The 120,189-nt window shown below is 47.5% G+C and overlaps 1 protein-coding gene and 2 non-coding genes across 8 annotated transcripts; 1 reads left to right on the top strand and 2 right to left on the bottom strand.

Annotated features, from left to right (window-relative positions):
* Positions 1–5,557: 5,557 nt before the first annotated feature.
* LOC112436744 (U6 spliceosomal RNA) lies at positions 5,558–5,660 on the bottom strand. Its single transcript, XR_003025448.3, has one exon. It is a non-coding gene; the product is annotated as a U6 spliceosomal RNA (small nuclear RNA).
* An 8,916-nt stretch (positions 5,661–14,576) lies between these two features.
* LOC112436755 (U6 spliceosomal RNA) lies at positions 14,577–14,682 on the top strand. The gene has a single exon (XR_003025456.1). It is a non-coding gene; the product is annotated as a U6 spliceosomal RNA (small nuclear RNA).
* Positions 14,683–29,931: 15,249 nt separating this feature from the next.
* SFSWAP (splicing factor SWAP) lies at positions 29,932–118,151 on the bottom strand. Of its 6 annotated transcripts, XM_008967297.5 has the most exons (19): positions 117,593–118,151; positions 114,806–114,975; positions 114,093–114,224; positions 109,491–109,576; positions 103,410–103,635; positions 101,991–102,103; positions 100,615–100,750; positions 75,664–75,904; positions 74,528–74,659; positions 73,549–73,642; positions 72,381–72,552; positions 64,638–64,868; positions 63,012–63,202; positions 51,026–51,291; positions 44,051–44,206; positions 42,688–42,813; positions 32,389–32,571; positions 30,668–30,740; positions 29,932–30,346 (listed from the first exon to the last, which is right to left on the bottom strand). In XM_008967297.5, the coding sequence occupies exons 1-19, from the start codon at positions 117,808–117,810 to the stop codon at positions 30,281–30,283; spliced, it is 3,012 nt and encodes a 1,003-aa protein (XP_008965545.2). In that variant the 5' UTR covers positions 117,811–118,151; the 3' UTR covers positions 29,932–30,280. The 6 variants fall into 6 exon arrangements, with proteins under 6 accessions (XP_008965545.2, XP_008965540.2, XP_063449841.1 ...); XM_008967292.5 differs by lacking the exon at positions 44,051–44,206; XM_063593771.1 differs by lacking the exon at positions 64,638–64,868.
* Positions 118,152–120,189: the final 2,038 nt, after the last annotated feature.

Raw genomic sequence — 120,189 nt, 5'->3', positions numbered from 1 at the left:
TTCTCCTCGTGCTGGACAGCATGGCTTCCCCTCCTTCCCAGGCCTTCCTGCTCCACCACCCCAAATCGCAGCTGGTACTGTCAGGACTGAGGTCTCATTCTACGGACAGGGAAACTGAGGCTCGGCCCCTTTTACCAGAACCGGTGAACCGGTCTCAGGGAAGTGGTGCCCCTCCACTCCTGTGAGGGCCGACCCCCCCGCTTCCCTGGGTACTCTGGCCCATCCTGTCCCTGCTGCCCTCAGAGCCTCCCTGGCCCGGTCTGAACAGGGTGATTCCACACCTGCTTCAGATGACCTTGGTTCGGACTGATGGGATCACCTGTAGGAGGCGGGGACTTTCACAGGACATCCCGGATTGTTTTTTCTTTCTTTTTTTTTTTTTGCTCTGTTGCCCAGGCTGGAGTGCAGTGGCACGATCTTGGCTCACTGTAACTTCCGCTTCCTAAATTCAAATGATTCTCCTGTCTCAGCCTCCTGAGTAGATGGGATTTCAAGCGTGCACAACCGTGCCCAGCTAATTTTTGTATTTTTAGTAGAGACGGGGTTTCACCATGTTGGCCAGGCTGGTCTTGAACTCCTGACTTCAGGTGATCAGCCCGCCTTGGCCTCCCAAAGTGCTGGGGTTACAGGCGTGAGCCACCGCACACGGCCTCATCCGGGATTTTGACCAAGTGCATCAGGACAACCTGGTTTCCAGAGCAGAGACCCAGCCAAAGCGGCTGTAGTCAAGGAAAGGAAGCGTATGGGTATGGGCTCAGGAAACGGTGGCGTCCTAGCGTGTGCCAAAGTCAGGCAGGGCTGGACCAAGTCTCACAGCAACAGCGTCAGAACGCGGTTTCTCTCAGTCCATCTCTGTGTGGGGCAAAGACGGCCCAGGGCAGCTCCCGTGCATCCTTCCCCCTCAGCAGGCCCAGCCAGAGACAGACTCTTTCTCAACCAATGGTCCCAAGGCCACCTCTCTCTGGATTCTGGGTCAGGAACTGATCGTGGGGCCAGGGGCAGGGAAGTGAGCTGAAGCCCTGGGCTGGAAGGGATTCTCTACAGGAAATCAGAGGTGCTGAAGTCAGAGGAAGGGAGGGTGGATGGCAGGCAAAGCTGGGTCGAGGACTCAGAAGAGGGAACGCGGCCAGTGCCCCCACTGCGTCACGGGGCTCATACACATCTGAGACTTGGAACAGGATGCTGTCGAGGGGCTGTAGCTCGGTGCTGGCAAGAGGCTTCACCGCGGGGCTTGCTGGCAGTGAAGGGAGATGGCTTGTTTATGGAGCTTGGGCAACAGTGGCTTGGGGTGTACAAACGTGAGAAGGGCCTTACAGGCAGGCCACGGTTCTCCCCAGAAAGGCCTGGTGGCGGCTGGTGAACTGGAGATGCTTGGTTAGACATCGGGAATTTGACCTTCCTCAAAGCAGCTGCCTGGCACCATGGCTGCTGTGTTCCCTTCAAGCCTGCCACCCCATTCGGACATCTGAAAGCGCCTGAGATCCAAGCCCCGCAAGAAATCGCTCTTCTCCCATCAGCTTTGCAACGCTGAAAAATCATGACGGCACGGTGGCTTACACCTGTAATCTCAGCACTTTGGGAGGCTGAATTGCAGGCAGATCGCTTGAGCTCAGGAGTTTGAGACCAGACTGACGAATATGGCAAAACCCATGTTTCTACTAAAAATATAAAAATAGCTGTGCATGGTGGTGTGTGCCTGTGGTCCCAGCTACTTGGGAGGCTGAGGTGGAAGGATCACTTAAGCACAGGAATTCCGGCGAGACAGAGCGAGACCCTGCCAAGAAAAAGAAAGAAAGAGAGAGAGAGAGAAAGAGAGAGAGAGAGAAAAAAAAAGAGAAAGAGAAAGAGAAAGAAAGAGGGGAGGGAGGAAGGAAGGAAGGAAAAAGAAAAATCACGTATTATCATCTGTGGAGGAGGGTGTGGGGAGTGGGCACTCAGGCTCCTGGTACAGCCCCTCAGGAGAGCCACCAGGTAGCAGCTATTACGATTCAAGAAGCACATGTTCTGCGGCCAGAATTCTTGGCGTCTGCTGTAGAGGAACGCTCCGGTCTTTGCACGGGAAGGCTAATGCAAGCATGCTGTTGCAGCGGGATTTGTGATAGGAAAGAATTCAGAAACTGCCCACGCGCCCACCCACGGCCGACTGGCTGATCCAGGGCCATGTGTCCTGCTGGCTGTGGCCAAGGGCATGGGTAGGGGCTGGAGTCCCACCTGCACCCTGTTTATGGATCCATGGCCTCACCGTGGGGCCACAGCACATGAGGAATCAGGCACCTTTCCAAGACCCACAAAGCTGCTGCGTAAGCTGGTGGCTGCCCTGGGCTGACAACACTGGGCTATGACCCAAAGACAGAAGCCAGGAAGAAGGGATTCGATCCAAGAGTATCCACAGGGCCACTCAGACATATTGCTGGATTTTTTTCTTTTTTAAGACGGAGTTTTGCTCTGTCACCCAGGCTGGAGTGCACTGGTGCGATCTCGGCTCACTACAATCTCTGCCTCCCAGATTCAAGCGATTCTCCTGCCTCAGCCTCCCGAGTAGCTGGGACTACAGGCACCTGCTCCCACGCCCAGCTACTTTTTATATTTTTAGTAGAGACAGGGTTTCACCACGTTGGCCAGGCTGGTCTCAAATACCACACCTGACTTCAGGTGATCCACTCACCTCGGCCTCCCAAAGTGCTGGGATTACAGGCGTGAGTCACTGTGCCCGGCCTCAGACATACTGTTGAGCAAATTAAACAATTTATGAGAAGCAAGAAAAGCAGAAAGCAGAAAAGACCCACAATAACCGTATATTGTATTTACGTTTACCACGTGCACACCCACACGTTGCATCACATCTTCTGAGCCCCCCGATCCAGCCTTGCCTGCTATCCATCTCCCTTACCCTGCAATTTCCTTTAGAAAAGCCACCTTTGTCCCTGTCAGCCCAGGGTTTAGTGATGCTGCCCCATGCCTGGAGCATTAAACCCGGGCTGGGCCCATCAGCTCATTTCCAGCCCCTGGCTGGAGACTCAGGTAGCGTTGTCTGTGGACCATGAAGATGGGCAAATGACAGGCGGGCACTATTGTCAGAGCTCTGCAGGACACACGCTGTGACATGAAGGTTGTAGGAAAGCCAGAGGTGCCCAGCCCTGGTCTGTAGCCATCCGGGTGCAGACACTCTGACGGGCAGCCCCCAGGCGGCCCTGCCCACGGTTGCTCCTGTGGGGACCCAGGACCCTCGTGTCAGGCAGTGAGGAGGGGGTGCTGTGCCCCTCGTTGTATCGCTCAGGGTGAATTCCATTCAAGGCTCTTTGGGTGTAAGTGACAGGAAGCCCAGTGCAGAGAGGCCTGAGCACAAAGCACTGTGTTTGGCTTATGTCACCCATTTCAGAGATGGGCCCTCCCTGGACCCTATGCCAGCCCCAGCCTGGTCGGTCTTCTCCTCAGCCCAGCGTCTTCGAAGTCCTGGTTCCAAGTCCTCATGCGCTGGTACCTGGCTTCCCTGCTGCCACGAACACCACCAATGGAGGTCCTCAGCCCCTCGTTGTTGACTTTTAAATGTTAATTAATTAATTAATTATTTATTTTTGAGATGGAGTCTCACTCCGTCGCCCAGGCTGGAGTGCAGTGGCACAATCTCAGCTCACTGCAGCCTCCGCCTCCTGGGTTCAAGCGATTCTCCTGCCTCAGTCTCCTGAGTAGCTGGGATTACAGGCGCCCGCCACCACACCCGGCTAATTTTTGTATTTTTAGTAGAGACGGGGTTTCGCCATGTTGGCCAGGATGGTCTCCAACTCCTTATCTCAAGTGATCTGCCCACCTCAGCCTCCCACAGTGCCGGGCTCACAGGTAGGAGCCACTGTGCTCGGCCCACATTCCGTGCGTTCCCCTGTGGCGGGCGCCTGGGCTGCCTTCGCGCTTCCGTGGTGAACATGCCACACCCCCTTCTGGCTGCACCCCCTTCCTGGCTGCACCCCCTTCCTGGTAAACGATGCTCTTCCCTTTCTCAGCACCTCTTCGGCAGCATTTCAGCCCCGTATGAGTCCGTTCTCACACTGCTGCGAAGGACTACCTGAGACTGAGTAATTTATAAAGAAAAGAGGTTTAACCGACTCACAGTTCCACAGGCTGTACAGGAAGTGTGGCTGGGGAGACCTCAGGAAACTCTCAAGGCGGAAGGTGAAGGGGACGCAGGTACGTCTCACGTGGCCACAGCAGGAGAGAGAGAGCGAAGAGGGAAGGGCTACACGCGTTTACACAACCAGATCTCGTGAGAACTCACTGCCACGAGAGCAGCAAGGGGGAAATCTGCCCCCACGAGCCAATCACCTGCCACTAGGCTCTCCTCCAACACACGGGGCCTAAATTTCAACATGAGATTTGGGTGGGGACCCAGAACCAAACCACATCGACCCCACGCCCTGTAGCCCCGCATGGGTGGGTTCTGGGCCCCCTGCTCTCAGCGTCCCCCGAGCTGGTCTCCATCACTAGAGCTGTACCCACCAGCTCCTTGTTGCTGGCCGAGCGCTGCCTAGGATTGTCCCCTCCAGCCCAGCGCAGGTGCCCAGGCTCCCTGGACATCCCAGGGTGAGCCCCAGGCCAGGCACTCACAGCGGAGTCCAAGCCCAGCCGCCTCTCTGCATGCTCTCCACCTAGAAGCCTGGGTGCCGTATGTATGTATGTATGTATGTATGTATGTATGTATGTATTTCAGGATGGCTGAATATGCCTTTATCCCAGAAGTGCTCATTCAGAACAATAATGAGAAAACAAAATTAATCTCTTCATCTTGACTTTATTAAAGTTAACAAATATTGCCTTTGTAAAATTTTCAAATTCCTTAATTTCAGCTATTTGTTGCGGGGAAATAATCTACTGTCACTTTGTATGGCATTTGGGGAAATTAGCTTTGAAGCCCCATCCTGGGAAGCCCTGCGGCAGAGGGACCATGGGAGGCAGTGCCCACCGGGGGCTCTGCAGATGACGCTGCATGCCCTGTCACCCACCTGTGTGCAACTGAGGTCGGCTTCTGAGGCCTCACTGCACCTGAGGTGCTTTCCCACTGGACCCATGGGCTGTGGTGTGCTAGCGGGTTGGGCAGGTGGGTGGAGGCTTAGGCAGCTCAGCCACACCCCGGCAGGCTGGGGGCAGGTGTCCTTGCAGCAGACACAGGCAGAACAGAACACAGGTGTTCCTAGTTGACAGCTTTCTTTTTTTTTTTTTTTTTTTGAGACGGAGTCTCACTGTCGCCCAGGATGGAGTGCAGTGGTGCAATCTCGGCTCACTGCAATCTCTGCCTCCCAGGTTCAAGTGATTCTCTTGCCTCAGCCTCCTGAGTAGCACGTGCCATCATGCCTGGCTAATTTTTGTATTTTTAGTAGAGATGGGGTTTCACTATGTTGTCCAGGCTGGTCTTGAACTCCTGACCTCAGGTGATCCATCCACCTCGGCCCCACAAAGTGTTGGGATTACAGGTGTCAGCCAACGCACCCAGCCCCTAGATGACATCTTTTGAGGCACAGTTTTTGTGTGTGTGTTATTGTTTATTTTTTATTTCTATTTATAATATGAAAATGCAGAACACATCACGAATTTTTGTGTCATCCTTGTGCAGAGGCCATGCAGTCTCTGAGTCGTTCCAATTTTAGTATAGGTGCTGCTGCGGTGAGCACTCTGTTGTTTTTTAAAAATAAAGTTCTAAATTTTTAGACGTTAAATTTACAGAAAATCTATGACGATAGAAAAGTTCCCACGTATCTTTTTATTTTTATCTTATTTTTTATTTTTGAGATAGAGTTTTGCTCTTGTTGCCCAGGCTGGAGTGCAATGGCATGATCTTGGCTCACCACAACCTCCACCTCCCGGGTTCAAGCAATTCTCCTGCCTCAGCCTCCCGAGTAGCTGGGATTACAGGAATGCGCCATCACGCCCGGCTAATTTTGTATTTTTAGTAGAGACGGAGTTTCTCCACGTTGGTCAGGCTGGTCTCGAACTCCTGACCTCAGGTGATCCACCCGCCTTGGCCTCCCAAAGTGTTGGGATTCCAGGCGTGAGCCACCGCGCCCCGCCCCACGTGTCTTTTTAAAAGATAAATGTTATCGTGTGCGTTTACGGTGCACGTGGTGGCGGTGTGGGGCACGTATACGCGGTAAATTGGTGTTATCGTGTGCGTTTACGGTGCACGTGGTGGCGGTGTGGGGCACGTATACGCGGTAAATTGGTGTTATCGTGTGCGTTTACGGTGCACGTGGTGGCGGTGTGGGGCACGTATACGCGGTAAATTGGTGGCCACAGCGGAACAGGTGAGTTTTGCATCATCTCCCAGGCACCCGTCTTCCTTCCACAGCCAGCGCAACCGTGACCCACGCATTAGCAGACGCCTGGAGCATAATTATTCTCTGCAGCCCTCGGGTGCACACGAGCCCTTTTGAAGGGGCTCACCCTGTCGCCCACTGTTTTACTCTCTGTCTTTATATATTTGATCCCCACCTTTTTATTTATTTATTTTTGTGAGACAGGTTCTTGCTCTCTTGCCCAGGCTGGAGTGCCGTGGTACCATCACGGCTCACTGCAGCCTCAACCTCCTGGGCTCAAGCAATCCTCCCGCCTTAGCTTCCCAGGTAGCTGGGACCACAGGTGCGCACCAGCACACTGAACTAATTTTAAAAACATTTTTGTAGAGATGGGGTTTTGCTATGTTACCCAGGCTGCTCTCAAAACTCCTGAGCTCAAGTGATCCTCCCACCTTGACCTCCCAAAATGCTGAGATTACAGGTGTGAGCCACCGCACCCAATACCCCCGCCTGCCTTTATTTATTTATTTTAAAGATTCTGCATATTAGTGAGATCCTGTGATGTTTCTTTCTGTGTCTGGCTTGTCTTGCTGGCATCGTGACCCCTCGTCCATCCATGTGGCAGATGCAGGATCTCCTCTGTTTTTAAGGCTGAACAACAGTCCATCACCTCTCTCCACGTGACCATGTACACCACAGTCTCCTTATCTGTCCGGCCACTGATGGATGCCCAGGTAGTTCCCCGCTTTGGCCGCTGTGGGTAGTGCTGTGGCGGACGTGTGAGTGTGGACGCCTGGATGGGTGGTGAGCTGGATTCCTTCGGGTACAGGCCCAGGGGAAGGACTGTCAGGCCCTGTGGCAGTTCTATTTTTAATTTCCATAATGGCTGAAGTGCCCACACACCTTACACCCACTCTCCTCTGTAATTAACATTTTCTCTTATCATGGAACATTGGTCACAGTGAATGGACTGTAATGATACATTGTCATTAAGCATAATCCACACGTTATTCAGGTTCCCTGAGTTTTTCTCCAATGTCCTTTTTTCTGTGCCAGGGCCCCGTCTGGATCTCATGTGACATTTATTTATTTATAAAATGTATTGTTATTATTATTATTTTGATACAGAGTTTCACTCTTGTTGCCCAGGCTGGAGTGCAATGGCATGATCTCGGCTCATGCAACCTCTGCCTCCTGGGTTCAAGCGATTCTCCTACCTCAGCCTCCCGAGTAGCTGGCATTACAGGCACCCGCCACCATGCCCAGCTAATTTTTTGTATTTTTAGTAGAGATGGGGTTTCGCCATGTTGGCCAGGCTGGTCTTGAACTCCTGACCTCAGGTGATCGCCCGCCTCAGCCTCCCAAAGTGCTGGGATTACAGGCATGAGCCACCGCACCCGGCCCTCAACTGGGGATTTTGTTTGTGTTGAGCACGTTCTTACTTTCTGCAACTATAAGGTTGTGTGTTTCCTGCCCCAGTCCTTGTTTTGTGTTTTTTTGTTTGTTTGGTTTGCTTTTTGTTTGTTTGTTTTTGAGGCACAGTCTCGCTTTGTTGCTCAGGCTAAAGTGCAGCGGCATGATCATAGCTCAATGCAGCCTTGACCTCCTGGGTTCAAGCAGTCCTTCCACCTTAGCCTCCTGAGTAGCTGGGACCACAGGTGCATGCCACCATGCCTGGGTAATTTTTTATTTTTAGTAGGGACAAGGTTGCCCAGGCTGGTCTCAAACTCTTGGGCTCAAGTGATCCTCCTGTCTTGGCCTCCCAAAGTGCTGGGATTACAGGCGTGAGCCACCGTGCCTGGCCCTGGGTTCCTTGTATTGGAGAATGGGATTAGAACCTCCCAACCTAAATATGAAACAGAAAGAGGCTCTCTAGAGGATATGTATATTTATTTTGGAGGGAATGTGTGTGCCATAGTAAACTATGTGTATATTAAGGGGGGTAAAGGAAGAAAAAGGGTTTTAAAGGAAAATGAGGATGGCATAATTGTTTTGAAATGTGTGTCCTTGGCTATGAGGAGGAATGACAAGATGAGGCCAGTCCAGGGTTGGACAGGCAGTTGCTGGGCAGATTTCCTTGCAGAAGTATTTTCTGGGCAAAGTTGTGTTTTTTGCAGTCTTTTGTGGTAGTTTTTATCAGGCATACAAGGCTGCGAACCCTCCCTTCATAATCTTCCCTGGCTGTATTTGTCAGGTGATTTTTTTTTTACACTAATAACTCCATTTTGATTCTGAAAACTTTCCTATTTCCCCTTTTTAAAAATATTTTTTAATTTTGTTTTTTGAGATGGTGTCTCGCTCTGTTGCCCAGGCTGGAGTGCAGTGGCATGATCTCCGCTCACTGCAACCTCCGCCTCCCGGGTTCAAGCGATTCTCCTACCACAGCCTCCTGAGTAGCTGGGATTACAGGTGTGTGCTATCACGCCCAGCTAATTTTTGTATTTTTAGTAGAAATGGGGTTTCACCATATTGTTCAGGCTGGTCTCAAACTCCTGACCTTGTGATCTGCCCACCTCAGCCTCCCAAAGTGCTGGGATTACAGGCGTGATCCACCATGCCCGGCCTCTTAAAATTTTTAAAAATAAATAAAGATGGAGTCTCCCTGTGTTTCCCAGGCTGGTCTTAAACTCCTGGGCTCAAGGGAGCCTCCTGCCTTGGCCTCCCAAGATGTTGGGATTACAGGTGTGAGTCACTGCACCCAGGCAATTTTTTTTTTTTTTTTGAGACAGGGGACTCCGTTGTCCAGGCTGGAGTGCAGTGGCGTAATCATAGCTCACTGCGGCCTCCACCTCCCAGGCTCAAGCAATCCTCCCACCACCATCTCACAAGTAGCTAGGACCACAGGTGTGCACCCCCAGACCCAGCTAATTTTTAAGGTTTTTTTTGGCAGAGGCAGGGGTCTCACTATGTTGCTCAGGCTGGTCGTGAACTCCTGACCTCAAAAGATCCTCTTGCCTCAGCCTTCCAACGCACTGGGATTACAGGTGTGAGACACTGTGCTTGGCTATATTTCCCCCTTTGATCAAGATCTTTCTCAGGCAGCCAGATGTGGTGGTTCACGCCTGTAATCTCAGCACTTTGGGAGGCCAAGGCGAGTGGATCTCGAGGTCAGGAGTTTGAGACCAGCCTGGCCAACATGATGAAACCTCGTCTCTACTAAAAATACAAAAATTAGGCTGGGAGAGGTGGCTCACACCTGTAATCCCAGCACTTCGGGAGGCCGAGGCAGACGGATCATGCAGTCAGGAGTTCGAGACCAGCCTGGCCAACATGGTGAAACCTCATCTCTACTAAAACTACAAAAATTGGCCAGGCATAGTGGTGCGCACCTGTGGTCCCAGCTACTCAGGAGGCTGAGGCAGGAGAATCGCTTGAATCTGGGAGGTAGAGGCTGCAGTGAGTTGAGATTGCGCCACTGCACTCCAGCCTGGGTGACAGAGCGAGACTCTGTCTCAAAAAAAAAAAAAGCCAGGCGAGATGGCTCATGCCTGTAATCACAGCACTTTGGGAGGCTGAGGCAAGCAGATCACCTGAGGTCAGGAGTTCGAGACCAGCCTGGCCAAAATGGTGAAACTCTGTCTCTACCGAAAATACAAAAATTAGCTGAGCATGGTGGTGCGCGCCTGCAGTCCCACCTACTTGGGAGTCTGAGGCAGGAGAATCGCTTGAACCCGGGAGGCGGAGCAGAGGTTGCAGTGAGTCAAGATCGCGTCATTGCATTCCAGCCTGGGCAACAAAGTGAGACTCCATTTAAAAAAAAAAAAATTCTTTCTCAGGCATCACTGATCAGTCTTCCTGTACTTAGCTTTTTTGTTTTTTGTTGTTTTTTTGAGACGGAGTCTCACTCTGTCACCTAGGCTGGAGTGCCGTGGCACAATCTTGGCTCACTACAACCTCCGATCCGCCTCCTGGGTTCAAGCGATTCTCCTGCCTCGGCCTTCTGAGTAGCTGGGATTACAGACGCCCGCCATCACACCCGGCTAAGTTTTGTATTTTCAGTAGAGATGGGGTTTCACCATGTTGGTCAGGCTGGTCTCAAACTCCCGACCTCAGGTGATCTGCCTGCCTCAGCCTCCCAAAGTGCTGGGATTACAGGCATGAGCCACCGCGCCTGGCCCTGTACTTAGGTTTTGATGTCCCAGGGATGTCCTGGTTGCTGGTCTTGCTCCACACCGGGTGGGGTTACGGTGGGTGGTGACTAGGAGTCAATGTCAAAACCCTTTTAGCCACAGTTGAGCAATAGGGGAGGTTTGGAGGGCGTGGTGCCTGGGCTGAGGCCCCCTGGGGCCCGTTACTGAGTTCAGTTTTGTCTGCTTTGGAGTCTCTTGCTGTCATCTCGACGCGCTGGGCCAGCATGATCCTGCGAGGAGTTGTACTTCAAAATTTAACAAGGAACAAACGCAAAGCTTAAAAAGGGGAAATACAAGGTAAAATTAATAGTAACGTGGCAATCCCAGTTTGCACAGTGGCTTTGTCACGAACCCAGGCGTAAAGGCAACCGAGGGAATAAATCAGATGACCTCACGGTGGGTGAGACCGGCTGCGACCCTGTGGCCTGTTTTCTTATTTTGTGCATGTGGGTCTCAGCTTTCCCAGAGGTTTCTCCAGGTGCAGCATGTGGTGTCAGCAACAGCACACGCATTTCCTTACTTAACCAGCAGAGACTAAGGGATCTCCTGGGTCAGGTTCTGTGGAGTTCCAGCAGAAGCCGTGGATCGTGGAAGTTCAGCGACACCACCGTCCTGCCCCGTGGGAGAGGTGGGCACTGAGATGGGTAAGAGCGTCATCGTGACAGGAGTCCTGTTCGCCGGCGTCTGGGGAAAGCCGTCTACAGCATGAAACGTCCTATTCGCGACCTGGTTTGCAGTTCGAATGTCTCTGACTATGGCATTGGGGGGTACAGTGAACTTTTGTGTGGCCCACGCATCAGACGCAAGGCTTCTTTTGGAGAATTCATCTAGTTTTAGCTGATAGGACTTCAGGAACAGAGAAGTTTCCATTTTTAGTAATTCTATGGAAGAAAGTTAGATTCGATGAATCTAGAAGAATGTAGGTGTTAACGCGCGTCTGTATGAGAGGCCACCTGAACAGGCTTAGTGTGAGCAACAAGGCTGTTTATTCACTTGGGTGCAAGGGGGCTGAGTCTGAGAAAGGAGTCAGAGGAGGGTGGTGGGCTTATCATTGGTTCTTATAGGTTTGGGATAGGATAGGCGGTGGAGTTAGCAGCAATTTTTTCGGGCAGGGGATGGATGTTACAAAGTACATTCATAAGGGCGGGGAGGGTGTATTGTCACAGGGGCGGGGAGAAATGTTACAAAGTACATTCACAAGGACGGGGAATATCACAAAGTACATTATTACAAGGGTGGGGGAGGACAGGAATTTTTTTTTTTTTTTGACGGAGTCTCTCTCTGTCGCCCAGGCTGGAGTGCAGTGGCGCCATCTCGGCTCACTGCAACCTCCGCCTCCCGGATTCACGCCATTCTCCTGCCTCAGCCTCCTGAGTAGCTGGATTACAGGCGCCCAGCACCACGCCTGGCTAATTTTTTTTTCTGTATTTTTTTAGTAGAGACAGCGTTTCACCATATTGGCCAGGCTGGTTTCGAACTTATGACCTCACGTGATCCGCCCGCCTTGGCCTCCCAAAGTGCTGGGATTACAGGCGTGAGCCACCACGCCCAGCCAAAAAATATCCTGTCTTACATGTTGTTAGATTCCTTTGGGGGTTCAGTGCTATTTCCACCTAATACAGGTCTGTAGCAATGTCAATGTTCAACCCCATCCTGGGTGGCATGGGATCACTCTTCATGGTTCACACCTTGTAAAAACCATCAGTCGTCATCTTTTTGTAGGTTTGACAAACGCTCTTTCGAATCCAGAAAAGTCAAGTAGAGAAGGAAAGTAAGGGGCACTTACTGTGCCTCGAATCACAAGACTGCGGTGGACCGGCCTGGTGAAGATCTGTGGATGTCTTCAGCAAGAAACTTGGAGAGGCCCCTAAAGATATCGCCAGGGAGAAAACAAAGAAAGCTCCAGTCGCTCCTTCCTAAGCTGTCACGACTACTCTTTAAAATGGCCCCATGCTTGGATTTCTGTCACCACGACTGGGGGAGCCTGGGCGAGTGTGCTTTCCCTCACTGCACCTCCCATGGGAGCCCAGGCTGCTGCGCCGTCCTTAGACTGTTGGGATGATGAGCGGACGGTGAACTCCCACCACCTGCGCCTGTGAAGGGAGCTCCGGCTGAGGGGCTTTGCTGGCTTCGGGTCGGGGGCTGCCGTAGTTCTGTGTTGAGGAGATGGTGTGGACTGCGGCACAGCCAAGCCTGAGCCCCACGCCAGGATGGGTGGAGTGCCCGGAAAGCATTCTGATTTCCGGCCTGGCGTGTCTTCCTTCCATCACACTGAAAGTTTTACCCAACAGCTTGTTTAAGTTTTTTTTCTTTTTGAGGTGGGGTCTTGCTCTGTCGCCCAGGCGATCCTCCCACCTCAGCCTCCCAAGGAGCTGGGACTACAGGCGCACACCACCACATCCTGCTCTTTTTTTTTTTTTTTAATTTTATAGAAATGGAGTTTTGCCACGTTGTCCAGGCTGGTCTCAAACTCCTGAGTTCAAGCTATCCACCTACCTCAGCCTCACAAAATGCTAGGATTACTGGTGTGAGCCATCATGCCTGGCCAAGTTTTGTTTTGTTTTGTCTTTTTTAAATTTTAAATTTAATTTGATTTTTAGAGTTGGGATCTTGCTCTGTGGCCCAGGCTGGTCTCGAATTCTTAGCTTTGAGCCATCCTCCCACCTGGGCCTTCCTAAGCAGTGGAATTACAGTTGTGAGCCACTGTGCCTGACCTCACTGAGGTTTTTATCACAGAATGATAACAAAAGCGCCATGCCCATAGTTTTGTAGGTAGTGAGTGCTGTTGCTAGGACATGCTCCTGGTTAGTTTGGCTTCAGATACTGTATTTTTCCATGTTTCTACATTGAGCCTGGCCTTGTGTGACTTCTGCGAAATATCCATTTCTCCACCCTCTTTGTTCTCTACCAGTTGTAATTTCTTGAGTCATTTCGTTTTTGTTGCAGGAAATCAGGTTTTTTTTTTTTTTTGATGGAGTCTTGCTCTGTTGCCCAGGCTGGAGTCCAGTGGTGCGATGTCGGCTCACTGCAATCTCCCTCTCCCAGGTTTGAGTGATTCTCCTGCCTCAGCCTCCCGAGTAGCTGGGATTACAGGCGCCCACCACCACACCTGGCTAATTTTTGTATTTTTAGTAGAGACAGGGTTTCACCATGTTGGCCAGGCTAGACTCAAACTCCTAACCTCAAGTGATCCACCTGCCTTGGCCTCCCAAAGTGCTGGGATTACAGGTGTGGCCACCGCGCCTGGCAGGAAATCAGGTTTAAGGGACTTGCCTGCGAGTGAGTGTGATGGCTGGAGCCTCTCAACAGTGCAGACTGCTGTAAATGAAGACTGTGGAATGGCGAATCTCATTGTTCATGTGGGGCCGTCAGACTGATCAGCTGTACATAATCTATAGGATATTCACATTAATACATTTACATAGATATAACTTTAAAGAAGATTTACTATAACAGCTAAAATTATGACTAATGATATTAGATTTTAAGTTTTATACAATTTTTAAACATTATTCATTTATTTTTTTTTTGAGATGGAGTCTCGCTCTGTCGCTCAGTCTGGAATGCAGTGGCGCAATCTCGGCTCACTGCAACCTCCGCCTCCTGGGTTAAAGTGATTCTCCTGCCTCAGCCTCCTGAGTAGCTGGGATTACAGGTGTGCACCACCATGCCTGGCTGATTTTTGTATTTTTAGTAGAGATGGGGTTTCACCATGTTGGCCAGGCTGGTCTTGAACTCCTGACCTCAGGTGATCCACCCACTTCAGCCTCCCAAAATGCTGGAATTACAGGTGTAAGCCACCATGCCCAGCCATGAAACATTTGTATTAATAACATAAATGTAACTGAAAGAATGCCTAATATAATTTATTATTTGATAATGTCTCTCACATAATTTACTAAATAAGCCTAATAATTTAATGCCTCTACAAAATGAGAGATAAGTTTTTAAGGTTCTCCTGGGGCCCAGCTAGAAAATTCCAAAGTTAAGCCTAGGTCAGAAAAACTTAATTTAGAATTTTGTTCTTGGAGAAGCTGCTAAAGATGTCAAAAGTTTTAAAACAATTGAACGAAACGTGATCATAGGTCACTCTGAAATAACAGTCGTTTATTTCACTGAAGTGATAATCAAAAGACTTTGAAAGCAAGACAGAGATAGTTACACAGCACTGGCTGGGGCAGCACAGACACTAAAATTGGAGTGACACAGAGGAGTCAGCAGGGCCCTTGCGCAAGGATGACATACAAATTCGTGAAGACTTCCATATTTTTTAAAATAATAAAATCATAAATATTAAAAAATCGTTTTTTGGCCAAGTGCAGTGGCTCACTCCTGTAATCCCAGCACTTTGGGAGGCCAAGGGGGGTGGATCACCTGAGGTCAGGAGTTTGAGACCAGCCTGGGCAACGTGGCAAAACCCCATCTTTACCAAAAAATACAAAAATTAGCCGGGTGTGGTGGGGGGCGCCTGTAATCCCAGCTACTCGGGAGGCTGAGGCAGGAGAGTTGCTTGAACCCAGGAGGCAGAGGTTGCAGTGAGCAGAGATTGTGCCACTCTACTCCAGCTGGGGCAACAGAGCAAGATTCCGTCTCAAAAAAAAAAAAAAATTCACCATTTCAGGGTGTACACTTCCGTGCATTTAGGACATTTACAAGGTTGGGCAGATGCCACCTTGTGACTGTCCTAAACTCCACCACACTCCAGCCTGGGCAATAGAGCCAGACCTTGTCTCAAAGAAAAAAAAAAAGAGTTTTTTTAAAAAGGTTACGTGGATGTAACCTTTTATTTATTTTTGTTCATGTTTTTCCAGACAGGGTCTCAATATGTTGTTGCTCAGGCTAGAATGCAGTGCTGCAGTCTCAGCTCACTGCAACCTCCACCTCTTGGGCTCAAGTGATCCAACCACCTCAGCCTCCCAAGTAGCTGTGCACCACCGCACCTCGCTAATTTTTTGTTAATTTTTTGTAGAGATGGAGTCTCACTATGTTGCCCAGGCTGGTCTCAAATTCCCCAGTTCAAGCAATCCTCCTGCCTCAGCCTCCCAAAGTGCTGGGTTTACAAGTGTGAGTTGCCACACCCACTCGTCTTTCTTACAACAATTACAAAAAATATTGGCTGGAATGCCAAAGCTGTGAGTTTTATCTCAACCCCATTAGAAAAGTCAGCAGATTCAAAGTAAGCAGAAAAAAAAAATAGAGAACTTAGAAGGCTCTCCACATTAGCCCTATAGTTGAAGGCTTGTTTTTTGAAGAGACTGTTTGAATAATGATAATTTGAGCTCTTAATTTTTCTTGATGTAATTTGTCCACCAGTTAAAAAAATGTGCATGAGAATGGGCTATAATATGTAGGTGTCGGGAGTCCCAGAAAACTTGGCATGTCTTCATATTTAAGAATCCCATTCTGTGTCTTATTAATATCTTTAGAGCAAAGAAAATTCTGTAAATCCTGTCAGAGAATGTTTGGAGTTTGACCAGTGTTTTAGATGGTGGTGACTGGCCCAGCAGCTTTAAAAAAGTTTTTTCTTTGTATCTTCTAGTACATATTTTTTCCGGTTATGAATTCAACGTGGAACCCAGTTGTTTTTAATTAGCCACCCTGTGCCCACCATTTAGAATGTGTATTTTTGTTCTTGGAAGATTTTTAGAAACAAAGAAGGGAAAATGGCCAAATCATGCATGTAACCAAACTATAATCAGGATTTGCAAAAAATTTTGACCCAGGCATGTAGATCAAATGAAATATTCAGCTAGGAGCAGTGACCAAAAGTGAGTTTACCAGAGAAGACCTCGCACCTCGCACCTGGCACCTCGCACCTCGCAGACGGAATCTGAGTTCTCTAGAAACCAAAAAGACACTTGTCTTTCTTTTTTGATCCTAGGAGGAATGTAAGGGCCTTTATTAAGGCAATCTTATAACCAAACCAAATCTGGAATACAGTGGAGAGCTTCTACCTAAAAAGAGGGAGGCCTGGCCTGAGAGAAGATTCAGCAGGGCAGAAAAGGCAAGAGGCAGAAGTGAACAGCTCAGGTGGGAATCGCCAGTTCTGAGAGCCACGGCTTCCTTCCAACAGTGACCGCTTTTCAGGTCCCACTTCTGACACCATTTATCTCAACGGAAATATCTGGGAGAGGCTCTTTAAAAGAAAACTGAGATGGAGTTTCACTCTTGTTGCCCAGGCTGGAGTGTAGTGGCGTGATCTCAGCTCACTGCAACCTCTGCCTCCCAGGTTCAAGCCATTCTCCTGCCTCAGCCTCCTGAGTAACTGGGATTACAGGCATGTGTCACCATGCCCAGCTAATTTTTTTTAGTAGAAATGGGGTTTCATTATGTTGACCAGGCTGGTCTTGAACTCCTGATCTCAGGTGATCCACCCACCTTGGCCTCCCAAAGTGCTGGGATTACAGGTGTGAGCCACTGCGCCCGGCATGAAAATGATATTTACTTGGGAATGGGGAATTTCAGTGGGAATACATGTGCCATAGTGAACTATGTGCATTATTGGGGGTGGGGGGTGGGGGTGAAGGAAGATGAAGCCTTTACAGAACGAATGAGGAAGATGACATAATTGTTCTGAGATAATTATCTTTGGCGGGCTGGGCACGGTGGCTCACGCCTGTAATCCCAGCACTTGGAAGGCCGAGGCGGGTGGATCACCTGAAGTCGGGAGTTCGAGACCAGCCTGACCAACATGGAGAAACCCCGTCTCTACTAAAAAATACAAAATTAGCCAGGTGTGGTGGTGCGTGCCTGTAGTCCCAGCTACTTGGGAGGCAGAGGCAGGAGAATTGCTTGAACCCAGGAGGCAGAGGTTTCGATGAGCCAAGATTGCACCATTGCACTCCAGCCTGGGCAACAAGAGAGAAAATACGTCTCAAAAAAAAAATTATCTTTGGCTACAAAGATCAATAATAAAGGCAATGCCAGTCCAAGGTTAGACAGGCAATTGCTGGGTAGATATTTTCACAATAGTTTTGTGTAAGGTTTCAATGGCCTTTGTGCAAGGTTGTGTTTTTTGTGCTTTTATTTTTTCATTTTTTTCTTTTCGTTTTTTTCATGAATCCATCTCAGTCCATTTTTACAGTCTTTTCTGATAGTTTTTGTTTTCAGGCATTTATGCATGACAGCCTTTCTCTTCATGGCCTTCCTGAGGCCTATTTGCCAGAGTGTTTGGTTTTATTTGTTTTTTTAAAACAGAAGTGATTCTGACAACAACTTTCACAAAATCAAGATCTCGGCACTAGGTGTGTTCGTTGCTGCTTGGGCCTCACTGGCCGGCTGAAAGAAATGTGTGTGTACTAAGCCCTGCACATACTCATACACAGATATTTTCCTATGCAACCACCTGTAGCTATGTTCAGCTGCACGTGAGTTCACACTGACGTCTCCAGCCCTCCTCCATCACCACATGGACCATGCTAGCCTCTCCCCTTGCTTATCTGTCACCCTGGGAGTCTCTTTGTCCCTCTCTCTTGCTCTCCCTCATCCCAACTGTGGAGCCCAGGAAGCAGCTTCCTGAGTCCCTCTGGGGCCTCCCGCTGCTCTGTGCACTCTCGCCCAGGCCCCCCTTGCTGTGGACTTGACTCGGGCCTCTCTGCTTCCAGCCTCCCCACCCGACTCTCCCCAAAGCACATTCTGAGAGCTCTCTGAAGCACACGCAGGCCTGAGGCTGAGCCCTCTTTTGCATCCCTTCCTTCCCAGGATACTGCTTGGGGAAAGGACGTGCTCGGGACCCATCTGTCAGCTGAATGGAGGCCGGGTGGTGCCCGGCTGGCACCCAGAGGGCACTTCATCTGCATGCATGCTGAGCCCCTGCGGGGTGCCAGGCTCTCCGCTGTCCTGGGAGCTGGGGCCAATCTCCGAAGAGAACAGAGCTGCCACCCTCCAGAAGCTGGTGGGTCCTGGATGGTGGTGGCCGAAAGGGACACTGGCTACTGCAAGCTTGTTTCTGTTTTTGCACATTTTTTTTTTTTTTGAGATGGAGTCTCACTCTGTTGCCCAGGCTGGAGTGCAGTGGTGCAGTGTCGGCTCACCGCCACCTCTGCCTCCCGGGTTCAAGTGATTCTCCTGCCTCAGCCTCCCAAGTAGCTGGGATTACAGCCGCCCGACACTATGCCTGGCTAATTTTTGTATTTTTAGTAGAGACAGGGTTTCACTATGTCGGCCAGGCTGGCCTCAAACTCCTGACCTCAGGTGATTCACCTGCCTTGGCCTCCCAAAATGCTGGGATTACAGGTGTGAGCCACCGCGCCTGGCCGCACAATTTTTCAAGAGCTGGCAGGACCTGCTGTACTAGAAAAGAAACCTGGGTTATTTCCAGGTTAGTAGGGGCATCAGCTGGCCTTGTTTCCACGGTCGTCTCGCAACCCACGGCAGAATCCGTCCAAGGGTAAGACAGAGGTGGCTCAGCTCTGCAGAGTTTGAGACCTGAATCAACGAAAATCGTCTAAAGTGCTTTCTCAAACTCTTTTTCAACATTTCACTTTCATGTTTCCCTAAGCTGCCCCCGCTGAATAGCTAATGAACTTGTAATTAAAGCAACTTTTCATGTGGTGAAAAGCCGCATTCCACCACCCGCTGGGGCTCTCAGTCCGGGGCTGGAACCCAGCCTGGCGCAGCAGGTGTGCAATCCCTGACGCTGGTGTTTATGGAGTGGGTAGAACGGCTGGCCCTCCAGGACACCGCCCCTGTGCACCTTCTTGTGGGAACACCTTCTTGGGGGCTGACCTGGCCCCACGAGGTACACCAGGGTGCTGGCTGCTTTCAGCCAGGGGAAGAGCGGCCGTATTGTGCTCAGTGAAAGCCCAATTCCCTGCAATTTGGATTCTGAAAGGAGTTGAACAGCATGGTACTGGTACCAAAACAGAGATATAGATCAATGGAACAGAACAGAGCCCTCAGAAATAACGCCGCTTACCTACAACTATCTGATCTTTGACAAACCTTAGAAAAACAGGCAATGGGGAAAGGATTCCCTATTTAATAAATGGTGCTGGGAAAACTGGCTAGCCATATGTAGAAAGCTGAAACTGGATCCCTTCCTTACACCTTATACAAAAATCAATTCAAGATGGATTAAAGACTTAAACGTTAGACCTAAAACCATAAAAACCCTAGAAGAAAACCTAGGCAATACCATTCAGGACATAGGCATGGGCAAGGACTTCATGTCTAAAACACCAAAAGCAGTGGCAACAAAAGCCAAAATTGACAAATGGGATCTAATTAAACTAAAGAGCTTCTGCACAGCAAAAGAAACTACCATCAGAGTGAACAGGCAACCTACAAAATGGGAGAAAATTTTCACAACCTACTCATCTGACAAAGGGCTAATATCCAGAATCTACAATGAACTCAAACAAATTTACAAGAAAAAAACAAACAACCCCATCAAAAAGTGGGCAAAGGATATGAACAGACACTTCTCAAAAGAAGACATTTATGCAGCCAAAAAACACATGAAAAAATGCTCATCATCACTGGCCATCAGAGAAATGCAAATCAAAACCACAATGAGATACCATCTCACACCAGTTAGAATGGCGATCATTAAAAAGTCAGGAAACAACAGGTGCTGGAGAGGATGTGGAGAAATAGGAACACTTTTACACTGTTGGTGGGAATGTAAACTAGTTCAACCATTGTGGAAGTCAGTGTGGCAATTCCTCAGGGATCTAGAACTAGAAATACCATTTGACCCAGCCATCCCATTACTGGGTATATACCCAAAGGATTATAAATCATGCTGCTATAAAGACACATGCACACGTATGTTTATTGCGGCACTATTCACAATAGCAAAGACTTGGAACCAAGCCAAATGTCCAACAATGATAGACTGGATTAAGAAAATGTGGCACATATACACCATGGAATGCTATGCAGCCATAAAAAAATGATGAGTTCATGTCCTTTGTAGGGACATGGATGAAATTGGAAATCATCATTCTCAGTAAACTATGGCAAGGACAAAAAACCAAACACCGCATATTCTCACTCATAGGTGGGAATTGAACAATGAGATCACATGGACACAGGAAGGGGAATATCACACTCTGGGGACTGTTGTGGGGTGGGAGGAGGGGGGAGGGATAGCATTGGGAGATATACCTAATGCTAGATGACGAGTTCATGGGTGCAGCACACCAGCATGGCACGTGTATACATATGTAACTAACCTGCACGTTGTGCACATGTACCCTAAAACTTAAAGGATAATAATTAAAAAAAAAGAAAAGAAAGAAGGCGGAGGCAGCCTGGGCCTCGTGCCGCACCTGTGCTGGGATGGTCGTCGATGCGTCCCTCCTGCCCTGCGACCCTCTGGAGCGGCCGGGGCCCCGCCCTCCCCGCCCTCCAGGGAACCGCCCGCGGCCTGGCGGTGATTCCCGTGGTTAAGGCGGGAGAACTGGCTTCTGCTGCTCACCGGAAAGGAGCCTAACGCAGCGTTCAGATCTCCAGTCAAAACGGAGCAGCGGCGAGGCTCTGCCCGAACAACGCAGGAGGCGAGAGCAACTGGGAGGCGCCTGCTTCTCCGGGCAGCTCCCGGCAGCTGAGGAAACGGAGGCGGAAGAGGCCGGGCGGCAGCTGAGGAAACGGAGGCGGAAGAGGCCGGGCGGGGAGCGCAGCTCGGGGCGGGTCGTCCCCCGCCGGCCTCACACCCCACCCGCACGGCCTTCTGTTCCTTCTGCTTCCAGGTCCCAGCGGGGTGCAAGCTTCACCCCGAGAGGGTTCTGTCTGGGTTGAGCAAGGTTTCTAAGACGCCACGTGGAAACAGTTCAAAGATCTAATACAAATGTCTCTCTCTTTTTTTTCTTTTTGACACAGGGTCTCCCTCTCACCCAGGCTGGAGTGCAGTGGTGCGATCTCGGCTCACTGCAACCTCCACCTCCCGGGTTCAAGTGATTCTCCCACCTCAGCCTCCCAAGTAGCTGGGGCTACAGGCGCCCGCCACCACGTCCAGCTAACTTCTTGTATTTTTAGTAGAGACGGGGTTTCACCATGTTGGCCAGGCTGGTCTTGAACTCCTGACCTCAGGCGATCCATCCGCCTCTGCCTCCCAAAGTGCTGCGATTACAGGCGTGAGCCACCACGCCCAGCCACAAATGTCTCTTTAGAAAGTTTATTTAGGGCCGGGCGCGGTGGCTCACGCCTGTAATCCCAGCACTTTGGGAGGCCGAGGTAGGCAGATTACTTCAGGTCAGGAGTTCGAAAAAAAACAAACTAATTAGCTGGGCGTGGGGTACGTGCCTGTAATCCCAGCTTCTCCGTCTGGAGGCTGAGGCAGGAGAATCGCTGGAACCCAGGAGCCAAGATCGTGCCACCGCACTCCAGCCTGGGCAACAGAGTGACACTCCGTCTCAAAAAAAGAAAGAAAAAAAAAGTTTAGGTCGAGTTTGGTGGCTGAAGCCTGTAATCCCATCACTTTGAGAGACCGAGGTGAGTGGATCACTTGAGGCCAAGAGTTCGAGACCAGCCTGGCCAACACAGTGAAACCCCCGACTCTACCAAAAAATACAAAAATTAGTGGGGCGTGGTGGTGCATGTCTGTCGTCCCAGCTACTCAGGAGGCTGAGGCAGGAGAATTGCTTGAACCTGGGAGGTGGAGGTTGCAGTGAGCCAAGATCGCACCACTGCACTCCAGCCTGGGTGACAGAGTGAGAACTTGTCTCAGAAAAAAAAAAATTAACAACAGCTTTATTGATATAATCTACATATCATACAATTCAACCATTTAAAGTGTACAACTAAATGTTTTTCAGCGGCCTGGTGTGGTGGCTCACATCTGTAATCCCAGCACTTTGTGAGGCCGAGGCAGACGGATCATGCAGTCAGGAGTTCGAGACCAGCCTGACCAACATGGCGAAACCCTGTCTCTACTAAAAATACAAAAATTAGCCGGGGGTGGCATGTCCTGTAATCCCAGCTACTCAGGAGGCTGAGGCAGGGGAATCGCTTGAACCCAGGAGGCGGAGGTTGCAGTGAGTCGAGATTGTGCCACTGCACTCCAGCCTGGGCGACAGATGGAGACTCCATCTCAAAAAAACAAAAAAAGCAAAAAACAAAAATTAGCTTGGTGTGGTGGCGGGCACCTGTAATCCCAGCTACTCAGGGGGTTGAGGCAGGAGAATTGCTCGAACCCAGGAGGTGGAGGTTGTAGTGAGCCAAGATCGCGCCATTGCACTGCAGCCTGGGTGACAAGAGGGAAACTCTGTCTCAAAAAAAAAAAAAAAAAAAAAAAAAGGGTTTTCAGTGTATTCACAGAGTTATGCAACCATCACCAGCCTGTTTTAGAATATTTTTAGCACTTCAAAAAGAACCTTGCAGCCATCAGCAGTCACTCCTCATTTCTCCCCAATCCCTCCAGCCCTAGGCAACCACTAGTGCTTATGAATGTACCTATTCTGGACATTTCACATAAACGGGATCTTAGGTAGATGCCGAGAAGTAGGATTGCCAGGTTGCACGTTCAGCCTTTTGAGGAATAGCCAGACTGTTTTCCAAAGCGCTGTACCATTTTACATCCCACCTGCAGTGTATGAGCGTTCCAATTTCTCCAACACCCCTGACTCTTGCCAACACCTGTGCTGTCTGCTTGATTACAGCCGTCCTAACGGGTGTGTGGTGGCGCCTCACTGCGGTTTGCATTGCCCTTCCGTGACGGCTAATGGTGTTGAGCCTCTTTTCCTGTGCTGATTGGCACCTGTATATGTTATGTGGAGGAATGTCTATTCAGATCTTTTGACCATTTTTTAATCGCGTTATTTTCTTTTTATTACTGAATTGTAAGAGTTCCTTACATATGCTAGATACAAATCCCTTACCAGATACGCGATTTGCCGTTTTCCTTCCATTCTGTGAGCTTCTCACTTTGATGGTGTCCTTTGATGCACAAAAGTTGTATGTTTTGATGAAGTCCAATCTGTCATTTTTTCTCTCGTTGCTCGTGCTTCTGTGGTCCTGTTGAAGACACCACGGCCACCACGGTTGCAAAGGTTTAGCTTCTAACGGTGGTCCGTAGCTTCCACTCTTACGTGTCGGCCTCTGAGCCAGTCTGAGTTCACTTTTGCACATGGTGTGAGGGAAGGATGCAGCTTCGTTCTTTGCACGTGGCCACGTGCCTTCCCAGCACCGCTTGTCGGAATCAGCACTTTTTTCTCCCCTGAATTGCCTCGGCTTTCAGTTCTGTCCCATCGGTCAGTTCTGCACGGTCCGGGTCCCTGCGCTCTCCAGTAAGTTTTCCAACTGTGAATTGTGAGTCTTCCAACTTTGTTCTTTTTCATGAGTGCTTTGGCTATTCTGGGTACAAATGCTTTTTTTTTTTGAGACAGAGTCTCGCTCTGTCACCCAGGTTGGAGTGCAATGGTGTGATCTCGGCTCACTGCAACCGCTGCCTCCTGGGTTGAAATGATTCTCCTGCATCAGCCTCCCGAGTAGCTGCGATTACAGGCACGTGCCAGCACGCCCCGCTCATTTTTATATTTTTAGTAGAGATGGGGTTTCACCATGTTGGCCAGGCTGGTCTCGAACTACAGACCTCAGGTGATCCACCTGCCTTGGCCTCCCAAAGTGCTGGGATTATAGGAGTGAGCTACTGCACCTGGCCAGGTTATACACTTTTAATTTTGAAACAAATTTATTTTAAAAAATTGTGAAAAAAGAATATTTTGTGATATGTAAAAATTCTATGAAATTCAGATCTCCGGGTTCACACATAAAATTGTATTGGAACACAGCCACACCCGCTCATTTACATGTAGTCTCTGGCTGCTTTTATGCAACCGCAGAGTTGAGTAACAGAAACTGGATGCTCTGCAAATACTAAGATGTCTACCATCTGGCCTTTGCTGAACGTTTGCTTATGCTAAAGACGTTTGTGCAGATATGAGAAATGACTTAGGTACAAGGTTTTTAGAGTAGTGTTATTTGTAACAGTAGGATCAGAAACAACCCAAATGTGCCCCAGAAGAGGACTGGTGAATCAGCAATGCGTCATTTATAAAATGGAATATTACACAGCTATGAAAAGAATGAAGAACTTCCCCAGCCCAGAGGCACCCAGGGAGATAGGACTCGATACAAGGTGGGAACCTGGATGGGATCCTGGGACAAAACAAGGACATTAGGGGAACAAAGGGAATCTGAAGTATGGACTTTCAGTAATAATAATGTATCAATATTGATTAATTCATTATAACAAGTGTACCATCCTAATGTAAGGTGTAGCCGGGCGCGGTGGCTCACGCCTATAATCCCAGCACTTTGGGAGGCCGAGGCGGATGGATCACAAGGTCAGGAGTTCAAGACCAGCCAGGCTAACATAGTGAAACCCCGTCGCTACTAAAAATACAAAAATTAGCCGGGCATGGTGGTGGTTGCCTGTAGCCCTAGCTACTTGGGAGGCTGAGGCAGAAGAATCGCTTGAACCCAGGAGGCAGAGGTTGCAGTGAGCCGAGATGGCACCGCCATACTCCAGCCTGGGTGACACAATGAGACTTTAAAAAAAAAAAAAAAAAAGGTGCTAATACAGTGATATAGTGGAAACTGGGTGCTGGTATATGAGAACTGTGTACCATCTTCACAATTTTTCTGTAAATCTAAAACTGTTCTTAAAAAAGGTTATTATTCTTTGGGAGGCGAAGGTGGGCAGATCACTTGAGGTCAGGAATTTGAGACCAGCCTGGCCAACACGGTGAAACCCCATCTCTAGAAAAATATAAAAATTAGCCAGGCGTGGTGGCGCGTGCCTGTAGTCCCAGCTACTCAGGAGGCTGAGGCAAGAGAATCGCTTGAACTCAGGAGGCAGAGATTGCAGTGAGCCGAGATCGCACCACTGTACTCCAGCCTGGGCGACAGAGTGAGACTCCATTTAAAAAAAAAAAAAAAAAAGTTTATTATTAAAAAAACAGGGAAGCTCTTTATGTTCAGATAAGGAAATGACTCTAAGACATACAGTGACCGCAAAAGCAAGATGAAGCTGGCACAGAATGGAAATGATAACACACTTTCCGTGTATAAAGATGTGTATTGGGGCTGGAGGGGGAGAATAGATTTGCATATTTGCTTGTATTTATACAAAGGAACTTGGAAGGATTCACAAGAAATTCCTGTGTAGCCACGTGAGTGAATCACTTATTCAAGCCAAGTAAAACCCCAAATGTTGGCCCTGAGGTGGAGGTTTTCAGCATTCTTAGCGACTCCTCCCACCCACTGACCTGCCCGGCCCCGTCTGCACCCCGTTCCCAAGCCCTTTCCCTGCCTAGCCCCCTTCTCACTCACAGCCCCCAGTGCCTGTCTGGTTCCGGGAAGCTGGTGGAGCGACCTGGCCCTCTCAGCTTGCATTAGGGCTCAGATAGCTGAACGATCCAGACACGGGTCACACCCAGGGACACACAGGGCAGTGATCCAAGCCACGCACCAGGAAACATCAAAGCAAATGGCTTCTGACAAAAGCCAGCCTTACTAAACACAGGTGAAGGAGATAATCTTTGGAGAACAATTTTATTAGCACAGTTTAACAACCTTAGAAATGATACAGTAAAACTACTATAAATCTGTCCTAAAGAAGGAAAGAATATTTTTGTTGTTGTTGTTGAGACAGAGTCTCACTCTATTGCTCAGGCTGGAGTGCAATGGCGCCATCTCGGCTCACTGCAACCTCTTCCTCCTGGTTCAAGCGATTCTCCTGCCTCAGCCTCCCGAATAGCTGGGATTATAGGTGCGCACCACCATGCCCAGCTAATTTTTGTATTTTTTGGTAGAGACGGGGTTTCACTATGTTGCCCAGGCTGGTCTCGAACTCCTGGCCTCGAACTCCTGGCCTCAAGTGATCCACCCACCTTGGCCTTCCAAAGTGCTGGGATTACAGGCGCGAGCCACCATGCCCAGCCCCAGAAGGAATCTTTTTAAAGGGGAAAAACTCTAGTTTACCAGCAGCATCCTTGCGACGGTGAAAGGCAGGAAGCTGTCTAGATGTCCATGGCAGGAGAGTAGGCCCAGGGAGGGTGGGGTTGCATCTCACATGGGTGAGGGGTCCAGCCAAAGTCACCCTTGGAAATTTCTTCAATCACCAATAAAGTAAGACATTTGGGGTTTAACATAATAGTCCCTAGCCGTGATAAAACTTTTTTTTTTTTTTTTTGAGACTGGAGTTTCATTCTGTCGCACAGGCTGGAGTGCAATGGCGTGATCTCGGCTCACTGCAACTTCTGCCTCCTGGGTTCAAGCAATTCTCCTGCCTCAGCCTCCCGAGTAGCTGGGACTACAGGTGCCCGCCATCATGCCCGGCTAATTTTTGCAGTTTTAGTAGACAGAGTTTTACCATGTTGCCCAGGCTGGTCTTGAACTCCTGGCTTCAAGTGATCCTTCTGCGTTGGCCTCCCAAAGTGCCGGGATTATAGGTGTGAGCCACTGTGTGCCTGGCCGGTGGTGAGGAATTACTATGGTGTCATACACACAGTCATGTGTCTTGTATACACTATGCAAAGTCTAATTTTACAGTTTTTTTTTTTTTTGAGACAGGGTCTCACTTTGTTGTCCAGGCTGGAGTGCAGTGGCTCATTCATGGCTCACTGCAGCCTTGACCTCCCAGGCTGAAGCTATCCTCCCACCTCAGCCTCCTGAGTAGGTAGGACTACAGGTGTCACCACGTCTGGCTAATTTTTGTATTTCTTGTAGAGACGGAGTTTTGCTCTGTTGCCCAGGCTGGCCTTGAACTCCTGGCCTCGCATGATCCTCCTGCCTTGGCCTCCCAAGGTGCTGGGATTGAATCACTGTGCCTGACCCAGTATTTTATTTTTAAAGATGGGGTCAGCTAGGCGTGGTGGTGCGCACCTGTAGTCTCAGCTACTCAGGAGGCTGAGGCAGGAGAATCTCTTGAACCCGGGAGGCAGACGTTGTAGTGAGCTGAGATCATGCTACTGCACTCCAGCCTGGGTGACAGAGTGAGACTCCATCTCAAAACAAAACAAAACAAAACAAAAGATGGGGTCTCCCTTTGTCACCCAAGCGGCAGCACAGTGGCGTGATCACAGCTCACTGAAGTCTCGACCCGCTGGGCTGAAGTGATCCTCCTGCCTCCATCTCTCAAGTAGCTGGGACCTCAACTGCGTGCACCACACCTGGCTCCAATATTTAGAGTGCATGTGTGCTGTTGAGTTTACCAGGGGGGTCTGTGCAGAGTGTGACACCACTGTACTCATTTCCGGGGGACACTGGCCATCATGAATGGCAACTCTGGAGACGAGTGGTTGGAGGGCTGGGTGGGTAGTCTTCGTAGTCTTCCTTGCTCCAGGCACTGATGCCTGCTCCCTTCTACCAGGGAAGTGCCCCAGCCCTTCCAGCACCAACGCACCAAACAAAAACATCACTATATCAGGGCGTGGTAGGTCCCTGAGGATTCCCCGATGTTCCAGACCCTGGCCAAGTCTGTGTTGCCCTCTCCGACGATCCTAGCTGCTGCCGGCATAAACGTCCACTTGGCGGTGCACGGGTAAATCCACGATGCTGCTGACGTCTGGTCCCACGTAACGATCTCCCTGCATCAAGATGCTGATTTCTGGCTCAGGATCCCCGACCCTTTACAGTGGAAAATGACCCAGCAAACGAGGAGGGTGTGTAAAACTTGGAGGCGCAAACCTGAAGCAAAGCAAGGTCACCTCTGCACACACAGAGCCCACCTCAGGAGCAGTGCCCAGAAGCCATGGCAAGCACGAACAGCCACAGCAAACACGGGCCACGGCAAACACGGGCCACGGCAAACACGGGCCCCGGCAAACACGAGCCACGGCAAACACGGGCCACGGCAAACACGGGCCACGGCAAACATGAGCCACGGCAAACACGAACAGCCACGCCTGAACGTGCCCGGTTGCATCTGATTGCGGAGGCTAAGCAGGGTTGGGCCTGGTTAGTACTTGGATGGGAGACCAACTGGGAGTATCAGGTGCTGGAGGCTTTTGGCAAAAAAAAAAAAAAAAAAAAAAGACTACATACGTACAAAAACTTTTCCATGTAAAAAAACCTTCAAGTCAAAACAGCGATGACAAATTGGGGCAAACATTTACAAAATAACTAATACGAGAAGGCTAAGTCCCTTAATATGTAGAGAGTGTTATGATTGAAAAAGAACTCCATCGCCACACACAGGAATGGACATGGTTGAGTTCACAAAGCAATGTAAACGCATTTTTAAACAGAAGGGAAACTGTGCCATTTGACTCATCACTGAAGAAATGCAATAAAAATCAAGACCTTTCCATCTTTCTGATTTAGCAAAGATAAAAATGTTTGCAGACACTGCACCAGGAGGATGTGGGCAGCATCTGCCTGAGGACGGTCACCGCAGCACTGACCCGGCAGCAAAGGCCACCTGCGACCTGGAGCAGCCACTGGGGAGCCCTGAACTGAACCGCAGTGTGCTGCTGCGGGAGGAAGCCAGTGTCTTCCCGGAGACGGCTTCACGTCCAGGTGCGGAGGGGCCGATGAGCATTTGTGGGATGGATGGCTACTGCAAGCCGTGGGCGGGGGGGCCTGAGTGATGTCATCTCAGAAACCAACGCATCGGGAGATGCACAGAGTGCTACATGAAGTTGGCCCCTGGTTGTGAGAGGAACCAGGTATATGGTACCGTGGGGGTGGGGGTGGCAGAGGAGCCTGGCTGTGCAGGGTGCAGGCCACACGACTTTGCCCTCTGCCTCATCCAGGGCCTGTAGCATTTCTGAGTGGTTGTGGGCAGCTGTGGGGCCTGTGCCTGTGTGTGTGCCTGGCCCCACCCACCCACCTGCCCCAGCTTGCCCACCTGCCTCACCCACACTGGCCTTCGCGGGCAGGCAGCGTCTGGACCCCAAGCGCCATAAGGAGGAAAAACCGTAATTCAATTTCTGGGTTTTGGTAAATTGGCAGAACTGACAATGGAACTTGACCTCGGCACAGCAGGCGTTTAAGTGAACACCAGGGAGTGTCCTTCCTGTGGGGACAAAAGTGTCACTGTGACCTGCCTACAGCAGACAAGCAGCAAATCCTCATTTCTGGTGTAAGGAACTTACGAGCCCCAACTTTGGCCGGACCCTCAGCTACACACAAATTGTGTTTCCACTGGGGGGCCGAAGCCCGCAGTGGAGTCCCGGGCATCTGCACGTCAGGAAAGGCGCCAGGAGCAAGCAGCCGGCGCTCAAGGCAACACGCGGTGCTCAGCATGGTGAGGCGGGGCTGGGCTGCTCCCCCGCTGTGCGCCACTGCCGCAGGGAGGGCCTGTCCAGCAGCTGCAGCATGGGTGCCGGCAGGGACACATGCCCATGGGGAGCTGACGGCCTGGGAAGGGGTGCGCAGTGACCGCAGGAGGCGTGGAGACGGGGAAGGGGAGTCCAGTGGCTGCTGTCGGAGGGCTGGGGGCCCAGGACAGGGAGGCCCAGTGCTGCCCACCCGTCCCTGCCACACCTCCATGACTACACGTGTAACAGATGACAGACGGTCAAACAGACCCAGAAGCCAACCAAGGAGAGAAGGAAGAAACCACGCCAGGGTCTAGCTAGAAAAGGTGTTTCCTCCCATTTTATTTCATAATACATTTTCACAGAAACATGATATATTTACAAATATACAGGTAAGAGACTGCTGGTCAGAAATCTTAAAACTCAAAATGTCATCAAAAATTAATTTACAAAAGCCACCAAGGGTCCACGGAGGCGGCCAGGTGGATGGTGTGGCCGGCGTCCGCGTGAGCCTGCCCAGAAGCCCACGCAGCCTCCCGGCTCTGCCTCCGCTGGCCCCGTCTCAGGAAGCGCTGGTGCCTCCGCTGGCCCCGTCTCAGGAAGCGCTGGTGCCTCCGCTGGCCCCGTCTCAGGAAGCGCTGGTGCCTCCGCTGGCCCCGTCTCAGGAAGCGCTGGTTTGCAGGTTCTTGGAAGCTGCAAGCATCGCTCTGACTTTGGCCATGAGATCCTGTGCAGGGCGAGACACAGAGGAGAACCTGTGAAGACCTGGCCAGACAACCCACGTGGTGAAGAAATTCATCAACGAGTTGGTGGTCAAGACCAAAGACGGTGCTAGCACCGTGGGGGCGGCGGAGGAGCCTGGCTGTGCAGGGTGCGGGCCACACGGCTTTGCCCTGGGCCTCACCCAGAGCCTGTGGTATTTTGCCCGAGATCCCTGTCCCGTGCAGGTGTCGATGACAGGAGGGACAGGGAATGAAAATTAGCAACAGAGAAACCACGAGGCCCCTTGATGAAAGGCTGGGAGCGGGAGGGGGGCGTGCCCACTGACCTGAGTGATTTTGCTCTGCACGGAAGAAACGATTGCTGAAGAGATCTGGGCTTCTTTTTCCTGAGAGACTCCCCTAATGCAGAGAGAGAGAGCAGAGCTTACAACCGTGTGAAGACGCTGAGCCAAGGCCAGCAAACAGCATCCCCACCTCCGAACCCCAACTCTAGAATTGAGAAGTGCCCACTGCATCTGCTTCCAGTATCTTTTTTTTTTTTTTTCCAGACAAGAGTTTCACTCTGTCACCCAGGCTGGAGTGCAATGGCACGTTCTCAGCTCACTGCAACTTCTGCCTCCCAGATTCAAGCAATTCTCCTGCCTCAGCCTCCTGAGTAGCTGGGATTGCAGGCGTGTGCCACCATGCCCGGCTAATTTTTGTATTTTCAGTGGGGACGGGGTTTCACCATATTGGTCAGGGTGGTCTCGAACTCCTGACCTCAGGTGATCCACCCACCTTGGCCTCCCAAAGTGCTGGGATTATAGGCGTGAGCCGCCGCGCCCACCTCTCCAGTATCCTTCAATAAAACTTGGCATCATAAACATGCTGTGTTATACTCATCTGAAATGTTTACAAATTGCAATCTAACTCAAAAAGATTTTCATATAAAATTACCTTAAACACAAAGGAAAGAAGAAACAAAGAAAGGAAAGACTCAGCAGAACGGTGGAGCCTTCCCAGAACCACGGCCTTGGCTTGTAGGTGCCCTCGGCCTGTGCATGAGGTGTCTGTGTGCTGGAGCCAACACCCCCTCCCCGCAGCGATGCTCAGCCTCCTACACTGATGTACATTTTATCATTATTACATTTTCAGAAACAGGGCTCTCTCTGTCACCCAGGCTGATGTGCAGTGGTGCCGTCATGGCTCACAGCAGCCTCCACCTCCTGGGCTCAAGCAATCCTCTCACCTTAGCCTCCTGAGTAGCTGGGATTACAGACGCATGCCACCTATTTTTAGTAGAGACAAGGTCCTGCCATGTTGTCCAGACTGGTCTCAAATTCCTGCCCTGGCCTCCCAAAGTGCTGGGATTACAGGCATGAGCCATGGCGCCCAGCCTGATTTACATTTTAACTCTAAAGGTGCCACCTCTTAGATTCTAATCCATCTCAAATGAGCTGAGGCCTCTGCCACTAGAATGGAACAGTTGCGCGTTACTCCCATGATTGACATTTATGGAAGCAATCAGTTTAAAGGGAGCAGCTGTTCCCAGATGCTGCCCTCTCTGGTCCCCCCAGGGTGTGGGTGCCTGGGCAGCGGAGGGTGTCTGACTTGAAGTCATTATCACCTAGCCCGGGACTGGGACGCCCACGTCTGTGCTGCTGCCCAGGTGTGATGCCTGGTGACAGGTTGGCGTCATTTGGCCCTGGCCGTTGAGCCTGGGGACCTGCTGACAGTTCCCGGTCTACTGGTCATTGCACAGCCCAGTGTGCCTGGTGGGCATCAGGCACGTGTGTGACACTTGGGCTGCTTCAAGTGGACTGCTCCACTCCTGGGCTCTGCAGGAGGGTCTCCCCACTACAGGACCTGCTCCTCTGAGCACTCATGGATTGTGAGAAGCCACATCTAGGGCGACTTCCTTGCTAGAGGGGGTGCGGTTTGGCTTTGTGGCTGGCGCCCCCTGGACACAGGCGAGGACTGACATAGGCAAGGACTCAGGGAGGAGGGAGAGTCCTGCTGGCCGCCCCTTGCCTTTCCCCAGAGAGAGCTGCTGGAGGACAGGGGTTACCTGGAGCGCTCCTGGCTGGAGCCCCGACTCTCCACAGGGGAGACGCTGGCTGAGTGCGCCGAGGGGGCCGCGGGGGCCGCGGGCCGGGGCGCTGCCTGCTTGCTGGGTGACACCGACTGAGACCTGGCCTTGGACTTGGTCCGCGACCGGGACCGCCTCTTCTTCTTCTTCTCGTGGGGACTTCTGAAAGGCAAGAGTTTCTGTGAGAGATGCGGCTTTGGTTTAAAGGCAGGGCACAAAGGGAGAAGCTCGGATCTGAGCCAGTTTTTGGCTAAGAGTTCATCAAGGCACAATTCAGGGACGGAACCACTCCAAACCCATTAACTTCTCTTAAAGCTACTTATTTCATTTAACCGATAACAGACGACGCGTCCCCGTTTAGGACCTCAAGTAAAATACTTGTGGTATTTAAGATGCAACCAGCATTTTATTTACATGTAAAATACCTAAGATAAGCCACCACAGGCAGTTCATAGTGCTTTGCCACTTATGTTTCATCAATAAAAATTTCCAAAAAGATACAGGAAATTTATTAAAGTATCAATACATCAAAGTTTAGTGTTCCTTTTTTTTAAAAAAACAGACAAGGTCTCGCGCTGCTGTCCAGGCTGGAGTGCAGTGGTGCCATTACAGCTCACTGCAGCCTTCACCTCCTGACCTCAAGCAACCTCCTGCCTCAGCCTCCCAGACAGTTAAGACTGGGGGCGCAGCTTCTGGTGCTGCTTCTTCCTTTTTCTTAAGAGATGGGGTCTCACTCTGTTGTCCAGGCTGGAGTGGCACCTCTTCCTGACCTGCCAGTTGTCCGCCGCTTGGTGATACCGCTCAGCCTCTGGGCAGTGGAGCCTGCTCTGTGGGCAGCAGCTCAGCTCTGACTGCTGTCCCCCGTCCCCTTGCTTCCCAGAGTCCACGTCACCAAACTGGCAGTCCTGCACCAGAAATGCTTTCCAGACATTCTGGCCTGCACCTGCCCTTAGATCATCCTTCTCTCCTGCCTGGAGAGGCCGACCCTTCGGCTTCCACTGGTCTAGCTTCATTCCACACCTGAGCCACGTGGCTGTCTTGGCCACTCCCCTACAAACACCTAAGAGAGTGAACATGTACTTGGTAAAGGCAGACAGGCCTGAGCCCTTCCTGTGAGGCCCTCCAGGCCCTGAGGTGCCCTACCTGGCATCTTCTTTCAGAATTCGTCTGTAACAGACGCTGCAGCCTGCGCTTCTGGCCCTGAGTACAGTGTTTCTTGGAGAGTCTTTGCATGGGTCATTTGCATCACTGATTTCCTTCCTTCCTTCCCTCCCTCCCCTCCCCTCCCCTATCCCTCCCCTCCCGTCCTGCTTGCTGGTGCCTGGGCAGGACAGATCCCAGGAGTAGGGCTGCAGGGCCCTCTGCTGCAGAAGCTGCCAGGGGGACTCCCTGGCTCAGCCTCACGCTCGCTATCCAGGTGGACCCAAACTGCTCAATGTGCCAACCTGAAGGGGGAACCGTGGTTCTCTGCTGGTGTCTGACTCTCTCCTGGGGTTGCTATTTGCACAGCTGCAAGCATCTGGCCTCCCTTATGATTCTGCGTGCCACGAAGCCCCTTCCCAGCCTGGCCTCCTCTGCCTTCCAGGGAGACCCCCAGGGCCTGTGCACAGGCCCAGTTACCCAAAGCCCTGCCCCTCATCAGGGCCTCCGGACTTCATGCATTTCTTGTGCCACCCCCCGATATCTGGAACATTCTTGCTTAATGGCTGGGGCTGTGCTCAGAGTCTGGGGTGCAGACCCCATCGAGGGGCTGTGCCCTCTACCCATCTCTAGGACCCCACCAGTGTCTGGCCCTGCAGAACTCAGAGCTGCGGCAGCCAGGGACCACAGCATGCCCTGGTAGGGACAGCCCCGATATGCAGAGGGGGACTGAGCGTTTCTGTCCGGGCTCCCTTGCGTGGTTCTGGGTGTGAGCAGACTGTGTTGGTGCCAATGAAGTGACCTAAGCAGCAGCGCCAGGCCTGCGGCACTCCCACCCAGCTCCATTCAAACAAGGCGGGACCTGCCAGAGACGGTGCTCGCTGGCAGCTTAAATCCAGCTGCTGGAGGGGCTGTCCCTGGTGAGCTGGGCCCGGGCAGATGACTTGGCATCTTCTGGAAGCCTGCCTGACGTGCCCAGTGAGGACAACATGTTGTTTACCGTTCAACACACGCATGTGGGACCTGCACGAAAGAGTCATTTTTCTAAACTGCAAAATGTTTTGTGAAATTGTTGTCTGTAAACACATGCCAGGATTTCAAAGGAAGCGGCAAATAAATAAAACATATACCAGCATGTGACATGTGTCCAAAATGACTTACTCCCCAAATCCAGCTGAGTTTATGTGGCTGCATAATGAACAAAAGGCAGGTTACTAATCCTTAACTGCAAACTGGTTCAATTCTGCTACAATCTGATCTAAGCCCTTGCTGAAGGAATGGAGCAACTCATTCATTTTTTCTTAAAGCACCGAGGTGCCACTGTCCACTGGGTGAAACGCTGTCCTCGGTGCTGCCGCTGAGCTTGGCAAGTGCGCACACCCTGACACCTGGGCCTTACCCACGCAGGGGCGTCCCTTCATTCCAGAAGGTTCCTCAATGCCACTTCAAGTCCGTCTATACCCCTTCTCCACCCTCAGCGTTCCCCACTGCTCTGGTTTCTAGGACACAGCTTAAAGCTCTATGTAGACAAACCCCACACTATGTCTGTGTTTGTTTGTTGGTTTGGCTTCTTGGTTTTCTGTTGTTTGTTTCTCAGTTTCCCTCTGTTGCCCAAACTGGAGTGCAGGGGCATAATCCCTGCTCACTGTAGCCTTGACCTCCCAGGCTCCAGTGAGCCTCTTGCCTCAGCCTCCCAAGTAGCTGGGATGACAGGCAGACGTGGGCCACCACAAATGGCTAATTTTTTTTTTTTTTTAAGTAGAGATGGGGGTCTCTACCAAAAAAAAAAAAAAAAAAGCCTGCAAATCCTGGGCTCAAGCAATCCTCCTGCCTTGGCCTCCCAAAGTGCTGGGATCACAGGTGTGAGCCACTGTGCCTGGCCTGTGTCTGGCTGCTTTTGCTCAGCAAAGCATGTCTGAGACTCCTCCACGACGCGGGGTGATCCTCAATTTGTTCCTTTTACCGATGAATAGTATTACAGGACAGGACGCTACCATCATCTGTTGACTCATTCTCCTGTTAATAGAGATTTGGTTGTTTCCAGTTTTCGGTAATTATGAATCAAAGTGTTTTTGGTTAAATGTTGACTTTATAGAGGAGTTCACAGCTAGGAACAGGACAGCTGGTCAGGGAGTAGGTGTGTACTTAACGTCACAAGAAACCGCAAACGTTTCCCAATCCAGTGTCTGAGAGCGCAGCCGCTGGGCCCGTGCCCACTCTCCCCAGAGCCCGTCCTGGTTTTCAGGGACGGGTGACCCCCGTCTAGTCCTGTCTCGTTGGTTTCATCAGCACGTCCCTGACTGGTGACTCATGCCGTTCCACATCTTTCCATGTGTGTACCGGCTATTTAAGAGATCCTTCTGTCAAGTCGGCTGGCTTCATCTGCCCCCTTCTAATTGGGTCCTTTGTCTTTTTGGTACTGACACAGGCTTTTGTCAGAGACACATGCAGCAGAGCCTGCGGCCTGCCTATTCATCTTCTTAACTGTGCCTTTTGAGAGAAGTTTTTAAACTTCAATGAAGTCTAATTGGTTTTTTCCTCTTATCAGAAGGGTTTCTACATCTTAAGGAATCTTTGCCACCCTCAAATTCATGAACATATTCTGTGTTTTCTTCAAAAAGCTTAATGGTTCTAGTTTTTGTTTAGATCTCTGATCTGCCCTGAATTAAATTCTGCATACAGCATGCAGTGCACTTTTCCCCATTCCGATATCCAGCTGTTCATGCAAGTTTTGTTGGAAAGACTTTCCTGGCTGGGTGCTGTGGCTCATGCCTGCAGTCACAGCATTTTGGGAGGCCAAGGTAGGAGGACTGCTTGAGCCTGGGAGTTCAACATCAGCCTGGGCAACATAGCGAGACCCCGTCTCTACACATAATAAAAAAAAATTAGATGGGCATGGTGGCGTGTGCCTGTCGTCCCAGCTGAGGCGGGAGGATTCCTTGAGCCCAGGAGGCTGCAGTCAGCCGGGCTGAGTCGAGATCACACCACTGCTGCACTCCAGCTTGGGCAACAGAGTGAGACCCTGTCTCAAAAAAAAAAAAGACTTTCCTTTCTCTTTTTCCTCACTGAATCGCTGTGACTGTGGTCCCGGCCCCCTGCCCTTTGGGTATGGAATTTTTTTTCTGTACTTTCTATTCCATCTCACTGCTCTATTGTATCCTCATGCTGACACCACACTGCCTTGGTTACTGTAGCTTTCTGGTAAGTCTTGAAATCCTGCTCTTTGTCAAGGAGGTTGTTTTGGCTCTCCCAGGTCATCTGCATTTCCACACACGCTTTGGAGTTTGTGTGCCAATTTCTAGAAAAGCCGTGGGAGCTCTGAGTGGGACTGCACTGCATCTCTGCATGAACTTGTGGAGAACAGGAGTCTCAGTAATACTTAGTTGGCTAATATTTTGTGAAGTATTTTTGCATCTATGTTCTTGAGAGTCCTGGTCTGTGAACATATACTTATGTGCACACACAGCACTGGTCTGTGAACACGCATGCACACCAGTACTGATCTGTGAACATACACGTGCACACACACAGTAATGATCCGTGAACACACACGGGCGCACACACAGTAATGACCAGTGAACACACACGGGCGCACACACAGTAATGGTCTGTGAACACACACGGGCGCACACACAGTAATGGTCTGTGAACACACACGGGCGCACACAGTACTGATCCGTGAACACACACGGGCGCACACACAGTACTGATCTGTGAACACACACGGGCGCACACACAGTAATGACCAGTGAACACACACGTGTGCACACACAGTAATGGTCTGTGAACACACACGGGCGCACACAGTACTGATCTGTGAACAGACAAGGGTGCATGTGCACACCCCTTCCCCCAAACACAGAATCCTTATCTGGCTTAGGTATGAGAGTTATGATGGACTCAAGAGATGAGATGGGAAGTGTTCCTTCATCTATTTTTTAAAAAAGAGTATCCCTTCTTTCTTTCTTTTTGTTGAGACGGAGTCTGGCACTGTCGCGGGCTGGAACGCAATCTTGGCTCACTGCAACCTCCGCCTCCCGAGTTCAAGTGATTCTCCTGCCTCAGCCTCCCAAGTAGCTGGGATTACAGACGCACACTACCACACCCGGTTAATTTTTTGTACTTATAGTAGAGACAGAGTTTCACTATGTTGGCCAGGCTGGTCTCAAACTCCTGACCTCGTGATCCACCTGCCTCGGCCTCCTGAAGTGCTGGGATTACAGACGTGAACCATCGTGCCTGGCCCCTCCTTTCTTGAATGTTAGAATTCACTGGTGAAGCCATCTGGGACTGGAGTTTGGTGGAAAAGTTGTGTTTATTTTTCTTTGAGATAGTCTCACTTTGTCACCCAGGCTGGAGTGCAGTGGCCTGATCTTGGCTCACTGCAGCCTCCGCCTCCCAGGTTTAAGCAATTCTCCTGCCTCAGCCTCCCGAGTAGCTGGGATTACAGGCACTTGCCACCACACCTAATTTTTATATTTTTAGTAGAGACGGGGTTTCACCATGTTGGCCAGGCTGGTCTTGAACTCCTGACCCCAGGTGATCCACCTGCCTCAGCCTCCTGAAGTGCTGAGATTACAGGTATGAGCCACCGCGCCAGGCCAGGTCTTGCTCTTTAATCCACTCCACAATCACTGCCTTTTAACTAGTCTTTAGTCTTCTTACATTTAATGTAATTATTTTATAGATGGTTTTAAGTCTACAATCTTGCTTTTTATTTGTCCCATCTGTTCTTTCCCCCACCTGCCCTTTTCTGCTGTTTCATGAATTTAAGAAAGCATCTAGAATCCTACTTTATATCTGCTATTGGCTTTTTAGCTACATTTTTGTTTTTAGTGGTTGCTCTAGGGAATTAGGTTATGCATCCTTCGGTTAGCAAAGTCTACCTGGAATTAACATTTCATGTATAAAGGCAGATCTTTACTGCAGCAGTGAACTCCCATTCACTCACTCAACAAATAGTTGTCCATGTGCCTCGTGCAGTGTTAAGTACTAGAAACTCAATGGGAAAAACTTGTAACTAATCATTCATTGTATTTGCTACAATAAGATAACCGGGACATCTTGTTGAAGTGTGCTACCAGAAGATTTGCTCAATATTCTTGTGAAAAGCCCTGGATGTGAACTCCTAGGCTCAGGAGATCCACTCAGCCCTCCAAGTAGCTGCGGCTGTAGGTGCCCGCCATTGTGCCTGGCTGAAAAACCCTTTATGACATACTCAAAATAACTTTCACGAATGTTGTTTTATATATTTCCACACTGTACCAAATTTTACTCCTAAAAATTCCTCATACGTCCACATCTGGATTTTCAAATATTCACTAAAAGGAACCAGAGGTCCTTGAAGAAATGGTAGATTCCAGGGCTGGAGCAGGGAAAATGCCCAGTAAACCTGGAATATCTTGTACCAAACGCAAGAATGCAAAGAACTATGGGAGGTGTCAAAAGAACAGAACTGACTTGAAAGAGTTGCCACTGGCCAAACTGGAGACAATGTCACCATCTAATAGAATAATAATAGCAATGGATTATCACACAACAAATAAAAAATCAAAACCAAAAATGCTCCTGAGTCCACGGTGAGATTTAAACAAAGGGGCAGGGTCTTCAGCATAAACACAGAAGGAAGAAGAGAGGGGGAAAGTCACTATTTTGCAGTCAGCAGTGTAAGAACTGATTCAGGCAGGGGTCACCCAGGGATGCTGAGACAAACGAGAAGACAGCTGCTGGGAGCAGGAGAGCCGCGCTGCTTCAGTGTCACCTCCTGGATTCCTTGCTGGTGGGGAGACGAAGGGGCAGATGCAGACTTAATCAAGTGGTCAAACTCAGCATCATGAATGATGGGACAAATGGACACTTCTGTGTGTCCTGATCTGTGATGCAATGGGAAGCTACGCAATGTCGCCTACGCAGCCAAAACATTTGCCCTGAACCCAGCCGCAGGGACACAGCAAGACGAAGCCCAGCTGTGGGACCATCTATAGTGGAGCTGGCCTGGAATTCTCAGGAATGCCAAGGTCATGAAATACACACACGAACGGAGGAGGGAGGGAGGGGAGTGGATGGGATGGGCGGGATGGGAAGGGGTGAGAGAGAGCAATGTGGCAAAATGTCAGCTCTTGTGGAACTGAGCTACAGATTTTATGCATATGGGTGTTTATTGTACACTTTTTTTTGAAAGAGAGGGTTTCACTCTGTTACCCAGGTGGGGGGTGCAGTGGCTATTCACAGGCACGATCACAGCCCACACTACAGCCTCCAACTCCTGAGCTCAAGTGATCCTGCTGTCTTGGCCTCCAAGTGCTGGGATTATAGGTGTGAGCTACTGAATCTGGCCCCATTGTACTATTTTAAAAACTTGCCTATAAGTTAAAAAAATTTCCAAGTAAGAAGTCAGTGAAAGAATCAGGCAATAATCAGTTTACAGAAATGACCCTTCAGGGCCGGGCATGGTGGTTTATGCCAGCACTTTGGGAGGCTGAGATAGGCAGACTGCTTGAGCTCAGGATTTTGAGACCATCCTGGGCAACATGGCAAAACCCTGTCTCTACTAAAAATACAAAAAATTAGCTGGGCATGGTTCCATGTGCCTGTAGTCTCAGCTACACAGGAGGCTGAGGTGAGAGGACGAGTTGAACCCAGGAGGTTGAGGCCGCAGTGAGCTGAGATCGTGCCACTGCACTCCAGCCAGTGCAATGGGAGTGAGACCCTATCTCAAATAAAAAAGAAAAAGAAAAAGAAAAAGAAAAAAAGCAGCAAATCTCGGTAGTGGGCATTTCCCTGGGTTTGGTCTGGTGCTGTCACAGCATTAAAGTGACAGCAACTTGGTAGCTGAATTATGTGCACTAAGCCACAGCAAGGAAGTGGACGCCCGCTCTGAGACAGGGACACGGGCTGACTGTAGGATTAATATAATGATTGCTAATAAAACATATTCTGTACCAGGCACGGGAGCTCATGTCTGCAATCCCAGTACTTTTGGAGGTTGAGGCAGGTTGATCACTCGAGGCCAGGAGCTTGAGAGCAGCCAGCCAGGCACGGTGGTGACAGCCTGTGGCCCCAGCAACTCAGGAGGCTGAGGTGGGAGGATGGCTTGAGCCCAGGAGGTAGAAGCTGCAGTGAGCTGTGATTACGCCACTGCACTCCAGCCTGGGAAACAGGGTGAGACCCTGTCTCAAAAAAAAAAAAACGCCCCCAAAAGAAAACAAAACCAAACCCATATTCTGGATTTATAGACTAACTGGGGGCTTGTAATTAAGACTACAAAATTGACCAGTAATTACACACGTATTCACCTCTATTGAGTTCCTAGTGAATCACAGTTTAACACTCCGCAGACTTTGGTTTGCAGGTTTAATTCCGTCTGTCTGGGCAGGGCAGCTCAGGGCTCAGCACTGCACTGAGTCTAACCCTTTGCTTCTCTTGTGTGACCTGTTAGTGCTCGGTGAGAATGTCAGCAGGTCACGCGAGTCTGGTGTCTGAGTGTGCTGGCTGGCCATCAGGACGCTGCTACTTCCAGATACAATCACTACCTGCTCCCACGAGGTCTCTCTTAAAGCAAAGGTTAATGTGAAGGCAAAGCAAGGCCTCTTCTGTTGAGACAGAAGGAATTAATTTCTAACCATGCCCTTCACATATACCAAAGATGATGGTGAATTTCTGATGTGAAATTACTTGTTTAAGGGATGGATTCTAACATTTTAATTTTCATCAGATTGTATGAGAGCAGACATGAATGCTCAGTGTAGGATTACTAAGGAACAAAATGTAATTTATAAACAGAGCCAGGTGTACATGAAACATTTGCTGGTATCTATCCGCTTTATAGTTCCTTTGCTAATTTTTCTGTTTTAAGAAAAAAAATCACATCTTGTCAACGGAGGGAACCGTGGTACTAGGCCAACCGCAGCACGGTCTTCTTGCCCAGGGTGCTGTGGGGAGGACCTGCTGCGGCTCTCTGCCTAGTGTGTGCCTTGTGGCTAGGCAGTGTGGGTGATGGCTGGGGTCATCTGTCCCAGGAGCAGGAGGGTCCCAGTGTGTGGGTGACCCTGGCAATGTAAGGCTCGTCCTCTGGAAGGCTCTGGGACCCTGAGTGTCCTGACCCCCATGCACTTAGCAGTGCTGTGTTACGAAGCTCAAGGCTACGATGTGCAACGCTCCATCCTTCTCTGTGTAGCTCCAGACGCAGACACGGTCCACCCACACAGCCAGGAGGCTGCACGAACTCCACATGGGGACACAAAACAAGCTCCTTGTGCTTGGAAAGAGTGGAAATGCACGGCTGCCCCACGCAAGGCACTGGGTGGCGACATCAGTGGGTGAGAACCAGAGGAGGCGCTCGTGAGATGGCACCCCCACGGCCGAGAGGGTAGTGCTCACTGGCGGCACCAATGGAGGTGGCCGTCCACAGCTATTGGAAGCCGAGGTGAGCGGACAGATGGTGGACCTATTTCCTGAAGTGAAAGGTGGAACCTCTACTGAGTGCCAGGCACTGAGTGAGGGGTGAGCCCGTGGCACCCTGGGCTGTCAGAGGCCCTGCCAGGCACCACGGCTGGGGCTTCTACTTGATGAACATGAATGCCAACCTCCCTCCATCTCCTGCTCCAACCAAGACAGGCTCTCCTTAGTGGTCAAGAGGTAAGCGATGGATGCTCCCTGCCCTCTAGGCCCCAACAGGACTCTGTGGCCTCTCCTGGGAGCTCCAGCCTGGGCCGTAGTCACAGTCACACAGCACCCAGGCAACCACAGTGACTGCCCTTGAGACCAGGAGGCTTTAGGACCGGAAGCTTGCATTTTCCTTCTGTTTGTGCCTTCCTGTCCTCTCCACCAGCAGGTAGAGGGGCAGCAGCTGCATGTGGACCCAGCCGAGGTACCAGCACAGTGGAAAGCTGGACACGAAGCCAGGCCGTGCAGAGCCCCGGTGGGTAAGTGACCCCCGCCCACCAGACACGGGAGCTCACTGTGATCAAGTGTCAACAGTGATGGCCATGCCACTGGGGGTGGGGGGGTGGTGGGGGACTCAGCACCTCCCTCTGGTCATCCACAGCTCTGCTCACAGATACCCGACCTTCAGACGCCCTTTCCACCCAGGGAAACCTGGCCCACATCCAGCACCTGCGTGCACACCCAGTGGCCTACCTGGAGCGGGTCCGCTTCCTGCTGGCCCCAGGGCTGCTGCTCACGCGGTAGGCAGTGGGCACACTCCTCTCTTCCCTCCGTCTCTCAGGGGAGTGGGCTCTCCTCCGAGGGGACCGGGAGCGGGACCTGGACAGGGGAGGAGGCAGCGTTCAGCTCTGTGGCCTGGCTGGCGGGACATGTCACGCTTCCTACTGCCCTGGCAGAGATCAGGCCCCGTCTGCAGAGGCTGCTCCTCAGGGTGGTGCCTGTGTAGACCCTGAGGCTTCAGAGAACCCCTGCCACACTTCACTACTTTACCGACAACGAACTGAAACCCGAATCCAATCTCAGAGGCAGAGGTGGTCTCTCTCCCGTTCCACACACTTATCGCACCAAGGACAAACTTTTAACCAACATGCAACCGGCGTGGAGGCTGGAGCTGCTTCACGTGGTCAATGGCAACCAATTCCCCATGAGCCACGGTCTGAGTATGCAATTCATGACCACCTCAGGCTGGCGCTTCCTCTTCCTTCCTCCTGCCTCTGCCCATTTTATCTCCCTATACATTTCAGCTCATTGATGTTTCTACCAACATGAGGTAAGAAAAAGCAATCAAACTCCAGCGAGTCATGTCTACCTGTCTGAATACCGGCAGTAAGAAACCCAACGGTAATGAAGCTAGAGGCCTACCTGGAAATTTCTCCTGTTCACACTAATCTTACAGCCTCTCAGCACAGATACTCAGGAACAGGCTGTGGTGCGCTGGCATGAAGCCTGAAACCTTCAATCCAATTCGGAAATGCCAGTCTCACGACAGCTTCAGCTAACTTAAGTTTATGCGATTTCACAGATGCAAAGCCACCCATTAACACTGATTCCTCCTCCTCATGTGCCTGGAAAGGACTCGTTCCTCTCCTGTGGTGACATAATCCACACGCGGCCACGAGGACCCTGAGACCCGCGCCCCTCCAGGGGTCATGCTCTTTAGTGGAGGCCCCTTAGCGATGAATTTGGGACCTTCATTTTAGTTCTTTATTCATTCAGTAAAGCTAGTATTTTGGGAAGACCTGCAATGAGCACAAATCTGGAAAAAAAACACCATTTATTTCCATTTTGTTTCCATGACAACTCATTCAAAAACAATATAAAGAAGAGCGGTTTGATTTTGCCATTTGAAAAAGTTCTACGTTGAATCATTTTCATGACAATAAACCGCAAATGCCACAGGCTGTGCTTCTGCAGATCAGCTCGGGATCACTCAGACCCTGGCATCCTGGAGGGCCAGGAGTGGCTGCCCTTTAACGGACAGAATCGTTTTGATTTTTTTCCCAGACCTTTCCTAAGATTTACAGAACAGATGATAAAGGCGAGGTCAGTTAGACACCTTGACGTTTTACCAGGTTTTCCCTCAAAAGAGCTCGCGGAGTCAAATCTGGTGGTGGTCGAGGCTGCCTGATAACTTCCTGGCTCGGCTGCCGCTGTCACTGACGCGCTGCTCTGACAGGGCTCCGCGCGCAGCGTCCCTGGGGAGGCTGTGACTCTGTGACACGGAGGCACACACTTCACATTCAGAATAAAAGGTGCTGGGCTGGGCGCTACCAGAACTCTGAAAAAAGCTCTGCTTATTCAAAGCTATAGCGGCTGGGGAATGCTTACACGCAGAATTCTACAATAAACTCAATAATCAGGAAAAATAAGTTAGTTTTTAAGGCCTGCAAATTCTTAACTTTGAAATACAATACCATTTTGTCGTGGCTATTAGTAATAGAATTCTTTAAAGGGAAGTGGCTGTTACCAGTAGATTTTCAAGTTATCTGGGGAAAACGCCCATCTCAGAACGAGGGGCTACATACCATTAGACAATTCTCTAAGTTTGACTTTAGCTAAAGAAGCTTTAATGCTTTTTATTCTGTTAATTAGGCTTCTCATATTGACCCCACAACATCGTGCAAGAAACAGGAATTCCATTTAATAAGCAAATCATCCGTATAATGTGACCAGGGGCCTTCTTAAAGATGAAATGGTCTGAATTAAACACTTGCAAGCATAACGTGACTCATAGTTTTTTTTTTTCCTCAAAAAAGCATAATGGTTTGCTTTCAAATAGAAACATAATGAGACTTTTTTCAATGATAAAAGTCCAGAAATTTTATCTGAATGACAGTGGTCATATTCATAAATAGCCTCTTTTCTCCAACATTTAACCATTTCATCTACTCCACTTCCTCCATTCACGTCTCTACCCACGGCCTTTCTGTCACGGAATTCTCTGTGCAGATGACTCAGCATCAAGGTCTGGGCTCTACCAGCAGCTCCCGGGGCTGAATTTTCCTCAAGTTGAAACTGGATCTGATTTCACCTGCAATTCCTCCTCGTGTCCCCAGCCTGGTGACAGCCACTGCAGCTCCCCTCCTTCCTGGACTGCTCAGTGCAGACACCCTCTGGTCTTATCTGTGTTTGGCTACAATTCACTTTGATTCACTTTGCAAGGGATGGAACGACGGTCCTCACCTTGGCATGATCAACACTACCACTTGGGGAACTGCAAGCATCTGGTTTCCCCCTTTAAGGAGCAGGATTAGGAGATGAGTCATCGCTTTTACTGATTTGCTATGCAATTTATTGTGGGTAAAAAGGGCAGTGAGGAGCCACAACTTTCAACCTAAAATAGAAACCCAGTGTGGCCTGAGTCCCTTCTGAATGCTAAATAAGACTCCTAAGAAAAGTCTTCCAAATCCCCGGTCTCCTTCACCAACCCCAAGTATTTAGGGAGCTAATTTCTACAAAGAATTTTATATATATATATATAAAAAAATTTTTTTTTTTGAGACAGAGTCTCGCTCTGTTGCCCAGGATGGAGTGCAGTGGCGCAATCTCGGCTCACTGCAAGCACCACCTCCCGGGTTCACGCCATTCTCCTGCCTCAGCTTCCTGAGCAGCTGGGACTATAGGCACCACCACGCCTGGCTAATTTTTTGTATTTTTAGTAGAGACGGGGTTTCACCGTGTTAGCCAGGATGGTCTCAACCTCATGATCCGTCTGCCTCAGCCTCCCAAAGTGCTGGGATTATAGGCATGGGCCACCACGCCCGGCCAGAAATATATTTTTATCATATAGATCTCTATACTGGAAGATATCTTAAAATGACAACATTCAAAGATCTATCTAGAACTCCCAGAAGCCCAGGCTAACTCTGAAGATGCATTTAGATAACTAAATGAACACAAGAGACTATCTTAGCAAAAGTTTTAAAAATAAACTTAGTTTCAAGCTGATACTTATTAAAATTTAATTTCAGGTTGTAAATGAACTACATGAGTACTTCTTCATTCCATTAACATAGAGAACCAGATACAATATCAAAATACAAATGAAAACAGACAATAAAAGTATTTTACTTTAATCTTTTTTTTTTTTTTTTTTTTAGATGGAGTCTTGCTCTGTTGCCCAGGCTGGAGAGCAGTGACACGATCTTGGCTCACTGCAACCTCCACCTCCCGGGTTCAAGCAATTCTCCTGCCTTAGCCTCCCGAGTAGCTGGGATTATAGGCACACACCAACACGCCTGGCTGATTTTTGTATTTTTAGTAGAGATGGGGTTTTACCATGTTGGCCAGGCTGGCCTTAAACTCCTGACCTCAGGTGATCCACCTGCATCAGCCTCCTTAAGAGCCGGGATTATAGGCGTGAGCCACCGTGCCAGCCTCAATGTTGATGTAAAAGACACTAAATACTACCTTGTTGTAACTAGTATACTTTTTGAGAAGCAACATAGTGATTTTCCAAAACTAAAGATTCTTCCATGACTAATTTGCCTTTGGAGATCCAGAGTCGCCCATAACTTAGACATACTAAATACATGGGACTTCAACCACAGGAACAGTATAGCCATTAAATAAATATTCATTGTGCTGTAAGAAGGCTTTCTAATCTTAACTTTCTGTATTTTATATAGAATTTTAGTAATTTAATATATAAAACAAAATACATTCCATGTAGCATCCTACCCAATTAGAAATATTAACAACTGCGGTATTCTACTGTGGGCTGGCAGCAGTCATGAAAAATGATCAATTAGGTCTGTTCAGGCCCAAGTGACAAGTCTGATCCGTTCTGAGTGGAGGCTGCGTTTGTAACAGTTTATTCTATCTGATAACAACAGCATTAACACTTTCAATATTTTGGTTAAAATTTAGTTATCTTTTATACTCCAATAATTCATATTACGGAGGAGATCACCACCCCTCCCATTTCTAACTTGCATTTTAAAGCCACTTGGATCCCTGGAAATGATTATTGCTGGCAGAGCTTGGATGGAGGAGGTAGGTTTGCAGCCAGTTTAGAAAAATGCAATCCTACTAAATAAAACACGCACTCACTGTTCCCAGAAGAGCTGAGGCAGAATTCCACAAGAAAAGGTTATGGTGAGAAACCACCAGCTTCTTCTTCTTCTTGTTCTTTTGTCATAGAGAATATGTTGATCAGGCTAGATTCGATCTCCTGGGCTCAAGGAATCCTCCTGCCTCTGCCTCCCAAGCATCTGGGGCTTGACTAGCTTGTTTAACTTATGTCCTCAGACTCCAGAGACCACGGCACTGCCGGTCTCTGCACCCAGCTATGCCCTTGGCCCTGTGGAGGGGAACCAATGCCAGGGGCCAGCACCCACAGTAGAACTTGCTAGACAATCCAACACCTGGAAGGTTCTGTTTTATAATATTATTTTCATTTTATAAGCTTGCACTTTGCCTTCATATTTTGTCTCAGTTGCAAAATCAAATGCTTTTTAATCCGTTATTTAACTAAAATTAACTAAAAGTATGTAGATACTACCTCCTTGGCCATGGAGATTAATTAAAAGTTGGAGTGTTCTGGAAACACTTTGCTCTGCTGACGCTGTAAAGTGTTTTAAATGTAGGTCGGATTAAAATTGGTAGCCTACCATCACGGTGGAAACCACACTCAGGTAATTTTTACCTCAATTTTTTTTTTTAACTGAAAGTTACAAACAAATGAGTAGGATTTTGCTTCTTGGACTTGTCAGCAGTGAATATATAAAAATAATATAGGCCGGGTGCGGTGGCTCACTCCTGTAATCCCAGCACTTTGGGAGGCTGAGGTGGGCGGATCATGAGGTCAGGAGATCGAGACCATCCTGGCTAACACGGTGAAACCCCGTCTCTACTAAAAATACAAAAAATTAGCCGGGCGAGGTGGCGGGCGCCTGTAGTCCCAGCTACTTGGGAGGCAGAGGCAGGAGAATGGCGTGAACCCCCGGGGGGCGGAGCCTGCAGTGAGCTGAAATCGCGCCACTGCACTCCAGCCTAGGCGACAGCGAGACTCTGTCTCAAAAAAAAAAAAAAAATAATAATAATAAGATATATTTGTATATGTGAAGTAATATGTAACTAAAGCTATTCTAAATTATTCAAAAATATGTAACTCTAAATCGATTCTAAAATAAATCATTCAAATAATATGTAAAATGACCTTTTCTACTATAGACCAGTCAACAAAAAGGATGTACAACTTAGAAACCTGAAATTCCCAGTGTTAGGTGAAGCCTTTCAGCTCTGAATATGCCAATGTGGGAAAAGCTGGGGGCCACGGCATCACCTGTCCTTAGAAGTGAATGGTAGGATACCTGGAAATATCAGACATCACATCTGCTGTGTTTGCAAAAACTCCCCACATGAAAGCTGAGCTAATTTCTTACACTAAAGAAACACCATGAACAGCTCTTACAATGATCGGTCCCCAGGGCTTGGGATTTAGGAAGGAATTATGCTTTCTTTTGAGCCTGTAGAAAAGGAAAATTGGGAAGAATTTTACTGAATGTGGTTACTAGGAGGGCTTGTTTATGCCTATCTTCAGCTATGTAATGTCGTAAGAAACATATTCAAGTGGGAAATTTTTTATTTTAATCTTCATTTAATTGCATTTAGAGGCAAGGTCTCGCTCTGTCACCCAGGCTGGAGTGCAGTGGCGTGATCATAGCTCACTGCAGCCTCAAACTCCTGAGCTCAGCTCAAGCAATCCTTCCACCTCAGACTCTACGCTTGAGCTCAGGAGTTCAAAGCATCCACTGCCACGCCTGGCTAATTAAAAAAAAATATTTTGTAGAGATAGGTTTTCACTATGTTGCCAAAGCTAGTCTTGAACTCCAGGCCTCAAAGTGATTCTCTCATCTTGGCTTCCCAAAGCACTGGAATTTCAGGTGTGAGCCATTGTGCCTGGCCTCAAATGAGAAATTTTTAAAAAGCTTCGATATACAATACAAGTTCCTGGGAGCCTTCAAAAATTGAAGATATATTAGCAAAACTGTTCGTTTGATTAGAAAATAGCAAGGTTCCTTTTTTGCGTGTATAAGAGTATGAAGTGATGAAACGTTTAAAACACTCGCAAAAATGTAGAGTGAAAGATCAAATTGATTTATCATGGAGTCAAATCCAATTTCACTGCAGAGGAGTGCAAATGCTTGTCAAACTTTAAGTGTTGGCCAGGGTAAAAATAAGGAAAGCAGGCTGGGCACAGTGGCTCACGCCTGTAACCCCAGCACTGTGGGAGGCTGAGGTGGGTGGGTCACCTGAGGTCAGGAGTTCGAGACCAGCCTGGCCAACATGGTGAAACCCAATCTCTACTAAAACAACAAAATTAGCTGGGCGTGGTGGCACATGCCTGTAATCCCAGCTACTTGGGAGGCTGAGGCAGAAGAATCGCTTGAACCCGGGAGGCAGAGGTTGCAGTGAGCCAAGATCGTGCCATTGCACTCCCACCTGGGAAACAAGAGCAAAAACTCCGTCTCTAAATAAATAAATGAATAAATAAATAAATAAGTAAAGAAAGCAAGCATATTGTTTTTAGGATATATTCAGAGAGGCAAATGTGTAAAATTACACTTAAAAAGCCCGTAAAGCTCCCAAGACATGTGTATTTTTCCCACAGAAACATAAGAGCTAACACCAATTCCAGAAGAAAAACTAGATGAGCACAGTCAGTGCGGCGTTAGAGAAACCGAGGAGAGTCAGCCAGTGCTCAGCAGCGAACCCAAGGTGTAACGGGGTTCTGAAAACAGGGCAAGCTGTGCCAGCCTCCTGCAGGCCAGCCACTGTTTTGTTTTTAAAAAGTGGTTTTCACCAAGATGTAAATTCTGTGACTCTTAAATGTTTTTACATTTTTAATTTCTGCTGCCAGAAATGTTAACCTGCTTTCTGAAAAACTGGCTCCTCATCAAGAAGGCCTTTGGTTTAATAGTGACTCCTGGAGGGAGGGTGGGGAGGAAACATTCTGCACCCGCGCCGCCCTCTTCACACACGCCCACCCGCGCCGCCCTCTTCACACACGCCCACCCGCGCCGCCCTCTTCACCCACGCCCACCCGCGCCGCCCTCTTCACCCACGCCCACCCGCGCCGCCCTCTTCACACACGCCCACCCGCGCCGCCCTCTTCACACACGCCCACCCGCGCCGCCCTCTTCACACACGCCCACCCGCGCCACCCTCTTCACACACACTCACCGTCGCTGCATCTCTGCACACACGCTCACCGGTGCCACACGAAGTGTGTGCAGAGTGCGGCACCGGTGAGTGTATGTGCAGAGTGCGGTGCCGGTGAGTGCGTGTGCAGAGCAGAGAATCCAAACCCAGAACCAGTGCTAAAGAGTTCTCCTGTCTTGCAACTTTACACATTTGAGACAAATTAGCATGGGAAACTTCACTTATACAAATAAAACAAAAGACCCCCAGCACACCACCCTGTGAATCTTTCACACAATCAGCAAATGTGGTAGGCTTGCTTCCAGGAACCATTAGAATTTAAACAAACCGATTTTTAAAAACCTGGCAGTAGTTTATGAGCTTTGAAAAGTTAAGTATAGGCCTGCGCGGTGGCTTAGGCCTGTAATCCCAGCACTCTGGGAGGCCAAGGTGGGTGGATTACCTGAGGTCAGGAGTTTAAGACCAGCCTGGCCAACACGGTGAAACCCCGTCTCTACTAAAAATACAAAAATTAGCCAGGCGTGGTGGTGGGCGCCTGTAATCCCAGCTACTCAGGAGGCTGAGGCAGGAGAATCACTTGAACCTGGGAAGCGGAGGTTGCAGTGAGCCAGGATCGCACCACTGCACTCTAGCCTGGGCAACAAGAACAAAACTCTGTCTCAAAAAAGAAAAAGTTAAGTATAAAACAAACAAAAATCTGAAAAAGATCTTACTTGGACTTGCAGGGCACACATGCACATGCGTACACTCGTCTGCTTAATGAAAGCGGCACTGATTTTAAACGTTCTACCTAGCTCTACTGGGTGTCCTGTGAAGGACACGGGGGTCATGAGAGTACCAGAGGTGCTGCCCCCTTCACACCCACCTCGACCGCCGCACTGTCCGATAGGCACTGGGAAGAGAATGCTTTGCTTTTGAGTGTGATCTAGACCTGGACTTGGATGACGAATGGTACTTGGGAGAACGTGATCTTGTTCGAGATCTTTTTTTGTGCTTTTTCTTTTTCTTTTCTTTCTCTTCTTCTCTCGGTGGATCTTTGCTTTTGCTCGAAGGCCTATCGGGTGGTTTAACTTCTAAAGTAGGCAGAGGCCTGCCTCCAGTCAGTAGAGGGCAGGGCGTAGTGCTGGATTCCTAAGAATAAAAGGAAAATCTGGGTGTTAACAGGGAAAACAGAACATTGAAGATGTATATCTATAAAATCTCAACTTTGGGCCCCTCACACCAACAAACACAGCAACCATCTCTTAGAAAGTCTCCTCCTGTGGCTATCCAGAGTGACCTCCTTGTCACCTCCCAGGATGCAAAAGGAGAAAGTGAACCCTCTGGTTCCCGAGCATTTCCACAGGCAGCACTCTCTTCCCAGCCCCCAGGCTGTGGACAGCCGGAGCCAACAAGAGGAGCACAGTATTAGAGTATTAGAGATGCTACGCTGGAAAAAAATACGTTCCTTTTTAGTTCACCCACTGTGGAAGTCAGTGTGGCGATTCCTCAGGGATCTAGAACTAGAAATACCATTTGACCCAGCCATCCCATTACTGGGTATATACCCAAAGGATTATAAATCATGCTGCTATAAAGACACATGCACACGTATGTTTATTGTGGCACTATTCACAATAGCAAAGATTTCGAACCAACCCAAATGTCCAACAATGATAGACTGGATTAAGAAAATGTGGCACATATACACCATGGAATACTATGCAGCCATAAAAAATGATGAGTTCATGTCCTTTGTAGGGACATGGATGAAGCTGGAAACCATCATTCTCAGCAAACTATCACCAAGGACAAAAAACCAAACACCGCATGTTCTCACTCATAGGTGGGAACTGAACAACGAGAACACATGGACACAGGAAGGGGAACATCACACACCGGGGACTGTTGTGGGGTGGGGGGAGGGATAGCATTAGGAGATATACCTAACGTTAAATGATGAGTTCATGGGTGCAGCACACCAACATGGCACATGTATACATATGTAACTAACCTGCACATTGTGCACATGTACCCTAAAACTTAAAGGATAATAAAAAAAAATAGTTCTTAAGGAAAAACAAAAAAAACAGTTTTAACTACCAGAGGAGAGATTCCTCAGACCTCCGATGTTAGGTTTTTACATGAGTATCGGCACTACTCTGAAAATAATTTTTAAAGAAGGTCTAGGCTCCCCTTTGATGTTTTAAAACCTCTCCATCTGAGTGTCACATACAGACAGAAGAGCATCTGAATCTTCAACGCATGCTGACACATTTCCACCACAGCGCATCGGAACCAGATCAGGAGACAGCACCCTTCAACAGCACAGGCCTGCAGCCTGCCCCTCTTTACCCAGAAAGCTCACTCTCTCCTCACTTTAAGTGAATTTTAAATTATAGCCGTTAAACATTTCACACCTTTAGACACAGTGAAAAATCTGCAATTTATCCTTTGTGCCTCGAAGAAATTCAGGTTAGGTGCTGGGGTGGGACCCAGTCTCCCAGGCTGCCCCCAGCTGCTCCCCGGGGAGAGAGCTCCAGCCCCGCCCGTGGCAGTGTGCGCAGGACGGCATCTGTGAAAGGCAAAGTGCTAAGGGGGCTTCCCTCCCTTCTTTCCTCTCCTTAGGTCCGCTGTGGCAAGGCCAACTGGCTGCGGGAAAACACTGTAGAAACGATTCTTCTACAGTTACGCTTCTTACTTTGGCTTTGAGATCAAAAGCAATTCAGCAGAGCCCTGGTGGGGGAGGCCCCAATTTAAGATGAGTTTCCACTTGAGCTGGCTGCTTTATGATGGCACGGTGATTTCTCAGCCCTCTGTTCAGCCTCCTTGCTGTTTCCGTTTACACTGTGCTCTCTAATGCCCCTCCCTGGTTGTGGGTGTGCTGCGGGCAGGAGGGCAGGGATGAATTCCTCCTTGGGATCCGATGGCCGCTATGAAGTTCATCTTTAAGTCTCTGCCTAAATTATCTCCAGGGACATTTTGGCAAAAAAATCCACTTTACTGTGGGACAGTTCTTATCAAAAAGGTCTTTCTCATTTAAAATTCTGTTAAGTATAACAATATTTTTCAGGTCAAACTTTTAAATATTTTATTATTTTTGTTTGTTTGTTTTGAGGCAGAGTCTTTCTCTGTTGCCGGGGTGGAGTGCAGTGGTGTGATCTCAGCTCACCGCAACCTCCGCCTCCCAGCCTCAAGTGATTCTTGTGCCTCAGCCTCCTGAGTAGCTGGCGTTACAGGCATGTGCCATCATGCTCAGCTAATTTTTTTTTTTTTTGTATTTTTAGTAGAGAAAGGGTTTTGCTATTTTGGCCAGGCTGGTCTCAAACTCCTGGCCTCAAGTGAACTGCACACCTCAGCATCCCAAAGTGCTGAGATTACGGGCGTGAATCACCGTGCCCAGCTAAAATATTTTATTGCTTACATAATTCTAACACACAAACGTCCAATGACAAACCAAGCTCTATATCCAAGAACACCTCCACTCTGGCATTAGTCAGGATTTGCCCACAAGCAATGCTAAATGATCCTTTAAATTAAAAATACAATAAATAAAAAGGTAGTAAGCTTTACAACTTCAGAGGCTCAACATCCTAGCTATGGCCTCTCCCATACACACCGAAAGGGAGAGGGCTTCCATTCTGCAAAGAGCAGAGAACACAGGTTTGTGAGCTGAGCACATCCTCTGAGGCGAGCCCTGGGTGGACACCAGAGAAATCAGCTGATGCACTAAAAAAATCCCAGTATCCACGGCCTCTACATCAGGAGCACACGCTATACAGAAAGCAAGCTGGCCCCCCAATATCCACGGCCTCTACATCAGGAGCACACGCTACACAGAAAGCAAGCCGGCCCCCCAATATCCACAGCCTCTACATCAGGAGCACACGCTGCGCAGAAAGCAAGCCGGCCCCCCAATATCCACGGCCTCTACATCAGGAGCACACGCTACACAGAAAGCAAGCCGGCCCAGGGGATGAAAGACGCCATTGGGAACCTCAACACGGGCACCTGTGAGTGTTCGGGAAGTCAGAGCTGCTGCAGGTCCTTTCAACAAGGCCCGGGATTTCCCCAGGAAAACAGAGAGAGCTGAAGAGAAGGAGAGCTGAGACACATACTCCACCCTCGAGTAAGGAGTTTGTTCTGTGACGAGAAGGAAGAGAAACACGTCTTTGCTGTCTTTTTCTGGTGAAGAACTCTCCTCATTTACTCTCTCCACGCTCACAAAATCACTGCACTAATTTGGTGTGTGATTGGTAAGGCGCTGCGTTAAAACAGAGGGGAGATGGAAAAACATGGTCCCTGGCAAACGTCTGTGAAAGACAAAACCAAACGGGCACGAGACGCCATCTGAGGCACAGTCAAGACAAACAGGAGTGCGAGGAGTCAACTCTCCAGCTGAGTTTCTATTCATATTTCTACTTAATGATTTGAGCCTCCCAACTTTTTTTTTTGCCTTTATCCTACTAATGCCTGTCATTAATAATACTTATCTCACCACTGTGCTTAAAGACTAGGGCTCCATTTTGAAGCGACGGGACAATCTGAATCAACACTTTCAAATGTCACTTGTAATCAAGTGCAGGTCTATTTATTCCAACAACACGATCATCCTTCACCATGAAGGTGAAAACTAGAGCTGCTGTGGCCTCTGCCAGGCTGAATTAAGATGGTTCATTATGTTGACATGACTGCTTTTTTCAGCTTCAAGTGCTAAAAGTGAACAAGGACTGATGCCAAACACAGCTTCCCAGAAACCACAGCTGCCTTTGAGATGCATTTTTAATATTTCAGCAAAAATGATCAAAACGGAAGTCATGTTTGAATGTAGGGGGCAGACATACATTGGTTTAGGTAGAGTCTGGGACAAAGCAAATAACTTCTGAAAAATGGTCATTTATGAGAGCATTAACAGCTTACCGCCTGCCACTTCTGTAACATTGGAAATTAACATTGATTAGTCCCCCTTTGTCACGATGAAGTATTTGGCAACAAAATTAGCACATGAACTAGCAACGATTATTTCCTACTGTGGCAAAACAAACTGCTCAAAAGCAGACCGACTTTCTATCTGATTGTATTTGAAAATAAAAGAAATCTTATTTGTGAAGGGCACTACATTAACTATGAAATGGATAACCAACACTGCGGCGTCGCTCTCCATCCCTTCACCCAGCCCCACTGCCCTACCACGTCCTGCCCAGGTGCATCCTCCCACCCCTGCCTCCACTCTGCTCCAGCGCCCCCTGCCCCGCAGCCACACTGTCTCAGCGGAAATGCGGCTCTCATCCTGTCGGTCTCTCGTGCTCACTTATTCTGGCGTCCCAGGCTCTCCACAACTGGCCTCCTATTGTCATTCCGGTTCTGCCTGAGAAAGCGTCTTCCTGAGTGGGGCCACCTGTCCTTTACCACCTGTGGGTCTTTAGCCCTCGTGGGCCCTCACTATTCTGGTAAGCTCCTCAAGGCCTCGCCTGAGCCCCAGGTCCCGGAGCCGCCACTCTCCTCCTGGCTGTGCTGTCCTGATGGAAATGCCCATGTGTGAACAGCAACAGCTCAAATGCAGTCATGGTCACTGGTTAACAAGCAAGCTTCTAATGCATATCCCAAAGCACCTCAGCACCTAGCACACAGCAGAGATTCAGCAAACACAGGCGGGTTTCGGTTCCTATTTCCTTTTCAAACTCTTACTGGAATCGTAAACTTGGCAGATCAGTAACTTGAAAACATTTGTGGGCTGGGTGCAGTGGCTCATGCCTGTCATCCTAGCATCTTGAGAGGCCAAGGCGGGAGAACTGCTTGAGGCCAGGAGTTCAAGACCAGTCTGGGCAATATAGCAAAATCCCATCTCTACCAAAAATACAAAAAAATTTAGCTGGGCATGGTGGCAAGTGCATGTAAGTCCTAGCTACTTTGGAGGCTGAGGTAGGAGGAGTGCTTCAGGCCGGGAGGTCAAGGCTGCAGTGAGCTGTGATGGTACCACTGCATTCCAGCTCGGGCGACAGAGTGAGACTCTCTCAAAAAGAAAAAGAAAAAAAATTTGTGGAATCTAAGAAATCATCCTGCAGTCTGTTGCTACTATGTAAATGACCGCATGAAAAAAGGGGTTCAATGAAGACTTCTGCCTTCTCTTCATCCTGGATTACGAACACACACTAGGAATGAAGAGAGAATGTACGTGATACAGGCAGGAGGCAGGGAAATACTCATGAGGGCTTCACACTCAAGCCTGGACCCGTGGCCCAAAGTGACAACTATCCCTGTTTTCCCACCTGAATGTTGCCTTTTGGCCTGCTCTGCCCCCTATCCTGTGCCCATAAGAACCCCAGACTCCAGACAAAGGGGACACACACACAAGAGAAAGCATCTGAGCGAAGAGAGGAGAGGAAGCAGCTGGATGTTGGAGAGGAGTTTGGCTGAGGGATGGCCAGACTCCAGGGGAAAATTATCTTCCTGCTGTACCCCCTTGTCAGCTTCCCTTTCTGCTGAGAGCCACTTCCACAGCTCAATAAAGTCCTCCACATTCACCACCCTTTAATTCGTTCGTGTGACCTGATTCTTGCTGGACGCCGGACAAGAACTCAGGTACCAAGAGGGCAGGGTGTAAAGGCTGTCACCCTGACCCTCCACTGAGCTGATTAACACTCAACACTGATTGTAACACAGGCTTTCTGGGGCTCCAGGGGTCACAGACACCCACTCCCAGACAGCAGAGCTAAAAGAGCATTGTAATATGCTTGGAGGCTGCCGTGAGGCCAGCGCAGAGCCTGCTCCCGCTAGAGAGGAGCCTTCCTTTGCTCTGGTTCCCGCACCTGTCCGTTCGTGTGGTCACTCCCGTAAGGGATTGAGTGGCAGCCTAGGAAACGAGCCACCCCCTGTGCCAGTCCTGAGAAGGGTCAAGGGAACTCTCCAGTCTCACATGCAGGTTTATATGCACGATTTTTGCATATGCTTTTATATATTTTATATGCCACTTGAAAAATTTAGAGTGCTGCCAATATCTTTCCATGCCAATAGGCACACTTTAGGACATCACTTACAACTGTACCTGAATATGTAAAATCACCTTTCCTAACGATCAACAGGACTGAACAGGAACATGGACGCAGAAAGATCGAGTACAAATGGGAATTCAGCACGTTGTAAAGAAGGCTCTGTGAGTCACTGGGGAAAAGATGTATGACTTAGTGAATGCGTTGCATCGATAGTGACGTGCTCCTCAAACTCAAATAAATTCCAAGTGTGGCAGGTCAGAAATGTACCGGGGAAAAAATGTTTGTGACACTGATGACAAACAGCTAACATGACGCAGCATAAGACAAAGAAAGGGCCCTTCCTGGGCCGAAGAAACACGGGCCCAGGCTAAGGGAAAGCCAGTTCAAAAGGCAGCAGACAATGCCAAGAAACATTAGCAAAGTGGCCGGGAGCGGTGGCTCAGGCTTGTAATCCCAGCACTTTGAGAGGCTGAGGCGGGCGGATCACGAGGTCAAGAGATTGAGACCATCCTGGCCAACATGGTGAAACCCTGTCTCTACTAAAAATACAAAAATTACCTGGGCGTGGTGGCGCCCGCCTATAGTCCCAGCTACCTGGGAGGCTGAGGCAGGAGAATCACTTGAACCTGGGAGGCAGAGGTTGCAGTAAGCCAATTGAGCTGAGATCGCACTACTGCACTTCAGCCTGGAGACAGAGCGAGACTCCGTCTCAGACAAAAAAAAAAAAAGAGACATTAGCAAAGTGACTCAGTGTTACTTACCATTAAATACGTAAGTTAAAGCAGATGCTGCTTTCCCACCGAAAGGCTGATGGTAACCAATGCCGACAGGGACATGAAGAAATAGTTCGCACACCCTACGGGGGCAAATAAAACTGCTACGGTCCCTTCAGAGGTCAACTGAGCAGTATCTCAAATTAAAAAAGGAATTCCATGGTGAGGATTTCCCCCGTGGGTGCACTCACTGGAGTACACAAGACACAGGACACAGATTGGGTGAAAGCGGCATCGTTCACAAAGACAGACCCACAGCTCACATTTCCCACAGCAGGGGAGGGGCACACACAGAGGGGGTGATTTACAGGTAAACTACTTAAGAGTCATTCGGTCACTAAATACCTACCGAGTGCCTGTAACACACCAAACACTACTGTAAGCATTGATAACAGAAGGATCTCTACTGTAAGTGAAAAAAGTTGTCAGAAAAATATGTAGGGTATGATCCCCTATGAGGTTTTACATCTCCACATACATGAATCGAATTGAGTTTTTCCCCTCAAGGATTCACTTGGCCTCCCAAAGTGTTCGGAAACAAACGGGGTAGATGCACACGACCGAGCACCATTCAACTGTAAAAAGGAAGGGGGTCCAATGCGGCTGCCGCATGGCTGGACCCAGAGGATACCACGCTAGGTGAAGTCAGCCAGGCACAGAAGCACAGACACTGCAGAATCCCACTCACATGCGGTCCCCAGGAGTCCCGTTCACAGAGGCTGCAAGCAGGTGGGTGCCAGGGCTGGGGGAGGGGAGGGCAGAGAGTTACTATTTAATGGCTACAGAGTTTTGGTTTTAGAAGACGGACATCCTGGGAATGGTTGGGTGGTAATAGTTGCACAGTGTGAATATACTTAATGCCAGCATAAACTGCACAGTTAAAAAAGGTAAAATGGTAACCTTTATGTTAAAAACTCAAACTCTACAGAAGGGAGAGAATTGAGAGGAATTTTAAAAAGTGCCATTTCCACAGGAATTAAAAAAAATACACAAGAAAGAAAGGACCTCTCCTCTTTGTTTTATACCTTTCTCTAGCATTGGAACTTTAAAAATCATATGTATACATCAGTTTTATAAAAAGTAAAGACAGAGAAGTGACTGTCCTTCAGGCACATAAGCTGCACTGTGGCTGTTTTCAGTTAACTTTAAGGTGACAGCAAAACTCCTGCCATGTTATGCCAGGCCTTGTATAAGGGAGTGTCCTCATGCCACCCTGCAGAGCCAGCCCGAGCTAGCCACGGCCCCAACAGACCTGGGGGTGCCATGAGCCTCCTGGTGCCGACGTGCACTCAGCCACGCAGGCTTCCTCACCCAGGGCATGCGGTGGCCAAACGTGGTCTTGTCTCAAGTCCTCCTGGACTCCGAGAATTTCACAGCTACATAGCTGGGTCAAATGTCTCAACATCAGCGAGTAAAGTAGATGCTAGAATACTTAGTAAAGTCAAGGGTAACCTGTCCCAGAAGTTGTTTTAGGCTAAAAATATTTTTGAGTTTGAATTTTATTTATGGCAATTGCCAATTTAATTACAAGTATTTTTGTTTCAGAAGCAATTAAAGACATTTATCATCATCTGCTACAACCATTACATTTTTGTTGAAATGGCTTGGTAGCTGTAATCTGCATACACAGACACACACATATATCCAGGGAGAGCATCCTAGTGATTTAAACGCTCATTTCTATGTTCTACAGATTCAAAAACCAATGCCTGCAAACAGGAGAGGTGAGAGGGTACGTATAAAAATAAATACGACAGATTGAGACCATCTTGGCTAACATGGTGAAACCCCGTCTCTACTAAAAATACAAAAAATTAGCCGGGCGTGGTGGCGGGTGCCTGTAGTCCCAGCTACTCGGGAGGCTGAGGCAGGAGAATGGTGTGAACCTGGGAGGCGGAGGTTGCAGTGAGCCAAGACTGCGCCACTGCACTCCAGCCTGGGCGAGAGAGCAAGACTCCGTCTCAAAAAACAAACAAATAAACAAATAAAATAAAATAAATCAATAGGACACAGACCTAAGCTGTGACATATCTTGTGTCTATAAGGAGATAATTCTGGTTGCTGTGATGCGGAACTACAGCAGATTGGGAAAAACTGGGCTAGTGATAAATTATACTTGTGACTGAGTTTCACTGGAAATTTTATGACAACATACACGTACAGTCATGTAATATAACTGGCTAAAGCATTCCTGTGAATGTCTTTCAATTAACCCCTTTACCCGCTGCACAAACGATATCAAAACATGAGAACCCGTACGCCACTGTAACAGGTCCCTTACTTTCTTAAATTCCCTTCCCTCCTTGCTACATGCATATTTTCATGCTGTAACCACGAAGTGGATATATTTTATACTGTGCTTCTCCTGCTTATTACATCAGAAGCATTTTCTGTGTGGCTACAAGCGTCCTCATGATCATTTTTGTTGTTGTGTATTTCACCCCTTATTGCTGCAGAATATCCTTTTTTTTTTGAGAAGTAGTCTCGCTCTGTCGCCCAGGCTGGAGTACAGTGGTGCAGTCTTGGCTCACTGCAACCTCTGCCTGCCAGGTTCAAGAGATTCTCCTGCCTCAGCCTCCCGAGTAGCTGGGATTACAGGCATGCTCCACCACGCTCGGCTAATTTTTTGTATTTTTAGTAGAGACGAGGTTTCACCATGTTGACCCCAGACTGATCTCGAATTCCTGGCCTCAAGCGATCCACCCGCCTTGGCCTCCCAAAGTGTTCGGATTACAGGTATGAGCCACCACGTCCAGCCAAGAAATCCTATTAAAGCTAAGGAATGACCACAGATCCTTCGGCCATAACTGGCTGAAGTGAGGAGCCAGGAGGCAGCCCCGACTCTGAAGAGCTGTGGAAAGGCTGTGAGACAGAGTCCCGGGGGGCTGTTGGGGGTTCCCACCTTGCCTGAAAATGTTCGTTTCTGGGGCTGGCATGTCAAATGGCTCAGAGGAGCTGAGGCTACAGCGGGTGGCCAGAGCACTCGGGACTCAGGGCAGGAGCCCACCCTGCGGCACTCGGGGACTCGACAGGGTCTCACACAAACTCATCTTCTCTGCTCTTCTAATTCTCCCCTCCTTGCTCATCAGTTATTCTTTCTGAGGCCTCCTGCCAGATGTGAGAGGATTTCAGACTGACTCCCAAAACAAGAAAGCTGATTCAGCCTTCAGCATCATTTGAAAAGTCTGAGCTTAGAATGTTGTTTTCCACAGAAAAATAAGCGAAGTGACTTCAAGCAGAAAATCAGTTTTGAATAATGGCCCTGGACTCTTAGAAACGTCAATATAATTAAAGTGAAAGGCTCATTCTGTACTATGGGAAAAAAAGATCTACAAAAGACATGTGGGGCCACTTGGAGCAACGTGGCTGCGGCCTGCAGAGGAAGTGATGGACACCATCGGCAGACGATCTGCATGCAGCGCTGTGTTTCCCAGGAGAAGGCCCTTCATGGGAAATGCAGCTGCAGTATTCAGGGCAGAGCGGTCACCACATCTGCAACGACTCTCAGAGAGGGCGAGCACGCGTGGGTCAACGTGCGCACATATAGATGAGCGAGCACGCACATGCAATCGCCTGGGGCGCTGGGGGCATCTTCCCATTCTTTCCAATTTTTTGAAGGTTTGAAACTTTTCAAAAAGTAAAATTCCTGGAGTTACTACCTTTTTTATTCTTTCCAACTTTTATTTATTTCATCACCCAGGCAGCGAGCATAGTAGCTAACAGGGAGGTTTTTGATCTTCACCCTCCCCCCTCCCTCCCTCCCTCCACCCTCAATGAAGCCCTCGAGTCTGCTGTTCTCTTCTCTGTGTCCATGTGTGCTCAATGTTTAGCTCCCACTTGTAAGCGAGAACATGTGGTGTCTGATTTTCTGTTCCTGTGTTCATTCATTTTTTTAAAGAGAGAGATTAGGTTGAGAAAGATTTTATAAAATGATTTTTAAGTGCTCTTGAAATAACATAAAACCACAACTTTTTAGCTATTGTCTAATTGTAGATGTAAACCCATTCTAATATTATAGTTCAAATGTTAAGTCAGCTTTTAATTCACCTACAATTATAGGACTAGCTACTAAAATGCCCAGTTTTGTCACAGTTTATTGATACAAAGACAACCCTCCTTTAATCCTCAAAGGATGTGTCCCACTCTATTATTTTTCTTACTTTAAAAGAGCTATGTCTCCAAAATGCTCCTAAACTCCCCAAAGAATTTCTGGATATTCTTGTAGTTTAAATACAAAATAAAATTCAGAGACAGAACTACTATAAAGAATCTAAAATTAAACTTAAAAGATTCTAAATTGATGTGACAAAAAAAAAAGCAGAGTTTTTGCTGACTATGATTAATTGCTATGCTGCTGCTGCGGAAGGCACGTGTTTCCTGAAGGCCTCTGGTCTCGGACACGCATGGGAGCAATCCCCTTGGCACAGGAGCCAGCGTCTACTGAAGACCTCTGGTCTTGGACACGCATGGGAGCAATCCCCTTGGCACAGGAGCCAGTGTCTACTGAAGGCCTCTGGTCTGAGGCACTGTTCTGAGCACCCCCCCTTGGCAGGGAGACTTGTAAGGCAGCCACGTGATGACCCCCATGTAAGGCCCTATTCCTGCTCACACCACTGAGGAAGGAGCCATGTACTCCTGGAGTCTGTTCTCTTAACTCCCTCTTCCTTTTTCTCTTTAATTAAAGTGCTGACATTGATACAGACCGTGGCAAAAGGATTTCTGCCCCACGTGTGAGCGCAATACTGGTGCTGCTGTGGAGGCGGGGCTTCAGTGAAGTGTGTCCACCACATTTCCCCAGCAGGACCCATGGGAGGCACTCCCCAAGCCCTCCTGCCAGCCCCATAAGGGCAGCCGTGAAGCAGAGGCTCCCCTGAAATCGCGGGCAGTGTTTGCTGCTGGCGTGACTGTGCACTGACAGGGGAGACTGCTGGCAAATTCTTAGATTCACTGCTATAGAGTAAAAGCCGCTCAACCATGTCGGGAGGAAGAGCTGGGAGCTCATATCCCTCACTCAGGCCAGAGACTAGGGCAGCTGGAGGGAGACACATCCTCCCTGCCTCTATGTACCACACAGCCCCGCAGATACCAATGTGGGATTTTACTATACCTCGACACTGAAAGGATTCTCCTCAATTTTCCCAGCTTCTGCTTCCGGCAGAGGATTTTTGAGGGTCTGTAAAAATAACGCCGCTTTCCTTTTACGTTCTGCTTGAAGCTGTTTCTCTTTTGACTCCTTAGACGCCTGGGCCAGCTTTTCCCGGGCAGCAGCTGCGAGGCGATCTTCCAGCTTTTGCTTTGCTTAAGGAATAAACAAAGAAAAAAGAGAAGTTTAGAGCAAACAGTATTTTATCTGATCTTAATTTTCACAGGTTGCAAAAGTGTCATACAATGCAGTTAGTTAAAGTTTCTGAATAGGTACATACGTTGGACAAATCAAATTTTGAGAGAATTAGTTTATAACGTGCCCTTTTTTGGACATTTTACTTTCAGAGTTAGAAGGTTGGTGAGACTCTACACTAACGAAAGCTGGAATAATGAAAACCTCAGAGTGGCTCTCAGCATATATCCAAAATATTCACACCAGGCAATGAATACTCTATGAGAAGTGTTTTATTCCAAATGATCCGACAGTTGGTTAGTTTACATACAGGAAGGACAGATTCAGATGTACAGGCATGAGTACAAGTTTGCTTAGGGAGAACACCACAGCACAATGGAAGTTCTTGATGGTGGATTGTGGTTGAAAAATGGCTTTTTTTTTTTTTCTTTGGGACGGAGTTTTTGCTCTTGTTGCCCAGGCTGGAGTGCAATGGCGTGATCTCAGCTCACTGCAACCTCTGCCTCCCGGGTTCAAGCGATTCTCCTGCCTCAGCCCCCCAAGTAGCTGGGATTACAGGCGTGTGCCACCACGCCCGGCTAATTTTGTTTTTTCAGTAGAGATGGGGTCTCACCATGTTGGCCAGGCTGGTTTCTAACTTCTGACCTCAGGTGATCCACCCACCTTAGCCTCCCAAAGTGCTGGGATTACAGGCATGAGCCACCGCGCCTGGCCTGAAAATTGGCCTCTTTTAAATGTTGCTTGATCTGAATGTGTGTATACAGGAAAAGCAATTTAAGAAAATCAGTTAGAATAGATAACAACCACAATGCAGCAACCATTATTTGACTGCTTTAATGCAGAGCAGAATTTATTCTGGAGTCGGGATGGGAAGACTACATGCTGTCCCCATGCTGCCAGCAGTGTTGGGGTGGGTGTGGTGGCCACACTGCAGCCCATGAAGATGAGCCGCAGCCAGAAAACCAGCTGGGGACACACCACCTTCAAGGGCCCAATGGTTCTGTGGGTAGGCAGCCTCACAAGAGGGCATCTCCTAGTTTGGTTCCTGAGCTGGGAAGACAGGCTGAGCCTTTTACCCTGGGGCTGCCAGCCAAGTGCAAAGTGAGCTGCCATTAATGCATTCCACTGTGGCGCATTAGGGCTAAGACGGCCAACTCAGTTTCTTCAAAAACAAACTGCCAGCGGCACTGCATTTGAGGCTCAGTGAAGAGCAGAGCTCATTCCTCTAAAAGAGAACGTTTCAAAACCTCAGACATGTTACACAACTCCCAAATAGGTCTGATTTCCAAAGGCTTCAGATTCTAGTTGGCAGCCTCGAGATTTTTTGGCTTAGCAGATAAATCTTATATTTGTGTATTTCCTTTCTTTCAAGAAGTTTAAAAGCTATCAACAAACCTTGCTTTGCTTCTAGCTCCTCCTGGGTAAGTTGAGGCTTCTTCTCCTCAACAACTACACAGGGTGGGGCAACTGCTGGGTTAGTGTTTGCAGCACTACTAGAACTTTCTTGGCCTTCTTTGCTTTCTTCATCATCATCACTGTCATCATCTAGCTTAACACGATTTTTTTCCAGGGGAAGCAGATCATTTTCTTTGGCCTTGATTGCAAAGCTTATTGGAGCAAAGGAAGCTATTGAGGAAAGGTGAGAATTATGATACATGTTACAGAGTGGAAATCTTTGCAGGCCCTGCTACCCACCTGAGCATCGGCTGCTGGGAAGGGGATGACTAGCATGGAGCCACATCATATGCAGAGTCTACGGTGGGGGACGCCGTGCCGTCAGAGCAGACCTGTGCAGATGTGCACTGCATGGCGTGGGGCTGGGGTGAGCCCCTGAACCATGCTGTGAGAACCGCACTGACTGGGGACTGCATGGCAAGGGCACACTCGCTGATGCCAGGGCAGTCACCTGCAATTTTAAATGGCCAATTCTTGTCATTTTTCTTTTCTTTTCTTTTTGAGATGGAGTCTCGCTCTGTCGCCCAGGCTGGAGTGCAGTGGCACGATCTCAGCTCACTACAACCTCTGCCTCCTAGGTTCAAGCGATTCTCCTGCCTCAGCCTCCTGAGTAGCTGGGAGTACAGGCGCCCGCCGCCATGCCTGGCTAAATTTTTCTATTTTTAGTAGAGATGGGGTTTCACCGTGTTAGCCAGGATGGTCTTGATCTCCTGACCTCGTGATCCGCCTGCCTCGGCCTCCCAAAGTGCTGGGATTATAGACGTGAGCCACTGTGCCCGGCCTCATTTTTCTTTAAAAAAAAAAAAAAAAAAAAAAAAAAAAAAATTCATGGCTCAGCATATATCTAAATTTGCTTCAGGAGGCATATGATGTGACTCCACTATAAACAGGTCTCTTTAAAAAATTCCCCATGATAAAAAATAGCCTTTTCTTACAAAGCAAAAATTACAGAATCCATGCCTTTATTCAGCAAACATTTTTACCTACTTTGTGACAGGCATTATGTTAGACCATTTTCCACACCTGTAAGAAAATGTCAAACCCAGCGTGACAAAAATTTAGAAGCAATCCCTCCTCTTAGAATATCCAGAAGGCTTAAATTTAAGGGAAATATGGAGGCCCTGAAGAAAAAATCATCTTTCCCGCCCACCACTCAATGAACACAGAGTCCCTTTCTCTTTTAGATGCTGTGATAAATGGCTCTTGACAAGAACTAACTGGTTGCAATAAGATACAGTATTTTAAAAAACCATCAGTTGTTATTTATGAAGAATATTCAAGGCACCCACAATGAAGGGGATGCTAAGTGCACCGCAAACCAGGTGACGGAGAGGGAAGTGGGTTCTGGGTAAACAAGGCCGCTTCTGGAAGGGCTGCAACTTATGTTTGTGATGCCACCTCTGCAGCACAGGGTGGGCTACCTGGCTGGCCCCTGGTGGAGGTCTTCCCGCTTTAGCATTTTATGGCTCCAAACCCGCGTGTGATGTGAAGTAGACAGTTAAGCATGTGATAGCCCAGACCCTCTGAAATATAACCACTTTTCATCAACGACTGCCTCAGGGGACAGGGCACACACAAAGATACTGATACCGGGACAGCAGTATTTTATAACATCAAAATAAAAAGCAGCAGGGCCGGCAGCTGAAGCCAGATGATGAGCACATGTGTGGGGCGTGAGTGGCCATTATGTGATATTCTGTTTTCGTACATGTTTGAGATTTTCCATAAGAAAAAAAAAATTGGCCGGGTGCAGTGGCTTACGCCTGTAATCCCAGCACTTTGGCAGGCCAAGGCAGGTGGATCACAAGATCAGGAGTTCAAGACCAGCAGGGCCAACATGGTGAAACCCTGTCTCTACTAAAAATACACAAATTAGCTGGGTTTGGTGGCGGGCGCCTGTAATCGCAGCTACTTGGGAGGCTGAGACAGGGGAATCACTTGAACCAGGGAGGCAGAGGCAGAGGTTACAGTGGGCTGAGATCACGCCACTGCACTACTCCAGCCTGGGTGACAGAGTGAGATTCTATCTCAAAAAAAAAACAAAAAACAAAACAAAACAAACAAGGGGCTAGACTAAAATATATCACAAAATGATTTAGTAACAATTATTTCCAAACCATCTCCCCAAATTAGAAAAATATGCAATCAACAAATAAGAGTATTAAGATGAAAGCTTCCAGAACACCTTCTAGCAATGCTTATTTCATTTTACATTTTATTTTATTTTTTTTGAGAAAGGGTTTCACTGTGTTGCCCAGGCTGCAGTGCAGCGGTGCAATCATAGCTTATTGCAGCCTTGACTTCCTGGCCTCAAGCAATCCTCCTGCCTGAGCCTCCTGAAGTGCTGGGATGACAAGCATGAGCCACCATGCCCAGCCTCAAGTAGACTTTTTTTTTGTTTTTTTTTTTTTGGAGACAGAGTCTCGCTCTGTCGCCCAGGCTGAAGTGCAAAGGCACGATCTCAGCTCACTGCAACTTCTGCCTCCCAGGTTCAAGCGATTCTCCTGCCTCAGCCTCTTGAGTAGCTGGGATTACAGGTGCTCGCCACCATGCCCAGCTAATTTTTTGTATTTTTAGTAGAGATGGGTTTCACCATGTTGGCCAGGCTGGTCTCGAACTCCTGACCTCAGGTGATCCACCTTGTCCGGCCTGTCAAGTAGACATTTTAAAGCTAGTATCTATGCACACCAAACACAAAGCCAAAACCACAGCTACTCACTCTAAGAGTGGCCTATGGCACACAGCCCACAGGCCTCCCTTACTCAGCCTTTACAGCTCCACAGGATGGACACTGAGAGGCTTCCCATTTTACAGATGGGAAAACCGAGGCTGAAAAGATTAAGTAAGTTTCTCCAGGTACCTCAGGTCAGTACAGGGAATCAGGAATTACTCTTTATGTGGAATTTTTCAATCACAAAATTGTTGCTTCTGCCTAGAATCTTCCTTGCAGATCACGTCACAGCACATGGAAAGCATGTCCTACAGCTTCAGTGAGTAGGTCTCACGCTGCATTCAGAATAAACCCAGTTCCTTCCCAAGGCTGCCACGTCCCTGAGTGATCGGGGCCACTGCTCCACGTTTGCACTGCCCCTCACCTCTGCCTGAGAGCTGCCTGCTCTTCTTCTGTCCCTTTCACATTCTTCAAGGATCGGCCCCCACGATGCCTCCTCAGACAGGCCCTGCCCAACCTCTTTCCTGCACACCACTCACTGTGATTTGCATTCAGGCACTGATGGTCCACTATCTCCTAGGCGGTGGAGGACGGGACCATGCGGGGACAGATGCACGGCTGACATGGCATCGGGCACCCCTGAGTGAACCCGCCATCTTCCATAGCAAATAGGTTTCTGTTTTTTAGCTAACAACTCTTATTGCTAACTTCTAACTTCAAAAGTAATATACATTTTCTGTGGGAGATTTTGAAAACATATGAGCAAATAGATCAACTGCAATTCCAATATGGAAAAAAATCATCTGAACATAATCAGTGGATTCCCAGGCAGAAGTGTACAATGGCACACGTGTGTAAAATGGGGGCACAGCTCCTTGTTTCATAACCTGCTATTTTCACTTTGAGACGGAGTTTCACTCTTTCGCCCAGGCTGGAGTGCAGTGGCGCGATCTAGGCTCACTGCAACCTCCACCTTCCAGTTTCAAGCAATTCTCCTGCCTCAGCCTCCCGATTAGCTGGGATTACAGGTGCCCGCCATCACACCTAGCTGATTTTTGTATTTTTAGTAGAGATGGGGTTTCACCATGTTGACCAGGCTGGTCTCGAAATCCTGACTTCGTGATCTGCCCCCCTCGGCCTCCCAAAGTGCTGGGATTACAAGCGTGAGCCACCGTGTCTGGCCCCAGCAACTCCTTTCTTTACTGTGTAGACAGGTTTCTGTGTCAACACAGACCACTTAAACAGACAGCAATAAGTAGTATGGACATGTCAATTCACAATTTCCCATAACTGTTTCCAAGTTTTTTTTTTAATTTTAAAAAACAAACATGCCCTACAACGAACATCCATGTATAGACATCTTGGTAAAACACGTTTCTAGGAGTAGAAGGTCATTTTCATTTAAAACTCAGTCCATATTACTGGGTTCTATCAACTTACACTCAAAAACAGTATTCCTACTGCCCACAGCCTCTCTCTCATTGTTACTTTTTTTAAACTTTATCAATTTGAGAGGCAAAAAATAAAAACTTGTTAATGAGGCTACATTGAAAAAATGTATTTACTAGCCATCGATTTTTCTTCTTTTTGGAACCATATTTTCATGTCCTTTGTCTATTTCTCTAGGTCAGTGACTGTCTTTTTGTATTGATTTATAAAAGCTCTTTCTATAGTGAGGATGTTAACCTTTATTTTTATGTATTAGCAGTTACTGCCACTTCTGTATTTGTCTTTTAACTTTATTCAGGCCATGCCCCCATTAGACCTACCAATCTTTCCCTATGATTTACAGCTTCAGTTCTTAAGACACTTCTTTCCAGCTCCAAGATTATTTAAAAAGGAAAATTACCTTTATATTTTTCTACTTTTCTAGTTTTATGTTTTACATTTAACTACTGGATTTACATGGAATTATGGTTGTCAAATATGTGATATCTTATTATTTTTCAAAATGGAGAGCCTGTTTTTCCAACATCAATTACTGTTATACTAAAGAAGTTTCATCATCAACATCTGAGAGAATGTTGCTGCTTTCTCGGCATCTGAGAAAGCCACTCATCTGTTAATATGTAAACTATACTAGAAGGTCTTCTCATTTTGTGACATGCTGGGATTCCTGGAACAATCCTACTTGCTCATCATCTATTACTATTTTCATACATAGCTGAATTCAGTTTAATATTTTAACATCTATACTTGTAAGTGATCGTGGTCTACAGATTGCCAAGCTTTGAGAGCTTCATACTTTTCCATCTTAATGCTCTGGAGTGGCTTTAATGATGTAGGCATTCTATTTCTTGAGGGTGAATTAACTTGACCTTTAATTTGTCTTGGCTGACTGCCTGGGTTGAGAGGTATTTCACTAACCAATTATTTTCAAAATTCTTTCAGGTCTATAGGTCTATGTTGGTTCCTGATTTCTTCATGAAATAATTTCAGCACTTATGTTTTCTTAGAAAACGATATTTTTCACTGATTTTCAAATTCATTCAAATTTAAAATAATATATGTTCTCATATACTTTATTTTCTAGTGTTAACTTCTAGTTGTAGCTTGTGTACTTAAAAAGATACCTATAATTTTCTTCCTCTGTCACGCAGGCTGGAACACAGTGGCGTGGTCTTGGCTCACTGCAACCTCCGTCTCCTGGGCTCAAAAGATCCTCCCACCTTAGCCTCCCAAGTAGCTGGGAGCACAGATGGGTGCCACCATGCCTGGCTAATTTAATTTAATTTTTTGTAGAGACATGGTCTCACGATGTTGTCCAGGCTGGTTTCTATCTCCCAGGCTTAAGTGATCCTCCCACTTCACAGCCTCTGTGAGGAGCTGGTGCTACAGGCATGTGCCACCATGCCCGGCTACATTTTTGTATTTTTAGCAGAGACGGGGTTTTGTCGTGTTGCCCAGGCTGGTCTTGAATTCCTGGACTCAAGTGATCTGCCTGCCCTGGCCTCCCAATGTGCTGGCATTATGGGCGTGAGCCACCACACTCCACAGCAATTTCTAAGCAATCTTTTCCATGTCTGATTACCAGTAGCACTAGTTTTATAATATTTTCTATTTTGTAGAATACAAATTAGAGACTTAAAAGATTTTTCTCCTGTTACGCAGGAGTCTGTTTCAGAGATGCCCATATGCCTGGAGGCTCAGCTGTGTCTCCCGAACTTTGGAATCTCTGTGGGCGCAATGACATTTCTGTCTCCGCATCTTTTCAAAGAGAGGCTGGCCTGTGCTTTTGAGAACTGAGAGTTAGCATGGGTTTTGTCAGATATTGAGTAGATCTCTGTTCAAGTGTCTCAGGCTTGGGTGGATGTAGACGGTAAACTTCTCGGTGTGTTGTTTCATCTGCCAGGTTCTAGGACAATCAGGGAGGTGTGGAGAAGGTCACGCTGGTTGGCAGCAGCCGTGTGGGCAGGGCTGCTCCTCTGCGGGCCCCACAGCTGGCAGGGGTCAGGTGCCTTCCCTGGGCTCACAACCCCTCTGCACACCCCATAGCTGGCTGGGTCAGGCGCCTTCCCTGGGCTCACAAACCCTGGGGCAGCAGGCAGGCTCGGGCTGTGGTTGTGTTCTGGGGTGTGAGAAGGGATGAGGTACTGCTGCCTCTGGGACGCTCCCAGCTTGTTCCAGCCTCCTGCCTGCCCCTCTGTGGCTGACAGTCGACTCCCCTGGAGTCACTGCCCTGAGTCTCAAGGGTACTTCTCTGCAAGCTCCAGGTATGCTGCCTTATCCTGACCTATAGACAGCACCTCTCCCCGGGTTTCTAGAGCAGTAACCATTTTTCTCCTCTACTTATTACATTCCTTTGATTATCCCAGTGAGAGTATGCGGGTGGCCGGGAAGGGTGAGAGATGGATCACTTGTGCTCAGGTAACCTACTTGAATGAGAGGCCCAAAGACACACATAGTGAATTGCCTAGTTAGCGGTTCATCCACATGAATTTGGTTTCGCCGAATGATCACCATTCTCATACAACAAGGCATCTTTATGCAAAGGACGGTCCTCTTATCACCCCAGCCCACTTCCTCAATCTCTTGTCTCCACTCTGCCTTTCCTTCTGACCCAAGAGCTGTCACCTCGCCCCACTGCCACACCTTACCCCACTGCCACACCTGTCACACTCCATTCCAGGCCACCAATGCCACCAGAAATCTCTGAAGTTGCTCCAGTGGCTTAACCGCATCACAAAGTCACCAGACTGGATAAAGTTATTCCGCTGACCTAAAGCCTGTCAGATGTGCTGGCCCCTCCCCGACAGGGTGCGCCGGGGCAAGCTGGCCAAGGCTCCTTCACCAGCCACCCCCGAAGTCACTGCTGACCACCTACCGCATCTCAGCACGGGGCCGGGCAGCTCGCACCACGGGGCTCCTGCCTAGGGCTGCACCCCTGCCTCAGAGCTTCCCGTTCCTCTCGCAACACCAGCTGAACGCCTCTACTCCACAGAACCTCCCTCCTGCGGGGGGAGCCCACTGCTGCTCCACGAGGTTCCTGGCTAAGGGCCTGCTCTGGCCTTTGCTTCTGTCTGCTTTTTACACTGACTTTGTATTTTTACGTGCCTGTCTGTCCTGCGACATCAAAGTCTCGCTCCAAGAACATAACAAAGTAACTGAAATCGAGTGAGTGAAGTATTGCCTGGTAGAGATTCTCAAGGAATCTGCTTTGACAAATTAATAAATGAATTTCATTGGTACAACAGTTTGCATATAAATAGTTTCAGAAGTCCCAGGGAATATGAAGGATTATTTGAAACTTTCTGTACAAATGTCCAGTACACTGAACAGACTGTTAAACAGACACATACCTAAGGGCTGCTCACACTCACGTTACCTCCAATGCCACGCGAGGCAAGCATGACACAGCATGGAAGGCAGAGGTTTCACCACAGCAACCTCCAGGGGGCCGCCAACCCCACCCCAGCCTGCAGGTGAGGGCGCTGAGTCTGAGGTCACCGAGGATCCTACGCTTGCCGACTTACGGTGGAATGTGCAAGGCCAACATGCAAGTGGCAGCATACCTTTCACCAGCTTCCCGTCCGGGACGGTCTTACTGGACGATGCCTCCTTCTTCCCGCCTGAGCCTGACCGTGCTCCCACCTCGGCTGCGTCTTCAGGCGCGCCATCCTCCCCAGCATCACTTGGCTTCTCGGGAGCAGAGTCTGTGGGAGCCTCTTCTGGTGCAGACACAGCCTAGAGATTAAATGTCACTATAAACTGTCAGCAGGAAATTATACAGAAATTTTAAAAAAAGAGAGATGTATACAGTATATATGTTTCACTGGACAACGGCAATTGTACATTACTGCCCAAGCAGCACTGGGAACAGACTTCCAAATCCAGATCTGCTGTTTTTTCTTACAATGGAATGTATCAAAGAGGAATGGAAGATTTTCTCCTGTCTGAAAAAACACTATACTCTTTGAAGCCCTAATACTGCCTTGGGAACCAATTTTCAGTATCTTTTCTTTGGACACTGATTACTCAGAATTCTTTAAAAATACCAAATTATCCCCATCACCTACAGAGGAGTCAGTTTCTTTCAGTGTGGGCCATTGGAGATAAGGGTCTGAAGAAATCTCCTGAGAAGCAAGGCCCATGTCATCTCTTCACCAAAACTGGCTTTACAAAAATGTCAGGGTGTCTATATAACTGAGAAGAGCAGAGCAAAGGCAGAAGAGGGGGCTGTAGGACAAAAAGCACTTCCAAGTGCGCCAGCACCACGCCGGGGATCTGGTGAGGGGGAAGGGTGTGCAGGCGCAGGCAGAGGCCGTGCTGCAGGACACCCCCAGCACCAGCTGGCCAGGCATGAGGCGCCCACTTATATTTTATATATTTCATACATGTTAACACAACAGAAGCAAGGTACCCGGCTGTCATGAAAGGTAGCTAGAAACTGTAGACGGCCAAAACATCGAACAGTTGAAGGAACAGGATTTTTTTTGTTTGTTTAGAACGTGCTGGACAAACAATCATCAACGCTGTGAACGTGGGCAGATGCTTTCAACAGATCAGGTTCCAGAGCTAAGGGGGACGTGAAAGATGGAGTATGCCAGACACACATTAAAAAAAGGTGAAGAATCACCCAGCCCTTTCACCTGTAGGAGAATAAACAGAAAGCGACTATCTGATCTGGAAGGCAGAGCCACCTCCAACAGCTTCACAGCCTCCCTGCATTCAGACACGTACCTGCGTGCTATCGCCCCCTTCTTTCTGGAGGAAGAACTGCTTCTTAAACTCATAATAGGCATTATACTGGTGCCACGGCTGCAGGAACTCAAATCTGAGCAGAAAAAGAAAGAAAATGGGTCATTTACCAAGACAAGCTCACTGAAGTAACAACAGGCCCTGTTCTCCTAGCTCTTTACTGATCTCAACAATCCCACAAGGTGGTTACTGTTTTAGCTACTCATCTTATAAACGAGGGAGACTGCACACAGGGGGTCGAAATCGCTTGCCCGGGGTTACACAGGTCACGCTGCAAATGTGACAACATATCTTTATGTTTTACTAGTACTGAGGCGTGGGACATTACTTGGTTTTTAAAAAGAAGGGTTTGTGTCTAGATTTTTAAGGCAGATTCTTGAAAACCATGAATTATAGGCTTTTATTTTAGGTAGCTTCAAAATTCCTACTTAAAAAATGAAACAAAAAACAGGTAACATAATTTAAAAACACCACCCAAGTCTAAGCAATTTAACAAGCCAATTAAAAAATGTATTTATCTAAAGACATTGGTTGGGCGTGGTGGCTCACATCTGTAATCCTAGCACTTTGGGAGGCCGAGGCAAGTGGATCACTTGAGGTCAGGAGTTTGAGACCAGCCTGGCCAACACAGTGAAACCCTGTCTCTACCAAAATACAAAAATTAACCAGGCGTGGTGGTGCGCGCCTGTAGTCCCAGCTACTCAGGAGGCTGAGACAGGAGAATTGCTTGAGCCCAGGAGGTAGAGGTTACAGTCAATCGAGATCGCGCCACTGCACTCCAGCCTGGGTGACAGAGCAAGACTCCATCTCAAAAAAAAAAAAAAAAAAAAAAGACATTTGAGCCAAGAAAAGGCTTAAAAATATATAAAAAAATTAATTCTGTACCTACATTTTTTAAAAAAAAAGGCTAAACGAAACCCCCAAATGCCATATACCTAACATATAAAATTCTTCTTCTGACCTTTGATCATTCTTGGCACGAACACTGGTCTCGAACTTCAGGCCGTTCCTGGCGACATACTCGGCCAGCTTGTCAATCACGGGCTGGACGTCGGGGGGCGGGGGGATGATGGCGGCCACGGGGGCAAGTGCACTGCAGGAGAAGAGTCTGTGAGACCCCTGGGCTTCAGGGGCTCGCCAAGCTCAGTCCTGGCTGCTCGGGGGTCCTCACCGCCTCAGATGCCCAGAGAGACATGTGAGTTATAAACAGTTCGTTAGGGGAGGCTCTTGTTGAAGGTGATGCACACGACAGAAACTAAAGTCAACTAGACAGGATTGTTGTCAAGAGTGAAAAATGGGGATTTTAGTGATAAAAGGTGCATTTTTCCTACTAATTAACATTTCCCCCCAATCACAAGCTAATTCTTAGAAATAACCAAGAATAAGCAGTTTGTTGTTGTTGCTGTTATATTGAAAACAAGTCGGCAAGCATGGTTCAACCTCCTTCATTTCCTGTCTGACTTGCTCAGCATGACCAGAAAGAGTCATTTTCACAGAAACTCGCGTGTTTCATTCCATTTCCCAGGAGTCTCCTTTCAAGGCGGGGCATTCCAGGCCCACTGGTAAGGCGCCTGTCTCCTACTCGTCCCCCGAACACTGGGGGCCCTCGCTGCTGGAGAAGCTAGGGCTCTGCCGATGGCTTCACAGGTTAACTAAAGTAGCTGCCAGGGTCCCCTGGTGGCCAACAGCTTGGGAGAGACTCATGAAGCACCCCAATATCACCTGCGTCAACTTTATGAACCTGCATGTTTTGCAAACAACTGCAGCTTCACTGCATACTGATTTTGCCTAGCACAGCTCAACTGAGACTCTGACACAAAGCGCAAGAACAGATGCTGGAGATCTGGGGCCAGCGTGCGACGTGAAATGAATTCAACTTTATAAGTGGTTTAACTTCAATGCTAAAAAGTTTGTGCTACAACCATTTCTGTTTTCCTGTCAACTTTGTAACTTGGGGATTTGGAATAATAACTACTCAGACAATGGGGACCCCTGTATGTGATCCAGATTACAAGCCCCCCATGGAGACACAGACGGCCCCAGTGACTGCAGTGCTGAGTGACTCACACAGCAGGCAGCGGTGGATGCTGCACCTACCTTGTGGTGGTGGTTGTGGAGGTGGCCCCGCTGCTAGTCTCTGCTGTGGTTGGGGGCGGTGGTGGTGTGGTCCCAGGAGGTGGTGGGGCAGTGGTCGTCACTCCAGGGGAGTTAGACACGGTCACGCCAGCAGGAAGGGTGCTGTAGTAAGTAGTCACGTCGATTCCGGGAGGGGGCGGCGCCAGGCAGTAAGTGCCGTCCGGTAGCATGTAGTAGCTGTAATACATGGCTGCCACGGTCGCTGTGGAGACACATTGCCCTGGAGTGAGCATGGCCGGCCACAGGCTGGTCCATGAGTCCACAATGCAGCCACAAGAGCCCTTCCCCCGGCAAGATGCAGCCTTGCCTCTGCTCACTTCCAACCATGCTGTTTTCTAGATTTTTCTGATACAAAAAGTTGTCTGCACAATATGCAATTTAAAAGAACCAGGCAAAGCCACAACACGCATCCAAAGACAGATGGAAAGCGAATGGCATGAGGACATTCAAAGGCACCAGATATGAATACTCTCTAGACAAATTAATGTCCTCCTTAACTTCAAAATGTGCAGGTTGGGAACAGTCTCCTCTCTAGCTGCAACCAGTCATCCCTTTGCTCACACGGCCCACGAAGGCCACCTATGCTCCTAAATGCACATGTGAGGAAATGCCTTTGGCTAGCTCCCCGCGCTGACACCAGCTTTCATTCTCCAGGCACGCTGCTCCCTCCATTCACACGTTAATCCGGAAACCATCCCCTCAGTAAGGCAGCTGCTCCTGGCAACCCTGGCGTCAGCCCCCGGCCCCAGCAACACAGGCTGCGCAGGAATTTATTCAGTAAATAAAAGTTCCCAGGGGCACTGAGGCTGTGTCTGGACCTTTCCATCACAGACAGTGATGTATGCCGTCTTGCCACCTATTCTGTGCACACATGCAGGTATCTGTAGGGTAGAGGCACGCTGTCTTAACAATTAAAAATCCTGTACATTTATCCTTTTTGGGGTTAAATGTTCAGAACCACGAATCACAGAAGATTCGATGATTAATTACGAAATTTAATTTCCAGTCCTGTTGTAGATAAGCAAGTAGTTCTGACTACACAGAGATTTAATTTCCTCTTTATTAGGAGATGGCAAAAATATTTTTCAAATTAAGAACTTTTATCTTCACTTTCAATCAATTCACCTTAAAACAATAACATTGAAAAACAGTAAAAGCTTAACTATGGTTTCCAGTAATGTATGCTATGCAGAGAAAAATTTCAGAAGTACAACTCAGACTATCTTGACCTTTCCATCTTAGATTGGCGAGGCAGCATAATTCCTATGTGCTGTAGGCATATTCCCCAGCTACTAATGACTTATTTAAATTAATTATACATGATGAACTCCTAAACCGTTGTTCTCTAGCTCCATGTTACACACCAACCACCATGACACAGAAACAGTAATACTCCAAATTTTCAAAATAAGATAAGTGGGTTCAATGTACTCCACATTATCGTCAACACAGATATATCTGAGCAACATTTCTGAGAAAAGGCCGGGAGCAGGGGATGAGACCCTTGGATGTCAATGGGAGGCTGACAGCAGGGCAGGCACCGTCTCTGAGGCTCCTGCAGCGGCAGGTCCTGTCTTCACTGTCTCTGCAGCCTCTGCATTGAGCAGAGTATGTGCTGGACCAACGAACTGACCTGATGGTCCAACATAGGCTTCCTATCAAAATCAGGAATCCGAATATAAGCATGTGCTTCTGTAAGAGACAACGTCATCCCTGGAAGGGGGGAGCTGCTGCTTCCACCCACTCCCTGCTGGAGCCATCAGGCTACTATGTATGGATGCTTCCTCTCAGCCAGGGCGAAGCCAGCACTCCAGGGGAGAGAGTGCAGCCCAGTGTGTGCTTTGCTCTGGGGAGGGCCAGGCGGAACTGACCCCACTACCGACTGGCTACTGTCAGGTCTCCAGCCTCCCACCTGAGCAGGAAGGACGGAAACCCCATGTCCTGCTCTGGACAGTCAGTCTCACCCCTAAAAAGTGTCCAAACATGTTTTAAACTGGGGCCACAAAGGACGGGATCTGAATTCACAAAAACAAACAAAACAAAACGGTTTATAATTATTTCAACTAGTAGTACATATTATGCAGCTCCAACCTGATACCTGCATTCTTTATGTAACTGTGTAAAGTGCAATCACACTGGAACACAACAGAGATGAAGAAACTGTTTTCAAAGCTGAGCGCCATTCCTTTAAAGAACACGCAGACTGTTAGTCTATATGACCTTCCTGAGCCTTCCATCTTGTTAAATAAAAACGAAGTGTTAAAAAAAACAGCAGTGCCGGCAAAATGGCAGACTGCTCAGAGACTCATCCACTACAAATGTCAAAAATGTCAGCTAATTTGAAAAATTTAGGCTGGGTGCCATGGGTCACACCTATAATCCCAGCACTTTGGTAGGCTGAGGCGGGAGGATGCTTCAGGCCTGGGCAATACCATCAGACCCCATCTCCAAAAAATAAAATAAAATAAACTAGCTGGGCATGGTACACATCTACAGTCCCAGCTACTTGGGAGGCTGTGGCAGGAGGATGGCTTGAGCCCAGGAGTTTGGGGCTGCAGTGAGGTGTTGATGGCACCAATGCGCTCCAGCTTGGGTGATGGAGTGAGCCCCTGAGCTGAGCTCACAAAAAGAAAAAAAGGCTGTCTGTAGGTGTAAAAATGAAACAAACGCCCAAATCTGAAAACACCTCCAGGGACATCCTAGCCTAGGTCCACAACTTGCTTCAGAGGCTCCACGCTAAAAACCACCCAGGCTGACAATGCTCTGGGCACACCCTTGACCCAGACCCAGGAGATTCTCACAGAGGAGAGCTGTGAAGCCGAGACACGCGCAGCCTCTGTGAGGCCGTCTGCTGCCAGCCACTGCTGCTGTCACCTCTTCCCCACACACACCTGTGATTCCCTCCAAGGTTTTAATCAAATTTGAAAATCATCCTGTCTCTCAGAAGGACTCCAAGAGAAATAAAGTATGTGTTGTTTGATGAGATGAAAACACTTCTCTGTCGGCAGACAGAGAATGTGGGACGTGTCCTATGGCACTGCCATGCTCGGAGGCAGCCCGGGAACCAACACCACAGTGGTTCATGAATTCCGCTACACCGTTCCTGGGTTGCTTCTCCCAGATTCTCACTTCACAGGGTGTCAGGGATGTGAAGATCTAAGGGAGGACGTCAGATCCATCCTTCCCCAGACACTGTGGCCCTGGTGGGAGGCAGGACGGGCACAAGTCATCTGGAGCAGCCCAGGGCCAGCCTCCCGAAGGGCTTCTGCCGCTTGCCCAGCCCACCCCTTGCCCTGGCTTCTGTTCCCCAGGTCTCTGTCCTTTGCACGGCCTCACAGGGTCTCTGCCTGCCATGAGGCCCCTATTCAGCTTATCTCCAGTGCCACCTCTTTCGGGAAGCCTCTGCCTCCTTGGCAGACTCAGGAGGCCTTTGCTCTGGGCTCGCGTGGGGACCCTGTAAACAACGCCCTATGGCAACTCCTGCGCCACTAGGACTGGTGTGCAGCTATGTTCCCAAGGACTCCATATCTCCAAATAGTGACCACAAAACCTTAGCCGCTCGCACAGCTCCTGGCATGAGCAGGCCCTCAGTAAGTGTTTAATGAGTGAGTTCATGCCAGCTGGTGGCACGGCCTGGACTGCTTCTAAAATGCCTCAGTGCTAAATATCCTGCAGTGACCATGAAGCCGCTTGACATGTGCCGCACACAATGGTGGCACCATACAGCTCACAGAACCCTTTAACTGGACTGAAGCCCTTTAAACTGACTACCAACTATAGGACACAGGGATTTTGTATACAGCCCCTTGTATGTTGTATACAGCAATTCTCGTGAACACTAAATTTTAAGAATTTCTGGACTAGTACAGGGTGACAACAGAAATAAAATCTACAAGCTGGGCTGTAGTCTACAAACTGAAGTCTGGGCTGGCAAAAGCCACATCAGCTTTACAATAACTGTGCCATTACTAGTCATGAACGGGGGAGGGCACAGTGTGCCAAGGGGCTCCTGCTGTCCTCAGGCTGCCACGACATGCAGGGATTCTCCTGGGCTTATAGTGAGGCTACTTCCCGACAACCCCACCATACACTGACAACACCGTGAAGTGGAAAATGCACAGAATCCACCTATAACCCACCGAACACCATGGCACAGCCTCACCTGCCTTAAATGTGCTCAGGGCACCTACAGTAGCTGACAGCTGGATGACATCATCTAACACGAAGCCTATTTTATAATAAAGTTTTTAGTATCTCAAGCATTTTACTGATGTTCTACTGAATGCAAATTGCATTTGCACCATCATCGAGTTGAACCCTCAGTAAGCTGGGACCACATATATCTTGTTAGGTTTGTTGCTGTTCTTAGGATTTTATATTGAATTTCCCAAAGGGGACTACGTTTTAAACTAAGTTAAATGCTGACGTAATGTTACTCTAATAAACGCTATGAGTACTACGAAAGCCTACTCCAAATAAATCCAAGAAAGAAATTCCAATAGGTACCTACACAGTCCCTAAAGGCAAGTATAGTTGTATGACGAGAACCAAGCTGCTTAAAAGCAGGAAGCACATTTGTAAGTCCTTCTCCAATACTGCCTCCTCTGAAACGTGCAGAGCTACTTAACATAGGTCAGAGAAATCTGCCTAATTATCTCCCAAGGCCCTCTATTCAACTGGCTTCTTGCAAAAATCAGAGCCAGTTCTCTCGTATTTCTGCATGATCTTAATCTCGTGTAAATTTAACACACAGAACAGAACTCCTGTGCTGAGAAGGTTCTTAGAGAGGAGATTGGTGAGCAACCACCTTTCTGGAAGAGCTAAGTCAGGGAGGATGAACAATGTGTATATTAAGAATGAAAATAGGCTGGCCAGGGTGGCTTACGCCTGTCATCCCAGCACTTTGGGAGGCCAAGGTGGGGGGATCACTTGAGGCCAGGAATTCCAGACCAGCCTGGCCAACATGGTGAAACTCCGTCTCTACTAAAAAATACAAAAAAATATTAGCTACTTGGGAGGCTGTGGCAGGAGAATCACTTGAACCCGGGAGGTGGAGGCTGCAGCGAGCTGAGATCAGAGCCAGACTGTCTCAAAAAAAAAAAAAAAAAAGAATTAAAATAGTTAAGAGTTCTATGGAGATAAGTATAGATATTCTGAAAACACACACCTATTTTAATAAGAAATGTTAAAGAGATGGCCCCTGTGTTTTAGCCAGGCAAATGTAACTAGCTGAGCACATCTGAGAGGCAGGAACAAGCCAGCCTTCCTGTCTCCCAGCTCTCCAGGCATCCAGAGTCAGATGGTGGCCTTGCTGCTCCCACAGCCCCAGGCTCTTCCTCGGCAGCGGCCATGCCTCTCGGTCTCTTTTCCTGGATCTAAATCCTGTTGACAGGAACTCTTCTAAGTTCAATGGCTTTGAATTCTATTTATACTTGATGGCTGCAAAATTCACATCTCCATCCCTGAGCTGAACTTGAACTTGTGCATTAACCACCTACTCAACATTCCCACTGGGATGTCTCATACATATTTCAAGCCGAATGTGTCCAGAACAGAGCCCCTGATTTCTCCCCATGCCTCTCCTCTGTAGTCCCCCAATGCAGGAGGTGGCCACACCCCTCATCCATCCAGTTCATCTGGCAGACCCCAAGGCTGACGCCCGATGATTCAGCTCTGAGTCCTGCCCTCCAGCTGCAGCACCTCCTGCCCTCCATGTGTACAGCCTCTTGGCTGCTGCCTGCCCCGGGTTTTCCACCCTTGCCTCCACAGTTTCTGCCTGAATCCCTCCCACGGCGACCTCTCTCAACCAGGGTCAAGCTAAGTCCCTTGTCTGGGAAGCCCTCCTGCAAACCCACCTGCCTGCTTCTCCTACCTCATGTCCCATTGCTGTCCCATCCCCCATCCTGCACATGGTAATTGCTGGGCTCACCTGCACTTCCTCTGGTCTCTGGTCACAGGAGGCCTCCCTGTCCCCATGATGCCAGCACTGCTGGCCTCCCCAGAACCCTGGTCCCCTTGTCATGGCCACTTTCTCCATCGCTCTTAGTCACATGTCCACTGTCACTGTCTAGCTCTGCCCTCCAGAACATAAGCTCCATGGCAGAAGGAGGTTTGTCCACTGTGTTCCTGGCATGGCAGAGCATGATGCAAATCGCTCAACGTCTGTACAAGTTACACAGGAGAGAATGGGAACGAGCATGGCATGAGCTTTTTTTTTTTTTTTTTTTTTGAGACAGAGTCTCGCTCTGTTGCCCAGGCTGGAGTGCAGTGGTGCGATCTCGGCTCACTGCAAGCTCTGCCTCCCGGGTTGATGCCATTCTCCTGCTTCAGCCTCCCGAGTAGCTGGGACTACAGGCACCCGCCACCACACCCAGCTAATTTTTTGTATTTTTAGTAGAGACGGGGTTTCACCGTGTTAGCCAGGATGGTCTCGATCTCCTGACCTCATGATCTGCCCGCCTTGGCCTCCCAAAGTGCTGGGAGTACAGGCGTGAGCCAGCGCGCCCGGCCGGCATGAGCTTCTCCATGGCAGCAAAGGCTCCTGCAGATGGCGGCATCCAGCACCCACATTCTTAAGGAAAGTCATACCCACCCCGCAATTCTAGGTGCTTCCAAACTACCTGTCAAATGGGAAGGCAAAATTAAGGCATTTTCAGATATCCAAGAATTTAAAAAACTTTGTGTTCCTACGTACCCTTTCTTGGGAAACTATTGGAGGATGTGCTCCAGCAAAATACAGAAGCAAACATACAAGCAACAAGAACAGGAAGGAACACAGGAAAGAAAGAAGAGTCACAGAAAAGCACTGGCTACAGGCTCAGAACACTGATGTTCCAGGCGGGGACGGGGGACAGCGAAACCCAGCTGTCAATTTCACCAAATGCACACTGCAAACAAACGACCCACATGCCAGAGAAGCTTGCTCCGCCTGGGTCTAGCAGCAGCAAATGAGGCATCAAAAGTCAAGACTTGCTTAAAAGATGGCACCATTACATGAGTCTACACTGCAACAACGCTGTAGGTCCTCAGCTAGGAAGGCAGCACAGCTCCATCTGAGAACCACCTCTCAAGGGTGATCTTAACTTGCCTGCATTCCCTTCCATTCTTTCTCCACATGCACACTGACTTCTCAGAGATACAAGGTGGGCTGCACTGCAAAGATGATGTGCATGTTCCCAATACTCACCCGAGATCTCCTCTCCAATTCAGGCTAATGGTTCACCAATATATGCAGTCATCTGTAATACTACGCATGTACATGTATTAGTGTGTCATACAGAACATGCAATATGTAGCAAATTTCCCAGACCATAACCGATGTTTGTTTATTTCCATTTAATTTTCAAGCTGGATTCTAGGAGGAAGCCGCTGAGAGCAGATTTACCCTAGCAGGGCTGGTAAGCCAGGAAGCGGCCCGCTCTGAAGCCCACAGCCTGACCCGCTGCCAAGAGTCGCCATTCCCTGCAGGCTTATTCGGCTGCTGGATCGATGTCAGAATAAATTGTTTTCATGGCAATTCCACTATTTAATGTAAAATTCTAAAATACTACTTTTTTTTTTGCCAAAAAAAAAAAAGCCTTACTAAAAGTTTCATTACCATCTGAAGATGCAGATCCCTGAAACAGGTATTTTTAGGTCCTTTAGACTGTGCCAGCCTGCCTGATTTGAGAATCTTACTCTGCCTACAGTTAGAGTGCTGCCTTATTCACAGTGAAGACCTGCACCCCAGGAGAGGTCCACATTCTATGCATGTAAATGTCAGGCATTGACAACACGATTCAAGAATAATTGTTTTTATTACTGAATTCTGCATTCTCAAGAATGAGGAAAGTGCCTAATACACCCAGGGGATGTTAGAAACCTTCAAGGTCCTCTAGAAGTGAATGAGAGAAATCAGGGCGGAGAAACTCTTTCTCCTTCTGCAAGTTTCTCTTTTCCACTCAATTATCTCCATTCTCATGACTTCTGACTTCATCTCCTGAACTCAGATAATTTTCAAGAATTCCTAAAAGATCCCTTCTGGCAACTGTTTGTTTTAGGCAGGGTGGTTATCTACTAGCTCTCTATAACATAAATCTCATATTGCAAGAATAAAAATGGTAAAACAAACCAAAAACTCCTTAAGATGTAAGCCCACAGTTTTTAAGAAAATATGATCTTCCTTCCCATCCTCCCAAATACTTAAAAGCATTTATTATTTGGTTCATCACACATTGTGTCCAAGTATTTTCCAACTGAGATAAAACTGGTATGGTTTGGCTGTGTCCCCACCCACATCTCATCTTGATTAGTAACTAGCACAATTCCCATGTGTTGTGGGAGGAGCCTGGTAGGAGGTGACAGAATTATGGGGGTGGGTCTTTCCTGCACTGTTCTCATGTTAATGAATGAGTCCCACAAGATCTGATAGTTTCAAAAACAGGAGCTTCTCTGTACAGCCTCTCTTCGCCTGCCGCCATCCATGTAAGACATGACTTTGCTCCTCCTCCTTGCCTTCCGCCATGATTGTGAGGCCTCCCTAGCCATGTGGAACTGTTAAGTCCATTAAACCTCTTTTTCTCTCCAGTCTCAGGTATGTCTTTATCAGCAGTGTGAAAATGGACTAATCCAGTAATTTGGTACCAGAATTGGGGTACTGCTGAAAAGATAACCCCAAAATGTGGAAGTGACTTTGGAACTGGGTAACAGGCAGAGGTTAGAACAGTTTGGAGGGCTCAGAAGAAGACAGGAAAATTAGGGAAAGTTTCGAACTTCCCAGAGATTTGCTGAATGGCTTTGCCCAAAATGCTGATAGTGACAGGAACAATAAGGTCCAGGCTGAGGTGGTCTTAGATGGAGATGAGGAACTTGTTGGAAACTGAGGCAAAGGTGACTTCTTATGTTTTGGCGAAAACACTGGTGGCATTCTGCCCCTGCTCTAGAGATCTGTGGAACTTTAAACTTGAGAGAGATGATTTAGGGTATCTGGTGAAAGAAATTCCTAAGCAGCAAAGCATTTGAGAGGTGACTTGGGTGCTGTTAAAGGCATTCAGTTTTATAAGGAAACACAGCATAAAGGTCTGGAAAATTTGCAGTCTGACAATAGAAAAGAAAATCTCATTTTCTGAGGAGAAATTCAGGCTGGCTGCAGAAATTTGCATAAGTAACCAGGAGCCGAATGTGAATCCCCAAGACGATGCAGAAAATGTCTCTAGAACATGTCAGAGGTCTTCATGGCAGCCCCTCCCATCACAGGCCTGGAGGCCTAGGAGGAAAAAACGGTTTCATGGTCTGGGCCCAGGGTCCCTGTGCCGTGTGCAGCCTAGGTACTTGGTACCCTGTGTCCCAGCTGCTCCAGCCATGACTAAAAGGGGCCAAGGTACAGCTTGGGCTGTGGCTTCAGAGGGTGGAAGCCCTAAGCCTTGGCAGCTTCCATGCGGTGTTGAGCCTGCAAGTGCCCAGAAGTCAAGAACTGAGGTTTGGGAACCTCCATCTAGATTTCACAGGATGTATGGAAATGCCTGGATGCCCAGGCAGAAGTTTGTGGCAGGGGCAGGGCCCTCATCGAGAACCTTTGCTAGGGCAGTGTGGAGGGGAAATGTGAGGTCGGAGCCCCCACAGAGAGTCCCTACTGGGGTACTGCCTAGTGCAGCTGTGAGAAGAGGGCCACCATCCTCCAGACCCCAGAATGGTAGATCCACCAACAGCTTGCACCGTGCGCCTGGAAAAGCCACACTCAACACCAGCCTGTGAAAGCAGCCGGGAGGGAGGTTGTACCCTGCAGAGCCACAGGCGCGGAGCTGCCCAAGACCATGGGAACACACCTCATGCATCAGCGTGACCTGGATGCGAGACATGGAGTCAAAGGTCATTTTGGAGCTTTATGATTTGACTGCCTTGCTAGATTTTGGACTTGTACAGGGCCTGTGCAGCCCCTCTGTTTTGGCCAATTTCTCTCATATGGACGGTTGTATTTACCCAATGCCTGTACCCCCATTATATTTAGAAAACAACTAACTTGCTTTTGATTTTATAGGCTGGTAGGCAGAAGGAACTTGCCTTGTCTCAGATGAGATGTTGGACTGTGGACTTTGAGTTAATGTTGAAATGAGTTAAGACTTTGGGGGACTGCTGGGAAAGCATGACTGGTTTTGAAATGTGAGGATGTGAGACTTGGGAGGGGTGAGAGGGGATGATATGGTTTGGCCATGTCCCCACCCAAATCTCATCTTGAATTATAACTACCACTATTCCCACATGTTGTGGGAGGAACCCGGTGGGAGGTGACTGAATTATGGGGGCAGGTCTTTCCCGCATTATTCTTATAATAGTGAATGAGTCTTATGAGATCTGATAGTCTCAAAAACAGGAGTCTCTCTGCACAAACTCTTTGCCAGCTGCCATCCATGTAAGACATGACTTGCTCCTCCTTGCCTTCTGTCATGATTGTGAGGCCTCCCCAGCCATGTGGAACTGTAAGTCCATTAAACCTCTTCTTCTCCTCCTCAGTCTCGGGTATGTCTTTATCAGCAGTGTGAAAACAGACTAATATAAACCACGAGGCTATCCATATCACAACACAGAATGGTTTCCAATGATCTGTTAATGGGTTCTTACATGCCAAGACCTACAATAAAATCACTTAACATGCAGTCCATCACAACCACACTGTATTTTGTTGTAACCTCCAGACGACCTAGTATCTTAAAAAAAAAAAAAAGTCCCCCAACAAGAGAAGACTTGTTTTGACATCACCAAATTGGATTAGGGAAACCTGAATGACTTCTGTAGTGATGCAAGATTACTCATTTGTCAAACTGGGAAACTACCAAAATGAATCCGTTTTGGGCATTTAACCAGCTATTTGGAATTTTAGCCCACTGTGCTTAAAAGTCACCTCTTTCTGGCAAATAAAACTTTCCTCTAGAAAAAAAAAAGCCTGTCTCTAAACATAACTTACCATTTTCATCAGTGACCCTCAAAGTAAAAAGCTTTCCATTTTTAATGCTGTACTGAGGTTTTGAAGACTTCTTACATAAAAATAGGTTCCAGAGAGTTGTGGGTAAAGAGAGCAAGTGGCTGAAGTGAGACCTGGGCCCCACCATGGAAAGAAGCAGGTGGAAATGCCAATGACCTGCCGTGGGGATATTGACAGTGAGGAGAACGGGGCTTGTGGACCTGGGTCCCTGCCTGACACATATGCTGTGATACTCAAGAATGTCTCTCCCTGTAGTTCCCTCACTGGGGGAAGGAAATCCAATCTAGGACATTTTTAGAATCTCACGAAAGACAGCAGAGGATAGGTCTTCCCAAGAAGGCTGTTGGAAGGGAAGAAAAAGGAGCTAAGAGAAGGTGAGAGAGCATCAAGGAGAATCCACCCACACCAAGAACACACAGGCTTGCACACCAGGGAAGAAGGAGCGCCAGATGGCATGAGACCCTGCACACGCCCCCAGGAAAAGCAGCGGAGGGAAGTAGCATGGCATGTGAATGGCATCTCAGGCTAGAGGAGCATGTGACCCGAGGAACCTTTGAGCTCTCTGAGCCACAGATGAATCTGGGAAGACAGGAATTCAACAAAGCACAAAAATAAGGTAACATAACCAAATGCAACAGAGGGGGAGGCTGTGAGGCAGGGTCCAGCAGGCGCTCTCCCTGTTCTTGTACAGCCATCAGCAGAATGGTGTTTACTGTTTTTTTTTTTTTTTTTGGACAGAGTCTCGCTGTGTTGCCCAGGCTGGAGTACAGTGGCACAACCATTGCTCCCTGCAGCATGGAACTCCTCGATGCCCTCCCCTCTGCCAACCCCCACACCTCACTCTCCCCAGCAGCTGGGACCACAGGTGTGCGCCATTATGGTCACTTAATTTTCTTAATTTTTTTTGTAGAGACAGTCTCACTATGTTGCCCAGCCTGGTCTTGACCTCCTGAGCTCAAGAGATCCACCTGCCTTGGCCTCCCAAAGTGCTGGGACTATAGGTGTGAGCCACCATGGCTGGCCTGGTTTTTACATTTTTAAATGGTTGAAAAAATACAAACAAACAAAATAATATTTTATGACATCAAAATTGTATGAAATTAAAACCCTAGGCTGGGCGCGGTGGCTCGCGCCTGTAATCTCAGCACTTTGAGGGGCCGAGACAGGTGGATCACGAGGTCAGGAGTTCCCAGCCTGGCCAAGATGGTGAAACCCTGTCTCAACTAAAAATACAAAAATTAGCCAAGCATGGTGTCGGACGCCTGTAATCCCAGCTACTCGAGAGGCTGAGGCAGAGAATTGCTTGAACCCAGGAGGTGGAGGTTGCAGTGAGCTGAGATTGTGCCACTGCACTCCAGCTTAGGCGACAGAGTGAGACTCTATCTCAAAAAAAAAAAAAAAAAAGAAAAAAAAAAAGAAATGAAAAGCCTTGTATCCATCAATTAAGCTTTAGTGAAGCCCTGCCACACTCATGGGTCTACGACCATCTGCAGCTGCCTCCACACCCCAGGGACAGAGCAGGGGCTGCATAGAGGCTGGGCAGCTGCAGGGCTGAAGACATGCACCTTTATATAGAAAGGGTGTGGGGCCCTGCTGTAAAGCTTAGAAAACCAGCCAAGGATCCAAACAATACCATTGCAAAACCAATGGAATTTAAACTACAAGGAATAAATAGACATGGCTGAAAAAAGTCGCTGACAGGGAAGATGGACACAGTCCTGCTGAGTGCCAAAGAGAAACACAGGGAGCACAGGCTCGAAGAAGAAAGGTGACCAGAACCAAGAGACTGTGTCCTTCAAGCAGAGGCACCAATGCGTGGGACAGGAAAGGTGCTCGAGGCACAACAGAAAAGAACTTCCCAGAAATGAGAACTGAATCTTTGACTGAAAGGTATACAATACAGTCCATGAAAAATGGGAAATTAAGTTAATAAAAGTTAAGGGTAAAGCAAGACTTCCTCAGATGTGTTGGGTCAGAAAGAGCATCCACCTCCCAGGGCAGGGTAGGGAAGACAGGGCTGGCCTCGCCCTTTCCACAGCAACGTTCAATTCCACTTCTGAATCCTAGGCACGCGACTCGGTGCATCGTTCCCTGCAAATTGCTATTTATGTTAAAAGGCAGCTGAGAAAGATTTTCAAGCATGAAAAAACTCAGAGAGCAGCATAGGAGCAACGAAAGCAAACCAACCAATGAACAAACCCAAATAGGTAGTCATGACCCATCCAGCTACCCCGGGCCACCCTGCAGTGGAAAGGACAGCGTCAGATTCTAGTTCCCAGAGATCTGAGAGGCCCACAGCATTACCCAAGAGCTTTATACCCAGACAAGCCGTCCTGTTCACATAAAGGTCAAAGGCAGGCATTTTTTGACAGGCAGAATTCATGAACTACAGCCCTTGTAAAAACGTACTTGTTTATGAAATTCAAATGATCAAGAAAAGATGAATCGAATAAATAACTCAAAAGGAGAAGCTGCAGGGAAAAAACAAATCCAGTCAACCATAAAACTAAAAGTAAGCAACTGGGGGCTGGGCGCGGTGGCTCACGCCTGTAATCCCAGCACTTTGGGAGGCTGAGGCAGGTGAATCACGAGGTCAGGAGATTGAGACCATCCTGGCTAGCACAGTGAAACCCTGTCTACTAAAAATACAAAAAATTAACCAGGCATGGTGGCGGGCGCCTGTACTCCCAGCTGCTCGGGAGGCTGAGGCAGAAGAATGGTGTGAACCCAGGAGGCGGAGCTTGCAGTGAGCCGAGATTGCGCCACTGCATTCCAGCCTGGGAGACAGAGCGAGATTCCATCCAAAAAAAAAAAAAAAAAAAGCAACTGGGGAATAATAGAACGCAAATACTATTTATAAACTCTCATAATATAAAAATAATATTTCTATACTTTAAAGGAACCAAAGTCAAAGTGATAAATATAGTATATTGACTGTCCTACTCACTCTTAAATAAATATATTTCTATATCAGCATATTCAAATCATTTTAAATGGTTACAAAACTAAGAAGTACTCATATCCTAGCGGTGGCAATGCATATTGACACAATGTTTCAGAAGGCAACTGCTCAGTCACTGGTAACACTTTAAACAAATGCATATACTCTTTGACCTAGCTGTTTATTTTCTAAGATTTTTATCTTGCATATAGAATTATACCACATTAGTGCTTAAAAGTAATAAATAATTGGCAGGGCACAGTGGCTCATGCCTGTAATCCCAGCACTTTGGGAGGCCAAGGTGGGTGGATCACTTGAGCCCAGGAGTTTAACATCAGCCTGGGCAACATAGCAAGACCCTCTAAAAATTTATCTAAAAAGTCAGCCAGGTGTGGTGGCACATGCCTGTGGTCCCAGCTGGTCAGGAGGCTGAGGTGGGAGGATAGCTTGAGCCTGGGAGGTTGAGGTTGCAGTGAGCCAAGATCACGCTACTGCACTCCAGCCTAGGTGACAGAGCGAGAGACCCTGTCTCAAAAAAAAAAAAAAAAAAAAAAAAAAAAGTTCATTACAGCACTGGAAAAGTAGAAATAATTGGAAGTCACAAATAATCAAATTATCAATTAATGGAGGGCTGTTTCATAATAAATCTATACAACAGGATACTAGGCAGTTGCTACAGCTAGAAGAGAGAGATACACATGCACTGTTAATACAAAGATGTTCGAGATATATTAAATGCAAAGAAAAAGTTGAATAATTCCAACAAAAATCAGGAAAAATACACAGTTTTAAAAAATATCTACAATGACAACCTCTCAATGTTCTCCTAACCTTTTTTCAGAACTGAATTCTTTAGGCATAAAAGAAACTTTCATCCGAAGTTCGACAGTTACTTCATTTTTAGATTGCAGGCTCTTCTGTTTAAGTAAAATTAAGTTTATTTCCACTTTAACATAAGTATTTCTAGAGACACATCCAACATTTTAATTGATATTCGTGCATAAAGATGATCTTTGTGTTCCACAGATAACAAGCTTCTTTCTTTCCTTTTTATTTAGCACGATGACCTCAGTGTTTTCCACTTTGCTAATGATGTTCACTAATGGCTATTTCTGGATGGTGGAATCCTGGGTAACATTTTTGCTTTCTTCCTTCTTCTCTTGACACACAATAAAACCATTTTTAAAAATGGGTTTGGAAAGTAAGTAAAGAACTTCAAAGTCATGATGTGCAGGAAAAATATACCATAAACAGCAAAGGCACATTTAAAAAACAGGGATAGAAGCAAGAAAATATCTATAGTAGCCACGCGCAATGGTTTAATTTCACTTCAGATATTTATAGAATATTAAGAAAAACTGAGTTGGCATTTTATTAAAAAAAACCCACAGGCTATCACAGTGGGCAGCATTTCACTATGACTACCTCCTGCATAATTACTTTTATTTATTTATACTCTTCTATAAGGATTTATAGCTAAATAGCAGAAGACAAGTAATGAAAAATAAAGAGCATGAAAAGTAGTTCATCGTCAGGAAAATTAATAAATGAAATAAATTGTTAGTTTTACACATCTATATTTAATGAGCTTCTAGAAAAATTATTTTATACACATATTTTATATATATATAAAATTCTGCTGGACTTTAAGGAAAAAAATAGATGCTTTTCTTCCCAGGCTGCCAAAATGTAGGAAAATCTCCATCAGTAGGAAGTAAATAAGAAAGAATGACTGAGTATATCCTAAGGTGATTATTAAATACCCAGCGTATGAAAGCCAGAAAAGCTTAGTGACCCAGCAGCCTCCCACGAGACACAGCAGTACTGGGTATGCAAGTCTCTACGGGGGAAAGATGTTACGGGGGCCACTTCCGCCTAAACAAAAACACACTGAGCTGATGAAACAAAATGATAAAAGCACGTATTATTAAAATACAGAGTTGTAAGGAATTAACTCAGGATACCAGTTTAGTCTCAAAATAAGCACCACGTCAATCTGCATGTTTTGAGAGGGTGACGAGTCACGCTGAAAAAATGCAAGCAGCGCAAACGGACAGGTGAGTCAGCCACTCCTGTCTGCGACCTCGTCCTTCCAGTTCCCCTCTCTGTGCTGGCCACTGGTCCTTCTTACCTGCCCTTTTAGGTGCTGATACAGAAGCACTACAGACACTTCCCTCCCCTTCCGACGTGAACGGACTGCCTCGTGCTGCCCTCCCCTTGAGTCACCTCGCCTCCACCCTCAGGAATAGCCATTCCGGCGGGTGGCCCTGCAGCGCTCGGGCCCTGGCCCACCCCCAGAGCTCCGCAGCCCACCGCGAGAGCACACCAGAGGGACTCCATTAGTCCTCCACCGAGGATGTGGGTCGCCTCAGTCTTTTGCTACTACTAAAACTGTACTATGATGAGTATCTATGTGGCTATGTTCACCCATATACTAGTAAATGAGAGCAGACATCCTGGGTTGGAGGCACGTGTGTTTTAGACTGATAGACTGCCCGCTGGCCCTCCACAAGTACCACATCGCTGGCACAAATCTACACCCCCACCGACAATAAACGTCTGTCACCTTTTCTCTGCTTGAGTGACAGCTGAAAAATGGCACTCCATTGTAGGTTTCGTCTGCATTTCTTTTATTTAATCTCTATTATTAAGCTACCCAAACTCGCATATACAAAATAACATTCCAACAGCCTAGAAATCTCCGTCTTCTCCTAAGTCTTAGACCTGCACAGTGTTCTGTGTGCCTATGAATGCGCTCCTTTCTACTGTAACACGAAGCCTCACATCCTAACATTCGCTGGAGCTGAGCTGAACCAAAGCGCTGGGCTGGAGGGGTGTTTACTACGGATTTCAGGTTCTACGGTCGGCGGACACGATGCCTGTGAGCAGGCAGTGAGGGTGAGTCTTTAAAAACCGTATGGGCATTTTTACCTCTGAATTATTCGCACTGCAGATCTTTTTTCTACTAGACTATCAGAATTTTTTCCTATTTGATTGTAAAAGCTGTTTAGACATACAGGCTTTCTTTTTCCCCCTCATTTTTTAAAAAATTAATTGAATATAACTGCTGGCTGAAAATAGATGATTCTTCATTCTGCTGAAGCATCCTTACTTTCCTAAGAATTTCCACAACTGGCATTTACATCTGGAAGTGATTCTGATACTGGGTGAAAGTGAGGCTCTTATGTGATGTTTTCCAAGTAGCTCTTTGTGTCTTAGAACACCCCTTCCTGTTAGCCTGGTGTTTCCTTTTCTCCGTCCTTATTTTTATTTGGATCTGTTTTTGGGGACTCATTCATCCCTTCCCACTGCAGGGCCTGTGGATTTCTGTGCTGGTGCCGCCTTGTTTGAAACACTGCAGAAGCTCCCCGGCTGGACTGGTGGCTCCATCTTGCTGCGTTGGCTGGTGCCATGACAAACACCAGGGGAGAAGGGGCGTCTCTTCAGAAGCCTGGGCCTTTTTGCTTTTAACAGTAGAGTCTCTCTTATTTTTTCCAGTTAAACTTACTGTAATTATGTGTTTGATGAAAATTTATGCAAACATAAAATTTGAGTGAGAGATGAGAATTATCATTTCTGTGAAAATGAAGCTGAATACTTTGAGAAGATGGATAAAAAGTCAGCTGCTTTAAAAAGCCATAGAGCAACTCCAGGAGGGAGAAGTAACCATGAAGTCCTTGAAATAATATAAGCCCGGCATCACTTTACAGAAACCCAGACTGGAAGTCAGGGCTCTGCTCGCTGCATGCAGCTCACGTGAGGACCACAGGACGCCAAGACCAAGGGAACAGCAACAGACGGGCTGGGGCCCAGCATGTGTTCATGGTTTGGGTCCACACACAGCATGTGTAGACCTGTTTTTAACCGCCTATTTTGCTTAAAGTGCCAACTATGAGGCTCGAGACCTTCGATGGCAGCATCACACTTTACGATCGTGTCTTCCCTTTATCATCTGTTTCTCAAACTCTCCCTGGGGTTCACAGGAACAATGGGAAACCTCCAAAATGTTCCAGAATTAACTGGTGTCCCATTCAGAATACGATAGAGTGCTTCTGTTATTTAAATTAATACCCTAATGGTACAAATGGGAAAACTGAGGCCTAGAGAAGCAAAGCAAAGGGCTCAGAGTCATCCAGCCACAACAAAGCCCAGCTGCAAAGGCTGTTCGTCAGAAAGCGCGCATAAATCTTCAGGCGCGGGCGTGTAGGGATGATGCACAGCCCATGGCTACGACGGCTCTCATCGCGGGGGGAGGTTGTGGGGACTTGATTTTTGGGCTTTTCTGTCATTTCCAAGTTTCCCTTGTCCCCCAGACCCAAATACTTGTCACTGCTTTCAGCCAGGAAAGCCTCTCGCCAGCTCTCTGGAGAGTCCGAGTGCCTGTGGCCACATTGCTCTGCTGCTGCCTCCCACTTTTGTGACTGTGTGGCAACAGCTTGCTGCTAAGGTTATGGTATGAGCGTCACCTTCACGGACAGTCGCTTCCGGCCTGACCTGTCTGTCTCTCGGAGCGGGCCCCCCGTCACTGCCCCACCCCGCCCCCATGCGCCATGCCGGCTGAGACGGTATCTGTGGCTGCAGCAGCAGCAGCTCCGTCATGTTCCAATGCCCGCTCCTCAGCATACACGAGCGTACGTAGACGTGCGCACGCAGGGAGAGCTCGTTCATCTCACATGTCAGTTGGATCCAAGGGACCTGTGCAGGTGATTTCTCCCAGGAAGCACCAGGTGCTTTTGGAACTTCCGCTCTTCACTTTTCTGAAGTTACTCGGTGAATGTTCCTGGGAGCCCCGTGGCCCCTTGGATCGAGGTGCAAGGAGCACGCTGGCTAGTAAGACAGTCCCAGCCTTTGCCTCACGGAGCTCCGGGTCCACAGGGCATTCAAACATGCACAAGCCCACACATGTCTGTGTAACTCAAAACCGTAACAGGCTCTAAAACAGAAGTGTGGTAACACAACAATGGGGCCCCGGCTTACAAGCAGGGAGTGCGTGGGGTGGGCGGCTGCCTCTCTGACCTCCTAGTCACTCTCTTTTTGATCTTAAGTCCTCTTCTCATTTCTCCTGCACATTCATTTTAAGTCCTCTTGGGTAAGATCATGGTTAGCCAAGACATTCATTCTTGTCTTTGTAAGAACCCAAAGTCTGTAACTTTGCTATTCTAAGTTGTGAGGAAAAACATGAATCCAGTGTGTGGGCCCTGTCCTACGTACGAGCCACACCCAGCCCAACGTCAGCCTTCAAGTCCTCGAGGGCGGCAGGAGCCAGCGATGAACACGCTCTCTGTGCCAGGGGCCACCTGGCGTCCACCACAGCAGAGGCTCTGATGCTTCCCCAGCCTCCGCTGCAGGTGTCACTGTCACCTGAGCTGTTGGGTCTCAGTGCTACAGGGTGGGCACTCACCTAGGACAGAAGAATAGTTCCCAAATGATGGTGGCAAGCCACACACAGGGCACTGACCTGCTCCCATGTGTCACTCTGCCCCAGGGGGGGCTCAGGGCTCCCATGTGTGTGTTTGGGGTCTTGTTTGTATCTAGGAGGTAAGTCATCTGGAGACCACACCCTGGAGGATGAAGCTGCATGGGGAGTGGAGGGGCAGGTGCCAGGACCCAGGCATGGGAGGGCTGCTGCACTGCGGCAGGAAGACAAGCCTGAACACACACTCTGCACACCTCGGGGCCCACCCCTGACTGTCCCCCACCTCACCAAGCCTGTGACTCCAGGGTGGAGTCCTCTGTGCCTGTCCTGAGGGGACTGTATGGACTGCTGTTTCCTTCCGGGCTGTCACAGATGCTGTGACAGGCCTCCTTCTCTCTCCAGGAATACGGCTGCAGTCGGTGAGCCCCCAAGAAACACAGTGAAGAAATCCCCCGAGAACATGGAGCTGCGCCCACCTCCAGCCTTGGCTCCACTGCTCAGAGGCAAGGAGGAAGCCCTGCTCCTGTGGCCCTCTGAGCGCTGGGGCAGTGCAGGCAGCGTCGCTGCCTGGCTTTCAGGATGCATGCCGTGCTTTATGATCGTGAAATTTCCTCCTACAAATGACAAACTGCCGCTCCCTGCAAAGCTGGACTGCAAATCCTAAGACCCTCAATGTGAAAGGCGCCTCATAGGCCTGCCAATCCACCCCTGGCTCCACAGGTCAGGAATGGGAGGAGGAGGAGATGGCAGAGACACACATAGGAAAGTTCTCACAGGGCAGGGTGAGGAGCTCCTGACGATACGCACCTGCCCAGTAAGTACCAGGGAGACCGCGCCATCCCCCGCCCGCTCTCATACAGCTGACGTTTCAAGTCCATGGCCAAAATGTCCTTTGGCTTGTCTCTGGTGTCCATGGTTGGCAGTGGTCTGAAATGCGGGCCACAGGGCTCTGGTTTCACTGTGGGGCATGATTCTCTTCATGCTTTAAATCACGCCTCCTCCCTCACATGCAACTCCTCTGTCCTCAGGAAAAGTAACTGGGTGCTGTGGAAGCTGACGTGCTCCAAGGACACTAGCCCCGCCCTTTTCCAGACCCCACGGGGCCCCAGGTTTGCCCCAACTGAGAGTCTCCCAAAATGTTATCAGTAATGTTAGTAATTTTCCAGACAGCTTTCTCTCCAGTATCCTACTAGAGTACTTCCCAAGTGCAAAGCCCACAATTTAAGCCCTCTTCTGAAAATTACTTCAATGCCTCTGACGGTTGTGCCTTCTCTGTAGAAAGCTGGCTGTTTAAGAAACGAAGCTATGCATGCCCAGAGCATGGAAAATCACACATTAGAGATACAGGAATAACAGGCTGTATATGCAACCCCATGGGACAACACTTCTGTGAACACACTGGGTACATTAGGCGGAGACGAGGAGCAAGCCGAGAGCAGCCAAGGGCAGCAGAATCCGCAGACCTGCTTCTCAAGCTCTCCTGAGCAGGGCTGGGTGTGCCCAAGACAGAAAGGGGCCCCTCAAACCTTCCTCTGTGCTGGCTGAAGCAGGAATTTCAAAATAGCCCACCAACCTCATACACTACATTCACAAGGCTCATCAGACAGAGCCCATGAGTTAAGGTCTTTTCTTGAAGCAACTCAGCAACGTCCTCACAACAGTCTGAGAAGGAACTTCGGGAGATCTGTACAGGCTTGGGCTTGCCACAAACTCAGGCCAAGCCATGGGCTGCTCTTGTCCTCACTGTCCGGCATTTCAAACATTACAGTTATTCTATGAACTTTGTATTTTACTTTGTTTCTTAAGTATAATAGCAACACGGCTGGGTGCGGTGGCTCAGCCTGTAATCCCAGCACTTTGGGAGGCTGAGGCGGGCGGATCACCCGAGGTCAGGAGTTTGAGACCAGCCTGGCCAACATGGTGAAACCCCGTCTCTACTAAAAATACAAAAATTAGCCAGGCGTGGTGACGAGCGCCTGTGATCCCAGCTACTTGGGAGGCTGAGGCAGGAGACTCGCTTGAACCCAGGAGGTGGAGGCTGCAGTGAGCCGAGATTGCACCACTGCACTCCAGCCTGGGTAACACAGAGAGACTCCGTCTCAAAAAAAAAAAAAAAAAAAAAAAAGTAAAATAGTAATGCATACTCAAAAACATTATGAAAATGAAAAAAGTATGCAGAGAAAAAAAATCAACCAAATGCCAATTTGAGAGGTAGCTCTGAGCCTCATAGTATTTTTTGCACAGCTCTCTCCAGTTTATTATTTTAAGCATAATTGAGATCCCACTGCATTAATACTTTTGGAAACTACATATAATGAACGTAACAATATTATCTTGAACTTTAGCATGACGGAACTCAACCCAAAAACTATGACCAGTGTTCCCTCTATTTGAACTGTATTTGTAAATAAATGTTGTTATCAATGACTGATTACAAACTAATAACCACATAGTAGTCAGTCCATGAATTACAGGCAGTTCCCTAATCATGACCAACCTGGGTAGATCAATGACTGCTGTCTCCACCTGCAACTGCCAACAACCTGCCACACAGAACCCCAAATTCCACAACAACTTCACTGAAAACCCAGGAAGTGAAGACGAGGTCATGAGGGACTTTCACCCACGAAACTTCAACAGCACACAGAAGCATGAGGCAGGCAGAACAAGGTACTCAAAGGGTAGCAGAGGAAGACGGCAGGCAGGGAGGCGCGTGTGAGTCAGGCGCCCTGGAACCTCTGCAGATTCTGCAATGGCCGCACTGCCCGGGCTTGCGTGGTGCTGGAGGACCCGACGTAACGCCACGCCACAGCCACTCATCCCATGAGGCTGAGCGCCTGAGTACAGGTTTATACTGATTTCTGCTAGGTTTTACAGTGATTTAGAGCCAAAGTTCTAGCTCTTGGCTCTTCTTGGAAACTGGATGAGGACACCTCCCCCACCTTCTGACCCTCCAGATCCAAGATGGGTGGGACCGTGGTGGTGGCCCTGAGTGCTGTGCTCAGCCAGGAGGCTCATAGGAGGGCTCTGACCCCTATGGCTGACGCAGGAGCATATGTCTACAACCCACAGACCCTAACAGCAGACACGCACGCTTTCACCAGCCCCCAGGCACCCTTACTCTCACATGTGTGTATCCACTACTCTTGCTGTGTCGAGGGGAGACAATGAGTTTCAAAACAACGGCACCGTATTGAGGGGAGGAGAGGGCACCCCCTACTAGAGCCCTTGCAGTTGGGAGGATAGGGTGGGGTGCCGTCAGTGCCCAGGGTGGTGGTAGTCAGGGGCCTGAACAGAGTAAGCTTGGGGTTCCTGCAGAGGCTGTCACGGCTTATCAGTGGTCTCGGGAGCCACCAGCAGGTGGGAAGAAACCAAAGTGCGTGGGCTCTGGCCGCCCTGCGTTGAACCCTTGGGAATGTACCAAGCCTTCTGACCCAGACGGCTCACAATGCTACCCCTGCATGCCTCAGTTCAGATCACATTCCCACCAGACCAGGGGATGCTGTGTGTCACAGAACGGCCACTACCAGCCGGCTCCACCATCCTGCCTGGTCCTGCGGGGTCTGCACATGGCTGTTCTTCCACCAGTGATTAGCACAGCAAATAACCAAGGTCAGCCCGCCCTGAATTTCTAGTCCTCTGCTTTGCAGCAGCTTCAGGGATCTGGTGGACGTGCACGGACAATGCATTTGGTTCAAGCAAACTCAACGACAGGCTTGGAAAAGGAAAGGAGGAAGCAGAGGGATGGTCCCTCAGTGGGCAGGCATCCTGGGCAGAGCACAGCGCCCCATGACTCCAGGGCAGGAGCTTCACAGGCTGCCGAGTGGGGCTCAGGACTTAAAGGTGTGTGGCCGTCTATCCAAAAATCCATGCAGTGAGGACTGGGCGTTAGGAGTGATCTACAGAGCACCTCAGACAGCTGGCTGCCTACACTATTGAACACGCACCTCTGTAGCAGTAGAGCTGACCTCTGATTTGAACATTCAGTGAAATTTGATATGACTTGATTTAATCATTTAAAGACATTCTCAGCTTTAAAAGGTTTTTGGGGGGACACATGCAGATAGTTCACTCTAGTAACTAATTTTTTAAAGTCTAAAAACATTTAGTATGTGCTAGTGCTAAAAGGGAAGTGCAAAGAACACAGCTGTGATGTTTACAAAAGCTTGTCCCAAATAAAGAGGAGCTGATGTTTTAACAATTCATCTCCAGCTGAACTGAAGGAGATAAGCTTTACAAATGGAGTCAGGGTACCAGAGCTGCCTGGGAAGCAGACTCAGCAGGTGGTTCCTCGGCTCTGCTAAAGCTTCCTCATTCCATATTTAACCTCTGAATAAAACAATTACAGAAAGACCTGACGCTGGAACCAATGTCAAACACTTTCAAATGATCTCCTGCATGGACCTTCAAGACTTACCTTTAATGAATACCATAAAAGAACTGCAATCAGTGAGAAAAAGAAATCTAATTTCTCAGTGCATATGTTAACTTACGCTGTAAGCCTCTTTTTTCTTCTTCTTTTTGAGACAGGGTACTGCTCTATCGCCCAGGCTAGAGTGTGGCAGTGCAATCTCAGCTCACAGCAGCCTTAACCTCCTGGGGCTAAGCCATCCTCTCACCTCAGCCTCCCAAGTAGCTCAGACCACAGGCACACCACCATGCCCAGCTAATTTTTTTTAATTTTTTGTCGAGATGGGGTTTTAGTATGTTGTCCAGGCTGGTCTCAAACTCCTGTGCGTAAGTGATCCTCCCACCTCAGCCTCCCAAAGTGTTGGGATTATAGGCATTAGCACGCCTGGCCTGCTGTGAACCTTTTTAAAGAAAGCAACTGTGTTAGACAATACTATGTGTCTCCCATTCTCCCTGTTCTTAACAGCATTTGACTTTGTTTAGGGCAGCAACGTGTTTAACGGAGGCACCATTGCCTCTGCTGAGTGGGGAGACCACGTGACAGGACACTAGCCACTGAGAGGTAAGGGAAGCCACTAGCTATGGCTTGGGTGGAGATATTTAAAGAAGGGCAGAGCCAGGGCCAGGAGCAGTGGCTCATACCTGCAATCCTAGCACTTTTGAAGGCCAAGGCAGGAGGATTGCTTAAGCCCAGGAGCTCGAGACCAGCCTGGGCAACACAGTGAGACCCCATCCCTATCAAAAAATCAAAATTAGCCCAGTGTCATAGTGCTTGTAGTCCCACCTACTAGAGAGACCGAGGCGGGAGGATCGTTTGAGTTTGGGAGGTCAGGCTGCCGTGAACCATGCTTGCATCCCTGCACTCTGGCCTGGGTGACAGAGTGAAACCTCGCCTCAGAAAAAAAAAAAAAAAAGAAAGAAGGGCAGAGGCAGCCAGCTACCTTTGCCGGTCCTCCTCCTTCCTGGAATGCACAGCTAATGCTGGAGTAGGGCAGCCATCTTGCCAACACTGGGCCAAGCAAAGGGCAGCCTCGTGGCACTCTCCCTCGGGACCATGTGCAGGCTCTGGGCCACCTGCTTCCATACTTGTTACACTTGGAGGACAGAACACTTGGGGTTTAGAGCCCTGTAGCTGGCTCTGTCACAGGCAGCTGAACACAGGTCAGGACATACACAGTGAGTACTCACAGTCTGCCGTGTACTCCACCTGGGAGGGCTGCACAGGTGCACCGTCTGCATTGTGTGGGGTGGGAGTGGAACTGTCAGCCTGTGCCTTACGAACAAGTGCTGCGAGGGGATGATCTGGGTCCACTACCTTCAAGGGCTGGAAACAGAGAAGACACAGCCTTAGCATTCAGTATTCTGAACCATGCAGAACTCTTCTGCTGCAAAAGGCTCACCTCTAGGACACAGTGTACATGCCTTAGAAAAAACACACACATGCACGCACCCATGGAGGTCCTAACGAGTTGTGGCCAAATGCCCCAGCTGGCTGTCTCAGAGGAACTGAGTGAACACAGGGTTTCAATTTCCAAAATAACTACCAAGAAAAGGACAGACGAACAACTAAGACTAGTTTGACACCAATTAAAGTGTGAATGTCTAACCCCATGCAAAACTTGAAACTGTCTTTCCTTATAGGAGTTTCTGATTTTTAATCACCAATAGCTTTTCCAGTCCAATCAATCAGCAATCATTCCCACAAAAGGTCACCCACATTGCACAACTGCTGAAAACCAGATGCTTAAATCTAATAGACTCCTGTTTTTTATGTCGCAAATGGCAGAGTGGTGTGAATTAACCACAAGATAATGCTGAGTGGTTTCTTCACACAGATGAGGGGAGAATTAGAAGTGAAAATATTTATTTAAAAACAATCTATGATGGTAACATAGGACTCGAAGATGCATATATTCTGATCACCTATAAAATCCAATCCTATGATGATATCACAACTAAACAATTTTTTTTTCTTTTTGAGTCTCACTCTGTCTCCCAGGCTGGCGTGCAGTAGTGTGATCTTGGCTCACTGCAACCTCCACCTCCTAGGTTCAAGCAATTCTCGTGCCTCAGCCTCCCAAGTAGCTGGAATTACAGGTGTACCCACCACGGCTGGCTAATTTTTGTATTTTTAGTAGTGATAGGGTTTCGCCATGCTGGCCAGCTGGTCTTGAACTCCTGATGTCAGGTGATCCACCTGCCTCAGCCTCCCAAAGTGCTAGGATTACATGTGTAAGCCACCACACCCGCACAACAAAACAATTTTCAAGTCTTAACCAACACTCTACTTGGAACTCTAAATATCTCAAAGGAGTAAAATTGTAATAAAATGGTAAAATTATCCTGAGCAAATGCTCACGAATTTTATAAGCTAGACAGGTAAGAAACCAAAGAAGCAGATGCTTTGTCACCCAGCTAAAAACAAAAATGCAAATACACCTCAATGATGATAAAATAAGATACAACTGTAACACACAAGAATGACATGCTTCAAATTTTCCAAAATTACATTAGCAGAAGTTTTGTGGTGGCATAAAAATATAGTTCAACAATGAGATAAAAACCTTCATCAGCTCTTCAAGGCGGTTACACTTCTTGGAGGCAAAGAGAGAGGGATGAAGGTAATTCCCATCTTCTTCATCATCATCATCTTCATTGTCAGAGCTGACTCCTGATTCTGAAATCAAAATCACATTTCAAGATTTTGCTGTTTGGTGAGAAAAAAAGTACAAATTAATTATGCAAAAACTTAGAAGCAGCCAAGTTATCTTGGTTATCTGTCGAAAAAACACTTTTAGAAATTTTTCCCTAGAGTCACCCAAGTTGTTCAGAAGGCCAGATAGAAAGGATTGCGACCTTTGCCCATTTGGTGACTCCTTGCCAGCATCGAGCACCAGCTGGTCTGGGGCTCTGTATGCTTTCTTTCTCTCTGCCTTTTTTTTTTCCTTTTTTTAAAAAAGGGCAAAAATTGTACTGATTTATGAAAAGCAAAATAATAGCAACAGAAATAAACAACTACAATAAACCTGAAGATGAGATCTGCATTAAGATTTACACAACTGATTTGAAACTTATTTTGGCTGAAGAGAACAAAATTCAGTGGAAGGGCCAGGCACAGTGGCTCACGCCTGTAATCCCAGCACTTTGGGAGGCCGAGGCGGGTGGATCACCTGAGGTCAGGAGTTTGAGACCAGCCTGGCCAACATGGTGAAACCTTGTCTCTACTAAAAATACAAAAATTAGCCGGGCGTGGTGGCACGTGCCCATGATCCCAGCTACTTGGGAGGCTGAGGCATGAGAATTGCTTGAACCCGGGAGGCGGAGGTTGCAGTAAGCCAAGATCGCGCTCACGCCATTGCACTCCAGCCTGGGCGACAAGAGCGAGACTCTGTCTCCAATTAAAAAAAAAAAATTCAATGGAAGATGTGTGTGTGTGTGTATATATATACATATATATGAATAGACTTGTCAAAATACCATCTTTATTCAAAATACAGCTAACTAGCTTTGGCAGTAAGAACTCCAAAATAGAGACACTGTTATAAAAATAATAGCTTAAAATAGATAATCCAAGTAAAATTTTCACTTTTGTGCCATGTATAATTGAGCTATACAGCCCTGAACACTGTGGTACTTGAATAATCCAAGAGAGGATATATAACTGTTTTCTCTATGAAATGTTAAGTGGGCAAAATGAGGGCAAAAATTTCCCACCCAGATGATTATGTTCTGACAGCATCAATATTTAATTATATTTCATTTATCTATAAAATATTAACCAAAGATTTAATAAAGGTGCACCAGCAGGGGGAACGATCACGCCTTAGCTGCAGGATTTCAGACACATTCTAGAAATTCGAGTCTGGCTTTCAACCATGCGTCTGTAAGAATGTGTATCTTCACACTTTTCCCAGAACCACCCCGTCTGCCGCCCCCACAACACAGGCCCAAAGTCTGGACGGAACAGACGCAGTGGGACCTACTTTTTTTCTCGTCACTTTTGTTTTCTGCCAGGACAGTGTAGCGTCCCTCTTTCATGGCTTTCTGGATGAACTTATAGTAGGGGTTGAGGTAGTGGTCGAAGCGCAGAAAGTCGAACTGGGAGTTCCGGGCCTGCTTGGCCTTCAGCATGATCTCAAACTGTGCTCCCTGCCTGCACACGAAGCTGGCCGTGCGCTCGATGATGGCGTGCATTTTAGCGGTTGGTGGCTATGGGAAAACACACATATTCATGTCACCCATTTGTCCTCTTGTCCACCGGCCACGTGATTTCATTAAAACATAGAAATGACTCTGGTTTTACTGTCAATTTTAAGAGATACGAGACTTTAAGCTGGAAGAGCCCAGGCTGTTCGGACTCCTCATCTCCAAATCTTGTCAGGATTTTGCAGGGGAGAAAGCTCGCCAGCTGAGGCAGGCCACTCCACCGTGGTACAGACCCATGGGAGGTGACTTCTTTGTGCACCAAGTCAACATTTTTCTATATATTTAAGTTCGGTTCTATGATGGAATTCAGGGGGTTTGTGAATCCTCTGTGCATGTGAATTTTACATACAAGCACTTTTCTAGGGAGAGGGTATACATTCCATGGTTCTCAATAACCAGAATCACTGCTCTTTCCTTCTTCTTAGCGGGGACTAGTTTTCACAGCTTGGAGGCTCCCTCTTACAAAACAGCCCTTCTGGACATCCAACAAAAGCCACAAGAGTACGCCATGTCTTTTCTTCTGCACCTGAGCCCTGCTCCCCAGCCCCTGCACAGTTCCTGGCTCACTGCCATTCCCACTTAAAAGCAGTATCCCAAGCTGAAGACCACCTAGGTGTGGTCTGGCCAGAGCAGATGGGACACTCCAGGTGAGTTTCTTCCCAGCATCAAAGCCCTCCCCTATCCCTTCATGTGCTGCTAAGGAGTCACTTCAACGAACCTCATGCTCTTAGCATTTCCTGCCCACAAATGGATCTTGTTAGACCAAAGGCTGAAAGCCACACATCTAAAATACCTTTCATATCAACAAAGAGATTAACACTAGGAAATTATTTGCAAATAAATCTGGCAATTATTCTCATTAAAAATGGATGGTTAAGAATTCAGGGCTTCATCCTTCATAAAATATAAATGGCTTAATTCTCTAATTTAATTTTTGAACTAATAACATCCTTCACACTTAAAAAGGATAGATGTCTACAATTATTCATTAATCCCCAAATAATTTAAATTCCATGTTAAAGGCCCACTGTACGCATGTCCACGACTTGGATTTTCAGGGGCTCTGGTTATTCATTGTTAAAACAGAATATTCCATAAACACATCAATAATTAATGATCACTTCATAGTAACGACCCTTAAAGGAAAATATGATACTCCCAGTTTAGGCTTTCTTTATTGACCAAACCAACTTGTTGATCCAAAATTTCTTAAAAGTAGGCCTATTTGTTATATACTACTACTATTACCATGGTTAAAAAGCAATGTGTAAGTAATTTTACAAAAAAACAAAGCATCTTACGGACATATTTCAAGGTTGGCTACCAACCCTGAATAAGATTAAAAAGTATCTGGTTTGGAAGAAGCCATTCTTTACTTTATTAGGCAGACTTTAGGTAAATCATTTTCCATTTAAGAATATCATGATCACTCCTACTACACAATGAGATTTAAAAAATACAGTCAACATATAAATATGCATATGTTACAATGGCCTAAGAAAAGGAAACTTTTTCTAATTTAAATCCAGTGGGGAAGCCTTTTGTTTAAGGAAGCTGACAGAGCCCCGGAAGAGGGCTAACACCTCCTCCCCTTCCCTGGAAATTCCATTAATGTGAATTTAAGCTCCAGAGGAGGCATGGGAAACAGGAGAAAGGTATCTACAGGTCAGAAAACCCACACAAATGTACGGTTTCCTAAGAGCTTTGGAAAAGGCTTGAGCTCAGACCCATCGGGGGACCAGGAAGGAGGTGGCATGACATGAAGACGGGGAAATTAGCAAGGAACCCCAGGGGCAATGGGGCCAGCCCTCTCCTCACGGGATTAGGGAAGAAAAAAAATCAAATACCTGCTTTGCCCAGAGCCCTAAGTAAGTATCAGATTGAGTCAAAATTCAAAGGCAAAAATACAAATACAGAAGTACTAGCAGTAAATATAGGAAAATATTTCCAAACTCTTGCGGGTGGGAAGTCTTCCAAAATAAGCTTTAAAATTCTGAAGCCATAAGGAATAGAGGGACATATATCACTCTGTACTTAAATTCTGCACAGAGAGTCGTACAATCACTTATAAAACAAAGTGTGGGGAGAAAATACCTGCAAGACACATTGGGGACCAAGAGTTAAGGCTCATTAGACGTCAAGAGTCCTTACGAATCTGAACAGAAGGCCAGTCACTCCACAGTAATTCAAGAATAAATCAACATTTTTTCCCTCCCCACCCACCTTCTGTGACAATACAGTACCTAAATTATGATGAAATAATGCTCTAATCTGCACAAATTCGATAAAGCTTAACTTTAGTGGTTCAGAGCTCTGGAGTCGGTCCCTTGGCTGGAACCCCAGGCCTGACCCTCACACATGTAACTTAGGGCAGTTACTCTTAACTTTCTAAACCTTAACATCTGGCAACAACTGTATTTGCTTCATAGAGTTATTTTTGTATTTTTATTTTTTTGAGACAGGATCTGGCTCTGTTGTCTAGGCTGGAGTGCAGCAGTACCGTATCAGCTCACTACAACCTCCACCTCCAGGGCTCAAACCATCCTCCCGCCTCGGCCTCCTGAGTAGCTGAGACTACAGGCATGTACCACCACGCCTGGCTAATTTTTTTCATTTTTTGTAGAGGCGGAGTTTCACCATGTTGCCCAGGCTGGTCTTGAACTCCTGGGCTCAAGCGATTCTCCCACCTCGCCTCCCAAAGTGCTGGGATCACAGACATGAGCCACTGCACCTGGCCTGTAAAATTATTTTGAGTATTAACTGAGAGATATGCCTAGAGAAGCACTTAGTACACTGTCTGGTACACAGTAAGTGCTTCATAAAGGCTGGTTCTATGTTATTATTCATCAACAGAATAAGCGTTGCACACAACAGCAACTATCGAATCCTTCCCCACTTTCCATAAAATGTGTTTGAGCAAGCACATTTCCCTTGGAACTGCGCCCTAACAGGTCTGGGACTACAGGCACGTGCCACACACTGGCCTATTATTTTTACTTGTTTGTAGAGACAGGATCTCACTATGTTGCCCAGGCTAGTCTCGAACTTCTGGCCTCAAGTGATCCTCCAACCTTAGTCTCCCAAAGAGCTGGGATTACAGGTGTGAGCCACTGTACCCAGCCTGGGGTGCTGTAATTTCTAACTACTTCTTACTCTTCATCCAAAAGCCTCAAGGATCCTGTCATCATTAGGTTCTAAACCAACAGTTAGTTTAAAAACCAAGAACCTCCTGAAGTACCTGCTGTCTTTCCCAATCACTCCAATCTTCTCTTGTCAGTGAGTCAAACCATGTCCCGCCCCCTTAAGCAGCAATAGTCTACTTAACCACAATTAAACAATTCTGAGGCCTAGTCACTAAAACAACTTACAATGCAGACACTTCTGTCTTCTACATTTTCTCCACTAACATGGACACCACGGTGTATAATTTACACAATGAATTACTGCCAAAAAACACATAATACTTATGAGAATGAAATACTGACACTGCCATAAAATAAATGAAAGACGCAAATGAGAGACTCAATCAAGCACTCAGTTTCCACAAAGTCAAAACAACATTCAAGAGGCCTTTCTATAATATCATTAGAAGAAACTCTAATGATAACACAGCAAGTTGCTACACACTAAGACTTACTTTGCTCTCCAATGAGTGACAAGTATGTTTGATCTGGCAGACTATCAAGAGCTTAGTGATGCTTATTTTGGCTGAGAACACAAAGCCATTAAATATTTTAATAGGAATTAAGGCAACACAATTCCATTGTACCTCTATATTTAAATTTGAATAAAAAATTAAAAAATTGTTCACACTAAAAACAAGTAAAATTCCATATAGTCAACTTCATATAAACTTTTTAGCATTAAATATAGATGGAGCACTTAGCATTTAATAAAAATGGAGCAACTGTGATTTTTTAAAGCTTCATGTTAATGTGTCTCTCATGCATAATAAACATATTTCAGAACAAATAGGAATACAACATATATAATACATGGAAAATATATTAATACAAGTCTCAGGATATCAAATCTTTGGGTAATTTCAGCTTTAACTACAGCAAAATGATCAATACTAGAAATGGAGAAACAAACATAGGTAGTAATATAGTTTGGATCAGTTTGGATCTGTGTCCCCAGCCAAATCTCCTGTAGAATTGTCATTCCCAATGTTGGAGGCAGTGCCTGGTGGGAGGTGAATGGATCATGGGGTGGATCCTTCATGAATAGTTTCGCACCATCTCCTCGGTGCTGCTCCCGTGATAGACAGTGAATGAGCTGTCGTAAGATCTGGTCATTTGAAAGTGTGTAGCACCTCCCTGCCTTCCTCCTGCTCTGGACATGCTTAGACCTGCCTGCTCCCTCCTCACCTTCCGCCATGACTATAAGTTTCCTGAGGCCTCCCCAGAAGCAGATGCTGCCCGGCTTCCTGTACAGCCTGCAGAATCGTGAGCCAATTAAACCTCTTCTTTATAAATTACCCAGTCTCAGGTATTTTTTTATAGCTGTGTGAGAACAGACCAATACAAGTAGTAATTATACTAGGCAAAATCCAAAAAGTTATTTTACCCATATTTGAAAGAATAAAAGAGAGGGAGAGGACATGTAAATGAATAAGGGAAGAGAAGGAAAGCGTTGGAGGCAGGAATTAAAAGGGCTATTTTTATATTGCCCTTCATCAGATTAATGAAGGGTAAGAACCATCAAATTCACGCTGAACTCAATTAGAGTGGCAGCGAGTGATCGCAGGGGGAGGTGAGAGATGCTCTCTCTGTGCGGAGCTTTCCCGGCATCTACCGTGCAGTGATTCAGGATGTGGGACACAAACAAGAATCGAGAATGCCTGCATCGATGCCACTTGCAATCCAGTTACGAAAATGTCCAAGAAAAAACTTCCTGCTAGGCACGAACACTTAAGAGTCCTTCCCAAGTATACACACACAACAAAAAGATTTTCAACCTCCCCAGTAAACATATAAAAATCCCATAAAGCACGGTGACTGAAGATGGCATCATAGTTAAGACCACCGTTCCCAGTTGCCATTTATTAGCCAAATTCTTGACTTTCCTAAGTCTCAGTTTCTTCACTGGCACAAGAGGGATAGTAAACAGTAGTTCGCTTATAGGGTTGTTAGCATTAAATAAGATAATATGTAAAAAACAGCTTAGCACAGTGACTGGAATGGGGAAATCCCTCAATGAATATTCAGAAAAAAAGGAAAAATCCTGGTTTGGGCTTTAACACCTGTTATAACTTAATTTAATGTGATATAACTGAAATAGCAGGAAAGGTCAATGCTGAACAGACAGTAACCAGTTGCAAAGCCCTCAGATGAGGAAAACCAGGGTGGAATTCCCCTTCATCAGTGGAAGGGCGGCCTGGGCCTGGAGATGCCACAGGGACCTATCACAATACAGAAAACTGCTAAGAAAATGTAACGTGAAGTGCCCCCAAAAATCACACTTTAAAAAGCCAGAACAAAGCAACGTTACTGAAATCAACGCTGTCTTGATCTTGAGTGCTTTTACATCTATGTGTGGGGAGCAGCCCACTCGCCACTGATCCTGACTTAGTTTTTCTAAGCTAGTAAAATCTGGGGATTCAACTACATGGCCGCTGAATCACACCCAACTCCTCAAGTCCCTGATGCTCCAGTCTAGTTCTTTTGCTATAATTCTTCCCTTTTCCTTTGGGGAAAATAAATAGGGTGTGATCTTTTTCTCCATTAACTCACAAACCATTTTAAAGCATTATATGCCTAAAAAGCAGCTATAATCATTATTGAGCTTTCCCACAAGCAGGAGTGAATTATGATAAATAATAATGACGACAACTAGTGCTCATGCAGGACACATACCAACTCCACGTCAGACGGGACGCTCAATCCTAAGGGGGCAACGAACGGCTCTTCATTTTCCTCTAAATTTTCGGCCTCATTTTTTTCTGCATAAAAAGAAAATTAAAAAATTCAGAACAATGCAGGGAGGAAGGCACCTGCTAACAGCAGGCAGCAAGATGGAAGCATGTGACTGGCTGTCCCTGCTTCTTTACCTTCTGTTGTTACTCCTAGAAGCCATTTTCAGCTTTCTCTTCTACCCACAACGCAAGTGAAACTCACTTTACAAAATTCCAAATGAGGTGGGGGGGGGGGGTGCGGCAGCAGGGAGGTGTGGTGCAGCAGAAGGAGTGTGTATAGGGTCAGACTGCACGGTATTCCCTTGGTATATGCAGGGGACTGGTTCTAGGACCCTTGCAGACACCAATATCCACACGTGCTCGAATTCTGCATTTGGTCCATTTGAACCCACATATATAAAGAAGCTGACCCTCCACATATGCGGGTCTCACATCCCTCAATCTGATCCGTGTTTGGCTGAAAAAAATCCTCATACAAGCGGACCTACGCAATTCAAACCTGTGTTGTTCAAGGGTTAACTGTAGTTAAACTCCTGCCCTGCCGCTTGTTAGCTCTGGGATTCTGCTGTTCTCTGTTTCCTCACTGGTTGTGAAGTCATCACATCCACTCCCAGGGCCAAGTGGGGCTTAGGTGAGATAGCCCATGTGAACATCTCTACCATAATCCTCCACACTTAGCAGGTGCTCAATCCATGTTCCTTTCCCCCTCCGCTGCTCTTTCAGGTATGTATGTAAGTATTTAATTGGTATCGCTAAGATTTTTCTCCAACTATTTCTGTGGATTCCTGACAGCATGACACTACATAAGGTAGTCAATTCCTAGATAACTGATTTTCATCTTTGAATTGTAAACCACCTGGGCATAACTATCAAGATTCCTCCACCCAAGCAAACTACCTCTTTCACAAATAATCAATTATTTTTCCATTTCTATGTATTCGTTAACCATTCACTTAACAAATATTTGTCTACTACGTGGTAGACAACGTACTACACATTATCTTTCTGTATTCTAAGGTACCTAAGCACATCTCAATAACTCAGATGATTACCAGTTTAAAAAGATACACTGAAATGTACAAAAATATCATAGCAAACTTTAAAAAGGTAACATTTTTAAGGATTTCAATGATCTATTGAGGTTCTTATTTCCAAACAGATGACATTAAAGAAACAAACCTTAAATCTTCATCAAAATAAGTGTTTCTATCATATACAGTAAAGGCTCTTGAAGCGATCAATAATTTGCAAAGATCTCCTGTCAAACCTCATTCCGTGAAACCAAAGAAGAATTTTAAGCAGGTTTCCTGGTATACAAAAACTTGGGTATTCCAGTCTGATCAGATATAAGTTGATTACAATCCCTATTAAGTTACAGTTATTTAACACCGTCCCATCCATTTGTTTGAGTCCCCTGTTCTTTCAAAAATCAGAGATGAAGCCGGGCTCAGTGGCTCACACCTGTAACTGGGTGCGGTGGCTCACGCCTGGAATCCCAGCACTTTGGGAGGCCAAGGCAGGCGGATCACTTGAGGTCAGGAGTTTGAGACCAGTCTGGCCAACATGCTGAAATCCTGTCTCCACTAAAAATAGAAAAATTAGCCAGTTGTGGTGGCGGGCGCCTGTAATCCCAGCTATTTGGGAGGCTAAAGCACAAGAATTGCTTGAACCCGGGAGGTGGAGGTTGCAGTGAGCTGACACCGCACCACTGCATTCCAGCCTGGGTGACAGAGCGAGACTCTGTCTCAAAAAAGTAAAACAAAGTAAATTTAAAAATACAACTTTTACTATATTTTCCTAAAATGAAAAAAATGATTAAAACATTGTCTAGGCAAATAGCTTCTCCTTAATGTTAAGTTATTCATAAAAATCAAGGCATTTTAATTGAAATAGCTTTTTGGGATTGATGGGTTAAACAGATTTGGTCTATTCTTATATATACCTTTATTTACAAAAAAACAGCTTTAGTAGCACAAAATAAAAACCAACCATTGCACTACAAACTCAGATTTAAATAAATTCAAATAACCTTTTGTTTAAAAAATGGATATATAGCAGTGAGGGCCTGTCCCCGCCCCATTATTCCCCTAAAAAAGAGGGAAAAAAATGGATATAGAATAATGATGAAAAATTATGAACACCTAAAGGATAAAAACTTGACTAAAAATAGTGAAGATCAGAGATGGAGGCACCATCAAAATGCTTTTGGCTAGTATCACAAGGCTTTAAAATACTAACAAACAATACAATACAGTAATTTTGAAAATCAAGACATACGCAGACATATTGATGGCTCAGGAAAAAAAATTTTATTTTAACAGAATGTGATGCTCAATGTGGCTGTTAGTGGTACTGGATTCTATTACAATATGCACGTATGTGTGCGTGTGTGTTAGGTGTTTCACTTATATTAATGCAAGTTAAACATGAAATGTCAAGCTCTAAGTTTTATGTGGGCCCAATTTCCATTAAGGAAATTAATCAGTATATAAGGCAAAGTTCTCAGAACACGATTACAGAAAGAAAAGAAGTTAACATTGTAAAATACTAAAGAGAACTTTATCTTAAGGGGAAAGCAAACTAATACTCAGATGATAAGCTAAGTCATGCTGAAGTTCTCAAGATTTAATAATTATAACAAACTGAACATCATTTAGCCCAATAATTACGCCGAGACAATGGTCCATCATCTAGAATAGGGGCTGACAAACTCTATAAAATGCCAGACAGTATTAATAAATATTTCTGGTTTTGTGGGCCATATGGTGTTTCATTTCTTCAACTCTGTCGCTGAAGTGCGAAAGTGGCAACAGACAATATATAAACAAATGAGCATTGCTGTGTTCCAATAAAACTTTACTTGTTATTTTCTTTCCAATATTTTAGAACTGTGGTTGGTTGAATCCACAGATGTGGACCCAATAAGCTGACTGTATTTCAACTCTTTATTTGTGAAGTGGCTATAGTATCTATTCCTTCCTTCTGATAAAAACACCACAGATAGCTGAACTCATGTGTGTGGCTTAGAGATAAGACAACAAAATCAGAACTATCCAGAACCCGAGGAAGGAGAGCTTATTCTGGATAAATAAATGGGTGTTTACGTTTTAGACCTGATAGAACATTTCTAGTGCATCGTAACTTCTGAGGGATGGGTAGGTTTGAAAGTCAATGCAAAAAGTCTTAAATACCTTAACTGGCCTTTAACTCAGTATAATTACAATTACACTTGAAAGTTTCTCTAAAAGCTCATAAAATAGAGCTGTGCAACAGTAATTCTTGTGCCCACAAAGTAAGGAGCAGGACTAAAGACAGGGCAAGAGGAAAGCTGGTGTGTGCGTTTGCCCCACGTCCTATCATTCCGTTAGGATCGCAGCCCTTGGAGAGTGCCGATGGGTAGAACCATAGTGCAGTCACAGGATGGAAGGGCAAACATCATTTTGCTTTACTACTAAAGTGCTATAATTGCTTCATACTTGTTAAAAGATGTGTCACTTGGCTGGATGTGGTGGCTCATGCCTGTAATCCCAGTGCTTTGGGAGGCCAAGGCAGTAGGATCACTTGAGCTCAGGAGTTTGAGACTAGCTTGGGCAACACAGTGAGACCCCATCTCTTTTTTTAAATTATTGTGTATTTTATAATAAAAAAATTTAAAAAGATAAAAAGTGTTACTTAAGGAGAAACCGATGAAGTTCAGAATAACATTAAATTAGCTCTACAATTAAATCTCCATTTGATGTAATGTAAACATTTGAATGTTTCTAAGTTAATGTTCTTCTTCTTTTTAAACAGAATATCCTGAATATAGTGGCCCGTCTTTAATGTGTCAGGTTCATGTTAGCATTACTGCTAATTAACGACTGACTATGATGCAGCGCTGTGGTAGTGGAGCTCTCGACGCTTAGTGAAGTGATTGAGGATATTTGTGTCTATACTACACGAGCCCAGGTTTTTCAGCAGCACTATTTTTTATATTCAAAGTTTCCCATGTTAATCCAGAAAAGCATAAATTCCAAATCTTTAATTTAAAATACTGTGGTAAGTATATGCCCTAGGTGGCATCAAGGCTACCAGGAAGCTGTGCTGTTTTCTGGGGAGTAGTAACTCCCTCACTGTGTCCTTCCACTGGGCATGTGTCACTGTCTCAGTTGTGGAGGGATATGGGGAAGCAGGTCAGTGAGAGGGCGGTGATGTTAACTTATCCCAGTTAACACCTATTCTTTCACTGCCTCAAGAATGAATCCCTGAGGATATTAATGAACATGTTACCAATCTAGAAACAAATAATCCTGAGTAAGTAATTCTGTTACCCGAATCAATGAGAAATAAATAATCCAACGCATTCACTTTCCACCTCCGTTAATCATTCTAGTTTTTAACTTCGTTTTACCAAAAGAAGGAATATCACTCCTGTTTTCTCCTGTGGTCATAGTGGTGCTATCATGAGTGCCAGAGATGTGTTCTGCAGACTTGACCACGGTGCATGCAGCCTGTGCGTACACGTGTAGCCCTACACCAGCAGTCCAGGCAGCTCCCCACTCACCTCTCTGTTTGGAAGGCTCCTCCTCCTCCGTCGGCTCTGACGGGTCGTAATAGTCGCTACCGTAAGTGAACCCCACGGCATTGTAGCTCCCATCCTCTGCTAGTGCTTCACTCAATCGCTTGTATTCTTCCTCTTGAATAAAAATGAGAATTTTATCAACAAAAATAGAAAATTACTGAGAAAAACTTTATATATTTCTAAAGTTGTAGCTATCAGTAAAGCATACAACATACTTTTTTCAACCTACTTTTGAGGTAAAATATTTTTAAAAATTCACACTTTATATCTATCAATATGTACTTTTGTCAGTACATGTTTACCCACAGACAGCTGAATACACGTCTTTTGTGGAAAATTTCTTCCTGCTGAGAAAATTTTGGGATTAAGAACTGTATTAAAGACTGTTACGGCAAAGACAAGAACATCAATTTTATTTATACGATACTGTTAAAGAAGAACAGTTAAAGAGTTTGGTTTTTGTTTTTTTCAAATCCCAGTCTGCCCTCAAAAGCTGGGAAAATTCTTTGTGGCTCTATATATAAACTATCCTGAGGTCCTCTCAGAACGCAAAGACTCCTGTTTTTCCAATCCACTGGGTACTGTCAAGATAATATCAGAAAGAGTGAGTATAAAAAAATGAATGGGAGTAAATTTTTAAATACTTAAAAATTTTAAAAAGTTTGTTGCTGAAGTAAGTTTGTCTTGAGCAGTACCTTGCCTTGCCTCCTCCTCAAGCAAGTCCGTATGCAAGGCTAAATACCTCTCTTCATCACACAGGGCCTCTATTCGCGCCTCCTCTTCAGACAGCTGATAATCTCTGTTCCACGTGGAATACTCAGCATCGTACTCAGAAAGGTCATGCAGGTGACCACGTCCATCATATCTGTAATGTGAACAAGCTGGTCAATAAAAGGAAATTAACGTCTAGACTGGTGTGCGTGTGTGTTTTTTATATATGTATATATATATACACACATACTTACCGATTAAAATAAATAAAAATATTAAAACAAGTATAAAAACTCTTCCCAGATTTATATTTAATTTGGATAGTCATATCTCACCTACTTTTAAACTCAAGTTATCTTAACAAACTCTAAATTCCTTTCCACAGTAAGATAACATTTATAACTAAAGGCAAACAATCCATTAATAGCAAAAATGGTATCCACTTCACTGGCAGTTCTTACCATTATGGTTTGGTCAACCATTCAATGCCACTTGCAAAAAATTATTATTTTTTTCTGAAAAGTTAAATATCATAGCTTACATTCACACAAACCAAATACATAAATACCTATCCGTAAGAACCAAACGGTCGAAATTTCCTCGCTTCTTTCTGCTAGTCCCGAACTCTCAGGAGAGATCTTCACCAAAGAAACTTGCGTCCATTGGAGGTAAAATCTTGGCTAGGCTCGCCCCCTAGCCACTTGGCTGAGGAAATAAGTGCTGGGTTACGTGATAGAGAGACACACATACATCGGAACAGTGACATATACATGCAGTTTAAGGAGGTTCACTGGGAACAGAGCAAAACTATTAGAAGATATGGTATCAATATTTCCTTCTGAACTTTATACCCTCAAGGAAATAACATACATGAAGACACTTCCATGTTTCTCTTGCATGGACCAAACAGTAGTTTGGCCAAATAAGTAATGGGAGCACTTTCTGCTATGCTTTTAACATAAAGGATTCAATAAGGATGCTGTCAACGTGTAACTGTCAGATAATAAATGAGTGAGTTAGTGAACTTTACTTAAAACACTCAGGTTTAGGGTTTCAAAAACAAATGTAGAGAAACAAACAAAAGTCTGCTTTTTTTTAATGCTGACTTTTGTAATGGGAACCAAAAATATTAATGTAGACCAAAAAAGACATTTACAGGAAAAAGGCCCAAACTTCCAAGGTAGTCAAGTTACTGCATTTCATTAAATTTCAAAATTAATTGGATTTTGATGTAAACCTCCTTAACTTACAAATGTAGATTATTATTAAAAATATTATACATGTACATGTGCGGCGTTTGCTCCCCACCAGTTTTGGAAGACCTAACTCAAATCATGTACAGAATGATAGGAAAACTGTACAAAGAGCTCAGACTTCATTGCTTACCAAACTTTAATGATAAATATCACAAGTGACACTTTGGAAAAGCAAGCCTGACAACTCAGGCGACACATTCAATATAAACCATGGTGTGAAGGCACAGCACGCTTGAGCACAGCACGGAGCCATCAGATCCAGACATGATCTGATTCCGCGGCCCTCCCTTCACCAGTTCTCGTTTTCGAGCTCTAATTCCAAAAGGAAACGTCAGGGATGGAAAAGGCCTATTTGGTCATTAATGTGTCCATTCTGGCCAGCTCAGAGGTCATCCCTACAGTCATGCTCCAGGGCTATGAAGAATCCAGTTTTAATGGTCTCAAACGATGGGCTTTCTTCACGTGGAGAGACTATTCCACAGTTTAATGGTTGGTCATGGTTAGCTTTTCAGTCCGGGCCCCAGAAGTAGCCGAACAGGCAAAAAAGAAAAAAAACCACCCCACAACAACCCCAAAACCCAGAGACGAGGGGAAGGGGGATTGAAAAAATGGGAAGAAAGAGGGGAGCAAACCACCTACATCATGTAATGTTATCCTTTTCAAATCAAACGCCTTTAGAAATCCCTAATCCCAGGCCCCCACTGCCCATAATCGCTAGACACCCTCGAGTGACGACCTAAAGCAGGTTTGATTTGAAAAGAAACAACACATCTATATCCCAGCTCCACCCTTCAGTCTTAAGAGACAGTGAAACCAGCCCTAAGAACACTATCTCTTCCAAGAGCAAGGCCAGGGTCCGCACGAAGTCAAGTGGCCACCAACTGACGGGCAACTTTGCTCACTACCTCAATCTGTCAAACTCGTCGGATTATCACCGGGAAATCAAACGTCATGCCGGCAAAGTACGGGCGCTCCACTGAGGGCTCTGGGGGCATAACAGGTTAAGGCTAACTCACAGGTCCAAGAGACACTTCTAGCCACTGTCTCAGTGAGCGGCGGTTCGGAAGAATAAAGGCACGCCTCCCAGGGTACCCTCCCAGTACACCGAGCAGTGAGAGCGCGGCAAGTAGAAAAGCAGCGCACGACCCCATGGCATCGCCGGGCGGCAGGCCCAGGTGCGCTCAGGAAAAGACCCTGGGCACTGGCTGCTTTCACCGCGCGGAATCGCCAACTGCAGCCCAGCGACAGGGTGAGGGGTCGAGAGGGGCTGCGGGACCAGAGACGATCCCTCCGGAGACGGACGCGGCACGCAATTCCAGCCAGTGCCTTAGGGCAGGTTTCACCGTCCCCCTCCCCACCAGAACACCAGGAGGAGGTGGGGACAGGGGAGGGGGTGTCCCCCAGATCCCCGCTGGCTCCAGAAAACCCTCTGCAGTCCTTGCAGTCAAGTCAACATCAGACGAGATCAAGCGGGTGAGGGAAGGGAAGGATCGACGGGTGGGGAGAGGAACCGACCTGTCGATGAGGATCTTGTGGTCCCCCATCCAGGGGATGAGGTGCTGTCCCTGTTCCTGAGCCAGGGCCCGCTCGTCGTCCCGGAACAGCTTGCAGGCATAGCCGAAAACCAAGAGCTCCACTCGGCTGCCCCCACCGCCGGCACCGCCTGGCCCGGCCTCCTCCTTCGCGCCGCTTTTCCTCTCGGGTTTGGCGCGGCCCCCGCTCGCGCCGTACATGACAGCGTCCCCGGCGTCCAGGCTGGTCCTCTTCTGTGCCGCGCGACGTCCCTGATACCTCCACTTGGCCTACCCCTTCAGTCAAAGACCCCGCATCCCGGACCCAACCTCAACACCGCCGCCATAGCGGGCCACAAAATGGTGGAGGGGCAGCTTCCGGCAGGAGAGTCCGCATTTCCGGCGAGCGGACCGGCAGATTCGCCTAGGCTTGGAGCTCTTTTAGCCGCTAGGAAATATTTTGGCTTTAATTTTCGCATTCAGGTGTGCCGCCACAATAGGCGCTGCTGTATTCAGTGGAAAGTGCAATTTTAATGTCCGTTTTATCGGGCAGCCGTCAGGACGTGGCGAAAGCGCAGCGTGGGATCGCGCGCCGGCTTCCGCTGCAGCCAGTCGGGCGGCGACGGAGTCGGAGGGAGGGGCCCGGCGCGCTCTGGGCCTTGGGCGAGGCCTCGTGGGTGGCGGGTTGCTGCAGCCTGCCACATGTGTGGAGGCCTCGGGTCCACCCCGAGCCTCCGCGCCCCTCACCATGTCCGAGTCGCTGGGGCCGTGCGTGCTCTGCCCAGGGTGGCGATGTCCTTTTCCTTGGCCCCGTTTCCTTCTCCATCCCTAGGGGGACTTGGTCCCCGACCCGCCCACCTTTGAAGGTTTCCGAGGCAGCAGAGGCCCCTGCGCTGCAAATCACTCGCGGGTGGCGAGATTTCGGAAACCTGAGACCCTTGTCGCCGGGAGGTGGTCTGACGGGGCAGGGAGACCCCAGTCTGGAGACTGGCCACCTGGATACGGTGCAATTTTGCTTGGTGTGTTTCCTCCTGGGCCGCAGTTTTCCCATCGGTGGTTCCGTTAGGATCTTTCGGTCCCTTTTAGCTCAGTAATTTCAGGTCAGACAAAAGGCCTGGAGTGCAAAATCTTAGGCTTTGGGATGGGATGGGATATCCCCATGTTTGCCCTTGACTGGAAAACGATGACAGATCGTCTCCTTTCTGGGCCTCAGATCTCCTCTCCATAAAAATGTCATCTTTCTACCAGTGATGTTGAAATGAGATAATGTATATGAACCTTTAACTGATTTTTGGAAATTAAGAAACAGGCAGTTCCCACCAAACGTCTTTTGTTGTGGTTTCCCCTGACTGGGTCATGCTTCTGTCTTTTCATTTGCCAGGCTCCTTACCCAAGTTTAACTCAGTCATCCATTTCTCCACCTGGCCTTATGTGTCTACGTTGTCTGGAGTTTCCCCTCACTGGTGGCTAACTTGTGCCTTCCGATTTGTCTGTGTACCTCTCATCACCACCTTAGGTTACATCCTGTGTTCAGCATCCCACCAGAATTAGCTTTAAGAGATCAGGGACATTGTTGGGGTCACCTTAGCATCCTCAGTGCCTAGAATGGTGCTTAGCACACTGTGGGCCAAATACTGGTTAATACCTGTAGAATGAGCCGGGCCAGCAGCTGAGCATGCGTGGCCAGGCCATCATCTTCCTAACTCTCCAAGACTGCTCTGCCACTGCTGAGGAAGATGTATGTGTCATGGTTACTTGATAAAAACACTGTTGTTTGCCCCCAGGCATTTACTAGTTTGTTTGGGTGCTGGGCTCCCTTCAAGCTTTCCCTTGGGTTCAGGTGTGGGGTGCTAAAGCAAATAAGGAGGCCATTAGCTTGAGATCAACTCTGTAACACCAGCTCCTTTGCAAGCAAACCAAAACCCAATCAAGTAATTTTTCTGCTTCCGTGTTGGGTCTATAAAAGCTTGCTGCTCATGCTGCCGAGTGGAACTCTCTGAACCTCTTCTGCTTCTGCATGCTGCCTGATTCATGAATTGTTTTCTTGCTCAAATAAACTCGAATTTGTTTTGTGTAAAGTTTCTCTTTTAACAGTTCTGGTGTCAGAAATGGGATCTGAAGGCCCCCCTATTCCCTCAATGATGACCTCTGGGAACAGTGACTAAACAGATGCAGGTGCTTCATTGTGCAGGACAGTTCTCTGTATAGCCTTGGGCCTACCCACTTCTCCCTCCTTTTCCTTTGTAGTTTTCAAGAGTAACTGCATAACGAGCTGGGATGCAACATCCTGAGATAGGGAGGGACTGGCTGAAGTAGCCCAGGCTCTGTTCCAGTTCTCCCCTAGAAATAGAAGATCCTTCAACACTTTAGCCCTGTGATTCATGTGACATGCGGTATGTAATCTGGGTGGGCTGCTCTTCGGGATCTCTTATCTGTGGTGTAAGTGAGGAATATGCAGTAGAGACTTCATCCACCTGGGCAACTTTCTGAGCTTTGGGGGGATTGGCTCACAGTGAGTCCTAGTCTTCGTCTCCTACCACCTGTCTATAGGTAATAAATGCACTACATGTAAATTGTTGCTTATGAGAATTCAGAACAGGT

Source organism: Pan paniscus, chromosome 10 (genome assembly GCF_029289425.2).
Source record: "Pan paniscus chromosome 10, NHGRI_mPanPan1-v2.0_pri, whole genome shotgun sequence".
In the NCBI taxonomy this organism is placed as follows: domain Eukaryota; kingdom Metazoa; phylum Chordata; class Mammalia; order Primates; family Hominidae; genus Pan; species Pan paniscus.
The sequence above is the reverse complement of the archived record's forward strand: the minus strand, read 5'-3'. Positions and strand labels throughout refer to the sequence as shown.

Bases quoted from the DNA above. Each gene is read 5' to 3' on its own strand.
- SFSWAP (XM_008967297.5), bottom strand. From the start codon at position 117,810: ATGTACGGCGCGAGCGGGGGCCGCGCCAAACCCGAGAGGAAAAGCGGC. The intron at 114,976-117,592 runs GTCGGTTCCTCT...TTCACATTACAG, and splicing joins CACAAGATCCTCATCGACAG to ATATGATGGACGTGGTCACC. The intron at 100,751-101,990 runs GTTTTTATCTCA...CTCTGTTTCCAG, and splicing joins GCCTTGAAGAGCTGATGAAG to CCCTTGAAGGTAGTGGACCC.